Consider the following 124,736-nt stretch of genomic DNA (forward strand, 5'->3'; position numbering starts at 1 on the left):
CATTTTTCTGTTTTCTCTGTTTTCCTTGAAAACGCTTCCTCTAACCTCATCATCTTTCGTAGAGGCTAGGTACTCTACAATCTTCAATATCATTCAGAATTAAGCGAGTGATAATGGATTTTCTTTCCACTGCTGCACCTACCATAGTAATAATTTTAGCAGTAATTCTTTTACCGGTAATTTTTTGGCCGTTGAAGAACAAGAGATACCCACCTGTTGCCGGAACTATCGTACACCTATTTAAATATCGCTTCAAGCTGCACGATTACTTCACTGAGCTTGCATGCAATTACAAAACATACAGGATAAGTGTCTTGTTCAAATATATAGTTTTCACAGCAGATCCTGCAAATGTTGAATACTTGCTCAAGACGAACTTTGCAAACTATGGCAAGGTATATATGTTATCGAACTGATGGGTTAAATAACCCAATTCTATTTTGATTCATTTTGCATTTTATTTGATTGTTGAATAGTTTTTATTTTTTTATTATTTTTTTAAATATAGTAATGCTACTGATCTAAATTTGGGTTTCAAATGATGATATGACATGTAACATGTTAGGGAATTTTCTTAGATACCCGGGTGTTTGCCATACACCCATTTGTTAAATATTTTGGACCATTAGATTAGTAATACATCCAATGGTCCAAAATATTTAAAATTTGGTAACTTGTTTAACCCTTAGCCAAGTGATTGACAATTACGTTTTTTTTCCTTTCGAAAAAAATAAATAAATAAATAAATAAAAAACCTTCTAACTTAGGCTCAACAAATTACAATTAGTTAAAAAGTCTTTATAACTAATTAATTTTATTATTAGCCAATTAATGTTTGATTAATACAATAATACTTGATTATCAATTGACAATTACATTTTTTTTCCTTATTAAAAACAAAAGCATTCTAACCTAGGCTCACTAAATTAGTATTAGTTAAATAGGTTTTATTACTAATTAATTAATTCTAACTTAGGCTCAACAAATTACAATTAGCTAAATAGTCATTATTACTAATTAATTTATTATTAGCCAATTAATGTTTGATTAATACAATAATACTTGATTATCAATTGACAATTACACAATTGACAATTACATTTTTTTCCTTATTAAAAACAAAAACCTTCTAACCTAGGCTCATGAAATTAGTATTAGTTAAATAGGTTTTATTACTAATTAATTATATCAAAAGTAGTTTCCTTAACCAAATATAATGATTTTTACATGCATTTTACGACAACCACAACCATTAATATAAAAATAAATAATCTTTGTTATAGATGTAGTAACTATTTCACGTACAACTTGTTATTATTGCTTTTTGAACTAAATTACAAATGTTACCACAATGTGTTATCATATAGGTAAACCATTATATTTTGACTAAAACTATGTATGTCCTCATTGGTGTAATGAAGTTCTCCCCTGCGTAATTAAAGTAATATATTGTGTAATTTCCGTCGTTGAAGTTATAATTACTTTCAATTCGATATAATTTACCATAAACTACAACAATTGATATAAAAACGATACTTTTTGTTCTAATTGTAGTAATTACTCCATCTACAACCTATTTATGGACAATTTAACATGTGTCACAACAAATTTATTGTTAGAGTGTAAATCTTCATGTTTTTATCATTAATGAAATTATTACTTCAATGACCATGCATTTTACCATAATTCATGTCAATTGGTGTAAAAGCGGTAATTTTTGTTCTATTTGTAATAATTACTCCACCTAAACTAATGTACTAGTTTATGGACAATTTAATGATAATAAATTTGTAGTCATAAACTCATAATGGTAAATCTTTATGTTTTTATCATTAATGAAATGATTACTACAATGACTACACATTTTACCACGACCCCCAACAATGGATGTAAAAGTGCTCACTTTTGTTCTATTTGTAGTAATTACTTCAAAAACTGCATCATTTACAAGATAATCAATCATCTTACAATTCTGACAACAATTGTGTTGTGAACATTGTAAAATTAATATTAGACCAAAAGATATATAAGTACTCTATATTGTAAAAAGGTTCTCCATTGGATAATTAATGTTCTCTATTTAATAAAAGTTGTTCAACTATGATATTTACATCTTTGACCACTCAATTACAATAACCACAATAAGTGTGGTCATAAGTCGTAATTTTAGTTCTACTAGGTGTAATTTATTATTTTGACAATATATGTTACATGTTTCTGAACAGTATTACATATCAAGATAGAATGTGTTGTTAATATGATAAATTTTATTTTTTAAAATGACATATGTCAACATTTAAGTGGATAACATTTTAACATTACATTAATTTATTAAAAATAATAATAATAAGGGTATGACATACATCAAGGTACCTTAGACGACCCCAACATGTTAGATACAAACCTAATAATTAGATGATCGACAACATATATGTTTTTCCAAATGAAATACTGTTGTGAACAGAAAAACCGATTGGTGGGAACCAAAAAGAATGACGATTAAGAAATAAAGTCTCCAAAATTTTCCTCATGATAGAGTGTCCCAAGTACTTTTGTATTAATTGATCAATAGTCACAGAGCTTGCTAGCTTAGGCTTGACTAATATTGTGTGCATGTCCTTCCTTTCTAACAACGTAATGATCATTGATATGTTATTAATGGGTCTGCCAGCTGAGAAGTAGTGCCTATCTTAACAACCTCAATCTCACCATCTTAATACTTTCCCTGACTGCAAAATATCTTGACGCAGTGGACCTTTTGTTATTCTTGGCAAAAAACCCAGCTACAGCATTGTCACAGTACAATCTAAGAGGCCTCTGAATGGAATCCACAATCTTAATTTCTAAAAGAAAATTTCTTAACCACAGTGTTTGTCCTGTTGCCTCATGAACTGCTATATACTCAGCTTGCATAGTTGATGTAGCTGTCATTGTTTGTTTTACACTTTTCTATGATACTGCGCCCCCAGCCATAAAAAATATAGGCTGAAGTAGACTTTAAATCATCAATATCTGTCTTATAAGATGCATCAGTATAGCCAACCACTTCCAACTCTCGATTTTCGAGTTTTCTATAGGCAATCATATTATCTTTTGTTCTCTGCAAGTATCTTAACACCTTACCAGCTATCCGATGTTCGTGCCCAGGATTAGACTGATATCTAGACAACATTCCCACAGGAAAAGCTATATCAGGCCTTGTACACTCTTGGCAGATCAATGATCATTACGACTTGATTTGTTGCTATCAAGTCCTAATTAAGCGAATTTGGATCGTTCGTGATTTGGTTAAATTAATACAACGATTTTGTAGGGAGAATACGTGCACAGCCTCATATCAGATGTTGTAGGCGACGGGATCTTCTCTGTGGATGGGGAAAAATGGCGGCATCAGAGGAAGACATCAAGCTCTCACTTCTCAACAAAAATACTTAGAGAGTTTAGCAGTGAAATCTTCAAGACCAATGCAGTAAAGCTTGCTGGCATAATTCATGAAGCTGCAACCCGTGACGAATCAATAGAGATGCAAGTGAGTTTGCAAATTTCTTAAATATCACATACTACATATATAGCACTGTACGTTGTTGTTGCTGTGGAAAGTTTTTCTTTTTCTTGAAAATCGATCAATTAATCGATGTTTGTTTTGTTGGAAGGATTTGTTTATGAAATCAACCTTGGATTCAATCGTCAAGATTCTACTTGGTTTCGATCTAGGCACCATGTCGAAAACAAACAATGAAGAAAGTATCCGGTTTTCCAATGCTTTTGACGCTGGAAACGCAGCTTCCCTTTTTCGTGTTGGTGATATCGTGTGGAAGATCAAACGGTTCTTGAACATTGGTACAGAAGCAATGCTAAGAGAACATATGAAAGTGGTGGATCAATTTATATACAAATTAATCAACAAAAAGATTGAAAGACTCCATAATCCAGAAGATGATGATGAGCTACCTGTGAGTTACCTTTCTCAATTTTTCTGTTCTAGATTAAATTAATACAGTATTAGTTGCTTCTATGTTACTGATATGTGAGGTTAAATGACAGCTAAAGAAAAAAGACTTCGTCTCCAGGCTTTTAGAAACTTGTGAAACTGATCCAAAGTACTTGAGAGACATAGTCCTCACTTTTATTGCTGCCGGCAAAGACACAACTGCCTCTGCTCTTTCATGGTTTTTCTATATGATGTGCAAACATCTTGATATACAAGAAAAGATTGCACAGGAAGTTAGAGAAGCAACAGGCCTAAATAATAGTTCAAGCGTTGATGAAGTTGCAGCCAACCTTACTGAAGAGGCGCTTAACAAAATGCAATATCTCCATGCAGCTTTGAATGAGACGCTCAGACTCTATCCCACAGTTCCAATGGTAAATTAACATATTATCTAAATGCCATACATGATTATTTAAATCGTTCTTTACAGTACTTCTTAGTTACTAAGTTTAATGTTGTCATTTGTTTATAGAATGCGAGGATTTGTTTTTCTGATGATGTCTGGCCAGATGGATATAGTATTAAGAAGGGGCAATTGGTGATATTCCAACCTTATTCAATGGGTCGTATGAAGTTTATATGGGGTGACGATGCAGAAGAGTTTCGACCAGAAAGATGGCTGGACGAAAATGGCAATTTTCAGGAAGAAAGCCCTTTTAAATTCCTGGCCTTCAATGTAATTAAGAAAACTAAGCTGTTATTTGCATGATAAAGTCGCTTAATTGTGGGAGTACTGATGGTATTTTTACAATGCAGGCCGGCCCAAGAATTTGTATGGGAAAAGACTATAGTTTTATCCTGATGAAGATCTTTGCTGCGGCGCTTTTAAACAACTACACATTCAAGCTCAGTGACGAGAAAAAAGTTGTCAAATACAAGATGATGGTCACACTCCATATCAATAAAGGCCTTAATGTTCATGCATCTCCAAGAGTTTGAGCGTGGAATAAAGTTATTTTAAATGTTTTGTTTTAAACATCTTTCACCTTCCCATTAGAGTTAATCATTGAAAATAAAGAGGCTAGCCTTTACAATTTCATGTATTGTTCTTGTTTCTTTGATACATCAAACTTATGGTGAATAAGTACTTGTAGTTGATGAGCATTGTCCATTAGTAAATCAAGGTATACGCATCATATATTTTGGGAAGTTGTATTGTAGATTTGTAGTAAAGGCAAATTGCAATATATGCTCTCCTTAGTTATCTTCATATTACATTTTTAAAGGCAAATACGTATGTACCCGGAACAACGCATCAACATATGTGTCATCAAAATGGATGGCGCCCTTTTAAAAAAATTCATTCGAAATCTATATTGCATATTATTTAGAGTTTCAAAATTTAGAATTTTAGACTAGGCATCATTCAAAAAAAATTATTGGACAGCGAGCTTGTGGTATATGAATTGTAGGTTGGCAGTCCAAGCAAGGCTCTTACCTTCTTTTTTTTTTTTTTTTGAAGGGATTTGGAACCCAGTCAAGCTGAGAGGCTCATCTCCACGCCTGACTTATTATATTAAAATTAGAATCATGCATCGAGGGGGACATAGGGCCTTGACCTCGATTACAGTTACATGAGTCCTCATAGAGTACATCCTGAATAATACCAGAAGTTTCCTCTAACCAAACATCATTAAGATAATTTAAACTAGCAAGATGAGCTAATCTATGAGCTGCACCATTTGCTTCACGGAAGACATGACTAATCTGAATTGAGTGTAAAAATGCCAAATAAGACTTACAATCATCGATAATGCGCCCAATCTCATATCGGTCTTCCAAACTTTGAGACAACACTGCAACCATTAGTGAGCAATCACTTTCAAGTTCGAAACCATCCCACCCTTGGTGAATTGCCAAGAGGAGGCCTGCCTGACATGCCTCTGCCTCCATATGAAAAGCAAAGAGGGCATAGGGGAAGTAACGCACCATAGCTGCTAGGCAAGTACCATACGCATCACGTATTACAACACCAATACCACCGTCACTAAAACCAGCTCTATAGCTGCCATCAACATTAACTTTTAGTCTCCCTGTCAGTGGTTGTTTCCACTTTGCTTGAGGTCTTCTGACCCTAGTCTTTCCTGACAGATGAACCTTCTGATAATCTTCCAGAAATTGCAGCGCCCACCGAGCTGCATTATAGGCATTAAAAAAACTGTTCGTCCACACCAAATTATTACGTTCTGTCCAAATCACCCACAGATAAGTGAAGAATAAATTACGTTCATGCTCATTGAACACATCAACCACATTTTTAATCTATTCTTCCAAGCTAGTGGCTCTGACTTTAGTGGCCTTTAATCCCAATGCTCCAAAAGCCCAAAAACAATTAATGATACTACAATCCCTGAAGACGTGTAAACCATGCTCCACCATGCCATGACAAAAAACACATCCCAAGTCTGGGAGTCTAACTCTTTTACTCAGGGCTTGTTTTGTAGGGATAATGCCCTTTAATAATCTCCATGCAAACATGTGCACTTTAGGGGGTATACGTGCATGCCAAATCCACCTCCAATATTTATCATTTGACCCAACATAACCACTTGAACATGATGCTCGATCTGTAACTCCATGCAAATTTCGTGCCACATGATAGCCATTTTTAACAGAGTACATACCTTTCTTAGTAAAAGTTGCATTTCGTTAAATCTTATTCCGTTAAAGAAGTTGACAACTACTAACTTCTCAGTCACTGATTTGGTACCCATATATAAGACTTCAATCTCTAAGTTATTTCAGAAGTACAAACAGCTCATATAGAATTCTAAGAGCTTAAAATAAAAAATATAGGGAAATGTTACTGAGAAGATGAGATGAGATCATCCTAGTCTCTTTTGTCTCTTAGTGAGGTTGTCTTACAAGCTTTGGAAAATGATTTTTTTTTCTTTGAGATCTTCATATAATTTAGGAGACTTCTCCTTAGTCAGATTTCTCTAAAAAAGTTTACTCCTCACTCAGATTCGCTTTGAGGGGATTTTTTCTTACCTGAATTCTCCTCGAGGTGATTTCTCTTCACCAAGATTCCCTTTGAGTGAATTACTCCTTACCCATATTCGTCTTGAGGGGATTTCTCTTCACACAAATTCACCTTGACAGATTTTCGCCTCACCAAAATTTGTCTTGAGAGATTTTACCTCGAGACATTTTTTCCAAATAAATTGTAGCATCTCCATTAGGCCATATCCTGACTAGAAACCATTCTATTTAACACCTTCACATAACCTCCATATTTTATAACGTATGTTTCTCTATGAACAATTGAGTAATTTCTGATCTTTCTCTTCTGACATTTTACATATATTTCTTCATTTTATCGGATTATAATCATTATATCTCAAATATCTAATATATCGGAGATATTTGACGATATTAGAGAAATTTCAGAGAAACGTTGAAAAGTAAGATGTTTTTCTTCTATGATATATTTGTCCCTCAAAAAAGAAATATATCAGGAGATATATCGGAGATTCTGCAGATATTTTAATCCTTGCTCTATGTCTATTTATTTGATTGATTGATTTCATTTATACAAAAAAATGATGATTTTGTACTTGTTATTGATCCTCAATAAGATTTTGGAATTTCCCTTAAAATAAATAAAAGTTGACTAAAATTAGAATCTTAATCCAATAAGGAATATATTATCAAACTTCCCAGTAAAGTCTGAGAAAGGTTAAAAGGTTTCGAGAGGCCCCGAGAGCGAGAGTGCTAGGGTTTTCAAAGAAAATTTGTTCTCTTCGTCTGGCGGCGCGTTCGGTGACGCTGTCGTCGAACAAGACTTGTTGGACTTAGGTTTGCTTGTTTGTTCGGACCTTCGATTGGACAAGGAACTAGAGAAGATGGTAGGGGAGATCAAGGTGGCTGGCGGGTTTTAGTTCCTTTCTTGCTGGCCTGAGTTGGGATCAGTGGGTTGGCAGTATGGAGTGGTGTTGCAGGTTTAGAGACGGACTGGAGAGGATGAGATCATGGCAGAGTTGATTGGCTTAGATCAGATTGACCTAATCTGGATTGGATACGATCGAAAATGCTCGTTTTGGGTCACGGCGTTGGACTCCGACTTGGTGAAGGGAATGGTTGGAAAGGGTGGTGCTTCTCTACGGCCCTGCGGGGATGGAGCGAGGTTGATGGCGATCCGGCGAAGATGGTTGTTGGCGGTGGTGGGATCGAGCCAAGCTTGGCTGGCAGCTTGTGATCAACTTGTCTGCAGTGATACTTAAGCTTGGGCCCGCCCTGGGCTGGTAATTTTGTTTATGTTTTTCATTTTCCTTTTTATTTTTGGTTAGTGTTGTCTCGCTATTGGCGTGTAATAAGTCCCTACAAGTATTTTGTAGGGCTAGTCGGGCTAAATGCTTGTGTATGCACTCTAAATGTCTTGTCTAGCCTAGCGAGGTGACAATCTATTGTTAAATGGTCGCAACCTCCTAGTAGCAGGATAAAACTAAGTGTCGTCGGATTTACTTTCCGGCGGCAACATAGTAGGAAAGTTGTGCTTATAATAATTATGTTACGTTGTGATCGGGTTACATATCGAGTTATCTTTCTGTTACGTCACGGCTATGTCAAAGCAAATAAAGTAGCTAATAGTGCACTCTTGGCTAGTTGGTGCCTATTCGAATACATTTAGTTGGTAGAGACTCTTGTTATTATTTCAGGATGTTCTCTGTATGCCTATTGTAATCAGGGTTTAGGCTCAATGTCCCCCCGTTATATTCAACTGTTTCATTAATCAAGGCTTGAGGGCAGCCGCACAAGCCATTTATTTCAAATAATAATAATTCAACTAGGAAAGAAATATTTCACATTGACAAGAAAATACAAATAATATACGACGTAATTTTAATAGTTGCACAAACAATAAATGACAATTCATATAAGTCGTTGCCTAATTGATTTTCAGCGAGAAAGTTCAAGTTGTCACATAATTATTAAATGATAAGCTGTAGAAGTTGTTGCCTAATTGGTCTTTTGTGAGAAAATTAAAGTTGTCACATAAACTTAACTGACAACTCGTACAAGTCGTCGTCTAATTGTTTTTCAGAGAGGAAGTGTTCAATTTGTTACACAAACATTAAGTGACAACATATTAAAGTTGTCGCCTAAGTGATTTTTTTGCAAAAAAATTAAAGTTGTCACATAAACATCAACAACTTATTGATGTTGTTGCCTAATTGGCCTTTTGCGAGAAAATTAAAGTTGTCACATAAACATTAACCGACAACTCCTAGAAGTCGTTGTATAATTGGTTTTCAGTGAGGAAGTTCAAGTTGCCACATAAATATCAAGTGACAACATGTGGAAGTCATCACTTAATTAGTCTTTTGCGAGAAAATCAAAATTATCACATAAACATTAACTGACAACTAGTATAAATCATCACTTAATTAGTTTTCAGTGAGGCAGTCCATGTTGACACATAAATATTGAGCGACAATCCGTTGCTCAATTGATTTTCAATGAGGAAGTTGAAGCTGTTACATAAATAACTACAAACATTAATTCACAAAAGTTATTTCTAAATCAATGTTTAACAACAAAAATCTAGTTGTCACAAAAAAATTAAGTGACAATTTGTAAAAATCGAGGCCTAATTAATCTTTTGTGAGGAAGTTAAAGTTGTCACATAAACATTAACCAGCAATTGGTAGAAATTGTCGCCTAATTGACATTTTATGAGAAATTTGGTGTCGCATATTGTCATATGGGCGACATCTGTCAATTTCTTGCAAATACCTACTTTATGTGACAAATTGATTGTTGTCGATGGGATCATGTGCGACAACTAAAATTTTCTGTATTTGTCAAGCTTTTGCGACGAATTTTGAGTTGTCACAATGAAATTCCTTGCTTATTCTATTTTCTCTTATAGTGGCACTCTTTAATTACCATATTTTATGTTATTTAATTTCATAAAAATCAAGATGGGATTGTAACGGGGAGGTGCATGAGAAATATCTTGGTAAGAAGCTCAAGAGGGTTGGAAAAAGAAGTTGTTGAGAAGTGCAGCGCAGCTTGTAAACAAATTTTAATTAAAGTTGTACCCATTTATGCTATGAATTGTTACATTCTTCCTCACGGTTTTTGTGATGAGTTACACCGTGTGCCCAATTTTGATGGGGTGATACTAAGGATAAGCGTACGTGCTATACATTTGCTTGCTTAGGATGAGTTGTGTAATCTAAAGAGCAGGGTGGTTTGGGGTTCAGACATTAATTTGTATGCCTTTAATCTTGCATTGTTGGCTAAACATGGAGAGACTCATTCAAAATTCGGGTTTCTTTGGTGAGTTGTTTGTATAGAGCCATGTATTCCGCACTTTGTTATTTTTGTCTGCGTTTTGCTTATAAGCAGGAGATGGAGAAGCGTTTGGTAACCCAGCTTCTTCCAAAAGCTGATGCGGCTTCCGTCGAAAAGTAGAAGCGGCCTCACCCCTCCTTTTAGAAGCTAGAAGCCAGGATATCACTGTGGCGCTGGTGACCGTAGATTAATGAAGTTTCGAAAATACCGGCCTCTATCCTCCCTTGGTTGAAGCAATTACTCAATTGCCATGAAACTCTTCCTTGTATCTAGAGTTCTAGACGCTGCATCAATCTTTCTCCCTCTCATCACAGACGCCGCATCAAACACACCCTCCCTCTGACGCCGCCTTAGCCTCTCATCACGATTTTGGTTTGGGAGTCGAAGGCTCAATCAAGGCTGCTTGGAAATTTGATTCAGGTTAGTTTTTTTTAATCTATTTCATGATAAATTTGTGTGATTTTGATGAAAAGGAAGTATCAATTTTGTTCTGGGTTTTGGATATGAGTGGTAGATTGTGATTTGTAGCACACATATATACCGGGTGTTGTGATGTACGTATATTTAGAACTATTTAGAACCAATTTCGGGGATTTGGTCAATTCAATTTGCCTATGATTTGAGTACTGCCAGCATCCTTGTATCATTGGATATTTGTAATGGGTTGAGTTTGATTTTATTCTGGTGAATTTTCTGGACCCGTTTAACTTGTGTTGATTGGTGATGATCCCCTTTTGACTTGGTAGAAGTTGAACATGTGTCAGCAATGCAACTTTGAGATTGAATTCCATTGTGTTGTGGGCTATAGGATTAATGTTTGATCTGTATTACTTGCTCATTGCTCTTGTATCGCTTTGATACATGTGTGTATTTGTATTTTTAACTACAGCAGCTCACTTCAGCTTGGTAAAGATTTGATAGTCACCCGGTTTGGTTTTGAAATACAATGATCATTGTTTTGTGCTGGGTTATATTTTCATATTCAATCTTGATATAATCTGAGTTAAAGGTTTTAAGAAAGTTGTTGTTTGGAAAGATGAGATTTTTACACAAGAAAGATGAGATTAATGTATGCCTTGCTTCTTTAGAAAGAATCCTTTTCTAAACATTGAGATAGTAATAAAATATATGCAAGGCTCTGAAGTTGGTCTTTATGAACTGCCATGTGTTTTGACAGATGCATGGTTTAAATTTTGTTGACACCCAAATTTCCAGCTAACAAGCCCAATTAATGCTTTAAGCCCAATTCATATTTCGAGGAAAATTACACCCGCAAACATCACGCCACGCACGTGGACCCAAGCCACATTCACGCACTTGGGGCTTACAAGAATGGGTGTGGTGTGGAAGGTCACGGAATTGCATGAGGCCCGTTATTAGTTTTAGGCTCGTTGATAATTTTGGACTTGGGACCAAAATTCATGCCCAACGGCCTAACTCGTAATACGGGTAAGTGAAGAAGAGAGAGAGCCCAAAAACCCAAGCCTAAATCCTTTAGAACCAAACAAAACAGTAAATGCTAAACATAGGATTCTTGTTCCTAGCTGCATAACATAACCCATAATCCCAGCAATCTTGGGATTGTAATCCCAGCAGCAGATTTCACGGCAGAAAATCTGTCAAGCCTATTCCATACTCTTTTTTAGACAAGACCTGACAGACTAAGAAGCATTACAAAATCCAATACATGCATTTAACCCAAGCCATCTCTTTACCCAGCAGTAGAGACCTTCCACCAAAATCCTTTAGCTGTTGGAACTGCATATAAATAGCTATTGCTATTAACCAAAGGGGGAGAACGGAGTGGGCTAGCAAGCTCTCTAGCACTCTTCTTCTCCCAAGCTTCCTCTCTCCCACTAGAAGGACAGAAGCCACAACAGCCCAGAAATACAAGCAAGAGATCAAGCCCTATCTCTGAATCTCTAGCCATAAATTCCCCCCAATCAACCTTAAACCAAAACCCAGAAATCATACCATTGCCGGAATCTCTTCTTCTCAAACTCATGCTTTGCTAGCTCCCACGCCACATGCATCTTGCCAAGCCTCTCTTGGAATGTTCAATTCACTGCCTGCATATACAAGGAGCTGCCGGGAAGAACACAACAGCAAGCTTCCTAGGATTCTCAGTCCTTCGAAGTTTGCTGGGCCTAGTCTTCGCTTACTCAGATAAAGGGGACAAGATTTTGGATCCTTACCCATGAATATCCACTGCCATACAATCCCAATCAAAGTGCCCCCTACAAACTTTAAACACTTTTCTTCTAGTTTGGTTAAAATAAAATTAGAGTTTAGGAAACGACCAACATGCTTATGTCAAACACTCCAATCATGCTTGAGAATAAAGAATACATGCACTACTCTGTCTTCCTAGATGTGACTCATGAATATGAGAGTCGACTTCACATGAAAGTATTAGAATCTACAGGAAACTGATAATCATATTCCTGAACAGACTTCGATAAAAGCTTAGTACTTATTTAGGTGGAACTAATTTGAACCATAGTGGAAAGGTTTCTGTATAGTTTCCCAAATTGGGTTTTGAGAAAATATGCAGCAATGCTAGCAGGGTATATGTTACCTCTTTCTTGATTCTTCCATTGTTTATTCTTGTAGGCTCAGTTATGACATATAACATGTATCAAAACATATAGCATATTTCAAAATCTGTTACCTCTTTCAAATATGACATATAACATATATCAAAACATTAGTATCTATCTTCCAGATTCTGGTAAATGGTCATATTTGAAATATCATAATTATTATGACATATAACATAATAAGGATGATTATGTTACTGGGCCCATCTTCTTGATAGCTTAGGATGCTATATGTTTTGACAATAATCATGCCGTGCATGAATCATCCTTATTATGTTACTGGGTATGTTTTGACATATGCTATATGTTACCTCTCTCTTGATAGTAGCAGATTTACTGCAGATGATGGCTATAGTTCAAACAAGCAATTTAATTGCAGTGTTCCTGTAGTCTGGTTTTGCTCTGACATTTTGCCCAAGGCTCGCGGTTCTGCATAAGTGCATAGTAATATCACAGGCATGATTGGATGGTAATTGGATCTGGATGTATATGTATTGAAGCAAATCGAGAACTTGCATGGTCTAGAGGATTTAAAATGATTTGGGCCATGATGCTTTGAGTTCCACGGCCATATCAAATGTTTGTAGGGGACATGTATTGTATGCAGATACATTCTATGCAGTTGAGATTCTATTTTTGGTTGTAATTTGGTTTACAACATTCTGAATGTTGAGCATACTCTAAGGTTATGTTTTCTTGTTAATGCAGAAACGATATGAAGACATTCCAGTTTTGGGGCAAAGGCCAACAGATGAATGAACTATGGACTCTTATAACCATCATGTAGTTTTTGTATGGAAGGAAAGTTGAAGTATGCAATTATGCATTAGGTACCAACTCTTTATTCATTAATAAAATTTTTGATGGATTGAACCGATTATATCAAGCATGTTTCAATGTTTGATGCTCCATTCAATTGTTTTTGGAGTGTTGAATCAGTCTTGTATGGCCAGATTGATTCTTAGTTTTTTTTATTGTTTGTTTCTGAGGTTTCATCTTTTGGCCTTGATTTCCCATTGACTAAAGCATAATCTAGATAGTGACGGAATGTTCATGTACTTGTTTGATTGCTGCAGTTGCTAGTGGGAAGGATTTGGAAGAAACAGGGAGTGAGGATGGTGGGCTTTTGGATCTCAGTGAAGATGATTTTTTTCTAAGTGGAAGCTCTAGTGATGAAGCAAATGCAGATGATGAATGGACAGATAAGAGTACCAGGGAACAGGCTTCCAGTACTTCTAAGAAAGCAGCATCTGGCATGTCCAGTGATGAGAGAAATCAGAGACAGATTTCAGCTAGAGTTTCAGCCTGCCCCTCAGCATCAAGTAATTCTCACTCAAGTTCAGTACCTGCTCAATCAAGATTCAGTCCTTCATCAAGCAAAAGTTCTCCAAAACATGCTGAAATGTCTACATCCAGCAATACATCAAGTAGCAGAAGTGAAATGAAGCTAGATGATACTGATTTCGCCAATTTTAAGCTTTGTTTCCAAAGTGGGAACCAATGTTGATGGACTCGTGATGATCTTTTATTTTATAGTTTTTAGTTTTGATCCTTGATTTGAGCTTGATGTAGAAGCACAAGTATTCTGTGCTAGTTATGTATGGCATCAAATAAGAAATGTTACATGCCCCGGGTAATGGAATGGAGGTGGTTAACCACCAAAGATTTTATATGTAAATTCTGAATGTTACTAATCGTCAAGTTCTTCACAGGAAAGGGAAAAAAAAAAAAAAACAAGAGCAATGCAACTGCATTAATAACCACATAATTAAGGCAAAAATAATTTCACGTCTAAATTGGTCATTTCACAACAAAAAAACACAAGTTAGTGTTGAGTTTACTAAACACTTTGCCACTACTTTTGCCACTGACAGCATTTATAAAAAGTCAGTTTATCAAACACTCAGCTGTTTTGCTTTTCAGCCACTTATTTTCAAAAATAAACAAAAATCAGCTTCTCTTAAAAGCACAACCATAACAAACACACCCTTAATTAGGTCCTTTTTTTATTTATCCGAATTACAAGCTGGTTTCGAACTTGATGGTGGAGCCAGGTCAACTGTTGCTTGGTAATCTATTCCGTCCTCCTATAGTTGATCAGATTATGCTTCTGCCAATTAGTTCAAGAGGACATGAAGATAGATGGACTTGGGCACCTGAAAGAAGAGGAACTTTCACGGTCAAGTCAGACTATAGATTGGCTAGCGATCAGTTGCTAGGGGAAGATCCTCCAAATCCTTCTGCGCCTTTTTGGAAGAAAATTGGTATGCTCCTGTTCTAGATTCAAGCATACGCGAAAGATAAGCTACAAAGCTATAGTGCAGGCAATTGTTGGCCCGTGATATTCTGGTGATCTATAATGAGATAATCTGTCGCCTTCTATTTCAGTAGATAGTAACCGCTCCACCTCAGCCATCAAAGTTTCAATGCACGGTTAAAGTCCTTTACATGTGCCCCTTTCTGCCCTTGACATAGCCATTCTGAGTAGAGATCGATAGTCAAGATCTGAGTAGCCATTTAAGCATAGGTCTCTCTCTGCATAATGGATTAATAGTCAAGATCGATAGAGCAATTTGGGAACGACAGTGGCGGTGCTCCCTTTTAAGTCTTACCCTAATCCTATTTCCTCGTCCCTTCTTTTTTCTGGCATCGGAGATTAATTAGGACATGTCTGCAACAACCTGACTTTTCTCTCTTTTCGTCGTAATCCTTTCAGCACTAATGTCTTTTCGTGGGAGAAGGACAACTACTCACAACAACTAGCCTCCCCTATACGTAGTTGGAATAGTTGTCTTATACCAACTCATTGATCAACGCGTGTATTACATGTAGGAGAGGAATTAATTACGTAATGTACCTACCTAAAAGATCGAAGAACTCGTTATCTATCTATACTACTATAATTGGAGGCTCTCTTTTAGTGTTAATGGCTTTACCAAATTTTAAAAATGCCTATAATATCTTTCATTAACATAATTATCAAATTAAGTTAATAAAATATAAATAAATAAAAGAGTAATTGAAAAAAAATACCTAAATCACCACTATTCTATGTCTAAAAAATAAATAATCACTATTTTTTTAATTGATCTATTTTCCATTAACATCACATTATCACCCGCAAGAAATGCAGACACCTTGCTTGAAGTTTTCTGAAATAATTAAGTTGGTCCGGTGGCAGTTGATGAGTACTCATAATTGTTCAGATGCACTGTGTACGTCCCATCAAATATTTGACCGATCATATATATTTATTGCCATGTCTCGTACAGATTGATCCAAATTACTTTGAGAGATGGTCCTCGGTTTTATTGCTGCCGGCAAACACAGCAGAAGCAAGTAGTGCTTGAAGTATCATTCAGAATTTCAGATCTTGTTGCTTCTCTAACTTCCTGTGCAACATTTTCTTGTATATTGAGATGCTTGCACATCTCGGTATATTGCACAGAAAGTAGAGAAGCAACAAGGTCTGAATAATACTTCAAGCGCTAATGAACTTGTAGCCAACATTACTTAAGAAGCCCTTAGCAACCTGCAATATCTCCAAGTTGCTTTGAATGAGACACTCAGACTCTATCCGGCCTACAGTTCTAATGGTAATTGTAAACACGAAAAATCCTGCAACGAATTAAAGAAGGACACGTGTACAAAATAATAATTTTATTAATTTAAATGCGGGTTACAATCTCTGTAGATGCTCTTTCACAAAATTCTCCTCTGATTCGATCTCTGACGTTGATTTGATCCAAGGGTGGCGAGTACTTGATCTTGAATCGAATGGTTGTAGTGTGAGCTTCTTGCTATGTTGACGATTTGAGGAAGACGAATGACCAAGGGCTGTAGAAGCTTGATCTTGATCGGATTTAAGCCACTAGTTGTATCACATGATGAGTGTTCTTCGGCTTTGGTAGGGGATGAACCAGCACGTGCGTTTGGTGCTTGTTGATTCTCCACGAGCTTGATGAAGAACTTGTAGAGGATTTACTTTGTTGAAGACAACTTGAAGACGACGGATGATCAAGGGCTGTAGAGGCTTGAACTTGATTAGATTTGAACCACGAGCGGTGTCAGGTGGCGAGTATGGCTTTTGATGGTGGATGAATCAGCACGTGTGTTTGGTGCTTGTTGATCCTCCGGGTGTTTGACGACTTCCGAGCTTGTAGGTGATTTCCCTTGCTTGTCTGAAGTCAGCAAGGTGAAGAGACCGGCTATTTGGCAGCTTGATGGTTCTTCGCGAGCTTGGGAGACTTCTGAGCTTTGGAGAGGTTTCTTCCGTCTGCTTGCGTCCCTCTGTTTGTCGTCGTCCTCGATGGTGTACTTGGCTCAAGGGCGATTGACGCTTGATCTTGAGTCGTATGATGGCCACGAGGGTTGACACGTGACGAGTGGTTTGACTTGAGGTTGGTGATGAACCGGCTATTTGGCAGCTTGAAGGCTCTTCACGCGCTTGAAGACTTATGAACTTTGGGAGCGATTTTTCTCTCCTTCCGCTCAAATCTTCCTTTTGATTTGAGAAGGGGTATTTATAGTGTCGGCGTCTCTCTCAATTTGGAATGCCTTGATGACACATAATGTTAATGTCTGAAAGTCTAGCGGTGGCTAAACCTTAGTTAACGCTGATCCGGTGGGCGGATCGATATTTGTACTTATGTTGTGATTCCTGTTACCTGTCAAGTAAAATACAACGGGCGTCAGAGGGAGACCGCGCTGGGCGGTCTTCAACTCTCCGATGCCTAAGTTAGTCAATGTATTTGTGTTGACAAGATAACCGTAGGTAAGTATTGAATGCGTGATTAATGAGGAGAGAGGAGAGAACCTTTTATAGGTGAGGAAGAGACTGATCTTGTCTTTGTTTTCGATGTGGGACTGATATGCTTCAGTTCTTAGTTTCAGAAGCTTCTGATGCTTAACTTGGTGCGGCGCGTGGCGGCGCGTGGGTGGCGATCTGGAGGCGGTCCGACGCCGAGGCTGTAGCCCGGCTGGCAGTGTGTTCGCATGTCATTCCTTTGGTTGGAATTAGTACCTTTGGCGGTACAATGAGCATGGCCCATTATAGCTAATTATGCTTGCAAATGTACACGTATGTACAAGTCCCCCAAGTCCCCAGTCAAGGAGGGCAATCTTGGTTGGGGAGTTGTTCGGCGGTTTGAAGCGTTGTCCTCCGCTAGACTTGCAAGAGCATAATTAGCGTCAGTGCGTTGTCAACCGTTGGTTTTACTGAGCAAACGCTTTATACCCTTTCGGGTGGGCCCCTGTTGGGCCCCCCCAGGGAGTCCCCCACTCCCCGGCGAAGATAGACCTCCGGATGGTCGTTGAATTGTTTGATGAGGGGGAGCTGCGCGGAGCAGAGGGTGTTGGGTAGCGAGCCCAATGTTTTAGCACCCAAATGACGGGGGTCAAATTGCCTGATCAGGGCAGTCGTAGACTGTGACTAGTCCCCGTGTCCCGTAGGGACGGTCTGACGGTAACGCCGCGTAGCGGTCGTTGTCAGTGAGGCGTAGCCTCGGGATTTTCCGTTTGACGGACATCCCCCCGCTGGATGCAGCAGGAAGCAGCGTCTGATAGACGTGCCTGGCGGTTGTTTTTGCAAGATGAAAAAAAGGGTTTCGCCAGAGGTGTGTAGCAACAGACATCGCGCTTGCAGGATGGCAAGGGAGAAGTTCCGCTGGCGGGGTTGCGCTCAGCGGAGACTTCGTCGCTTGGAGGATGACAAGGGAGAAGTTCCGCTGGCGGGGTTTCGCTCAGCGGAGACTTCGTCGCTTGGAGGATGACAAGGGAGAAGTTCCGCTGGCGGGGTTTGCTCAGCGGAGACTTCACTCCCTGGAAGGCGACAAGGGAGAAGTTCCGCTGGCGGATTTGCTCAGCGGAGACTTCACTCCTTGGAAGGTGACAAGGGAGAAGTTCCGCTGGCGGATTTGCTCAGCGGAGACTTCACTCCTTGGAAGGTGACAAGGGAGAAGTTCCGCTGGCGGATTTGCTCAGCGGAGACTTCACTCCTTGGAAGGCGACAAGGGAGAAGTACCGCTGGCGGATTTGCTCAGCGGAGACTTCACTCCTTGGAAGGTGACAAGGGAGAAGTTCCGCTGGCGGATTTGCTCAGCGGAGACTTCACTCCTTGGAAGGCGACAAGGGAGAAGTACTGCTGGCGGATTTGCTCAGCGGAGACTTCACTCCTTGGAAGGTGACAAGGGAGAAGTTCCGCTGGCGGATTTGCTCAGCGGAGACTTCACTCCTTGGAAGGCGACAAGGGAGAAGTACCGCTGGCGGATTTGCTCAGCGGAGACTTCACTCCTTGGAAGGTGACAAGGGAGAAGTTCCGCTGGCGGATTTGCTCAGCGGAGACTTCACTCCTTGGAAGGCGACAAGGGAGAAGTACGGCTGGCGGATTTGCTCAGCGGAGACTTCACTCCTTGGAAGGTGACAAGGGAGAAGTTCCGCTGGCGGATTTGCTCAGCGGAGACTTCACTCCTTGGAAGGCGACAAGGGAGAAGTACTGCTGGCGGATTTGCTCAGCGGAGACTTCACTCCTTGGAAGGTGACAAGGGAGACGTTCCGCTGGCGGATGTGCTCAGCGGAGACTTCACTCCTTGGAAGGTGACAAGGGAGACGTTCCGCTGGCGGATTTGCTCAGCGGAGACTTCACTCCTTGGAAGGTGACAAGGGAGACGTTCCGCTGGCGGATTTGCTCGAAGTTGCCCCTTCGGTGGTTAATACGTGTCGTGCCCATAGCGGGTTAGCGTGCGTAGGCTTGTCTGCTAAGCCTGTCCGTCTTCTAGCCTTTAATGATAGTAACTGTGGGTTGTGTGACCGAGATGACGCTTCGGGCAATCCGGAGAGTGAATGGAGGTGTATGACACGTGTACGGCTAACAAGGGATGTTGGTATGGAGCGGACGGTCGAGGACGCGTTGGGGTCTATATAAAAAGGGGGGAAATTCTGGGGGATTCGACACTTTGTGAAAATTTTGAAAGCTTAGCCACCGTTTGTTCGAAACCGGAGAAGGAGCCTACCGAAGTTTGGATACACTATTCCCAGAGACGTTGGTCGTACCTGTGTACCACCGTGCCGGAGATTGCATCACTGAGGTTGGTATTCGGATCTCTGTCTTCTGCTAGTTTCTGGGTTTTGTAGTGTTTGCTTTTCTGGGTGTGCTCTGAGGTGTGAGATGGGGGTTTTTTGTGGGGGATTGAATGATGGTTGGCCAATGCGTTCATTGGTTTTAGGATTTGGATAGTCGAGTCTGGGTTGAGTGTGTTTGTTTACACTTTGGGGTTTTCTGGGTTTTGTTCTTGATTATTTTGGCTATAACTGACGCGAGAATAGGCTAGATCTATGTTTGTGCTAACTGATGTGGGTTTTAGGGTTTTGGGATGGCTAGCGTTATAGAGATTTCGAGCAGTGAGGATTCCGGGTCTGACGTGTCGCTCAGCGCGGCGGATGGGGTTTTTATTGATTCGTTGCGTCCGTCTGCCCATGCAGGATCCTCACTGCCAGAACCGCTAGAAGTTGAGCCGTTACAGACTATCCCCTGGGAAGCAACCATGGCCCGTGGTCCGCGTTCAGAGAGCTCTAGGGCGGGTGAGGCCGCTGCCGCCAAGGTTAGGCGTGACGAACGTTTGGCAAGCAATAGTGCTGCTAGCGGCTCCGCCGGGGAGGAAGAGGCAGCGGAGCAAAATATTGAGTCGGCGTGGTTCCTCCCGGATGGGACAGCCGTTGACGAGGCGGGAGGGGGATGAGCGGTGCCGCTGTCGCTCGACTGAAGCGGGCGTTCCACTTGCCGGGGTCGGTGAAGCTGCGACCACCGACGGCCGATGAGAAGGCGTCGATTCTCCCGACGGGGTGTGCGGCCGTGCACGAGGCCATATTCCGCCAAGGGGTGACACTTCCGCTGGTGCCCAATCTTCAAATCCTTGTTTGTGAGTTTGGCCTTGCCTTCGGTCAGATCTGTCCAAACATGTGGCGGTTGATGTTGGCGTTGAACTCCTTGTGGCGCTTGTCGGGGTGCGAGGGGCCTACCGTGGCGGAAGTGCTCCATTTCTACGAGTTAGTATATGTGAAGCGCCAAGGTTGCCACGGGCAAGTAAATTTGAGTCGCCGGCAGGGAGCGCCCAAGCTGATCGAGAATCTGAGGGACTCCATGTCCTATTGGCGGGGGACGTTTTGCGTCGCTACCGACGGTTGGGAGTACCACGCTAGGTCTAACGAGGAAGGGCCGTCATTTAGGATTAAGTCCGAGTTTCAACCTATTCGAGGTTGGTGGCCTGTGTCCGCTGAAAATGTTTGGCGTGCATACATGCTTGAACTTGTATTCTTACGACGTGTTTGTCTTGTGCAGCGGGACTCCGGTATACGCTGACGCGTGCAGAAGAGTGCCGGGTGGCGAGGATCAGAGGTTGCTGGCGGAACCGGAACTTGCTTGATTTCCGCTTGCTAACTGGTTGGGAGTTGCTGGTCGACCTGCGACTAACACGGTCTATTGGTGAGGATCCTACCCTGTTGTTTCGTTTTATAATTGAATTGTGTCTGACTGGTGGCTGGCTTTCCCTTCTCTCTTTTTTTTTTTATAGAAACTCCGCCGGGCAACAAATCAAGTCGCGACGCGTTCGAGAAGGCGATGGATCGGGCGGAGATAGAAAACTTTTTGGAGGCCATGTATGCTGAGGGGCTGGCGGCCCAGCAGACCGTGGTGAACCCGGAGACGTTGGCTTTGAGTCACTCCGAGGTTCCGGTGGAGATGGCAATGCCACACCAGTCTCACCTTGGCGAAGACGGTCTGCCTACGGTGCAGGCGGGGGCTCAGGCGGATGGCGGGGAGAGGGGAACCGTTGCTACCGGGCAGCGGGAACGGATGCCTGCCACCAGGCGCGGTCCTCAAAAGAAGGCGGTACCTTCAACGGAGACTGCTACCGAGGCCAGGGGTGAGCCGCCAGTTCGGGTGACGAGGACCGCTGCTGGCACACAAGGGGCGCTGGAGAAGAGGCGCCGGCAGCCTGACTCCCCCGCCGAGGAAGAGGAAGAGGAAGAAGAGGTGGTTATCGGGGTCCGCCAACAAAAGAAGGCCCGACAAACCGCCTCGAAGGTTGCAGTGGGGGAGGGAGAGGCGCCCCCCGTCAGTGATCTGGACTCCTTTGCCGAGTACGCGCCGTTCATGACAGAAGGGGAGCGAGAGTTCCTCTTCCATCTGTGTGAGCGGCTGGGGTTCGGGGGTCTGGCGGGCATATCGCGCCCGACGGCAATTGACCAATCGCCCTTCAGCTCTGCGTTTGGTCAAGTATCGGCGGGGTTACACGATATGTTCGTGGCGGCGTCTAAGCAGCCCCGGATTGAGGCGGAGCTCAGGGGAGAAATCGAAGGTCTCCAGAGGGAGTTGGCGGAGGCCAAGGAGAGAGTGGCGGAGATCCAGCGGGGATTGGTTAAGGCGGAGTGCGATTATGCGGACGCCCGTGGCAAACTGAATGCGGCTATCCGGCGGGATCTGGAGAGGAATGAATATGTCTCCAAGTTGGAGCAGGAGATTGGGCTGCTGAAGGAGAAGATAGCCGCCAAGGACAAGAAGCTTATTATAGTGCAGCGGGAGTCTGCCGCCAGGCTGGATGAGATGAAGCGGCTGGATGGTGAGGTTGGTCGCCTGACAGCTGAACAGAGTGCCTCTGCAGCCGCCGCCGTTGAAGCGTACAAGCTGTCGGCGGAGTATAAAAAGGCGATGACTGAGGCGGCGAAAGCTGGTGCCCGAGCAAACGTAGATATGTTGAAGCGGAAGGGTGCCATTGATTTTGTAAAGGCCTCACAGCCTGACGTGCCGCTGGTCCAGAGTGCCCCGGCGGAGCCAGAAGTCGTGCCTGCCCAAGCTGCAGGTACTCATTCAGGCAGCGGGGAAAGTGGCCCGCATCCGACGGAGGGGTCCCAGCAAACCCCCCAGCAGACCCCGTCGGAGGTGTCGCGTGCCGGGTTTCTGGCGGCACACACCCGAGCCGACGGCACCCTAGAGACTCCCAGTCCGACAGCCCGAGGGTCCGATCAAGCGAGCCGGTCGGTCGCGCCGCCAGCCGTCGAAGCAGCAGAGGCCGAAGCCAATCGCTGAACCTGTCTGAGATCTCGGAAGTTACTATTATTATTATTTTTTTTTTTTTGTGTAGCCGCTGAGGCATACTAGTTTGTACCGAATTTCGTGAAATGAAGTACATTTCTGACTTGGTTTGCCATGATGTGTGTGTAGTACTATTGAGTTATATCTTCTTTTGTCGATCAATGGAACATTAAAGGAATTAAGATTGGTCCAAGTGCACCGCGTAGCGGACGGAGTCCGCCGACGATTGCTGGCGTTGCCAGTTGCCCTCGGTGCTAGACTTGGTAACAATGGTCTGAATAATTCCTCGTTTCATTGATGGCTGACTGATCAGCGTACAAAAGTGGGGTAGTACCCGTTGGGTAGCTTCCCTTAGCTAAACATTCGAACAAAAAATTTAGCTAAGTCAAGATGCGCATGGGTAGCGGTTTGACTATTTGTAATAATACCGAAGGTGTTCAGTATTCCAAGGGCGGGGCGTTGTGACACCGTCCTTGTCCATTAAGTAGAAGGTGCCTGGGCTAACGACTTCCACAATTTTGTATGGGCCTTCCCATGTTGGGCGGAGTTTTGTCGGTGTCGGAATGACTTCTTTCATGACCAAGTCCCCCAGTTGGAGGTTCCGGGCCCTGACTCTGGCGTTGTAAAAACGTGATACCCGTTGCTTGTTTTGCAGATTGTGTAAATGGGCCTCGAGTCTTCTCTCTTCTAGGAGGTCCCTGTCCAAATTGACGCCGGCGTTGTTGGTCTCTGGGCAGTAGCCTTCGACTTTAGCGGTAGGTTGGGTAACTTCAATGGGTAAGACAGCCTCTGTGCCGAACATCATACAAAAAGGAGTTTCTCCGGTGGCGGAGGTTGGAGTTGTTCGGATGGCCCACAGGACTTCTGGCAGTTTCTCCGCCCATAAACCCTTGGCGTCGTCGAGCTTCTTTTTTAACAATTTTTTGATTATCTTGTTTGCCGCTTCGACCTGGCCGTTGGTCTGGGGGTGGGCGACAGATGCAAACCTCAGCTTGGTGCCCAAGTTGATGGTGAAGGAGATGAGCTCGTCATTGTTGAACTGTGTGCCGTTATCTGTGATGATTGTGTGCGGGACACCGTAGCGGCAATAGATATTCTTCCAAAGGAAGTGAATTACCTTGGCGGTAGTTATTGCCGTCAGTGGCTCTGCCTCTATCCACTTGGTGTTGTAATCGATGGCAACAATGATGTATTTGAACTGGCCCTTGGCAGTCTGGAATTTGCCCATCAGATCAAGGCCCCACGTAGAATGAATCCATGGGCCCACGATGATTGACAGTGGCTCTGCTGGTGCGTGTGGGAGATCTGCGAATTGTTGGCATTTGTGGCAAGACCTCGAAATCTGCCGGGCGTCATCGCCGAGTGTGGGCCAGAAGTACCCTTGTCGCATTGTGCGGTTGGCCAGGGATCTGGCGCCCGAGTGGTTTCCGCATTCTCCGCTATGGATTTCAGTTAGGACAACCCTTCCTTCCTCTGGGGTTAGACAGCGGAGGTTTGGATGGGTGAATCCCTGGCGGTAGAGTTTGCCGTGCTGGATGTTGTAGCGGGTTGCTCTTCGTTGGAGCTGCCTTGCCTGGACCTTATCTTCTGGCAATGTTCCGCTGCGCTTGTATGCGATGATTTCGTCCATCCAGCTGGGGTCGACCTGAATGTTGAAGATTTCCGCCAGAGTTTTTGTGATGCTTGGTTTGTTAAGATACTCCACCCTTGTGTCCGCCGGACTCTGATGTGGTTGGGCGGTTGCCAGTCTCGCCAGGGAATCAGCCTTAGCGTTCTTTTCCCTGGGGATTTGTGTGATTGTGTGAAACTTGAACTTTTTTAGCAACGTTTTGACGTACCCCAGATATGCCGCTAGCTGCTGGTCCTTGGCTTGGAAGCTGTCGTTGACCTGGTTGACGACTAGTTGGGAGTCGCTGAATATGTTGACGCTGTCAGCTCCTGAGTCAATGGCGAGGAGTAGGCCGGCGATGAGCGCCTCGTACTCCGCCATATTGTTTGAAGCTTTGAAGTTGAATTTCAACGCATATTCTGCCTTCAGTCCCCCGGGTCCGGTTAGGATAACCCCGGCGCCGCTGGCCTTGGCGCAGGCGGAGCCGTCCACATGTAGGTCCCATCCTGACTGTGGGGTAAGCACCGCTGTACCGGTTACCATTTCTGTTCCGGGCTGTGCTTGAGTACCGGGTTCTGGCTGACGCTCAGTAAGTTCAGCGATGAAGTCTGCTACTGCCTGGCCCTTCATGGCGGTTCTTGGCTTGTACTCGATGTCAAATTCGCTGAGCTCAATCGCCCACTTGCTGAGTCGCCCTGAGTGTTCAGGGTTCTGCAACACCTGCCTCAGCGGTTGATTGGTCAACACATGGATCGTGTGGGCCTGGAAATACTGCCGAAGGCGTCTGGCGGCAACGATAAGTGCAAGAGCCAGCCTTTCCAACGGTGGATACCTTGTTTCTGCTCCGTTCATGCCTCTGCCGGCGTAGAATACTGGGAGTTCATCCTGACCCTCCCGCCGAACAATGGCGCAACTTATTGCCGTTGCCGAGACCGCCAGATATATGAATAGTGTCTCTCCTTGGACGGGGACAGAAAGGAGAGGGACTGCCGCCAAATACTCCTTTAGACCTTGAAACGCCGCCTGACATTCTGGGTTCCAGTCAATGACCTTCTTGTGAGTTGTTTTGAGGAGTTTGAAGAATGGAGCGCACTTGTCAGTAAGTCGAGAGATGAATCGAGAAAGGGCGGTTAACTTGCCCTGGAGACACTGGACGTCTACTTTATACTTCGGGTCCGACAGGTCAAGGATGGCCTGTACCTTGTCTGGGTTAGCCTCGATACCTCGCTCGCTGACGATGTAACCTAGAAATTTGCTGGCGGTGACCGCAAAGAAACATTTTTCTGGGTTGAGGCGCATACCATAGGCCAGGAGGATGGTTACTATGATCCTGAGGTTTGCCACATGTCCGCTGGCTTTTATGCTTTTGACTAGCATGTCGTCCACATAGACCTCGATGATTTTTCCCAGATGCTCAGCGAACATTGCGTTCATCAACCGCTGATAAGTTGCACCGGCGTTCTTCAGACCAAAAGGCATGACATTGTAGCAGTAAAGGCCTTTGTCGGTGGTGAAGGTGGTGCATTCTTGGTCGCTGGGGTGCATTTTGATCTGATTGTATCCAGAGAAAGCATCCATCATGCTGAGGAGTTCGTGTCCGGCGGTTGCATCGACCAGCTGATCGATACGAGGTAGCGGGAAACTATCTTTTGGGCATGCCTTGTTTAGGTTTTTGAAGTCGACGCACATCCGCCACTTGCCGCTGGGCTTCTTCACCATTACCAGATTTGAGATCCATTGGGGGTAGATGACCTGGCGGATGAATCCAATGTCCCGTAGTTTGGCGACCTCTTGTCCGATTGCCCTGTATTTTTCCTCATCAAAGGCCCTCCGCTTCTGCTTGATAGGATAGAAAGAGGGTTTGATGGTCAGTTTATGGGTGATTATTTCAGTGGAGATGCCAGGCATGTCTGCATAGGACCATGCAAAGACGGTGGCGTTGTCGCGTAAGAACTGAGTGAGTTCTGCCTCCACTTCTGGGTCTAGCTGGGAGCCTATGCGGACTGTCCTCTCAGGATGCTCGTCTGAGATGCAGACGGCCTTCAGTGACGTGTCCGGGTTGACCGGCTCCTTCATTACATATTTCTTTTCTTCATCTCTAGGATCCTCAAAGATATTCGGTGGTGGTGGGTCATTACCCACTGCCAGGATTTCATGGCGGCGCGTTGACCGCGCTACAGATGTTGAATAGCATTCTCGTGCCAGTTGTTGGCTTCCCCTCACACAGCCTGTGCCATTGGGCGTGGGGAACTTCATGAGAAGCATGTATCCGGCAATGATGCACTTGAGCTTATTAAGCGCTGGTCGACCAATGATGGCGTTGTACGAACTGGGACAGTCGACGATAATGAATTCCGTGTGCACCTCCGCCATACAGGGACTAGTGCCAATAACTAGTCGCATGTAATCCGACCCTAGTGGTTGTGTGATGTCTCCGGAGAAGCTGAGCAGTGGCTCATGATCCTGGAGTAGTTTCTTGTTCCGCTTGAGGTGGTCGTAGCAGCCACTGAAGATGACGTTGACAGCGGATCCGCTATCTACCAAGATTCTCCCCACCGAGAATTTGCCAAGAATGGCATCGACTAAGAATGGGTCGTCATGGGGTAAATGTACTCCGCGCTCCTCCTCCTCTGAAAAGGTGATAGGTTCCCATCCTGACTTCGGGAGTTTAGCGGATCTTTCATAGCGGATGTTGCAAACCTCATTTGGGTGGTTAGCGCGTGCATAGCGCTTTCTTGCCCTGTGAGACATGCTGGTGATTGGAGCACCGCCATCGATGGTGTTGATGCGGCCCAATGTTTCTACGTTGGCAATCACTGGCGGTGGTTGGCGTACCTTGAACTGTTCCAACTTGCCGTCACGGTATAAAGTCTCAATGGCTGTTTTGAGGGCGTTACAGCTGTTTGTATTGTGGCCGCTGTCCGCGTGGTATTTGCACCACTTGCCGGTGTTCCTGGGTTTGCCCGTTTTTGGGTACTTTGGAGGGGGTGGCGGTGGTACCTGATCCTTGCACTGATTATAGATATCTTCATATGAGGCCGTTAGAACCGTGAAAACTGCATACCGCTGTGAGGACTCCGTCTGCTTGCTGTTGTTGTCATGAGTTGGGCGGTTTCCCTTATAAAAATGCTGTCCCTTCTGCCGCTTGGTTTGGTGGCCGCCCTGCTGCCACTCTCTTTTCTTGTCAACTGGCGGAGCTGAGGGGGGTTTATCAGCGGCTTCCTGGTGATTGGAAGATGGTTGTGCTGATTTTGCTGGCGTTGCTGGTGGTGGTGTTTCTCCATATGTGATGAATTCCGCCTGGGCGTGAATGACCGCCTCACTCATGACGTGGTCGTACGTTGCATTGGGATGGTTGTAATTGAGGTGATAGAGGAACGGTCCCTTGAGGAGTCCCTTCCTGAAGGCTGCCGACGCCATAGTTTTGTCCAGGTCGCGGCACTGAGATGCTGCCGCTCGCCATCTTGTGACAAAGGCCTTCAGTGACTCATCCTCCCCCTGTTTGACGCTGAACAGCTGACTTGTGTTGTGATGTCCGGCAGACAATAGGATGAAGCGGGAGAGGAAAGCATGCGACAGTGCATGAAATGAGCCGACCGATCCTGGCGGACATTCAAAAAACCAGTTCATTGCCTCGCCGTCCAATGTTTCGCTGAACAGATGGCACAGGGTGGCGTCGTCGAATCCCTTGTTGTTGGTGACCTTCTTGAAGGTGTCCATGTGGACAAAGGGATCGGTCATTCCGCCATATGGCGACATTTTGGGGTCTTTGCATATGTTGGCCTGACGGCCTGTAGGATCGCGGCGGAAAAGGGGCCGGGTCTGGAAGTGAACAGCGGGTTCCGAGTTGATGTCGGGACGCCCGTCTCCGCCCGGATTAACCTCTGCTCCAGTTGGTGCATCCTTTCCAATAACTGGGCTGTTGCATCGGCGGCGGAATCGGCCTGACTTCCCCGCCGAGTTGGCTTGCGCCTAGGTATGGGCGGATCATCCTCAGTCCTTGCCCTGACATTCGAGCTGTTGGCGTGCGGAAGGGATTCCGCCGTATGTTCTAACATTAGTTGGGGTATGGGCGGTGGTCCCATTCCTGACAACCCTGGTGGGTTCAGCGGTACGTGCGTTTGTATGACTGGCCCTGGCGCTGCCGTGCCGGCGCTGGGTCGACTACGCCTGGTACTGCGTGACTGTTCGCTCTGTACCGGGCGGTCGGTGGCCGCCAAAGTGTTTTTTAGTTCCTCAAAACGTGTCATGAGCGCAGCCACCTGTCTTTGGGCGTCGGCCTTCTCTCTACGCTCCTCCTCACGTTCCCTGTTTGCCTTATGAAGATCCGCCAGTGCTATCTCGTACATGGTGACGAGATCCTGGCCTGACGGGCGGCTGCTGCCTGGGTTTTCCTCACCACCGGGATTGGCCGGGGTTGTGAATAGTGCGCGGTTAACGCCGATCGCGGGGTCGGAGGGCTGGGGTATGGCGGGAAGCTCCGCCTGCTCTTCAGCGTTTCCCCCGCTGTCGTTAGTCATGATGATTGTAGCGGGATGACCTTTAGTTCAAGGATTTCCCACAGACGGCGCCAATGTTAATGTCTGAAAGTCTAGCGGTGGCTAAACCTTAGTTAACGCTGATCCGGTGGGCGGATCGATATTTGTACTTATGTTGTGATTCCTGTTACCTGTCAAGTAAAATACAACGGGCGTCAGAGGGAGACCGCGCTGGGCGGTCTTCAACTCTCCGATGCCTAAGTTAGTCAATGTATTTGTGTTGACAAGATAACCGTAGGTAAGTATTGAATGCGTGATTAATGAGGAGAGAGGAGAGAACCTTTTATAGGTGAGGAAGAGACTGATCTTGTCTTTGTTTTCGATGTGGGACTGATATGCTTCAGTTCTTAGTTTCAGAAGCTTCTGATGCTTAACTTGGTGCGGCGCGTGGCGGCGCGTGGGTGGCGATCTGGAGGCGGTCCGACGCCGAGGCTGTAGCCCGGCTGGCAGTGTGTTCGCATGTCATTCCTTTGGTTGGAATTAGTACCTTTGGCGGTACAATGAGCATGGCCCATTATAGCTAATTATGCTTGCAAATGTACACGTATGTACACATAATTAATTGTATTTTCTTTAATTACGTAATCAAATCAATCAGTCTTAATTAACTGATTTAATCACGACTATTAAGGAATTAACCAATAATTTGATAGCTGATTTTAATTGTATTTCGTTAATATCACAATTAAATCAATCCGTTTTGGGTAACCGATTTAATTATGATTATTAAGAAATTTAGCCAATTAATTGGATGACTGATTGTCGTCTTGATCAATTTAAATAAATTGATATCTAATCAGCAGACGAGATTTAATACTTGATTTGACTCGGAATCAATTGATTTAATTTGATTGATCCGCTTTAATATCAGTTGATTTAGCCGGGGCAAATTCATTTATTGCCGTCAGGTCTTTCATGTGTTGCCAAGTATCATTCTCTGAGTCTGCGTGATTTTGCTGACTCACAAGCCACGTGAACATTTTGTGGGACCCACATGCCGACTAAATTTGTTCGGTCATAATTTTGAGTGTTGACCGAATTATTTAATAGATTTATTTTCATTAAATTTTTGGTGCCTACAGTAATTAACTTAACATTTTGGATAAATGTCATACATGAATTGAATGTTATAATTCTTTGTTGTTCTTGATTTGAATTACTCTTTATATTACTTCTTAGTTAATAATTTCGGTGCTTTTATTTGTTCATAGAATGCAAGAGTTCGTTTTTTTTATGATACATGCCGTGGTGGTTCCAAGATGAAAATTTGATGTAGGCGCGCTAATCTAATAAAGGGTTGCTTACTAAATTTCAGAATGCTGTAACTAAAGAAAAAAAGGGAGAAAAAAAATGAGAAAAGAGGGAAAAAAAAGAAGAAGCAAGATTTTCCCTTTAAGATAATTTTTTTAAAGAAATACTAATAGAAAATGTTGTAACAAAAGAAAACATGCATGAGGATTGAGGGGATTCGAACCAAGGTCAAAGCTTGAGAAAGACCAAAATAACAAATCACTTTGCCAAGTGGACCAACATTAGATTCATGTCATAATTTATACTATTATTAAGACAAGAGGCTTTGTTAGCCAAAATCTAAAATTTTGACAGAATTGACCCTAGAAGATTAATAAACTTTGAGAATTAATTAAATCACAAAGATAATTAAGACATTTACAAAATATATTTTTATAAAAAAAAAATCAAAGAAAAATACCCACAACCCACTTTTCTCTCTCCCATTTTCTTTTCTCTGCAATAATCAACTCTTTTATTTTTTATTTTCTGAAAAAAAATAATAATAACTTGCATATACATAACATGTGTGAAAAAATGCTAATGTTATATTAACACACTTAAACTGCCTAAGATATTCCTTGAATTTTGGGTTGGGCTATAGCCCAAATAACCCTTCATTTAGATACGTGACTAGATACCTAGCCAGATGGACATAGTATCAAAAAAAAAAAAACCTAGTGATATTGCAACCTTATTCAATGGAGTTTTTCTATTGGAACCTCCAAATTTACTCACCTGACCTCCTATGCTTTTTACACCCATCAACTTTGCAAGTACTAAATTTACTCACTAAACCTCACTAAAGTTCCTCAAATAACCTCATTCATATAATTTGCAAACAAACTATTATGTTTAAAATAAAAAACTTAGTCATTTCAATGATTTAATTACTCTATAAATCTTAATTACATATCCGTTCCTTAATCAGATAACATAAATATTTTTTTCAATAAAAGAAAATCAAACACAAGGTATTGAGTTTCAAAAATTAATTTCTAATCAACAAGAAAATAACATGAACTATTATGTGGTTTTTTTTTCCTGTTTTAGCTATGCAAAAAAAAAAATTATCATTTTTTCTTAATGTTTATTTTATTTTCTCTATTTTCTATATCTCTTGTTTAATTATTTAAATATTTATTTAGTTTTTTTTTTAATTGCTAGCTCATGTTTTGTTTTTAACAAATACTTTGGATAGACTTGGATTTAGGTCATAATATGATTTATTTTGTTTTCTCTCACTAATATGAGTTCAATAAGTATATCGTACATTTTTATGTCACATGATCTTAATCATAGTTTTAATTCTTATTAAATATATATGAATACTTTAATGAGTATGTAGTGAAATTGGAAAATGAAAATAGATAAGGAAAATAATAAAGAATACGATCTAATATTATTGAATTGGAAAGTCTAGAGAAAATTAATATAATATTTCTTTGCCATAATTATTGTCCTCAGTAGTCATTTTATAGTAGGTTGTACATGTCATTTAATAATTCAAAATAGAGTGAGGTCAAGTGAGTAAATTTGAAGGTCCCAATAGAAACACTCTATTCAATGGATTGGATGGAGTTTACATTGGGTGATGATGCAGAAGAGTTTTGGCTAGAGAGAATGAGAGATGCCTTTGACGGAAATGGCAATTTTCATCAAGAAGAAAGCCCTTTCAAATTCATAACCTTCAATGTAATTGAGAAAACTAAGCTGTTATTTGCTTGATAGAGTTGCTTAATTATGAGAGTACTGATGATATTTTATGGGTCTTTCTAAATGTACCCAACAAATTTCTAAATATACCCAGCAGTAAAAAATAATTATCTAAATTCCAATTTTAACACCCCCCCCCCCCCCAACATAACTATAACCAGCCCAGCAGTCTTCATCCATTCCCCACCAACTCATCAAATTTTTCCAAATCAATGTATCTCCTTAGTTTTCACGTACAATCCAATTCTATATAAACTTTATAGTTATTGATGATTTTTATCAATTGTCTAACTAAGGATTTCTCCATCAAGAAACACCAAGTTTCTTTCTCAAATGGTTCATCTAATTGTAGATTTTTTATTTGGGTGTTGAAGGTATGGGTAATTTGACAGACAATTCAGTTATTAAGCTCAGGGACAGTGTTGGAGAGAAGCGTTAAGGAGTTTATGGGGCATTATCGATGACATTCTTGTAGCACAGAACTGCAAACTCTATTCTCTTTGGGTTTTAGACTATTTGTTAGGATTAATTTTCTGTTTTTAGTTTGTAAGTTCTTACTTTAAATATGCAGTAATGGTGAATTTTAATTTGACTTGGTCTTTTAGATACCCTTGTGCTTACTAGAAAATGTGTTGGGTGTGAGAGAGATGATTTGGGTATGTGCAGTCATGGAGGAGCACAAGATTGCTGGGTGTGAGTTGATTTTTTTATTTTTTATTTTTTTGGTGTAAGGATAAAATTAGAAATTGAGAAATAATTTTTTTACTACCGAGTACACTAAGAAATTTGCTGGGTAAATTTAGCAAAACCCTATTTTATTTGTCTTGGAAAGGAGTATATAGTTATATCCAAATGAATATTTCTTCTGTTGTGCTTTTAAGCAACTACACAATCAAGCTCATTGCTGGAAAAAAGGTTGTGAAATACAAGGCGATGGTCAAAGCCATCAATAGAGGCCTTCATGTTCATGCTCTCCAAGAGTTTGAGCGTATGTTAAATGTTTTGTTTTAAACATCGTTCACTTGCCCACTGATGTAAATAGTTGGAGTAGAAAATGCATTACATTGTTCTTGTTTCTTTAATACATAAAACTAGTGGTCAACAACTTGTAGTGGATGAGCGTTCTCCATCTCTAAATCCTTGTCTAATTGTATATGCATCATTCTGGTAAGTTGTAAACTTGTATTACAATGAAAAAAAAATTGCAATAGAATTATTCTCCCCATAGTTATGTTCATTTTACATTTTTGAAGGCCATATGTATCTGGACATCATATCCTCAAATCATCAACAGAAGGAGCATTGAAACTTGAAAGTACCCTTGAACAGAGTTGAGAGCCTTCTAGGATTAACAATAAAAACATTGGTCAACATGCCTAGCAATTAAAAATTTTCATCACAGGAGAGGCATTGAAACTAAGCACAAATTCTACATTCAGTTATACCACTCTTCAGCCATAGTCCTCCACTGGGATCAAAAGTGACTCTCCCAATGACTAAGCAATTCTTTGTGCAAGTGGTTTCCCAATTCAGTCAGGGATGCTTGCTTGTTAAGACCTTCGAGTCCTTCGAGTACTGTGAAGGCAGATTCAAGCATACATGAAAGGTAGTCTACAATGCTAGTGCAGGCATTTGTTGGCCCATGATCTTCTGGTGATCTATAATCTGTTGCCTTCTGTTCAGCAAGTAATCGCTCCACCTTAGCCATCAAAGTCTCAATGCACTGTTGAAGTCCTTTATATGTAACCCCTATGCACTTAACATAGCCATTCTCATTTCTTCACATGCAGTGGCATGTACACCACAGGGAGAGGAAGCCGAGATATGGAAGTTGAAAAGTGGTGTTGAACTATTGCTACACTACTACATCAACGCTGTACTGCAAACATGAAAGATCTGAAAACTACATTCACCAGAAGCAGCCACCCTGTTCCTAAATCTTTCTCTCAAAGCTGCAGCTTCAGCCAGGCTGTTTGTCTTTTGCTCTTTCAAGACCTTCGGTTGAATATTAAGTAAGTTGGTCCAGCAGGCAAGCGAATAGCACTTTTGCATTTGTTAGAATAAATGTGGACCTATCATCATCTATGTTTAGTTTACAAACTAGATTGGAATTTGTCCATTAATAGGAGTTGTATGTTAAGTACAAAACCTAGTAACCTATTGAGACAATTATATCAACTCATTGGTTAGGAATCCATTAGTTGGATTACATTGTAATTCGACTTAGTGTTGCATTAGGTTTTCTTGTTGTTGGTGACTTGGATTCTAAGAAACATCTTTATGGGAGGATTCTTAGGATCATGCATAACCAATATATATAGATGTGTTGGTCCCTGCTATCTCTGTCACAAAGCATTAAGTCATGCCCCATAGAAAGGAGCTTGAATCCAGAGCTGAGGAGAAGATCAATCTTGAAAATTGTATTGAATGCTATAAAGGAAAAATGACAAACTTAAGAAAGAAAAATGCCAACAGAAGTAAGAAACTGTTGGAATTAATCCATACAGATATATGTGGACCATTTAGACATAAGACAATATGTGGAAATACCTATTTTATTACTTTTATAGACGATTTTTCCAGTTATAGCTACATTTACTTACTGTCAGAAAAATCACAATCACTTGAGGCTTTTAAAATTTTCAAAACTGAGGTTGAACATCAACTGGAGTTGAAAATTAAGGTTGTGAGGTCTGATAAGGGGGGGGGGAGAGTTTTATGGTAAATATACTGAGCAAGGACAACAAAAGGGTCCTTTTGCATTATATCTGCAAAGTGTAGGCATAAAGGCTCAGTATACAACACCATATAATCCCCAACAAAATGGGGTAGCTGAGAGGAAAAATAGAACTCTATTAAACATGGTAAGAAGTATGATGTGTACTTCAGGTTTGCCAAAGATGTTTTGGGGAGAAGCCTTAAGAACTGCAAATTACCTTTGCAATAGATCCCCAAGCAAAGCTGTAGATAAAACACCATTTGAATTATGGTGTGGTAGGCAACCAAGTTTACACCATTGTCATGTCTGGGGATGTAAAGCTGAAGCAAGGATTTATAATCCAAATTTAGGAAAGCTTGATCCAAAGTCTGTAACTTGTCACTTTATTGGTTACTGTGAAAAGTCTAAAGGCTATAAGCTTTATTCGCCTCATCATTCACCCAGAGTTTTTGAAACTCATCAAGTTAAATTTTTAGGTGAAAGTGTCTGCAATACAAACTTTGAAGACTTGTCCTCAGATTTTGAAGAAATTGTAGAAAGTGTGGATAATATAGCAGTAATGCCAAGCATTCAAAATAATTTGTTTAACTCAGGATTGGCTCAAAGTCAAAATCTAGTCGAAAGTCAAAATGCTGTAGATGAAAATTTAGAGGCAAATGATCTTAATTCTGAAATGGCTGAGTTTGACTTAGGGCAGGGGCAAGAGCAACTGACTGAACCTGAACCTCAAAATGAACCACAACCTCAACCTCAACCTCAAACTAAGCCACAACAAAACCAAGTTGTGGTACCAAGAAGGTCACAGAGAGTAAGGAAACCAAGGTTTGGAGGGGAGGATGATATTTATGAGGTTTATTTAAGTGAAGTAGAATCTACATTATCTGATGACAATGATCCCACTAGTTTTAAGCAAGCAACTGGGAGTAATGATTCTGATGCTTGGACTCAAGCTATGATTGCAGAGCTTGATTCAATGTATAAAAATGGAGTATGGGAGCTTGTGAAGCCAAAAGAAAATCACAAGCCTATTGGCTGCAAGTGGGTTTTTAAAACCAAGAGAGATGTCAGTGGAAACATAGAGAGACATAAAGCTAGACTAGTTGCTAAAGGTTTCACACAGAAGGAAGGAATATATTTTACAGAAACCTTCTCACCTGTTTCAACTAAAGATTCATTTAGAATCATAATGGCTTTAGTAGCTCATTATGACATGGAATTACATCAAATGGATGTAAAAACAGCCTTCTTGAATGGGGAGCTGGAGGAAGAAATCTTCATGGTACAACCTGAAGGTTTTATTGAGGCAGGGAAAGAGAATATGGTTTGTAGGCTTAAGAAATCCATTTATGGACTCAAACAAGCTAGTAGACAGTGGTATAAGAAATTTGACTCAGTGGTTTCATCTTTTGGTTTTACTGAAAATCTTGTCGATGAGTGTGTATATCTTAAAGTTGTTGGAAACAATTTTATCTTTCTTATCCTATATGTAGATGATATTCTTCTTGCTAGCAGTAATGTAAAATTGCTGAAAGATACTAAGGCTTTCTTGTCAAGTAACTTTGACATGAAGGAATTGGGAGAAGCATCATATGTGTTAGGAATTGAGATTAAGAGAGATAGAAAGCAGGGATTGTTGGGATTATCTCAACAAAATTATATTTCAAAAATTCTGAAAAGATTTGGAATGGAAACCTGTGCTAATGGTGAAGTTCCAATGTCTAAGGGAGATAAACTAACTAAAAATCAGTGTCCTAAAACTGAAAATGAGAAAACTGAGATGGAGTCGATACCATATGCTAGGCTAGTAGGGAGTTTAATGTATGCACAAGTCTGCACAAGACCAGACTTGTCTTTTGCAGTAGGTATGCTATCAAGATTTCAGTCAAATCCTGGACATGAGCATTGGACAGCTGGTAAGAAGGTTCTAAGATACCTGCAAAGGACCAAAGACTATATGCTTGTGTATAAACATGTGAAAAAGCTTGAATTGGTTGGTTTTACTGATTCTGACTTTGCTGGGAATTATCCTGCATCTATGAAGTCGACATGTGGTTATGTTTATATGCTAGCAGGTGGTGCAGTAGCTTGGAAAACAATGAAACAATCATTGATAGCTACTTCCACCATGCAGGCTGAGTTGATAGCTATATATGAAGGAGTGTGTGAGGGATTGTGGATCAGAAATTTTATTTTGGAGACTAAAGTGTTGAGTGATCATGTAACTGGAAGTTTGAAGGTGTTTTGTGATAATGAGGCTGCAGTGTTTTTCAGTAAGAATAGTAAGAGATCAAATAACTCTAAGCACATAGATTTAAAATTCTATAGTATCAGAAAGAGAGTTAAAGATGGTGAAGTTGAGATTTCTGGAGTCAAGACAAGTGATCAATTGGCAGATCCATTTACTAAAGCATTGTCAGTAGCAGCCTTTAAGGAGCATTCCAGGAACATCAGAATTCTGTCGAGTTTTGAAGATGCTTAAGTTCAGTGGGAGCAAAATGTTTTGAGAAAATTGTTTCTTCAGTTTAGTTTTGTTTTGGTTTAGTTCTTGATTTTCTGTTTTGAACTATGTAACAGAAACCTTGTACTTCATGGTTGATTTAATGAAATGAGGTATTTTTCAGTTAATGTTTTGACAGCTTTATTTATTTTGAGAATTTTATGGTAGTTGTACAGTTTTTCAGTTCAGTTCAAGTGGATTGTTTTATATATGCATATATACAGTTAGAAGCAAACATTGATCCACTGTGTGTAAAGAAATTGTGTTTGCATTGTGATTTTGATATTCAAAATACTTAGGTTGGACTGTTGTCGAATAGCAACTGCATATTGATATATAATGCTATTTGGTTGCATCACATTAAGTTTGAATTCATGTGAAGTGCAGAAACTGTTGCTTTGTGGTCTGGAACGAGTATGCTCATTTGAACATGCCTATTTCTTGATTCTGCAATGGTTATGCATTTTGACAGAATTGAATGGATTTAAAGTACACTTACATCTCACTGCACACTTCAGCTATTTCTGGAAAATTTCTTGATTCAGTTTGTGAATAGACAATGATGGTCCAATTGGGAGAATGTTAGAATAAATGTGGACCTATCATCATCTATGTTTAGTTTACAAACTAGATTGGAATTTGTCCATTAATAGGAGTTGTATGTTAAGTACAAAACCTAGTAACCTATTGAGACAATTATATCAACTCATTGGTTAGGAATCCATTAGTTGGATTACATTGTAATTCGACTTAGTGTTGCATTAGGTTTTCTTGTTGTTGGTGACTTGGATTCTAAGAAACATCTTTATGGGAGGATTCTTAGGATCATAACCAATATATATAGATGTGTTGGTCCCTGCTCTCTCTGTCACAAAGCATTAAGTCCTGCCCCATAGAAAGGAGCTTGAATCCAGAGCTGAGGAGAAGATCAATCCGCGTTCATTGTCAAGTTCGTTTAGTGCTACTGCAATGGCACCTAATACTGAAGAAGGTTAGTATATAAACTTGTAGTTTGGTTCATGTGATCTTGATTAATATTCAGTGTGTTTATGTATTTGTGAATTGATCATGGATTTGGTTTTGCTCATTCAGTCTAACAGCATTCACTGTAAGGTTTGCAGGTTGAGATGAAAACAAAGCTGTGAATCTGGTGATTGCTTCTTCATTCCAATAGACAAATTTTGTTACAATAGTGACAGATACGAGAGATATGTTGTCTTTCAGCATGTGTTTCTTCCATCTTAGATTGATACAAGTGTCTAAGAGAAGTCTGCTCATATTCAAGATATTCATCCTTATGATCAGAAAACAAATTGACTCCACGAGGCTCAGCATCCCAGTCATTACATCCTATGGCTCCCAGATCTCTAGCAAGTTCTCTTGTCCTCTCATATGCCACGCCAGCATTCTGAGATATAATAGCAATGCCCCTTCTTCTTCCAACAGAGGTTGATTCACCAGGGATGGTTTCACTAACAATTTGTTTAGTAGACATGTATCTCTCCACTCCAAAATTCGCTCAACAAAGATTGACATAGCTTCTTGAGGAGAAGGGGAAATGGCCATTATTGTTGTGCTTCCTTACCAACAATATCTGTCATTCCTTTATATAAGGAAGAAAGTCCACGAGAAACATTGCAAACACTAGTCTTCCTGGAACCCTGATCATCACCAAGAACCAATTTGACATCAGCATTCTGTAAAACCAAATGATGCAATGAATCATAATTACAACATATCAATACTAAGTCATGAACTATTCCACGAGAACCATCTGCACAATCAAACAACTTGAGTCTCCAGCCTTGTCTTAGGAGATTACCATTGTTATGAAGATCAATGCTTTGTCTTGCCATCTCAGCTATAGCTTCAGCAACTAGGATCCTTCTTCACAGCAAGATAATGACAGCAGCAGCTTGACACCATAGCAACACCAGAAAACTCGAGCAACACAAAACAAGAATAGTAAGGAAGAAGATCTTCTATGTTATACTACTAGAGCTTTCAGAATGGGATTGATCTTAATGCATTAACGTAGTTAACATAGGGACTTTTCCTGATATATATATATATATATATATATATATATATATATATATAGCGGCCTAAACTGACCTTGTGCTCATCCCATAAAGAGTCCAAGGTTTGCATAAGAGTTTATCAGCAATAGCTTAATGTTTATCACTTACACTTGATGTCAATCAGGTTATTTGACAGATAAGATTCCTACTTCAATCGAGAGACATATACCTCAGTTTGATAACAGGATAGAGTCCTAGATATGTATTTCTATTGTTCAATTTCCAGATTAAATCAAAGCTTATTAACTTAATGCATTTTAGATCATGACAAGTCCAATATGTTTTCCAACATTCTCCCACTTGGACTGACAGTATCTTTCTGCACAGCATTTGAACCATAATGAGAAAATTAAACAACAATGAAGTGTGCACTGAAATACAAGAACAAAACTCATGTCTTAGCCAGCTTGGTCAATGCATAGAATTAATGCAGAATCAAAAACTGATTTTGATCAAAACAGTCAAAACAGTTGAAGATCACTCACACAAATTTCTATACATCACATAAGCTCAAAATGATAAATCAAAGAGCAATTGAAAATTTAATATGTCTACCTGCAAGTTTCATTGCTCAGAGTCCAACAACATGATTTTGAAGAGTTTCAAAATCTCATCAGCAAGTACTTGAAGTGGTGAATCTCTTACTTGCTACTTCACCTGAAATCGATTCACTTTATAATACACATAATCAATAACTCAATAATTCCAGAAAACAAAATTTTTGGTACCAGAATATAAGTGATAACTAGAATTCAACTTTTATTGATAACTTACAACCAAATTTACAATTAAAATGGATAATCGGGGTACCAACTATGAATTGAAAGTTCATTACAGAAATTAAATTCTAAAAATGAGAGGTGACTCCCACTAAGCTTAAGCATCCAACTGAGATAAAATTCCCAAGTTCTTGATGTGTTTTTGAAAACTTGCAACTGTTAAAGCTTTAGTGAAAGGATCTGCAAGTTGGGCTTCTATATCAATGTTCAAAACTTCTATGTCACCAAAATCAACTCTTTGTCTCACACTATAGTACTTGAGGTCAATATGCTTAGAATTATTCGATCTCTTGCTGTTCTTTGCAAAAAAGACAGCAGCCTCATTATCACAAAATATTTTTAATGCTCCTGAGACTATGGACTTAAGGATTTCAGTTTGCATCAAAAAATTCTTGATCCATAAGCCTTCACAGACTCCTTCATATACAGCTATGAATTCTGCTTGCATTGTGGAGGTGGCAATTAATTTTTGTTTCATGGTTTTCCATGCTACAGCACCTCCAGCAAGCATGAAAACATATCCACAAGTGGACTTCATAGAGTTGGGATAGTTACCTACAAAATCTGAATCAGTGTAGCCTAACAGCTCCAAATTTTCCACTTTCTTGTAGACTAGCATGTGAGACTTAGTTTTCTGTAAATATCTAAGGACCTTCTTGCCTGCAACCCAGTGTTGGTGAGTAGGGTTTGATTGAAACCTTGAGAGAATGCCTACTGTAAAAGATAGGTCAGGTCTTGTACAGACCTGTGCATACATCAAACTACCAGTAAGCCTAGCATAGGATCTGCTTTGCATGTCACCACTCTTCCCCCCATTTTTAGAATTCTTAGTAAATTTATCTCCTTTAGACATAGGGATCTCACCAGTTGCACATGATTCCATGCCAAATCTCTTCAAGACTTTACAGATATAAGCATGTTGTGACAAACCTAATAAACCCTGTTTTCTATCCCTCTTAATTTCAATTCCCAAAACAAAAGATGCTTCACCTAGGTCCTTCATATCAAAATTATTTGACAGAAAAGCTTTAGTGTCTTTTAATAATTTGATATGAGTGCTAGCTAATAGAATGTCATCTACATACAGTATAAGGAAAATGAAGTTATTTCCAACTGTCTTTAAGTATACACACTCATCTACAATGTTTTCTGTAAAACCAAAAGATGAAATTACTGAATCAAACTTCTTATACCATTGTCTAGAAGCTTGCTTAAGTCCATAAATTGATTTTCTAAGTCTGCATACATGATCTTCTTTTCCAGGTTTTACAAAGCCTTCTGGCTGTTTCATGTAGATTACTTCATCTAATTCTCCATTTAAAAAGGTTGTTTTCACATCCATTTGATGTAGTTCCATATTATAATGTGCTACAAGAGCCATTATAATTCTGAAGGAGTCTTTAGTGGAAACAGGAGAAAAGGTTTCTGTATAATCTATACCTTATTTCTGTGTAAAACCTTTAGCTACAAGCATAGCTTTATGTCTTTCCACATTTCCTTTTTCATCTCTTTTGGTCTTGAACACCCACTTACAGCCTATAGCTCTGTGTTTTGGTTCTGGTTTCACCAACTCCCACACTGAATTTTGACTCATGGAATCCATTTCGGCTTTCATGGCTAACTGCCACTGCTGAGATTCAATGCTTTCAGCAGCTTGTTTGAAGGTAGTTGGATCATGATCCTCTGCAAGAATTTCATCAGTTTCTTGCAAATACACAACGTAATCACTGTTTTATCCAAAAGTGGGTTTTCTTTGTCTTTGAGATCTCCTAGGTTGGGGGTCATTAAACTCAGGTTGCTCTAAACCTGGATCCTGATCTAAAACCATGTCATGGGGCATCTCAGCTACCGGTTCTGCTAATGACTCATTTTGTGGTACCTCACTAATTGGATCAGCTAGATTTTGATCTAAATCTGTATTTTCTGTGGTTTGAGCAGCCATATATTGGTTCTGTAGTAAGGGTAAAAAAATTTCTAAATTCTCATCAACTGAAATTTCATCAAAATCTGCAGACAAGTCTTCAAAAGATGAATTGCACACTACTTCATCCAGGAATTTTGCTTGATGTGTCTCAAAAATCCTAGGTGTGTGATGAGCTGCATAAAACTTAAAACCCTTAGATTTTTCACAATGTCCAATAAAATTGCAACTCACTGTTTTTTACTCTAATTTCTGTGTTAGTGCATTTGGTGTTTTTGCTTCAGCCTTGCATCCCCACACATGGCAGTGATGCAGGCTTGGTTGCCTACCACACTAAATCTCAAATGGTGTTTTCTCTACAGCTTTGCTAGGTGCTCTATTGCAAATGTAATTTGCAGTTCTTAAGGCTTCACCCCACAAAAATTTTGGCAACCCCGAGGTGCACATCATGCTCCTTACCATGTTTAAGAAAGTTCTATTTTTTTTTCTGCTACTCCATTTTGTTGTGGATTATATGGAGTAGTATACTGAGCTTTAATGCCTTGTTCCTGAAGGTATAATGCAAAAGGACCCTTTTGCTGGCCTGCCTCAGTATACTTTCCATAGAATTCCCCACCCCTGTCAGATCTCACAATCTTAATTTTAGTTTCCTGCTGCAGTTCCACTTCAGTTCTAAAGATTTTAAAGGCTTGAAGTGCTTGTGATTTTTCTGACAGTAAATAAATGTAACAATATCTAGAACAATCATCTGTAAATGTAATGAAGTATGAGTTTCCACAGATAGTTTTATGCTTAAAGGGTCCACAGATATCAGTGTGTATAAGTTCTAAGAGTTTTTGACTTCTTACTGCAGTTTTCTTTCTTGAGTTAGTCAATTTTCCCTTATAACATTCTATACAGTCTGCAAGATCATCAAAATCTAGTTCTGGTAAAATTTTGTTCTTAATGAGTGTCTTAAGTCTTTCCTTAGAAATATGCCCTAGCCTTCTATGTCATAGGTATGCAGACTTGTTATTGAACAATGATCTTTTGACACCAATAACAGGGTTAGTACTTAAGGAATTTTCCCTATTTTCAATTAGCATAATTTCTTGTTTTGCAATAGAACAATTTAATTTTAAATAGTCATGCATAAAAGTACCACATCCAAGATAATCATGTCCTTGAAAAACTTTTATTCCACTAAAGTCGATAACAAGTCTGCAACCAAGCCTAACTAGCAAAGAAACCGAAAGCAAGTTTCTTTTCAAAGAAGGAATGAAATAAACACTATCTAAAACCAGAAACTTTCCTAAACCTAAGTCCAACTTTAAGGTGCCAATGGCTTTGACTGCTACCTTCATGCCATTGCCAACACAGACCGAGTCTTCATGCTTCCTTGGAGCTCTCCTCCTTGTTAAACCCCTTTTTGATCATCCATTTCTTGAAACCCTCACACGTACTGCTTCTTCATGTGCCCATACTTCTTACAAAAGTAGCACTTGATCTTTAGTAGCTTTCCAGCTGCAGCCTTTTCAGTGGGTGCTTTAGTGATGGTCTTCTTTGGTTTGAGTTTGTTCTGATATTTCCCTTTGTTTTTCCCCATCAGGTTGACAGTAGTAGTGGGTGTACACTCCTTCTTAATCCACTCTTGCTCATCTACACAGATTGAGATAAGCTCATTCAGTGTCCATTTTTCCTTTTGCGCATTGTAGGTTGTCCTAAGATGGCTGTAGGCATTTGGGAGGGATTCTAAGGCCACATGCACCACATGTGCATCATTCACACCCATGTAAAGTTCTCTCAGCTTATTGTTGATGTCTATCAACTCCATAATATGGGTTCTTATACTTCCATTTCCACTGAACTTAAGGTCATTGAACTTCCTAGAGAGTCTGGCACCTTCAGCTTTGTCACTTTCTCTGAATTTCTGAGCAATGGCTTCCAAGAAGTCAACTGCATACTCAGGTTCTTCGATGCAGCCTCTCACTGTATCCGACATAGTAGACCTGATGACATTTTTTGCCATCTTGTTGTCTCTATGCCAGTCCTTATAGGCTTTCTTGTCATCTTCAGTGCTTTCTCCATCCAACTCATAAGGTTGTTCATCAGTAAGGCATAGGTCCATGTTTTGGTGCATGGCTAAGTAGAACTCTACTTGGTTTCTCCATTTTCTGTAGTTTCCTCTACTCAAAACTTGAATCTGCCCTAGGGTGACAACTTCAACTCCTAAAGCAAAACAGTAAATAAAAATGTAAGTACATGTGTATTATTTATTCTGCAGAAATATGTGCATCAACCATCAGTAACAAAATGTATGGCAGAAACATAACTGAAAACAATCCCTTGTTCTAAAGATATATCAGATAACATCTTTGTGGTATAAAAACTGATAACTAAATTTCATACGTCATTATCCCATGTTTAATAGTCTTAATATATATATTGAAAGCAGTCAACATCTTTAGATAGAGAAAAGTTTCAATATAGCAGAAGTTAAAACTGTGAAACATGTATAATGCTGTTACTGATTTTAAATTTACACATATGAACACTCCATTAGGAGTCAAGAATAATGCAATTTAACAACAACAACACAATATTGTCTTGTTAGGCATTTTCTAGAATCTGCAGTGAAAGTTACTTTGTGCAACATAATCAAATAATTCCATAACCTTATATGACAATACAATAAAATGGTAAGTTATATATATGTTTTGTTGAATCATTTTAACTCTTAATTCACTGTGAAAAGGCATTAAGCCTGCAGATTCCAAAATGGGAGATATTAGTGCTTTGTTCTAAAATCACAGTACTATGAAACACTCATCCATACGTGTACTCATTCAAATGTATAAACAAAACATATATATATATATATATCAATCAATACAAGTTCCAACAACCAACAGATTCCAATTTGAATATGAATTCTCACAATACTTTCCATGTGCAGATCGATGCAAGTTGATCAATTTATTCATAAGGTACATACCTGGGCCTTTCCAAGATCAGCAGAGATTAATAGCGGAAGCAAACGAGAATAAAACAAAAACCAATCTCAACCCTCACGAATGAACCAAAAACTGAAAAACCCCAAATTTGAGAACCATTCTCAGCCAAAGACTAACTCTATCCGTTGATCAATTTATTTTTTATTCTGAATTCGGGTCTTGGGCCTGGGTTAAAGTATGGGCTGAAACTAAAAGCCCGTTTTATTGAATATTCAGAAAACATTTAATTTTCCAGAAAATGGTATTTCATTGTTTTGTTTTCCAAAACCAAATCGTATGATATGAATTTTATAGAAACCATGCTCTGATACCATTTTTGTAAAACCAAATGACATAATTACAACATATCAATACTAAGTCATGAACTATTCCATGAGAACCATCTGCACAATCAAACAACTTGAGTCTCCAGCCTTGTCTTAGGAGATTACCATTGTTATGAAGATCAATGCTTTGTCCTGCCATCTCAGCTATAGCTTCAGCAACTAGGATCCTTCTTCACAGCAAGATAATGACAGCAGTAGCTTGACACCACAGCAACACCAGAAAACTCGAGCAACACAAAACAAGAATAGTAAGGAAGAAGATCTTCTATGTTATACTACTAGTGCTTTCAGAATGGGACTGATCTTAATGCATTAACGTAGTTAACATAGGGACTTTTCCTGATATATATATATATATATATATAGCGGCCTAAACTGACCTTGTGCTCATCCCATAAAGAGTCCAAGGTTTGCATAAGAGTTTATCAGCAATAGCTTAATGTTTATCACTTACACTTGATGTCAATCAGGTTATTTGACTGAAAAGATTCCTACTTCAATCGAGAGACATATACCTCAGTTTGATAATAGGATAGAGTCCTAGATATGTATTTCTATTGTTCAATTTCCAAATTAAATCAAAGCTTATTAACTTAATGCATTTTAGATAATGACAAGTCCAATATGTTTTCCAACACATTCATGACTTCCATGTCATGAACAAATATTAGAAGTTTTGCCACATAATGTTGCATAGTATTAGTTCCCTTGTTGAGCTTGGATAAAACTTTAGCACAGTTTGCTATATCAAAACGAGCTAGCAGTTTCCTCTCTAATTCGTAGCAGTAGTCTGTCCTTTAGATTTGCAGCTGCAACTTCTAATCCCCTGCTAGCTACCAATGCATCTTCCTCGGCAAATGTTAATGCCAGCAACTTGTTTGAAGTTTCAGCTGCCTCTTTAACATGACTCTAATCGAAACATAGGGGCGAGAGGCCTGTGCTGCTATTGAACTCCATCAAGTACTTTATGAGGTCTATGGTTTGATTAGCAGTGTCGCACCGAGCATGTGCACTTAGCATGTAATCTCCTATTCTTGCAGTAGTCTTTCCAACATTTGATATAAGCGAGTCTAACCTATCAAACCTACCAACAAGCAGTCTACGTTTTTCTCAAGCTCCGAAAATGCAGCTCTTAGTCTCCTCTCTAACATCCTTCTTAAGATTGTCTAGTTTTTGATACGCTAAAAGTAAGCGCACAATTTAACCCTGTAAAATATAGTTATCAGTATAGAATAAGTAGAGATCGTTCTAGCCGGGGATTGAGGGTACACCTGTAATTGCAAAAACAACTAAAGAATTAATACAAGTAAAAAGTATTATTTACAAAAATAAAACAAAGAAAGAAATATATACAAGTAAAAACACAAATAGAGGGTTTTAGATTTATAAAATAAAAAATTAAAATAAATAAAATAAAGAAAATGTAAAAACATATATACAATGGTGGAAAGCAAGGAATAAAGATCAAAACCACAATCATATGCATGAAATCCAATTACAATTCATACAGTTGATTTTCTATGTCATGAGAAAGAAGTTGACCATGTGAAACGTTAGTAAGCAAACGATTTCTCATATTTTACTTTCCTTCAATATTTAATCTAAGTGAAAGCACCTAAATTAAACATATTGAACATGCAATCATAATCTAGAAAGCTAGCTACTCAAGAACACATGCAATGCATGAAGAACAAAGAAATGATGTCAATCAAAGTGCACAACCTAGTATGAAAAAGTTCATCTATTTGCAATCCTCCTGAATTGATTTCGACTTTTGTCCAAAGCCTTTACTACTTATGAAATAGGTTCACAAAACTATTAGGTGAATTATTTACCTAAATCTAGCTCCAATTACATGCATATATCCTAAGTTGGCCACCAAAGAACACATGCATATAAAACTTTTCTGTAATCCAAAATCAATCAAGCAATCTCACATAAGCAACATAAAAATCAACATATAGAAATCACAACTTTATTTCAAAACATATAAACGGGTTTTAAACTTTGTCCTTAACATCATGTTAACTAGAATTCATAACTCTACGAATTAAACAAAGGAAAACAAAAGAAAGTATGAAATACACCGTGAAAGATGGATGACAAGCCTTGAGACGAAAAACTTGAAGATCCTTGAAAGCAAGCAATCTTCTAATGAGGACACAAGGGTGTATGGTGACTAGGATCTTGATGTATTGCATGACTTCTCCTCCTCCTTGGTTGAGATGCAGAGCTTCTGAAGACTAGAGAATGGAGAGAATTTTCGTTGGAATTTTCTGAGGGGGGAGAGGTGTGTAGAAGTATGGGAGAACTGGTGTCAATGATGCTCTTATTCATAGGAGGATGTCCAAGCCTTCTGGATCCTTCTTTTAATTTATAGGAATTATCTGCTTGCCCCACATAGCTCCAACCAATCAGATAAATCCACGTTAGCATTCTTGTGTCATCCAACCAATGAGAAACCTCCAAAATAACACTTTGATTTAAGGGAGATTATTTTTACATTAATTACATGATTATTTTTTGATGAGTTTTTATCATAGGTGGGGTCTGAACTATGTCTGACCGGACTGAATGGTACCTGGACTTTTAAAATGATCAAATAGGTACCTGAACTTCCAAAACCACATCATTAAGGTACTTCCGTCTATATTCCGTTAATCATCCGTTAATTGCAGGGATAAATCAGACATTTCACCCAAATTGACCACTAAAATGACTGTTATAACCTCATCTGACATTTTGTCCATTTCCCTCCTTTCTATCTTAATTTCCCTAAAAAAAAAATTGACTCTTCCCCCCACACTATTCATGTAAAACTTTTCATCAAATTTTACCTCCAATTATTGTCTTTCGATAAATAATAATCAACATCTCAACATCAAGTTTTCTTGAATAATTTTTATTGTTCTTCAAAAATTAGCCTAACATAATGAAATACCAAATTATTCAAGTTTTACCTTCAATTATTGTCTTCCGATAATAAAATTAGCCTAACATAATGAAATACCAAAATTAGCCTAACATAATAAAACTTTTCATCAAATTTTACCTCCAATTATTGTCATTCGATAAATAATAATCAACATCTCAACATCAAGTTTTCTTGAATAATTTTTATTGTTCTTCAAAAATTGGCCTAACATAATGAAATACCAAAATAATTTTATTGTCTTTCGATAAATAATAATCAACATCTCAACATCAAGTTTTCTTGAATAATTTTTATTGTTCTTCAAAAATTAGCCTAACATAAAAATTATTTTGGTATTTCATTATGTTAGGCTAATTTTTGAAGAACAATAAAAATTATTCAAGAAAACTTGATGTTGAGATGTTGATTATTATTTATCGAAAGACAATAATTGGAGGTAAAATTTGATGAAAAGTTTTATTATGTTAGGCTAATTTTGGTATTTCATTATGTTAGGCTAATTTTATTATCGAAAGACAATAATTGGAGGTAAAACTTGAATAATTTGGTATTTCATTATGTTAGGCTAATTTTTGAAGAACAATAAAAATTATTCAAGGAAACTTGATGTTGAGATGTTGATTATTATTTATCGAAAGACAATAATTGGAGGTAAAATTTGATGAAAAGTTTTACATGAATAGTGTTGGGGGAAGAGTCAATTTTTTTTAGGGAAATTAAGATAGAAAGGAGGGAAATGGACAAAATGTCAGATGAGGTTATAACAGTCATTTTAGTGGTCAATTTGGGTGAAATGTCTGATTTATCCCTGCAATTAACGGAGGATTAACGGAATATAGACGGAAGTACCTTAATGATGTGGTTTTGGAAGTTCAGGTACCTATTTGATCATTTTAAAAGTCCAGGTACCATTCAGTCCGGTCAGACATAGTTCAGACCCCACCTATGATAAAAACCCTTTTTTGATTTATCTCCTCAATTTCAGCCAAGAATGAATGTGGACATCAAGGAATGTATCTGGACCTGTTTTCAACATTTTTGCTTGTTGCAATCCCTTGAAATTCTCCTTCCTTATCTGTCGAAATCTCCCTTTGGCCATAATCATGTCTAGATGCATTTAGGATTTAATTGAGATGTCATTATCCATATATATTCTTGAAATTAGGCCAAAATCAGTTTGTGTCTAATACAGACCCAAAATCTGATTTTTAACCATCTTTTCTTGCCAAAAATGACTCTTAATCCATATCACCTTTGTAGAGGACGTTTTCAGCTTGTTCTTGGGCTCTCCTAGTCCACCTAGGTATCCTAGTGTCATTAGGACTCCTTATTTTTTGCTATGTTCCTTTATCTTTCCGATCATGCTTCCTAGTTGACTCAAGAGTCTTGCTTTGCAAAAGTTTCATATTATGAACAGGATTTCCTGGTTGGACCAAGAAAACTTCATATCTTGGTTTCAGCTCATTTCTGCAGTTCTCGTGTCTTTCCTCTATCATTTTCAACGTTCCCTTACTTCTCATGTGCCTTTAAACTCATTTCTTCTCCATTTGTTCCAGTGCACCTAAAAATAGAAACTTTAATTAAACTTACTAAAAATAGAAACTTTCCTAAAAAAGAAACTTATTTAAAGAAATAACTAAGTAAATATGAGGAAATAACAATTAAAACGTCGCATTAAAATGCTCCTATCAGTCTTCCATCAATCCATGTTTGAAGATTAACCAACTCGTCAGTTGTCACGAAAATCCTTGAAGAGAGGTAACATCTTATCTAGTTATGGAAATAAAGGGTCAGAACTCAGAAGCATCTAATGGGGCTTGCATAAGTCCATTCGGCAAAGCATCACTCGCTCTGGTGCTGCTATGACTTTCCGATAATGAAACTATTTCATCTTCTTGAAAACATGGGAGGAGCTCTTTTACTAGGTTTTCAAATATTTGCATCAAAGGAAAACTCACCCTTCAAGTCATCTATGTCCAAGACTACAGGAAGTGACCTAACAGATGAAAGATTCTGCAAGCCTATCGCTCTCGATTACATCTTTACTCTCTTTCATCTCCATGAAAATTTAACGAAGGCAATTTAACGAAAATACGATTTCAGGAATTTTCATCACCATTACTAGGTTTAGTACAATATTGTGAATACCAATAACAAAAATAGTAATCCTAATTACTCCAGAACAATACAACAATTTTACTAACAAGAAGGCATCTTATTCCTATAATCCTATATATACCACGAATCAAACTCCTCTTTAGAAAAAGGTTATGTAATATAAATCTGGCGCCCAAATTTGATGCCCCGCCCAAAATATCAGGTCTTAGAACTGTTGGAACTTGTGGGACTCTAGTCCCACATGGAAGAAATTTTGAAGGATCATACCCTTTTTAAGGACACACCATGTAAAGAATTAAATGGGCAACAAGTACAAGATGTGGGCTTCGGTGGGTTTTCCTATTGGGCTTCCCATAGGAAGATGAATATATATATATATATATATATATATATATATATATATATATAAGTCAAAGATGGGCCTTGGGCTCGGTTTGACTAAATATGATTTTATTTTTTGTTTTACTGTTCAAATTCGAATAAAATCGAACAGTTGCAACGGATGGAATCAAACAACGTCAAAACAACTGCCGACGCAACTGACATAACTCCTCGTCTTGGCTTCTATATACATTGATCAATCAATCGATCACTCTTCTTCTTCCTCCTCCAAAAGTTATTCTGAGAAACATAGAGTAGAATTCGTCAGGGTCAAGTTCTTGCACAACAACTTGTACCAGATAGTTGTATCCTCTAAATAGACGTTCGAAACTACAACACAAGTAGGGGCGAATTTTTGTCTTAGGTCACTGCACTGCAGGCCTCTATCTGATCAAGTTAGTGAATTCAATTTCGAATTAAAGTTATTTGATTTCAATTGATTACTTGTTATTATATATTCAATTTGTGTTCTATATTAGATTATATATACTGTTACTGTTCGTATATAGTGATCGGTTCTAACAAGAATCACACTCTTACACCTACTCGAAGAATGCAAGAACATGAGAGAGCTGAAACAAATCCACACCCACATCATAAAGTCCCCATTTTTACTCAAACAAGACCAAACCTTTCTCATCACTCGTCTCCTATTCTTCTGCGCTCTATCCGATTCGGGTTCTCAGACCTACGCCACCGCAGTTTTTCGGGTCATAAAGAACCCGACTCTCTACGTCTACAACATCATGATCAGAGCATACGCGTGTAGAAAGACCAGTGCTTTGGATAAACCTGCTTCGTTTTGGTCGTTGGTGTTGTATAAGCAAATGGTTGGTAATGGGATTGGGCCCAATAGCCTCACTTTTCCGTTTCTTGTGAAGGAATGCGCGGCGAGGAGTGACGGCGGCGCTGGTCTGAGCATTCATAGCCAAGTGCTTAAGTACGGGTGTGAAGATGATGTGTTTGTTCGAAACTCGTTGATGAATATGTACTCTGTTTGTAGGTCTTTGAGTTGCGCACGCAGGGTGTTCGATGAAATGCCTGAGAGAGATGTGGTTTCGTGGAACTCGATGATTAAGGGGTGTTTGAGAAGTGGGGAACTTGATGAGGCGATGGATGTATTTGGGAAGATGAAGCAGAGGAGTATTTTTAGTTGGAATTCCATTATAACCGGGTGTGTTCAGGGTGGTCGGCTGAAGGAGGCATTTGGAACTTTTTCATGAAATGCAGGCTGCGGGCGGTGTTAGACCGGATAAGAGTACGATTGCTAGTGTCCTTACGGCTTGTGCTCATCTTGGCGCGGTTGATCACGGGACATGGGTGCATGGGTACCTGAGGAGAAGTGGGCTGGAGAGTGATGTGGTTATTGGAACAGCTCTGGTTGACATGTTTGGAAAATGTGGATGTGTGGAAAAAGCCTACGAGGTCTTTAAGGAAATACCGAAGAGCCAAAGTATCTTTCTTTGGCGCTGAGCGGCTGAGTTTTAGAACATTGACACATACACATAAGCTTGAATTTCAAAGTTTAACTAATAATTTAAAAATAATATTAATTTGCTCATGAAAAATTAAAAACTAAAAGGTATGTTTTACCAATAATTTCTTAAAATGAAAAAAAATAAAAAATCACCAACATATCTGTGTGTGTGTGTTTGATACTTTGATGTCCACGTATGGCGTGCGCTCATCCACTTGGAATTTGTACGTACAACGGCGGCTTGGCAGAGAATGGCTGTTTTCGGTGCTTTAATTAATGGATTAATACAGATTCAGTAGACCAATGGGGGAACGATATGGTGGCTATACACTTGTACAGTTCGCAATCTCTGTATCTCTCTGTCTCATTTTTTTTGGCAAATTCTAAGACTTTTTTGCCTTTTTCAGCTGTGTTTAGTTCCCTCTCCCTTCTTTGTTGTGGACTTGTGGCTTCACAGATTGGGACATAATTTCACAATTAGCAATAATTTTGTTTGGGACAAGGACAGCCGCTACCTCTGATCCCTTAAGTATGTTGGAAATGTCTGAAACCAATTGATCGATCAACGTTCCCAGGCCAATGTTACCTGGATCACCACCAACTGAACCAAGAATTATTTAGAGATGAATGGTCGAATCTACCAAATTAAGTTTTGTTAGTCATATTGAACAGTTTCTCCAAAATGAAACAAAGAAATATGACCACTAAAAATAAATTTTTTATAGGATAGGCAGATGAGTTGTTGTACAACTCTATGACTTGAAACAAGAACTAGCGACAAAATAGCAACTAAGTTTCATATTCATCAGAACTTAAAACTATTAGTATTCTTCTTTGAAAGAAGACGAAGTTTCAGAAGTAACTATTGGATAGCTGGATTTTGCGATTGTTAGAACTTGTTGGTGTTTTGCGTCCCATATTCGAAACAAGTCCTACACTTGTGTCCTTTATATGTGCTTACACAAAACACTTAGGCCGCGTTTGTTACACAGGATTGTCATTGCCCACCTTAATTTCTATAAGAGTCCCGGACTCCTCTAGCTTGACTTATGCTATTCTAGTACTTAGACTCATGTTTGGTGATGACAGGACTATCATTGAAGAAAGCCTCTCCGACTCCATCGAAACCCTTCCCCAGGATCGCAATCATCTCAGATTTGGTCTGAATCTGAGCTTCATCTTCGTCTTCGTCTGTGCTTCCAGCCCATAATATGAGACCCATCGATTATGGACACAGTTCTTGAACACAACCTCAATGATCAGGTCCGTCAGATCAACTTGCCTCAAAACCAAGGTGATCAGAGATACCAGAGCCTTCAAATTAAATAGCATATGGATCACTGAATAATAGAGCTTAAGCTCTTTTAGCTTGGCCTCTTCAGCATTAGTAGGGACGCAAAATGGCACCGTCGCCTGAAAGATGTCGAGATCGAGCTCCTCGACTCCTTTCTTGACCGATTTTTGAACCCACTTCTCAAAACTCCTTGGCCACCATCCCTATGTGCACGCACTGCCGTGGGTCTTGGCCAGCGTTGAGCCGTTGAGGATTTGAATTAGACGCCTGAAAATGTAGAGGCAATAGAGGGAGGAGGAAGAAGAGGCCTCTAGTTTTGGGGGTTATGGTCTGGTGAGGAAAGTGTGAGAGAGAGAGAGAGAGAGAGAGAGAGAGAGAGAGAGAGAGAGAGAGAGAGAGAGAGAGAGAGAGAGAGAGAGAGAGAGAGAGAGAGAGAGAGAGAGAGAGCGGGGTCGTGAGAATGATGAATAGTGGAGTAGAAGGAGGCTTGCACAATCCCATGGTTTTTGGTGGGTTTGTGGTAGAAGGTGTTGGAGCTGCTGTTGGGACTATGGAGTCTCATTAAAAATAGTCCTCCTTGCTGCCAAACATGGGATAACTGGGATTAGACTAGATAAGGATTGGACATCCATCCAATCCCATGTAACAAACACCACCTTACTGAATGGATGAGTGGAGAGACAAGCCCTAATCAGAGTGGAGCTTTGCAAAGGCCATGGGTTGGAGTGGAGCTTTGCAAATATAAATAATTTATCAAAGACTGGGCCTTGAGCCTTGGGGTAACGGGCTCTGGAGACTTAATTAAAATCCAACAAAAGACAAATAGATGAAGATAAGATAGGCAGTGTTCATTTTGCTGATGACCAGATCGCACTACCCATAACGAAATGCGTTTGCGAACCAAGTGATGTAAAGGTTAAGAGGATCTTAATTTTCGAGATAAAATCTCTTAATTATGGGAGTATTTTTTTTTTCTATAAATCTAATTATGAGAGTACTGATGACATTTTATCATCACGCAGGCTTAGAATTTGTCTTGAAAAAGAGTATATAATTATATCGAATTGAAGATGTTTATTATTGTACTTTTAAGCAGCAACAAATTATTTAGGGAAAAATTCACCAACGGTGTCTGGACACTTAAGAGACTTTCAGAATGATACCTGAACTTAAAAAGTTATCAATGTGATACCTGGACTCATTTTTTCGTATCAATGTCATACCTATGACCAATTTCCGTAATGGCTTCGTGACGGAAATTGGCCGTAGGTATCACATTGATACAAAAAAAATGAGTTCAGGTATCACATTGATAACTTTGTAAGTTCAGGTATCATTCTGAAAGTCCCTTAAGTGTCTAGACACCGTTGGTGAATTTTTCCCAATTTTGCACGTGAGTCACTTAATGAAGACAAAATGACCGATTTACCCTCAAATTCTTTTTTTCTTTTCTTTTCTTTTTTTCTTTATTCTTCTTTCTTTCTTTCTTCTTCTTCTTTTCTGGTTTCTTCTTCCCCTGATTTGAATCATCAAGATTCAAATCATCTTGCTCGTCCGATTCCCACCGCCGCTGCGTCGCAATCCACCTTCATGCACCACAAATGTTTCTGGTTCCCCCAACTTCAAATCCTATAGCAAATTGAAATTGTGCATTGAGGCTTCACTGCACAGTCCGAGTTCATCCCCGCCGCTGTCGCCAATGACTTGACCACAACAACCTCCACCACCGCACAACAACGTCATCCTCCGCTGCTTCTCGATTGGGTTTGGGGATAAGGACTGCTTCTTCCTCCACCGCTAGCGAAATCGTGGAGGCTCAAGGCCACATTCTAAGGGCCACCGGCCAGAAGGACAGCCACAGCAAGGTTTGCACCACCAAAGGCCCCAGGGATCACAGTATCAGGCTCGTCGCCCACACCGCCATTCAATTCTACGACATGCAGGACCGACTTGGATACGACCAGCCTAGCAAGGTCGTCGATTGGCTGCGCAGGACACGCAGAACATGAGCCTCAATTTCTCGATGGTCGAGGCTCTGAGTCCTTTGTTTACTAATTGGCGAGACACAATGGTGGGTAGCAGCGGAGTGGCGAAGCTGGTGAATAAGAACAGCTTGAATTTTCTGCAGGTGAGGATGGTGTTGAGGCCGAAGTTGTTAATCTTTGTCTGCCTAAAATTGCCTCTGATCGAAGTTGGGCTAGAGGCCGAAGTTGTCGGCTAAACCGATGAAGTTGCAGGTGAGGATGGTGTGGAGGTGGTGTTGCATGTCGGGAAGAAGGAGAGGATGGAGGGGTGTGATTGGAGCTGTGATTTGAGAGTGCAGGGCTGGCGGGGTCTGAGTTTCTGATCAATGGTGTATAAAAGGGGGTCGGAGGAGAGAACGAGAGTGGTGGTGGTCAAGTCATTGGCGGCGGCGGCGGGGATGAACTCAGAGTGAACGGTGAAGCCTCAATCCACAATTTCAATTTGCTATAGGATTTGAAGTTGGGGGAACCAGAAACATCTGTGGTGCATGAAGGTGGATTGAGACGCAGCGGCGGTGTTTGATCGGCGATCGGCGATCGGCGGTGTTTGATCGGCGATCGGCGATCGGCGATCGGCGGTGGGAATCGGACGAGCAAGATGATTTGAATCTTGATTATTCAAATCAGGGGAAGAAGAAACCAGAAAAGAAGAAGAAGAAAGAAAGAAAGAAAGAAGAATAAAGAAAAAAAGAAAAGAAAAGAAAGAAAGAATTTGAGGGTAAATCGGTCATTTTGTCTTCATTAAGTGACTCACGTGCAAAATTGGGAAAAATTCACCAACGGTGTCTGGACACTTAGGGACTTTCAGAATAATACCTGAACTTACAAAGTTATCAATGTGATACCTGGACTCATTTTTTCGTATCAATGTGATACCTACGGCCAATTTCCGTCACGGAGCCGTTACGGAAATTGGTCATAGGTACGATGTTGATACGAAAAAATGAGTCCAGGTATCACATTGATAACTTTTTAAGTTCAGGTATCATTCTGAAAGTCCCCTAAGTGTCCAGACACTGTTGGTGAATTTTTCCCAATTATTTAACTCAATGATGAGAATCAAATCGTCAAATATAAGACGATATGGTCACGCTCTATATCAATGGAAGACTTTATGTTCATGCCTCTCCAAGAATTTGAGCAAGCATGGAAAAAAGTTAGATCAAATGTTTTGTTTTAAACATCTTTCCTACTGATGCGGGAAGCGTGAACATGATAGCAAGAGGCTTCGTCAAGCGTCGAATGCGTCGAAAGTCATATGAGATTAACTAGGCAATTACGGGCACATCCATAAGAAACATAGAGAAACTTTTCTAATATTTGTTTTTTTATTTTTTTTATTGATAACTTGAATGAAAATTACAATCTAAGTGCCTTATATATAGGGCATAGCATAAACCTAATACAACTAGAAAACAAAAAAAAAAATTATTATAGACTAAAACTAGGAAACCTAATTAAACCTCAGTAAATAAAAATCGGAAATAGAATCCTAGATACTAAAGAATATTACACAAATATGTATTTGGAATCCCAACCAAGATTTTTCTCGAGAATCCTGATATATCCAAAAGAGTAATTTATGATTAATTTCATCATTAAGAAGCCTATTTAAATACCAATTTTCAATATTCAAATCATTCGTCTTAACATGAAGATGCTTATTTATTTTCGTGATTTTTTGTTAAAATTGACTAAAATCTCGTCCTGCATCACTTACCAATTAGTGTTGTATTGCTATAATTGAATCCTCTCATAAGCTCTTATTTTGGCTGAGCTTCCTAAGCTTTGAAGTAGATGAGGACACGTGGCTCTCTTAAATCTAACAATCTATGATTTCTCTTTTCCTTCCTAGCCACTTTGATTCTTCCTTTCTCTATCTTGTTCTCCTCTTCCTTCCCTTTCTCTCTCTTTTCTTCTTTTCCTTATGTTCTTCACTACTTCCCTCGTTATCAGATGAAATCTTCTTATGACAAAACCTCTCTCCTTACCTTAACATTAGATGAGCGAATCTAACTAAATTGGAGGTCAGCTTAGCTTCTTGCAAAAAATAGCGATTCCTGCTCAAAGGGAATGGTCATGTGTGACCGGGCTTTGCCTGGTGAGCGCTTCATTGGGCACATGACTCACAAGACCTATGCTGAGGTACGAGTAATGGGTTCTATGAATTTTGATAGGAAAATTGAATCTTGGGTTTTGTACCTTAAAAAAGGTTTGTATTTGGGTTTTCAAAGTTCAAGTGAGAAGATAAATTTTAACCCACCCTAAACATTTGCGATTTTTGACAATGGAAGCTAATAAAAGTGTTGGAGGATCGTCTTGTAGTGGGAACTTCAATGGCATTGCGATGAGAATAGCAATTGGGTCAACTGGGAATGGACAATGAAAATACTCGGTTTTCTATAAGGGTTTTTGTTTTTCCTTTATTCGATTACTTCTCTGATTTGGAGATTAAAAACCAAAACAAAAAAGAGTTTTTTCCTTGTGCTGTGAATAGGTGATGAAGGATAAAAGGGTTGTTGATGCCCTGCGTTTTTTCTTCTTAATTTCTTGCTTTAGAGAAAGGATGAAAGGACTAATCTTCACTCCCAGAAGGAGAGACTGCACTGTACTTTAGAGAAAGGGTGCGTCTCATTGTTGCAGACTCCCAACATACTTTTAATATAAAAGAAATTATAAAAGAGTGAAAATAGAGCGGAAATGCAATATGAGCCTTCAGATGTGACTTTATACACGTGACACGTCATGATTAAAAGCTTAGGAAGCTCAGCCAAAATAAGAGCTCAGGAGAGGATCCTCTTCCAAAATAAATTGCCCCTCTTCCTTAAGCAAGTAGTTTTGTTTTATTGTTTCTTTGATATAGATCAAGAACTTGTGGTCAACAACTTGTCAACTTGTAGTTGATGAGTATTAACGATTACTAAATCAAGATTCAGACACAATTAAAGAGATGAGTATTAACGATTACTAAATCAAGATTCAGACACAATTAAAGAGAAATTTATATTAATATCTTTTTTTGTGTATAATAATTTGTTGGACCCGAATCGGGGAGTGCTATATACACACGAGGCTGAGTGTGGCTAACGCTGAGTATGTGTGCTAGGCATACTCAGCCATGTATCACTTTTTCATTTGTTAAAGGAATAAAGCAGGCAACACATTTCTCTCTCCTCATGTGCATTTTATCTTGGTCTATTTTACCTACGTGTATAAAAGCTAACTCTGCCTCCACCACCACCCCATCCGACTTCATCAAACTCTCGTGTAGTGCCACCACCTGCCCTGGCCCAGTACGCCTAGTCGTTCATCAACAAGCATTCTCCTCTAAAAATTATTTTGATTTCTTTTCTTAAAAAAGAAAACAAAAATATATGAAAAGGAAAAGCCAACACTCATCTCGATCTCATTCAAAGCTTCCCTCTGATTTCATTTTTGATCTAAAGAATTCCACCATGAAGTCCGATATGGGTCTCAGATCCAACTGCCCCAGATCACTCAACGATCAAAAGAAAAAAAAACTTCCTCCTTCTCCACAACCATCCAAACCTGCCTGGGAACCCAACGAGATCTCATGGACTCACCAACCCGCTTCAGCGCTCCAAACACCTCACAACGGCCTAACTTCCATGGTCGGAGATATCTTCAACAAGAGTTGGACCTCCCTGAGCTCGTCGGTTTCGACCACTCCGATTGGAGTCTTCAACGAGAACCCTAATATGTTCGGCAATTTGTTCAACTCTGCTATAGAGAGAAGGGATATGACAGTTATGACTGTCGGGGAGAGAAGATAAAAAGAGTTTTTATTTTATTTTTATAATTTAAAGAGTGTAAGAAGGGAGATACGAAAGCAAATTTTTATGCGCTTTTCTCTACCGATACGTGCAAATTGAGAGTGAGCGTGGCTCATCCATACTCAAGATGACTCATGAGCCTAGCAGTCCTCCCCTTTGGTGGACCTCCCAAGTCCCAGCAACTTTTATTTGACCTGTTTAAAGGTACTGGCACTTTTATTTGACTTGTTTTTATGGTTTTTTGGGTTTGGTTATTTAGTTTATGATTAAATTCAATTTACCCCCTTGAGGTTTAGGGGTAACTTCATGCATGTTAGTCCATGTGGTCTCAATTTAATCAGAAACACCTCTGAACTTTCCAATTTCAGTTAGTCGTGTCCAATTTCTCAGAATCCGTCCAATTTGAACGTTAATGCAGACAATAGGGCCCACTTCAAAGGTTAAAAGGGCTATTTCAAAATACAAAAAGCTTCGACCTTTCTAACAAAGAAGTAAGAACCAGAACTTGAAAAGGATGAATAGACAACGTACCGAGTTTAGGGGCTTCAATTCGAAGTAGGAAATGCAGGTGTGGCGGACTTAGAAACCTTCAAAACCAAAACTAGCTTTAATAAGGCGGATGGAAAGAATGAACACAACCAAAAATTTAAAATCCAAGTTTTCTCAGTGGTCAAACAGATACAAAAGCCAAAATCTTTAAGGGCCCGTTTGGATATAGGGATTTGAGAGAGTGGATTTGGATTTGGAACCCACAAATTCAAATCATCTTGTTTGGCTGTCTATTTTTGTGAGTATTTGGATTTCTCCAAAATCAGCCCTGAGATTTGAGATAGCAAAGTTTGATGATTTCAAATAACTAGGGGACCCTAGTTATTTGAAATCACCACGTCTCCGACTCTCGTGAAAAAACACAGATCTCGTCGTCTCTCTCTCTCAATTAACACACGAGCTGCCTCCGGTCTAACTCGAGCCAAGGTCTTAGTCGCCGGTGAAGCCGAGTACTTACCCTTCGACCGAGCCCCCTCAAAAGCCAAACTTTGCGGCGGAGCCATCCCTCTCTGCATGCTCGATGAGATCGATACTCAGGCCAACCTCGCCGTCGACTTCGGAAAAACCCTCTTCCCCGACGACTTCATCGCCATGCTCCACTACGAGGTCGTAGACTCCTTCCTCTGACACACCCAGTCCTGCAGTGCCTCCCTCATCTCCGGCCTAGTCAACCGCCTTGAGATCTCTGCCTTTCGTCTCCTCCAACGTGCCCTACATCGTCCACCACACCAAGGACAACGCGCGCCACACACTGGCCTCCTGGCCATGAATCAAACTCACAGACAAAATGGCCTACTATGAAGACCTCGCCGGAATGTTCTTGGACGAGTTGGATGCTGTGTTCTAGTATTGCAATTTAAAATCTTCACATATCTTTTTCATTCCAAACAATAAAATTTTAAATATTCATATTTCAATTCTACATATTTTAAATACATCAGATTTAAAATTCAAATCCAAATTTTGTTTCCAAACTGGACCTAAGAGAATCACTATAGGCTTCGCTATAGATGTACCAACGTTGTTCGCATCAAACAACTTTAAGACCTACGACGACGTCATCTTTCCCTACCAAGCTGTTCTAATTCTTCTCACAACCAAACCTTCCCCTCTTCAACCACAGTATCCAATCTCTCCTCCATCTCCGCCTTCTTCTTCTTCTTCTCCTCCTCCTTTGCCGTCGTCACTGCCGCCTCCCTCACAGCCAAGTGGGTCTTCATCGGCGTCAGCGTCAGAGCTGGCTGTCTCCTCCTACTTATCTCTCTTCGCCTTTGTCTCTCTCAGAATCGCCATCAGAGACTTGCGGAAGGCCACCCAATTCTTTAGCGAAGCCAACAGAATTGCCGGCTCCTCCGTCTTCAGAGCTACCTTTGATGACGACGATCTGCCGTCAAGGTGATGACATGCGACTTGTCCCTTTCCGCCGACTAGATCAACATACTGAAGCCAGAAGCTTTAAGGGAAAATCACCCAAAATTAAAAATAAGGGAGAGAAATGTTGGGTAGAAGAGGATGGCAGGAGGAAGCTGCTGTCCTAATGTCGACCATTGACAAAGTCCCCAATATCGGGTTTTCCACTTCGAATCTTCTGTCAAATTAACTATTGGGTTTGAACAAATTTGGGCATTCGAATTTTTTTTCTTTAAGAGCATGGATATTAGTTTTAGAATGGGATTTAGATCTAACATTGGAGACCGGCCTTAGTATTTAAGTGTTGATTTAGGGTTAATGGGGTTATTTGAAGAAGAAGAAGAAGAAGAAGAAGAAGAAGGGGAGGGGTCGAATATGGTGGTGGGGTTTTTTTTTTGAGTCTTGAAATGTTCGTTTTAGCTCTTAAAGTGGGCCCAATTTGGATGGATTTTGAAAAAGTTACTGAATTCTTTAATTTATTTTATAGGTATTTTACTTTGATGATAAGACAATTGTCCGAAGAGAAATAGATACATACTACATGCCAAACGACTCGGTAGTTTTAATTTGTCAGTGAGAGAAAGTTGCAGTCATCGATGAAAGTCAATTTCTGTAATTCGTCTAAATCTGCTGGACTAAGATATATGCCATGTCCAAAAAAAAGAAAAAAAAAGAAAAGATCTATGGCACTGAAATCTGGTCAGAGTAGAGGAATACATACAAAGCTTTCAGCCAACTTCATACTTGATAGTACGTGATAATGCAACCACGTGAAGACTAGCTAGTATGATATCTCCGTGCTTACCCTCAACTTTAATTTTTTTTTTTTTTTTTAGGTACAACGGCAGCTGTTGGCCGGGGTAGGCCTTTTGCGGTGCTTAAATGGATTAATAGTCAACCAATTTGGGAACGTCGACGTTGACAGTACAGTTCTACTTTTGGTTGTGGCATCGGAGGATTAATTAGGACATGACTATGTCCTCTCTTTTTGTCATAATAAAAAAAAACAACTACGGACAACAGCTAACCTCCCCGGCGTGTATGTATATAGTTGGAAACTTGCAATAATTGTCTTAAACCAACTCATCGATCAACGCCCCCTGCAGGCTGCACACCATCACATGAATGAGTGGAATTAATTACTAAACGTACGTACCTACTAGCTAAGATCGAAGATTTCGTTATTATTATAATCCAACTACCTTCGTTTGATATACAATGCTCACTAGCTGCTGGCCAGATTCCCCCTCCTTTAAAGGCGTGGAGCCTGGATTTTTTTTTTGTAATAAGTTGCTACGGTGGCAGTTGATGAGTACTCATAGTCATGCAGCTCTTCCCATGCAGCTATACGTCCCCTTTGATTGATCGTGTATAAATATTGCTGTGTCTCGTTCTAACTTCATCATCGATGGTAGAGGCTAGGCACTCTATAATCTTCAATATCATTCCAGAATTGTGTGAGTAATGGATTTTCTCTCCACCGCTTTACCTCCCATAGTGATTAGTTTAGCGGTAATTCTTTTAGCACTGATTTTTTTGCCGTTGAAGAACAAGAGATACCCACCTGTTGCCGGAACTGTCTTACACCAACTAGCCCATCGTCGCACGCTGCACCATTACCACACTGAACTTGCATGCAGATACAAAACTTACAGAATACTTGACTTGTTCAAATATTCAGTGTACACAGCAGATCCTGCAAATGTTGAACACGTACTCAAAACAGCCGTTGGAAACTATGGCAAGGTACATATATATGTTAGCAAACTGAAAGATTAAATAAGTCCTTTTTTTTTTAAAAGATAAATAAGTCCATTTTATTCAAACAAAATTAACTACATACCAATTCTATTATGATTCATGCAGTTTGCCTGTATGGTTTTTTATTTTTTATTTTATTTTTATTCTGGTACAGTGGAGAAACCGGCCCAAAAAAAGAACAAGAAAACTACTTAGCTAAAATAATGTTTTTTTATTGTTAGATAGTAATTTTTTTTACCATAATTTTTCTTGGTTATAAATCAAAAAATTATCCGATGGACTTTTACTGTCACACAATAAACACAATAATGTTTTAGATATTCTCTACTTTTCTTTTTGGCGATGTCCAAATTTCTTCTTTAGTGATCCTATTTTTTTATCAAATTTGTTTTTTTTTTGTTTTTGCAATGAGTGATAGCAGAGGAGCAACTTCTTTAACACTCCAAATTATTAAGCCAAAAACAATGTGAATGATAACGGAGGGGGACCCAACCAAAACCCCCACAATAAACAAATTAATGAAATCTAAACTGTGAAAGACTCAAACATCACTCTCATCAAATTTGTTGTAAAATAGTGAAAAGTTAAAATAGAAGCCACTTTTTTTTTTTGGAAAAGACTAGAAGCTACTTTTGGAGAGACACAAAATACTTGCTCCATCTAGAATCTATATTTAGGAACTGTTCCTCAAAAAAATAAAAATAAAGAATCTATATATCGGAAGAACTTAATGCTTGAAAATGCCAAGTGTGGAAAAATCGAAAAGAAAGAAAAAAAAAATCTTATCTTTTCATGATTGAATGGGAAAATTATCCTTCTTTTTGACATTCTTTTTCTCATTACTCTATGCCTAAACCATGTCAGCAAAAATTGTTATCAGTTGACTAGTCTAACAATAAGTTTAAATTTTCGATTTAGAATTTTGGTATTTCTTATGTACCTAGTTTACCCTTTTCTTATTAGAAAATATCTAAATTATAGAATATATTAATAGAAATGCTACATCAATAGTGATATTTTGTGACTGTCTATTGTGCTCACGATGTTTTGTGTCATAACTCGCAAGTACTTTTTTATTGATCGATAGTCACAGAGCTTACTAGCTGAGGTGAGCTAATATTGTGTCCTTGAGTTCTGACAAATAATGATGATCGATCAACCCTTCAGAGCTTGCTAGCTTAGACGCCTGATCGAGCTAAGAACTGTGCTCGCTTCAGTGTTTGTGTGCTTGTTTTACCAGCAACAAATGCATTTAATTTCACATATGCAGTCGTCTCCAATTCTCCATGACCATATACTCTGCTTTATTTGTTGCTACCAAGTGCTAAGCGAAATTTGATAAAACCTCGAAATTTGAATCGTTCATGAGATTTGGTACAATTTCCTGTAGGGATTGTACGTGTACAATCTTATAACAGATGCTATGGGCGATGGGATCTTCGCTGTGGATGGGGAAAAGTGGCGGCATCAGAGGAAGGCATCAAGTTCTCAATTCTCAACAAAAGTACTCAGGGACTTCAGCAGTGACATCTTCAAGACCAATGCAGTAAAACTTGCTAGCATAATTCATGAAGCTGCAAGCTGCGACAAATCAATAGAGATGCAAGTGAGTTTGAATGTTTCAAAAATCACATACTACATATATAGCACTTTAGGTTGTATTTTCTGGTTTTCTTGAAATCGATCAATTAATTGATGTTCGTTTTGTTGGAAGGATTTGTTTATGAAATCAACCTTAGATTCAATCGTCAAGATTCTACTTGGTATCGATCTACAAACCATGTCCGGAACAAACAATGATGGAATCCGGTTTTCCAATGCTTTTGATGATGCAAACGGAGCTACCCTTTATCGTGTTGCTGATATCTTCTGGAAGATCAAACGGTTCTTGAACATTGGTACAGAAGCAGTGATGAGAAAAAATGTAAAAGTGATGGATCACTTTATATACAATTTAATCAACAGAAAGATTGAAACACTCCATAAATCAGAAGAAGATGATGAGCAACCTGTGAGTCACCTTCCTTTCTATTCTTGATTTCTAGATTGAATTGGTATAGTACTAAATATTAATAACTTCAATGTTAATGATATGTTGAGGTTAAATTGCAGTTAAAGAAAACAGACTTTATCTCCAAGCTTTTGGAAGCTAAAGAGACTGATCCAAAGTACTTGAGAGACATGGTCCTCAGTTTTATTGCTGCCGGCAAAGACACAACTGCTTCTGCTCTTTCATGGTTTCTTTATATGATGTGCAAGCATCTCAGTATACAAGAAAAGATTGCCCAGGAAGTTAGAGAAGCAACAGGTCTGAATAATACTTCAAGCGCTGAGGAATTTGTAGCCAACCTTACTGAAGAAGCCCTGAGCAAAATGCAATATCTCCATGCTGCTTTGAATGAGACACTCAGACTCTATCCTACAGTTCCAATGGTAACTTAACATCTTGGATAAATGTCATACATGAATTGAATGTTACGATTCTTTGCTGTTCTTGATTTGAATCACTCTTTGCATTACTTCTTAGTTAATAAGTTCGGTGATCTTATTTGTTCATAGAATGCGAGGGTTTGTTTTTCTGATGATACCTGGCCAGATGGACATAGTGTTAAAAAAGGAGAACTGGTGATACTCCAACCTTATTCAATGGGCCGGATGGAGTTTATATGGGGTGATGATGCAGAAGAGTTTCGGCCAGAGAGATGGCTTGACAAAAATGGCAATTTCCAAGAAGAAAGCCCTTTCAAATTCATAGCCTTCAATGTAATTAAGAAAACTAAGCTGTTATTATTTTGCTTGATAAAGTTGCTTAATTATGAGAGTACTGATTATATTTTTATAATGCAGGCCGGTCCAAGAATTTGTCTCGGAAAGGAGTATAGTTATATCCAAATGAAGATCTTTTCTGCCGTGCTTTTAAGCAACTACATATTCAAGCTCACTGACGAGAAAAAGGTTGTGAAATACAAGACGATGGTCACGCTCCATATCAATAGAGGCCTTCATGTTCATGCCTCTCCAAGAGTTTGAGCATGCAAAAAAAGTTAGAATGGATGTTTTGTCTGAAACATCGTTCACTTGCCCATTGTTGTTAATCATTGGAGTAAGAAATGCATCAAAGTTCAAATAAAAGAGGCTAGCCTCTTCAATTTCATGTTTTGTTCTTGTTTATTTGATTCATAGAACTTGTCGATCGTCAACAACTTGTAGTGGATGAGCATTCTCCACACTAAATCAACATATAATTGTATATGCATCAGTTTGGTAAGTTGTATTACAATGAAAAAGAAATGCAATAGAATCATTCTCCCCTTAGTTATCTTCATTTTGCATTTTTGAAGGCAAAGATGTGTGTATCTGGACATCATATTCTCAAATCATCAACAGAAGAAGCATTGAACTACCCTCGAACAGAGTAGAGAGCCTTCCAGGATTAACAATAAGGATTGGCCAACATGCCCAGCAATTCAAATTTTTCATCACAGAAGAAGCATTGAAACTAGGCATAAATTCTTTATTATCAGTTATATCACTCTTCTGCCATGTAGTCCTCCACTGGGATCAAAAGTGAATTTCTCCCAATGACTTGCAGAATAGCCGCTCTTTGTGCAAGTGCTTTCCTAATTCAGTCAGGAAGACCTTCGAATACTGTGAAGGCAGATTCAAGCACACGTGAAAGATAAGCTACGCTAGTGCAAGCATTTGTTGGCCAGTGATCTTCTGGTGATCTATAATTTGTTGCCTTCTGTTCAGCAGATAGTAACCGCCCCACCTCAGCCATCAAAGTTTCAATGCACTGTTGAAGTCCTTTTCATGTAGCCCTCTCTGCACTTGACATAGCCAATCTGATTTCTTCACATGCAGCAGCATGTGCAGCAGCCACAGTGAGCAGAAGCCGAGATACAGAAGTTGAAAAGTGGTGTTGAACTATTGCCACACTACTACAGCAACGCTGTACTGCAAACATGAAAGATCTCACACTACATTCACCAGAACCAGCCACCACCCTGTTCTTAAATCGTATGTCAAAGTTGCACCTTCAATCAGGCTTGTCTTTTGCTTGTTCAAGACCTTCGGTTAAATATTGAGTAACTTGGTCCAGTAGGGAAGTGAATTCCAGTAGGGAAGTGAATACCGCTTTTGCATTCGCTGCAAGGTTTGCAGGGTGAGATGAAAACAAAGTGGTGAATCTGGTGATTGCTTCTTCATTCCAATGGATAAATTCTGTTACAATATGGTGTCTTTCAGCATGTAATTCTTCCATCTTAGCTTGATATAGGTGTCTAAGAGAAGTCCTCATATTCAAGATATTCATCCTTATGACTAGAAAACAAGACTCCACGAGGCCCACGACATCCCAGTCACCACATCCTACAGCTCACATGCCTCTAGCAAGTTCTCTTGTCCTCTCATCTGCCACTAACAGCATTCTGAGATATCGTAGCAATGCCCCTTCTTCTTCCAACAGAGGCTGATTCACCAGGGATGGTTTCACTAATAATTCTCCAGTAGACCTGTAACTCTCCACTCCAAAATTCACTCAACTAAGATTGACATAGCTTCTTGAGCAGAAGGGAAAATGGCCATTATTGTTGGTGCTTCCTTACCTACAATATTTGTAATTTCTTTGTATAAGGAAGAAAGTCCGCGAGAAACATTGCAAAGACCAGTCTTCTGGGAACCCTGATCATCACCAATAACTAATCTGACATCAGCATTCATGACTTCCATGTCATGAACAAATATTGAAGTTTTACCACATAATGTTGCATAATAGTACTAGTTCCCTTGTTGAGTTTGGATAAAATTTTAGCACATTCTGCCACGTCAGACAAGTCGATCTCTTCTCTGTGATGCACTTCAAAACGAGCTAGCAGTTTCCTCTCCAATTTGTAGCAGTAGTCCCTCAGATTAGCAGCTGCAACTTCTAATCCCCTGCTAGCTACAAATGCATCTTCCTCGGCAAATGTTAATGCCATCAACTTGTTTGCAAATTCAGATGCCTCTTCAACATGACTCATCGAAAATTAGGGGCGAGAGTTGCACTAAATCGCCTGTGCTGCTATTGAACTCCATCAAGTACTTTATGAGGTCTAAGGTTTGATTAGCAGTGCCGCACTGAGCATTTCATTCCCATTCCTGCAGTAATCTTTCCAACACTTTGACACGTTTACTTACTTAGAATGAAAAATAATTATGAATCGGAGACAACTGAAATGGGAGAAGAAAAGATTCGGTATTGATTTTGGAGGAGTTGATTCCTCAACCTATTTTCCCCCTTCGTAATCAAATTCCTAAGTATTCAGGAATCGATTCCTTATAAAGAGGTGAAACCTACACCCATTCCGATTCCTTTATGTGTTAGTAAACGCAGAAATACTTTTATCCGGAATCATTCTGATTCCTTTATATGTTAGTAAACGTATGAATAGTTTTACCCCTTAATCATTTCATCTCATTCCAAGTAAGTAAACGTGCCCTTAATATAGGGTGAGTACTCTAACCTGTCAAACCTACCAAACAAGCCGTCTACTATTTTCTCAAGCTCTGAAAATATTGTCTTGAAGTTCATGTGTCTTCTCCAACAAGGCAACAACATCCTTCTTAAGATTGTCTAGTCTTACATCAATTTGTGTCTGAATATTGACCAACTCGTCACGAAAATCCTTGAAGAGCGGTAACATCTTATCTAGTTGTGGAAATAAAGCATCAGAAGCATCCGATGGGGCTCGCATAAGTCCAATCGGCAAAGCATCACTCGCCCTGGTGCTGCTATGACTCTCGGATGAGGAATCTGTTTCATCTTTTTGAAAAGATGGGAGGAGCTCCTTTACTAGGTTTTCAAACAATGCATCAAAGGAAAAACCACCCTTAAAGTCATCCATGTCCAAGACTAACAGATAAAGATTTTGCAAGCGTATCGCTCTCGATTACATCTTTACTCATTTTCATCTCCATGAGTAATTAAGGTAATTTCGATCAAGTAATGCACAAAATATGATTTCAGGAATTTTCATCACCATTGCTCGGTTTAGGACAAGACTGTATTAATTCTGTATATACCAACAAGGAAAATAGTAATCCTATATGTATCAGGAATCAAACTTTTTTTTTTCTTTTCTTTTTTTCAGATTCTAAAAAAAAAAACTCACATGCAAAGTGTTTGACCTCCCACATACAAATGGAAAATTATGCCACTACGCCCAATAGTAATGGACAGAATCAAACTCTTTTTTTTTTTTCCCCTTGTTTAATGAAATTAACAAAAAAAGGTTATATAAATCTGGCGCCCAAATTTGATTCCCTCCTAAAATGTCAAGTCTTAGAACCACACTCTTAAACTTGCTCGAAGAATGCAAGAACATGAGAGAGCTGAAACAAATCCACACCCACATCATAAAGTCCCCATTTTTACTCAAACAAGACCAAACCTTTCTCATCACCCGTCTCCTATTCTTCTGCGCTCTATCCGATTCGGGTTCTCAGACCTACGCCACCGCAGTTTTCCGGGTCATAAAGAACCCGACTCTCTACGTCTACAACATCATGATCAGAGCATACGCGTGTAGAAAGACCAGTGCTTTGGATAAACCTGCTTCCTTTCGGTCGTTGGTGTTGTATAAGCAAATGGTTGGAAATGGGATTGGGCCCAATTGCCTCACTTTTCCGTTTCTTGTGAAGGAATGCGCGGCGAGGAGTGACGGCGGCGCTGGCCGGAGCGTTCATGGCCAAGTGGTTAAGTACGGGTGTGAAGATGATGTGTTTGTTCGAAACTCGTTGATGGATATGTACTCTGTTTGTGGGTCTTTGAGTTGCGCACGCAAGGTGTTCGATGAAATGCCTGAGAGGGATGTGGTTTCGTGGAACTTGATGATTAAGGGGTGTTTGAGAAGTGGGGAACTTGATGAGGCGATGGGCGTGTTTGGGAAGATGAAGCAGAGGAGTATTTTTAGTTGGAATTCCATTATAACTGGGTGTGTTCAAGGCGGTCGGCCGAAGGAGGCATTGGAACTTTTTCATGAAATGCAGGTTAGGGGCGGTGTTAGACCGGATAAGATTACGATTGCTAGTGTCCTTGCAGCTTGTGCTCATCTTGGCGCGGTTGATCACGGGACATGGGTGCATGGGTACCTGAGGAGAAGTGGGCTAGAGAGTGATGTGGTTATTGGAACAGCTCTGGTTGACATGTATGGTAAATGTGGATGTGTGGAAAAAGCTTATGAGGTCTTTAAGGAAATGCCGAAGAAAGATACTTTGGCATGGACAGCTATGATTTCGGTTTTTGCTCTCCATGGGTTTGGCAATGAGGCTTTTGATCTTTTTGAAAAGATGGAAGCAACTGGGGTTGAGCCGAATCATGTGACGTTTGTTGGGTTGTTGTCAGCTTGTGCTCATTCCGGTTTAGTAGAGAAAGGTCGCTGGTGTTTTGATGTGATGAGACGTGTTTACTTAATTGAACCTCAGCTTTATCATTATGCATGCATGGTTGATATACTTAGCAGAGCCGGGCTAATTGAAGAGGCGGAGAGGTTGATAAGAAGCATGCCAATGAAGCCAGATGTATTTGTTTGGGGTGCATTACTTGGAGGTTGTCAAATACATGGAAAGGTTGAGATAGGAGAACTGGTGGCCCATCATTTAATTGATATGGAACCTCTGAACCATGCTTTTTATGTCAACTTGTGCGATATATATGCCAAAGCTGGTAGATTTAATGATGTGAAAACAATTAAATCACTAATGAAAGAAAGAGGGATCAAAAAGGAAGTTGCAGGCTGTAGCCTGATTGAAGTCGATGGAGTTGTTCTTGAATTCTCAGTCAGAGGATCCCCTGATGTTGTAATGGATGAAGTATTATGCGTCTTGAGTCAGTTGAATAGTGAGGCCTAGATAGATAGAAAGGAATGGGCTTCCGTAAATCACAGTAATGACAATCATGGAGGTTGGTTGAGAATCACAGTATTATGTGAAATTGCTGTTGATATATTGGAGGTACCTATTTTCTTTCTGACTTTCCTATATAACCACATAATGAGAACATGTTTCAGACCGAAAAAAAAAAAAACATAATGAGAACATTTAGATATTCTCTTTGAGAAATAATGCACCATCACCATTCACCCTACTTCTTCAAGCAGCCTAATGGAATTAACCCTCTTGCTGGAAGAAATTTCGTGAAGTATGCTATAATATTCAGGCCCTTATCACTAATCGTATCTTATTTTGCAGGTAGCCACAAGCTGTGTTCTTCACTTGGTCATGAAGTTTTTATTCTCTGAAAATTTAGCCAGGTAATATATCGGAAACAAACCTTTCACTCAACCGTGTATTGGGATTCGCTGAATTTAAATAGAATTTAGATGGGAAGCTTTGTTTTCTGATGATACCTGGCCATATGGTTTTTATGTTGAAAAAGGGGATATGGTGGCAACCTTATGCCATGGGCAGCTTGAAATCAATATGGGATGATGACGCAGAACAGACTTGGCCAAAAATATGGGTAGACGAGAATGACATTTCTAACGTGAAAACATTTTCAAATTCACAGCCTCCTAGAGTCCCACTGTCCCAGGTAAGAAAAAATTGTTGATACACACTCTGGAAAAACTTATTGAAGAGATTATGTGATTACATAGGTACGCCCAAGAATATATCTAGGAAAGGAAATTTGCTTATATGGCAGATGAATGTACTTTCTGCTGTCTTCATATTGAAGCTGAGTGATGAAAAAAAAGTAATCAGTTACAGTGATCACTCTCCATATGACGGGGACCTTCATTTGCAGGCCTCTCCAAGATTAGGGTAGGCAAATGTGAAATTAAGACCTTAGACTGCTCCCTTGGACCTTTTTATACTTGGCAAAATAGTGAAAGCTGAAAAGGGTGATGAAAGCTTTAATGAAAGCAATAATTTCGGTGTGTTGGGATCAAAGATAAATACTCTCTGTACTCAAACTCACATACACACAATAAGTTAAAGAAGTTAGCTAGCCTCAATTATAGGTTTGAACGTACAATTGTTTTTTTTCTTTCTTTTCCCTTTTGTTCTTTCTTCTTCTTCTCCTCTTTTTAGGCGGTTGGGAGTGGTGGACAAACAATTAAAGAGAGAGAAATTAGTCCTATTTTTGATCTATTTTCCCCAATTATTGGAACCTCCAAACCATGCCAAAACTTGTGGGTTTAATGAAAGAAAATTATTAGTGAAAGAAAGTGGGATAAAAATGCAGTGGTCTTGAGTCTGCTGAATACTGAAGCTAGTGCTAATCTTGCTAGAAGGCATTGGCTTCGCTAAATCACAGTAATGAGAAACTACTAGTTTGCTTTGGCTTAGACGTTAAGCCCCATTACCACTGTTTTTCAAGCACCCTTAGCTATTATTACCACATTCTCTAAATCCGCTGGAATAAGACCTCTGTGATCGAAGTTTGGCCAGCCATGCCATTCATTTCTCTCCAATTTTCTACAACGGACCAAGAAATTCAGTGCCATAATCAGTCTTGATCCTCAGTTATTGGAGTGGAGCGTTGTTCAGTTTGTTGTTCAGACCCCATATTTAATTTGGGATAGTGAGAGTTGGCAGAAACAGAAAAAAATCTCTCTGTCTCTCTACATATTATACCCTAAACCTGGAACTACAATCTTCATTATCCTTATGAGTGTCATGGATTTTGTTTCCACTGCAATAGCATTAAGTTTAGCAGTAACTTTAGCTACGCTTGTGATTAGACACCATGCCGGAAGATTGCGTGCGAAGAAAAAAAGTTACCATCCTGTTGCTGGAACTGTCTTGAACCAACTCTTCAACTTTCCTAGGCTGCATCATTACATGACTGAGCTTGCATGCAGATACAAAACTTACAGATTGCTTGACTTGTCCAGAAGTGCAGTTTACACCGTAGATCCTGCAAATGTGGAATACATGCTCAAAACAAACTTTGCAAATTACGGAAAGGTATGATAATTATGTAGCTGTAAAATTTTAATGTAAATAGTTAAATATTTGGCAAATCTGTGGCATTCATATAGTTCCAACCTGCTGTAGGGGTTATACATGCATAGCATTTTGTCAGATGTTCTCGGTAATGGGATCTTTGCTGTGGATGGGGGAAAATGGCGCCATCAGAGGAAGGCATTGAGTTCCGAATTTTCAACCAAAATGCTGAGAGACTTCAGCAGTGCAGTCTTCAAACTTGGTGCAGTTAAACTTGCTCGCGTAATTGCAACCTGTGACCAAGCAATAGAGATCCAAGTAGGTTTGCAATGTTTCACTAATTACATAGCATTTTTGTTGTCATTGTTTTTGAAAATGATAAAGATTGTGGTGTTTTCTCAAAGGATTTGTTGATGAAATCATCCTTGGATTCAATCATTAAGATTCTACTTGGTATCGAGCTAGACAGCCTGAGTGGAACAAATGAAGAAGGTAACCGGTTTTCCATTGCTTTTGATCAAGCAAACGAAACTACCATGTTTCGGTTTGTTGATATCTTCTGGAAGATCAAACGGTTCTTAAACATCGGTAGGGAAGCAGTGCTAAGGGAAAATAGTAGTGTGATAGATCAATTTGTGTACAAATTAATCAAAAGCAAGATTGAGATAATGCATCATTTAGAAGACAAACAATCTGTGAGTTATCTTCCATGCCATCTTTGTCCTAGATTAAACTTTTGTTATTTATGATATTAATACACTTAGAATGAATGACAGTTAATAACGAAAAGAGACTTTGTTTCAAGACTTTTGGATTCGAATGAGACTGATCCAAAGTACTTAAGAGACATGGTCCTCAGTTTTATGGTTGCTGGAAAAGACTCACTGGCTGTCACTCCTTCATGGTTTCTTTATATGATGTGCAAGCATCTTCAAATACAAGAAAAGATTGCACAGGAAGTTAGAGAAGTAATAAATCTGAAAGACAATTCAAGTGTTGATGAGCTTGCAGCAAGCCTTACTGATGAAGCCCTTAAGAAAATGCAATATCTCCATGCGGCTTTGACTGAAACAATCAGACTTTATCCTGCAGTTCCAATGGTAAATAAATCTAATATGCATTAATTGAATGTCCAATGATACTTGCAAGGTTGCAATTCCTCACATTTCTGGATTTGAATTACTTATTCTACATCTTAACAAGTTTGTTTACGTGATGCTGTCATTCATAGGATGCGAAAATGTGTTTTTCTGATGATACTTGGCCAGATGGGTTAAGTGTCAAAAAAGGGGATGTGATTGTTTACCAACCTTATGCAATGGGCCGGATGAAATTTTTATGGGGTGATGATGCAGAAGAGTTTCGGCCAGAGAGATGGCTCGACAAAAACGGCCAATTCCAGGATGAAAGCCCATTTAAATTCACAGCCTTCCAGGTAAAAAATCTAAAGAAAAAATAATTTTGTTACTTGCTAATAATCGTTAAGTTTTGGGATTACTAACGATAATTATTTTGTGTCCTCAGGCTGGTCCAAGAATTTGTCCAGGACAGGAACATGCGTATATGTATATGAAGATCTTTTCTGCTGTGCTTTTAGGCAGCTATATATTTAAGCTAGCTGATGAGACGAAAGTGGTCAACTACAAGACGATGGTCAGCCTCCAAATTGATGGGGGACTTTATTTACATGCCACCCCAAGATCAGGGAATGGAAGACCTTATATCCCATGCTCTAAACATCTTTCGCGTCTTCACTATATAAACTCCCTGGCGTAGTATTGTTGCAATGCCTGATTAGTTATAATCTATAGTGTATGTTGTTTGAATTCTCCCTTGTAATTGAAGTTTCTAAGAATCATGTAAGACATTTGGAACATGTTTCAATTGCAGTAAATCTATTCTTTGGCCTCCTACCGCATGCATGCAAGCTTCAAGATGATGTCTTTGTTCAAATTGCGTTGATGGGAATGTGGGTATTTGAATTGTGCACACAACTATTCGATAATATGCTTAAAAGAGATATGTTATTTTGGATAACTCGATGATTAAGTGGAAGTCTTGATGAGATAATGAATGTGTTTGTGAAGATGAGCCAGATGAGCATTTTTAGTTGGAAGTCCATTAATTACTCCATTATAACGGGGTTTGTTCAAGGAGGCATCGGAACTTTTTCATGAAATGCAGGTTGCCGGCGGTGAAGTTGTTAAATCAGATAGAATTACAGTTGCTGGTGTCGTAGGGCTTCTATGAACAAAGTAATGAGAATCATGAAGGTCGGTTGGGTACAGATTTCCTGATGATATTGGAGGTACCTATTTGCTTTCATGCAACTTGTTTCTTATTTAAGGTGATAATGAGAACATGCATTTTTTCTCTCCGAGAAATTAAGCACCATTATCCGGTTGCTCAAGCAACCTTAAATTTCTCACGCTGTAAGAAATTTAATAAGGTATGCTGGCCCTTAACATGATTCATCTCTGTTTTGCAGTTGGCCAGAATCTGTGCTCATATATGGTGGCAACATAATGCTATGGGCAGCATGAGATTACTATGATGACGCAGAAGAAACTTGGCCAAAGAGATGGCTTGACACTAAATGACATTTCCAACATGAAAGCTGTTTCAATTCACAGCCTCCCAGGTAAGAAAAGGAATTGATTTCATGATGACACACACACTTGGGCACAATCTATTTTAACACAACAGAAGAGAATCAAAGCATTTTATTTTCTGGAGAGAATTGGTCAATTATGGTAGTTTTGACTTTTGAAGAGATCTTGTAAGTAGGTACTAGAAAAAGAATTTGCTATCTCCCAAAAAAAAAAGAAAAAAAAAGAAAAGGAATTTGCTCCGGTAGCTGCATCCGGAAGCTGAGCGATGAAATGAAAGTGACACAATTTATTGAATTTTGTGGTCACATATGTAGGTCCAAGAATTTATCTAGCAAAGAATATTTGTTAGTTGTCAGAAAAGGAAATTAGTTGGCAGAAAAGGAAATTTGCATGGCTCTCCCAGATTAGGTAGGCCAATGTGAAATTAAGACCTTAGACTAGAGTTAGCAAAATAGTGAAAGCTGAAAAGGGTATTGAAAGCTATAATGCTAGCTCTAAATCAAAAGAATTACAATGGCAGAAACAAATTTGGTGCAAACTTCATGATGATTCAGTGGTATCTTTTTTTTTTTTTTAAGTAAACGGATTTGAATTTAGGTCGATCCGATTCAAATTCGGTACATTTACAGGTCTACAAACAGCCCACTATTTTATTAAAAAGATAGTACAAGTAATGAGGGGTACAAAACCTGACCTCCCAAATCTTACAATTCTCTAACTAGAGATGATAAACAAATGCTCACTTAATTGTGCATGCATGCAAAACCAACAACAGCATTCTTGTCCTTGCGTTCCATAGTACAGTTGCTCCTTTGAAGACATAGAAAAACCGGCGCCGCCTCTTAAGAATTAAAGCATGGAATGAAACTGGGAGCAGTGGCTGATAATTGCGAGATACCAAGAATAGAGTAAATAGAAACGTCCGCATGTTTATTGTAGGGATGGAAGGAATGCATAGCAGACTCCTTGAATAATCCCAGAAGATGACGTTGGGCTTCCAACACATTAAAATCCTTACCTTAAAAAAGCAGCAGATTCCTAGTAAGCCAAATATACCAAATTAGGTTGCAAGTTACAAGAAACCAAAGCTGACGTTTATGCTTAGAGAGAGCAGAAACGAAAGCTCCAAAAAACAAGTCCTCAAGAGCATTCCAAGGGGAGAAAGAATGAGAAAAAAGAAGGCCAACCCATTTCCATAACTCCACACCTCGCGGACAGCCTAGAAGAAGATGCACATCCGACTCGGCATGACTACCACATAAAGAACAACGAGAAGGGAGGGAAAAACCTAGCCTCTGTAAAGCATCATCAGTTAGCAATCATCCATGAAGAGCCTTCCAAACAACAAGGCTTCTGCGTGGTTGAATTATTTTGTCCCAGGTAACCTTACCTCAATTTCGACGATCAATATGATTTGAAAAGAACATAAAGGCTTCCTTAGCTATTAGAGTTCCTGAGGAGGATCCTGGCCATAAAAGTGAGTCAGGTGTGTCTTCCATGGGTAAAGCTATGGTATGTTAACATTTCTCATACATCAACTATTTTTACCACTTTAAGGACTCGTGTTATCACTTTGAGGACTAATATTACTATTTTGAGGACTCATATGGTAAACTAAGAAAATTTACCATTTTAAGCACTCATGTTACCACTTTGAGGACTAATATTACTATTTTGAGGACTCATGTGGTAACTAAGAAAATTTACCACTTTAAAGACTCATGTTACCACTTTGAGGACTAATATTACTATTTTGAGGACTCATTTTACCACTTTTAAGGCAATTGTATGCATATCATACGTTAACACATTGTAGAATTTTCCGTCTTCCATAGGCAAAGCAATTTGATGTATTTTCTCTGCAACTTGAGGGAATGAAGCAGTCAAATATGCCGGAATAACCCAGTGTGAATCCACAATAAACTCGTGCACCTTGGCTTGAAGAGGAACAAAACCACTTACTCTAATAGTAGAAACTAGAGGCTCACCCAACCAATTATCTAACAAAAATGAGATTTTCCTGCCATCCCCAACACACCATTGTAGCGAATTAAAGAATGTAGGCCAAACCTTTTTTAGACCCAACCAAACTAAGGATCTTTTGTAAAATTTTATAGGCTGAAAATCTTCCTTCAAAAATCGAGCTCGCATCAAGACAGAAGCCGGAGAAGAAGAAGAGAGCACCTACCAACACCTTTTTATTAGAAGAGCATGATTCGCCTCAAAGAGATCACGTAGTCCCAAACCTCCTTCCTCCTTGGGTTTACAACAATGACGCCAAGCTACAAGAGGCATGCCTTTTTTTAATGGATCACCTGTCCAGAAAAAATTCCTAACCCAAGATTGAAGGTCACGAAGTAAGCCCGTTGGCCACTCATAAATTTAAAAACTGTAGACCAAAATGCCTTGAATCATTGACTGAATGAGCTGCAGTCTACCCGCTTGTGAGAGTACAGAACCTTTCCAAGATGATAATTTGCACCGAACCCTATCGGCCTGAAAATATATTCTTTTGGGACGACCTTGGAAAATCGGGACGCCAAGATAAGTGAAAGGAAGAGACCCTTGCTTGACCCCAAGAATTTTCCAGATAATAAAATGCCGACGATAAGCATATTTCCCCAGGAAGACTAATGATTTATCTTTGTTGATTCGTTGCCCTGAATTCAAGCCATATTCCTCCATAAAATGCATTAGATTTTTCAGCGAACGCTTGGTACCCCCCATGAAAACCATAATATCATCTGCAAAAAGAACATGAGAGGGCAGAGTAATTCCAAGAGGAGCTGATATTAAATCAATATTCCATCTTCTACTAGCTTGGTCAGACCCCTACTCAATACTTCCCCAGCAAGACAAAAGAGAATAGGAGATAGGAGATCTTCTTGACGAACTCCACGCGAACAGGAAAAGAACCCTTCCATTGCACCATTAATTTATTAGAATTGACAAGTGCGCAGAACCCAGAATAGCTTTAATCCAATCTCGAAAAACATCATAAAATCCAAAAGCCTTCAAAACACGAAGTAAGAAACCCCAGTCTAGAGTATCAAAAGCCTTTCACACATCAAACTTAATTGCTATGTTACCAGCCTTGCAATTATGATCCAGAAGGTTGATACACTCTGAAGTCAATATAATAGGGTCTGCAATAGTGCGGCCTTTAAGAAAAGCACTTTGGTTTGGGGATATAATCCGAGCGGCAATAGGTCCCAATCTGTCAGCTATAATTTTTGTGATAAGTTTGAAAACAAAATTTGCCATAGCAATGGGACGCAACTATGTTACTGAATCTGCTCCAGGAACTTTCGAAATCAAGATCATTAGGTTTGAATTAAAATGAGGGAGAATGTAACCATTAGTGAAAAAACTCTGAACAGCTCTGACTACCTCCACACTAACAATTGACTAGCATTTCATAAAGAAAACTCCCCCAAAGCCATCTGGACTTGGAGAGCTATTATAATCCATGGAACACATAGCTTGAAAAATTTCCTCAGACGCGGGAATGGTTGTTAGCAGAGCATTATCCTCATTAGTCACAAGTTCAGGAATTACCTTAGAAACCAGACCAGTATCTCTAACTAAAGGATCTGCTGTGAAGAGCTCACTGAAATAATTTACTACATGATAACTTATCTCTTTTGGGTCATTAATAATATGGCTTCCATCTCTCATAAGGGATAAAGATTGTTTTTGTTGACGAACCTTGACCATTGCATGAAAGAAAGATGTGTTACGGTCACCCTCTGTAAGCCACTTAATCCTTGATTTATCACAAATTTTTTATTCTTGAAGAGCAAGGGCCACATGAACTTGAGCACTAGCTAGCAGCACTCTCCTTAGAAAGCCTGTCCTCTGAAGGATCCAAACTAGTAACTTCCTGCTGACAAAGGAATTTTCCACCATTATGTTGACATCCCCAAACTCAGTTTTATTCCAAGCTAGAATCCTCTGCTTAAGAGTCCGAAGCTTAGAAGCCAGGACAAACATTGGATTGCCATAGAAGTGAACACTCTGCCAGACATCTGTCACCAAAGAAAGAAAACTTGGATGATCCAACCACATGCGCTGAAATTGGAATGGTGATCTCTGACTAAGCATGAGCCTTGAGAAGGACACTAAAAGAGGACAATGATATTAGGACAACGTGGCAGCATGGAGCATTCCAAATGACGCCAAATATCCATTCAAGAAGAATTACCGAGTCACCGATCAAGCCTCATTTCGACACTTGCACTAATACCCCTTCTATTGTCCAAGTATAAGGCAAGCCCTTAGTAGGAAGATGAAACAGTTCACAATTAGTTGACATATCTTGAAACTCCTAGCATGAAACTGCATTGGGAAGAATTCCACCTCTTTTTTCATGGGCTCCTAGAACACAATTAAAATCTCGTAGCACTATCCAAGGCCCGTGGACAAAGTTAATTTTAACATGAAGTAGATCTCGCCAAAGTCGACGACGCTCCAGTGCAGTTGTTTTAGCATAAACCCAGGTCAGAACACAAGTGACAGAGTCCAAAGTGCAAGAGATTGTAAGTTGTTGATCTGTCGCTAATGATAGGGTCGGTTGAATAGCTTGATCACAGATAAGCCAAATATTTAGAGGTTGGTCACCCTGATCATTTACAGCAAATGGAAACATCTTTAAAGAACGCCAAAAGGAAGATTTAAGTGTACTTAAATTAATAAAAGGTTCAGAAATACCAATAATTGAGGGTTGATATCGGCGAACCATCCTATGCAAGACTCTTTGAGTCGGGGCATTGCCCTTGCCCCGAGCATTCCATAACAGAATCTTCATAGGTTAAGGCATGAGGTGGGAGCCCTATTACGGGCAGGGTAACGGTCTGAAGCTTGCTCTTGTAATATTTTCTCACGCATTATCTTTTTTTTGCTTCTTTTACTGTGATTTAGAAAGAACAACGGTCATACCGTCCTCTGGCCCTTGAACAACAACTGCATTTCCCTTTGTCACAATGGGGGAGGTAGGGAATGAGTCCCCCTCATCAACTGAAGCCTGAATAGCGATCTCCCTTGAATGCTCTGCGGCAATGGATTGATCATTTGGTTCAAGGAACACTTGGTCTGCTAATTGCTCAATTAAGTCATTGGCAGCCCCTACAATGACATCATGAGCCAAAATGGCAAACTGATTGTCATTGGTAGTAGGAGGTCCAGACCTAACTGTACTACCTGGACTACTAGCTCTCCCATTATCAATAGGTTCTATATTTCTCGTGGCAACTTGTAAGGAATCTTGGCCAGTATGAACATGCATTTCTGCGCATCCTGGAATCACAACATTAGTATCAGGTGTCTCAACTAAGGGCTGAACCTCTGTAGTCTGACTTTTTTTTGAAGCAGACTTCTCATTCACTTTGTATACCTGGCGGACCACCGGCTGCTGAACTCTAGTAGGTTTCTCAATATTATGAGGCTTTGAATCACCCTACAATTGTCTACAACGATCGGCCATATGTCCAACCATACCACAATGAGTGCACATGTTTTCATAAATAATCTCAATAGGAAAAGAATGTGTCTCACGCTCTACCATGAGCGAAGAAGGCAACTCGCTGGCAAGATCAACGTTCACTAGCGCCCGAGCGTAATACCCAAATTCACGCTCCTTGGTAGCCTTATCCAACTGCAAGGGCGTACCCACTCCCCGCGCAATTTCCATAAGATGTTGAGGATGCCAGTAATCTTGGCTCAAGCTATACAATCTGACCCATACTTGGGAATGTGTTTGTGGAAGGACATCCCCAGGCACAAAGTCAGGTTTCCATTGAGCCAGTCGGAAGAGGCCGTCGGGTAGAGTGCATGTACCACCACCCCAAACTCGTCGTAGGTCCTCCTAAGTGCCAAAGTAAATGTCAAAGTATCCCTTCCCAAGTGGAACCAAGCGCCAAGGCGCTGATGGCTCCCATAGATCGGCAAGCAAGCTCTTAAGGATGGGTGTTTTCATTGGGACAGAACCCTTTCGCAGTAGCAGCCTACCAATAAGATTGGTTTTGAAATTTTTCAACTGATTCTGGTATAGAGCTTCATTGATTTTGACGTAAGTTTTGTCTCCGCATAAGACTGGAGCAGACAATTCGCTAAGAGAGACGAAAGACTCCACTGAGTTAGAGAGCATAGAGGCGAATGTTTTGGCCTTTGGAATAGGTTGAGGATGAGGCAAACCCTCCTCCAATGGACACAAGAAGGCCCATGGACATGCAGCCGCTCTTGAGGTTCCGGTGCTCATCGCGGACATCGAGAAACTGTGGCTGCCCTAGGCAGGAACCCTAGAGTGCAGAAACTCCCTGTTCGTGTTAATTTTCCAAAGGCGCGTGTCCCGCGCGTGGTACTCAAAAGCCAAACTCATATATGCAACTCATATAAGCGGTATCTATTATTTTCTCTGAATCTGTCTTGCCCTTATACCAAGAAACTGTTGAGAGAGAATCTAGCTAGGATCCGGATCCTCTCCTTGGCTGAGGTTTGTCCTTGACTATCCATTTAGCTAGAAATGATAATTACAGATTTCTTTTCTGGTTATAAGTAGTATAAATCCCATTTTCTTTTGTTCCATAATGTAAAGTTGTTAGTTGCATTTATTATTTTGATTAATACTTGTCTCTACGTAACTACTTCTATCATAATAATCCAGAAACCTGATCGTGCAATTGTTTGGACCCTAAACTAAATGACAGTGGACACTTGGCAATTTGGCATGTACACATCTCTACATGCATGCATATATAAGATGCACATATATGAGCACATACACATTTTATATGTGTGTGTGGCCATCTGCAGGAACGGTCGGGAAAGAATATATTGGTGCAGCTACAAATTTGGTGCAGACTTCATGATGATTCATGATTCAGCGGTATCTATTATTATTTTCTCTGAATCTGTCTGGCCCTTATACCAAGAAACTGTTGAGAGATAATCTAGTATTGCTTGCTAATTACAGATTCCTTTTCTGGTTATAAGTAGTATAGATCCCATTTTCTTGTGTTCCTTAATGAAAAGTTGTCAGTCCAAAAACCTGATTGTGCAATTGTTTGGACACGAAACTGAATGACAGTGGGCACTTGGCATATACAGTACATCTCTAGCGACATGCATATATATAAGATGCACATACACATTTCTATGTGTGTGTGCGTGGCCATCTGCAGGAACGATCGGGAAAGAATATAGATAAGAAAGAGGCCTTTCATCGGATGAGAATGCCTTTACTTCGATCGCCAGCGGCTGAAAGATTTGTTTGAGGATTCAGAGTTGCCTAATCTTTTCCCAGCCGCGCGGTAGGTGCCGGTGGCTCTTCTGTGCCTCATTTATGCTGGTGGCATACCTTTCTTTTCCCAGTTCACCTACTCCAAACACGAATAATGTATTAATGTTAAGCCCGGCCTTACCAATCCACCTACATCACCACTTCTGTGTGTGTGTGCGCGTATGTATCTCATGGATTTTCTTTCCAGTTCCTGACATCCTTTTTTTTTTTTTGGTACAACCAGTTCCTGACAACCTTTATGGTTAGATCCCATGCCAGAAGATTGTGTGAGAAGAGAAAGAGATACCATCCTGTTGCCGAAACTGTCTTAAACCAACTGATCTACTTCCCTCGGCTGCAGCATTACATAACTGAGATTGCATGCAAATACAGAACTTATAGGTTAATTAATATTGGCTTTTTCAGAAGTGAGATTTACACCTCAGATCCTGCAAATGTTGAATACATCTCAAAACAAACTTTGCAAACAATGGCAAGTTATGTTATATATCTTTCTGAAGGAAGGAACATGTTCATTAAGTTTGAATACTTTACGTAAATTATATGTCCCAAATTGTAAAAAAAAAAAGAACATTTAGTGAGTTTAAGTACTCATTAAACTGTCAACGTATAACAAGAGGAGCTCGCGCGCTTGAGTTAGGTATAAGTATTAATCTGAGAAAGTACTAATATGGTGTGCTTCTGAACCATTTTCATATGCTGTCTACATTTAAAATGCTTTTGGATTGCCCATATACATGACATTAATGATCTACTGTATCTACTGTAACAACGAATGTGCACTTGCACCGACATAAATGGATTGGTTAGATTATATTAAATACACTCTTAGGTTATTAATTATAAATATTAAGGGTTGAGATCATCTTATAAGTATTTGGTCATTTAAACCGTTGGTGCATAGAATAATTTCCATGTATTACTGTGTTGTTCTTTAATTACCACAATAAAATTATTGTAAAGTTGGTGATAAGAATTATTATTCTCCACTTGTACTGTTCGAAGTGTTGCTTCATAATATACTGAAAAATCACTACAGAATGGGTCGTTGGGTATCATTATTGTAGCATTAATTAATTCAAACCAATCATCGATCTCAATAAGATCTGTCCGGCGATCACTATCATCTTCAAGTTCAGACCAAGGAGACATGGTAGTGATACCCTGAGCGCAACGTGTTGACAAGGCTAAGAGGTCATCGGAAAAAGCCCACGTTGGAGAGTGGGTGCAAAAACCACAGAGTGTGGAGAACAAATCCCCACTTAGGATAGAGACCAGATCAATATCGATTGCCGGATTAGAGAACCATAGCCCCGGCGGCTAGGTTTTGGAGAGAGCCAGAACTCATTCGTTCCAGTTCTTAGGCTCAGTAACATTGTTTGGACTAAGCACATAAATATTGGATTTCCTGCAATAATATCTAATTAATTCTAACTTCAGCTCAATGTATTTTTGTTGAATTGTTTAAATAGTTAGAACTCTCAGTGACAAAAAAATGTGATGTTGCTCAATGACGTTACAAATTATTTGCTCAATGATGTTTTTAGTTCAAGTTGCCCTAGAGGCTTCAAGTTGTAACTTTCTTTTTTTTCCTTCAAAAATAAATAAAAAATCATTTGTTAGCAACCATGAATTTTTTTTTTAAAGAAGGTATATAAATCTTGCGCCAAATTTGACGCTCCCTCCAAAATTTCGAGTCTTACTTTGAAGAATGCAAGAGAACATGAGAGAGCCTAAGCAAATCCATTACTCGATTCCTGTTCTTCTGCGCCATTTCTGATCTGGGTTCTCAAATCTAACCCAAAGATGTTATCCGGGTCATAAAGAATCCAAATCGATCGCTATGACTTTATGTCTAAAAAAGGCGGTGCTTGTGTTGAAACGGTGTCGTTTCGATCCCTTGTCGCTGTGTAATGGCATTGCGCCCAATTACCTCACTCTTCCGTTCCTTGCAAAGGAATGCATGCGCTAGGCTTCGAGATGATGTCTTTGTTCAAAATGCGTTGGTGAAAATGTGGGTAGTTTAAATTGTGCACACAACGTGTTCGATGAAATGCCTCAGAGAGGTATGTTGTTTCGGATAACTTGATGATTAAGTGGGAGTCTTGATGAGATAATGGATGTGTTTGGGAAGATGAACCAGATGAGCATTTTTAGGTGGAAGTCCATTATAACGGGGTTTGTTCAATGTGGCATCGGAACTTTTTCATGAAATGCAGGTTGCCGGCGGTGATGTGGTTATTGAAACAGCTATGGTTGACATGTATGGTAAATGTGGGTGTGTTGAAATGCCGAAAGAAGGATTCTGGCATGGACAGCTATGATTTCAGTGTCTGGCTATCAGACTTTTGATCTTTTTAAGAAGATGGAAGCGACTGGGGTGAAGCCGAATCATGTGACCTTTGTTGGGTTTGTCATCTTCTCCTCATTCTGGTTTAGTAGAGAAAGGTCGCTGGTGTTTTGATGTGGTCGAAGAAACGTGTTTACTTTATTCAACCACAGCTTTATCACTACGCATGCATTTTTGACTTACTTAGGCAGGCCAGGCTAATTGAAGAGGTGGAAAAGTTGATAAGAAACATGCTAATGAAGCCAGACGTGTTTGTTTGTGGTGCATTACTTGGAGGCTGTCAATCACATTGAAAGGTAGAGATAGGAGAAAGGGTGGCACATCATTGAATTAATGTGGAACCTCTGAAGTCTGAACCATGCTTTTTATGTTAACTTGTGTGATATATATGCCCAAGCTGGTAGATATAATGACGTGAAAAGAATCAAGTCAGTAATGAAAGAAAGAGGGATCAAAAAGGAAGTTGCAGGCAGTAGCATATATGATTGAAGTCGATGGAGTTGCTCTTGAATTCTCAGTGAGAGCCGAGAGGAGGATACCCTGATGTTGTAATGTACGAAGTATTATTGGACTTGGGTCAGTTGAATAATGAGGCTTAGATAGATAGAAAGGAATGGGCTTCGATGAATCACAGTAATGAGAGTATGAAGGTCGGTAGGGTACGGTGCAGATTTCCTGACGATATTGGAGGTACCCAGTTGCTTTCAAGCTACTTTTTTTATATTTAAGGTGATAATTAATGAGAACATGCATTTTTTCTCTCCGAGAAATTAAGCACCATTATCCTGGTTGTTAGAGCAACCTCATGGAATTAACTCTCACGCTGTAAGAAATTTCATGAGGAATGCTGGCCCTTAACATTATTCATATCTGTTTTGCAGTTGGCGAGAATCAGTGCTCATATATGGTGGCAACTTAATGCTATGGGCGGCATGAGATACAATGGGATGATGACGCAGAAGAAACTTGGCCAAAGAGATGGCTTGACGCATATGACATTTCGAACATGAAAGCCGTTTTAAATTCGCAACCTCCCATGTAAGAGAAGTTATTGATTTCATAATGACACACACACACTTGGGCACAATTCATTGAAACACAAAAGAAGCGAAGCATTTTATTTTCTGGAGAGAATTGGTAAATTATGGTAGTTTTCAAGGACCTTGTGATTAGGTGGGTCACTGGGTGGTCAGAGAGTTAATCTAGCAAAGGAATTTTCTTATCTAGGCAGATGTCAGACCAAAAAAAACAAAACCAAAAATTCTTATAGGCAGATGAAACATTTTCTTCTGTCACGTTGGGTAGCTACATATTAAAGCCGCAGGATTAAAACTTCAATGTTCTAAAGTTGCTAGGTGGTAGGTGGTAGGTGGGAGGTGGGGAGGGGCCTACCGCCTAATTGCGCCTACCGCCTAATTGCTAGGCGCAATTAGGCGGGCGCTTATGCCGAATTTTTTTTTTTAATTTTATTATATAATATATAAATAAGTGTCTTATCAAAGTAAAAACTATGATGATAGTGGTATCTATTATTTTCTCTGAATCTGTCTGGCCCTCGTACTTGTACTGTTATCTATCTGGCCCTTGTAATTAGTTAATTACAGACTTCATTTCTGGTTATTGGTAGTACGAATCCCTTTTTCTTGTGTTCCTCAAGGAAAAGTTGTTATTTGCATTTATTATTTTTTAAATACTTGGCTCTTCTAAGCTACTTTTTTCATAATAATCCAACCGCCTGGTTGTTATTGCTTGCACCCTAAACTTGGCACATACACATCCACATGAATATAAGAGCGCGCGCATACACACACAGATATGTATATATACACACACACATAGCATAAGCCAAGTTCTCATTAGTGCATGAGCGTCATGGATTTTTTTTTCATTTCCTTACATCCTATATCTATAAGTTTAGCAGCAATTCTTTTAGCTATCTATATGGTTAGACCCCATGCCAGAAGATTATATGAGAAGAGAAAGAGATATCATCCTGTTGCCGGAACTGTCTTAAACCAACTGATCAACTTCCCTCGTCTGCACCATTACATGACTGAGCTTGCATGCAAATACACAACTTACAGGTTGCTTGGCTTTTTCAGAAGTGAGATTTACACCTCAGATCCCGCAAATGTCGAATACATGCTCAAAACAAACTTTCCAAACTATGGCAAGGTATGTTATATGTCTTTCTGAAGGTACAAGCTTTTTTTTTTTTTTTTGGCTTAAAAATATTATTTATTAAAAGGAAAAAGAGAACCACAAAGGGGGGACATGAAGCCAATACCCCTTAAGGAAAAGAAAAAATAAAATTCAAAATGCATAACCAATTGAATCAAAGGTTTAGACACACAGTTGGCGTACGGTTGCGGGTAGGATAGGGATCCCGCGAACTAGTTTGACAATTTTTGGCCTTCGATTTTTTGTTATGAGTCTCTGGTAGAGTCCGAAGGAGATTCTCATCTTCGAAGATTGCGTCACCCTCATCATACCAAGAGTTGAAAGAATTGATGTCAGACCGAACATCAGCAGTCTGCCCAATGGGTTCTTTATTTTCCAAGTCACCTCAACAAAACTTAGTTTGAACATTCTGTCGTGAAGAACTTGTTGGAGTTGGACTTTTTGCCGGGTTCAACATGTCTTGAACTACATCATCAACAACAATAGCATTCGAGCTCTCAATTTGTATGTCATGTTGAACATCATTCAAAACCAAATTTCCATTAGATTCATCTCCTTCACTAGAAGAGTCTACCACAATCTTCTCCCCATGATCTCCTTCACGCTCTGCTGAAAGAACTTGAAAAGAATTAGACAAAGGAACTGGAGAGACACATTGTTGCCCAATCCGCACATTAGGTGTTTCAAGAACACCAATGGCCTGACCTTCAATGTGATTGTCCACAAGAGTGCTAGGGCGTGCTTCAGTGTATTGCTCCTCAAAAATTACCTTAGAGGCATGTCCCAAATTATTTGGAACATGGATTGGGAGAATCTACAGCCTTCAAAGGGCTATCCAAGCCATTAGAAGTAGATGGAATATCTATAGCCTTGCAATTATCTTTGGGAGGATCATCAGTGCTTGAAAAGAGAATACTTTGACTAAATTGTATGTCCCAAATTGGAAAAAGAGAACAGCTAGTGAGTTAAAGTATTCTCCAGTCAACAGCTAGAGGAGCTCGCTTTAGTTTGAGTATTGTCCTGAAAAAGTACTAATCTAGTATGCTTTTGAACCATTTTCATATGCTGATATGACAAGCAACATACTATATGACCAAAGACTAAATCATTGCTTGAATGACAAGGGACTGAGTTGCAATTAAGAGATTCTATGAAATGAAGAAGTCTTGAGACAGCCAAAGAATGTATCTATATTTATAATACACACACACACACACACACATAAGTACTTTTACCAAAAAAAAAACAAAAACAAATAATAATAATAATAATAAGTGAAAAAAAAAAACAAGTGAAATATGTAGCATTCAAGTTACAAATCACCACCATATCTGGCCTCCTGCAGGGTTTGTACCACCACAGCATATTGTCAGATATTGCAGGGATAGCATTTTCACTGTGGATGGTGAAAGTTGGCAGCATCAGAGGAAGTTATCAAGCTATGAATTCTCAACCAAAGTAATGAGAGACTTCAGCCATGCAGTCTTCAAAACGAATGCAGTAAAACTTGCTCAAATAATTTATGAAGCTGTAAGTTGCGACCAAGCAATAGAAATCCAAGTAAGTCTGCAATGCTTCAATTATCCCAAAGCATTATTATTTCATTTGTTTTACCAATATACTAATTTTGCTGTTTTTTGGAAGGATTTATTTATGAAATCATCCTTAGACTCAATCGTCAGGATTCTTCTTGGTATCGAACTAGACACCATGAGTGGAACAAATGAAGAAGGTATCCGGTTTTCAGATGTCTTTAATGAAGCAAACGAATTTATCCTGTATCGATATGTTGATTTCTTCTGGAAGATCAAGCGGTTCTTAAACATTGGTTCCGAAGCAGTGCTAAAGAATCATATCAAAGTGATTGATCAATTTATGTATAAATTAATCAAAAGCAAGATGGATGCTGTCCGTAAGTCAGAAGATAGGCTACCTGTGAGTTACCTTCTATCCCATCTGTTTGTTTAGGCTGAGTTGATTTAGCATTTTATTATTAATATATTGTCGATGAATGCAGCTAAAGAAAAGAGACTTTATTTCAAGGCTTTTGGAAATGAAAGAGACCAATCCAAAGTATATTAAAGACATGGGGGTCAATTTTATTATTGCCGGGAAAGACACTGTGGCTACTACTCTTTCTTGGCTTTTTTATATGCTCTGCAAGTATCCTCGTATACAAGAAAAGATTGCACAGGAGGTTAGAGAAGCAACCAATCTGAAAGATAATTCAAGTGTGGATGAGCTTGCAGCCAGCCTTACTGAAGAAGTCCTCGACAAAATGCAATATCTCCATGCAGCTTTGACTGAGACACTCAGACTGTACCCTGCAGTTCCAGTGGTAATATATAGAAATATTAATTGAATCTAAAACATGATTATGATGTACAAGCATTATTCTACATGCTAAGCTAATAAAAGAAAGGACTCATTCTGCATTTTCTTAGTTGGAATTGCTTATATTACTTTGTAACAAGTTTGTGTCATGCTTTCATTCGTAGAATGCAAAAGTCTGTTTTTCCGATGATACCTGGCCAGATGGATTCAGTGTCAAGAAAGGGGATATGGTAGCATACCAACCTTACGCCATGGGCAGGATGAAATTTCTATGGGGTGATGATGCAGAAGAGTTTCGACCAGAGAGATGGCTCGACGAAAATGACATTTTCCAGCCAGAAAGCCCTTTCAAATTCACAGTCTTCCAGGTAAATAGAGTATATATTGATATTACTCCGATCTCAATCTGGAACTTTTAATTGAAACACAAACAAAAACACATTTTTTGGTTTGCTGGATAAAATTCTAAGTTAAACATGGGAATAATTCTGTTTACACAGGCTGGTCCCAGAATTTGCTTAGGAAAAGAATTTGCTTATAAAGAGATGAAGATCTTTTCTGCTGTGCTTTTAGGAAACTACATATTCAAGCTGAGCGAAAAGAAAACAGGGGTCAATTACAGGACCATGATCAACCTCCATATTGATGGGGGAATTTTAGTGCTTGCCTCTCCAAGATTGGAGCTTGAAAGATCTTAGGTGTTCAGTTGTAACATCTTTCCTTGCACCCTTGCACTTATATATCTTGTTTGTACTTTGTTTTCCTGTACTCCACATAAACTCCTTTGCGTATTAATTACTTTGAAATGCCTTGCATTGATCTACTGTAATAATGAATGTTTTACTGTGTTGTTCTTTACCACAATAAAACATGTTGCTTATCGTGAAATTGGTGATTCGAATTATTATATGTTCTCCATTTGATCGAATTGTTGCTTCACAATTATACTGAAAAATCACTATAGAATGGGTCGTTGGGCATCATTATTGTAGTAGAAACTCAAACCTTACTGTTTTATTGAACTCGTGTGATATACATGCCAAAGCTTGTAGGTTCTACGAAACAAAATTAAGTGCTTAGTGAATGAAAGAAAGTCCCATGCTGCAGCACAGTTGAAATGGAGGATGTAGTGAAGGATCACCTAGCTAGTGTTATAATGGAGGAAGTCTTAGTCTCGAGTCTATTGAATTGTGAAATGTTGATCTTAATAGAACTTCATTAAATCACAATGAGAAGCTATGAATTTGCTTGTCTGAGAAGTTAAGCCCCCGTTGCCATGGTTTTTCAAGCACCCTTAGCTGTTAGTATCATGAAGTCTGGCCAGCGATGCAATGCCATAATTCGTCTCAGCCTTTATTGGAGTGAGTCCTTCTTCAGTTTGTTGTTCCATCATTTCACATCCAAATCTAATTTGGGATCTTGGGAGGTGGTACAAACAGAAAAAAATCTCTTCCTCCTTCCTCTGCTACATACCATACCCTAAATCCAAATCTAGCTGACGTATGTCCTATAATCTTCATAATCCGTATGACCCTCGTCGATTTTGTTTCCACTGCCATCGCGTTAAGTTCAGCAGTAATTTTAGCTGCATTTGTGATTAAACACCATGCCAGAAGATTGTACGTGTAAGAAGAAAAAAGAGATACCATCCTATTGCTGCAACAATCTTAAACCAACTAATCAACTTCTCTAGGCTTCATCATTACATCACTGAGCTTGCATGCAAATACAGAATTAATGGATGCTTGACTTCTTCGGAAGTGCGGTTTATACTTTAGAACCTGATAATCTTGAAGTTGAAAACTTTGCAAATTATGGAAAGGTATGATGATTCTGTATGTGGTTATTTGAGTTGTCCACGCAAAGGTGTTTGATGAAATGCTCGAAAAGGATGTTGTTTCCTAGAAGTCGATATAAGAAGCAGAGTGAATGAAATCAATAGCACACTAGCTTTGATCATATATTACAGTATTTATACAGAGAGTATGAGTCCTATACAAACTAAATCTTATCATGCTTGATACTTAAGCAATATATACAGAAAGATATAGAACGTGGAGAGGAAGAGCAAGTATAATTATTAAGAACATTCAGGAATATATGCAGACTTGCTTCTTTCCTTATTGTGTTCATTAGTCGATGATTAAGGGGTGTTTGAGAAGTGGGAATCTTGATGAAGCAATGGATGTGTTTTGGGAAGATGAACCAAAGGAGCATTCCTGTATAACGGGGTTTGATCAAGGATTCAAGGTGGTCAAGCAATTGGAACTTTGTCATGAAATGCAGATCATCGTTGCGGTTGCAAGTTAAGCCTCTAAGGTAAGATAAGAAAGACAATTAAGTGGTCGATTAATTGATGACTTACGCCATGATCAACCTCCCTATTGATGACTTATGCGGCTATGCCATTCATTTGAACCTCCAAACCATAGTGTCAAGGAACTGGTGTGATATATATATATATATATATATATATATATATATATATATATATATATATATATTGTTGTAAATATTTGTGGATAATCATGTAAATAGATGATGAGTAATAGGTTCCTATCCTTATAGATTGGTGATTGATAGGTTGTAATTGTAGGAGTGATTAGATTGTAATTAAGCATTACCCTTTTGTGTACACCATGTAGTCCTATATAAGGCTCCTCATGGTGAGATGAATAAGACACACAATCTGATTCTCTGTGTCCAAACTCTCTCTCTCTCTCTCAAAATTTTTTCTGTTTTACAACCCGTTATCAGCACGAATCTCTAACCCAAGCCCTAGCCAGAAAAAAAAACCCCCCTGTTGTAGCCTGTTTGCACGCCCCGAAACCTCTTGATCGGGACCTCAGATCAAAATTTTTCCTTCATCAAAGTTGTTCGTCTCTACCTCTTCTATCTGACCTCCAAATTTCAGCCCTATTGGTGTAGTTTTGAGACCTGTACACCATTCGAAGTGGGAGCTGTTGAGAAGAGAATCTGCTCCATGTTCATGACTAGCTCTAAGATTTGGATCAAATAGCTTTGAGATTTGGGATTTCCTACCAAAAGAGGCGAATAGCTCTTGGATTGGCTAAGAAGACAACCTTCTCAGTTCTGCACACATAAGCTGTAGATTTATCCGTCCTTCATCAAGTAATGTTTTCCAAAACCTAATTTTATATTCATGCTTCTTGCTTATTGAGCCTATTGATTGAACATGAAAATCACCATAATGCATGAACCCTAGCAAATCCTACATGATTTATTTACTTGGTATACATATTTGTATATATTTATTCATGTGTGTGGGATTGTTTGATTGGAAAAGAAAAGAGAAAAATTTATGGACTGCAACTATATATCTGTAGTACTTGGTCCAGTAGTACCAAATCAATATCAGTAACATCAATTCAACAAGAAAGAAAAAAAATATTTGTTCATGTGTTTGGGATTGTTTGATTGGAAAAGAAAAGAGAAAAATTTATGGACTGCAACTATATATCTGTAGTACTTGGTCCAGTAGTACCAAATCAATATCAGTAACATCAATTCAACAAGAATGAAAAAAAAACATATTATGCAATTGCTGGGATTCGAACCCAGCTAAAATAGGTACCAACTCAACATGTTGTCCGCTGTACCACTATGGCAAGTTAGTATGTGTTAACACTATTTAGTATTAATTCTGCCAGAAGCAGATTTGAGGCCAATTAATTGGTGATTGATCAACCCGTGATTTGATTTTGATTGATTTTATCCAAAGCAATTACATTGTAATTTATTCTCATTACCACAATCACTTCATTATCACATTGAGACAATTCTGAATTATTGCGTGAATTATGATAGAAGAATTATGGGCTTAATTTTTGGTTACGCAAATTTGAATCTGCCATTATAATTCTTTATGCTAGAAGCATCATGGGCTAAATTATTACGCGATTATTACATAAACATTGTACCAGAAGCATTTGCCAAATTTATTACCTGTACATAATACCAGAAGCATTAATGAGATTTGAACCCATTTCCTTAGTTATATAACCGCTGCATTAATTTATTTATGTTATGATTTAATAACATATATTGAATTTGGTTATGTTATAATTGTGAATATTAATAGAGGCTGAGTCAGAAGCTCAAATCAAGCCGAAAGTCATAACAACAAATTCGAGCCAGAAGCTCAGGCCCAAGTTGCAAGGCCAGAATAGAAGCTCACTACATGTTACCATGACAAAAGTTATGAATCTTCTCAAACTAGGCTCATCCAGTTTGATGCGATGTCTAGGAAATGTTCAGATGAGGCCGTGTACTTAAGCGTGCCTCGCTCCACCTAAACCTCATTTTTCCTTACCTGGTCGTATTCAATTAGACTTACCGAAAATGGTTGAGTAATAACTTTTCATTCCTTGGCAGACTAGCCTGAGCCTAGCAGGCCCACTCTCTCTCTACATGACCTAGCAGCCCAGCAGGCCTCACATACTCTTTGACTAGCGCATGAAAACCTAGGTCACGAGCCCGCAGACTAATATCAAGCCCACTCCTTCTTTGGTCCAGCAGAATCAAAATAAAAGGAAAAATGATTTCATATTGTAAATATATTCACCATATTTAATATGTGTAATTAATTGCCAGAAGCATTTATTAACATAATTGTGTGATAATTAATCTGTTATATTACTAGCATGCAATTAATATCTCAATTGATTTGTGATTTTTATTTATCCAAATTTGTGAGATTATTTCAATTTGCTCAATTCAATATTATTGTGTTACTTGTCTAAATTTTCGCACTAGAAAATATGTGTAGAAAATGCAGGTACCTAATGAACTAGAAGTTCCAAATGAACCAGTAGTTTCCTTGTAGTTTCGATAATGTCATTTAAGAAACTTGAAGTTTCCTTCATAAATTCACCACACATGATAAAACCAGAAGCTTTTACATGTCTAATCCGATTTTTCATACCATGTTATAGAACTTGAAGTTCTCATTACTTGCTGATGGATGATATTACCCAAAGCACTAATATTATTCGTTCCTTTCCTGTAAGAAATGTCAAATCTCAACATGTTTGACTTCGTTGCTTTGGAGGTCTCCAAAAGAAACTATCTAAAGTGAACTCAAGGTGTGAAAATTCATCTGACTGCAAAGAAGATGAGATCAATAATCAATGCTAACAATGTCGTCATTGAGGCTTTTAATATGAGTGCCATAATTTTCATAAAGAAACATATGGAGAAAGCACTCCAAGTTGAGTATCCGATGAAGAGGATATACAGACTCTTTGGGTCGCTCTGGAAGAGTACTTTCACTATCAGATGACCATTTCTTGCTTGAAGCAAGACATGATTGGCATAACGAAATTAACCCATATGACCGTCTGCCACTTGGCCAAAGTCCAAGAGGCCACGTAATTAGGCTCCACGTGGTAGGAACCATGATGCCATAACTCAGCAAGCCCAAGTTGAAAGGAACACTGGTCCGGCCTATCACCACCAGAATCAGCATGATCTTTGTTATCGATGTGGAGGAATTGACTGCTGGTCCCGCACCTGTTGTGCGATAGCCAAAGCAGTAGATGAGTATTACGCCGGTTGCAGAACTCGAAATTCCAACTTTATTGAATGGTAATTTTCTATCGATTCCACACTAGAGATCATGGATTTTCAGGCAATTACTGAACATACAAAGGATTAGAACTCGAAGACATAGGTATAATTGGTCCCTTGTGTCATATCTATTTCATCTTAATGAATGAAACATCTTCGGATTATTTTTGGTGATTTATGTTTTCAATCATTTTTTATTATGAAAATGTGGTTATGTTCGAATGTATTTAATTCAATAAACTTATTTATACATGTGATTCATTAAATTAAATAAATGAATAGACATATTCTGTGGAGAAGTTTGTTGTCTGGTTAAAAGTGCTATTACGCACACCGTACTCCCAGATCGGAGATGTTTTTCAAACTTATTGTCTATTCATACCTCTGTGACAACCTTATCAGGGCAATCCAACCTGATAGAAGGCTATAGTAAAGCCTACTTTATGTTGTCCAATGGTACTGAACTTACCATTAATGAGGCCTTATATTCTCCACGTTCCAGAAGAACGTTATTGAGTATTAAGGATATTCGAACCAACAGTTACCACGTTGAAACCACTGAGAAAAATGCGTGGAATGTCTTTGCATAACCTCTGAGTGTGCGGCTAGAAGCGTACATTGGAGAAATTGAAATCTGTTACCTAGAAGCTAACTAATTCAAGCAACTACTTGCTATGGCATGACCTTTTGGGACACCCAGGTCAAAGTATGATGCACTGTATCCTCAATTCATCGCAGGTGCATCCCCTTCTGAATAAGGGTCTTGTATATAATAATACGCTATGCCATACTAGACCATCATATGCAAAGATTAGTACATACACCACCATTTTTCTGCACAAAATGCAAGGGAAATTTGTGGACATATCCAACCACCATGTGGACCAATTAAATATTAATGGTTTTGGTTGATGTATCGACAAAGTGATCACATGTTACACTATTGTCCACAAGAAAACGCTGCTTTTGCTAAACTCTCACCCAGATCATGAAATTGAGGGTTCACCACTCGGATTATCCCATAAAGTCTATAAGACTTGATAATACCGGAGAGTTTACATGGAAGTCTTTCGATGATTATTGCATATCCCTTGGGATTGATGCTGAACATATAGTTCCCTATGTTCACACCAAGATGGTCTAGCAAATAGAATCTTGGTAATGTGCACCAAGCTCCTAGTTTTTGTGTAGAGCTATGCAATCTTGCATGCAGCTATGTTGGTCCCGTTGAGGCCCACTGCTACCCAACCTTACTCAGAGTTACAGTTGGTGACTGGGTACGAACCTGATGTTTTGCACTTACGCGCATTTGGGTATGCAGTCCTCGTGATAATTGTGTCGTCAGAACGTACAAAATTGGGTCCTCAACAAAGGATGGGCATACATGTCAATTATGAATCTCATCCATTATGTGCTCTTTCGAGCCCTTGACAGGTGATTATACGCATATAAATGCGTGTAATTATATCTAAAATACTATAAATAAGCAAATCCTCATGTCAATTAATATGTAATTAATCCATTTTTATTTACTGTGTAGAAAATAAGCGGAATTGCGGAAACGAGAGAGAATTGTGCGAAATTGGAGCAAATTGGAGTTTCCGACAAAAGGACGAAATTGTTAATACGGGTCAACTGTGGTCAACGCCATTAAGGGAGCGGAATTCAATTACCTCCGGTAGTATTTGCGGAAGTGCATTGAGAAGAGAGAAGAAGAAGAAGAAGAAGAAGAAGAAGAAAAAAAAAGGAAGAGAGAAAGCAAAACAAAATAAAAGAGAAAAGGAAAAGAAAAAAAAAATATCTGCACTATGCTGACGTCATGATGACGTCAGCACACCATTCCCTTTCCCTTCCTCACCCGTGCAGCATTTCCTTTCTTTTTTTTTCTTTTTTTTTCCCTCTCTTCCTCTCATTGTTGGCCAGCTAGCCATCTCTCTCTCTCTCTCTCTCTCTTCTTCCTCTCACGCCCAGACCACATATATATATATATATAAATAATACCCCTTTTTTTTACCAACAGTGCCGCAACCTTGGAGGAGGGCTGCTGCCCTCTCTCTTCTCTCTCTCCTCCATTTTTATCATCTTTCTTCCCATTTCTCTCACCCACTCTCCCATTTCACTCACTCTTCCACATTAAATTATTGGGCTATTCTCAAATTTTATCAAGGAATATCATCAAGACCTTAATTTCATCTTGGGTAGTTAGGAGGATTCAAGCTAGCTTAGTTTTCTTTGCTTTCTAGCATTGTTGAAATTAAGCAAAGCTTATCCTCTCTCTTCTCATCTATTTTAATTGTACATGGTTTTGATGTTAAATCTTGTTTTAATTATGAGTTAGTAGTTTAATTTTGGGAGTTAGAGTTGTGTAGCCCTAACTCATATTGTATAAATATTGATGCTTTAATTTTAATAATTGCAATTTTCATTGTGTATGCTTTAAATCCGAATTTATTGGTCCTTAGAAGCATGTTTCTAGACTTTGTCACCCTTTGAAATTATGTTGTGGGCAATTGTGATGAATAGATTGATAAATTGACAACTTATTGGTCTTGTGGCATCTAGGATTTAAGTGTGGTAACCATTAGCTAGCTTAATTGTAGCTAAGCTTGCTTGGGTCTCTATTATCTTGCACTATAGGCCTCTAATTTTAGATATTGCGGCCTTAACCGGCGTAATGCCTAAGTTAGAGAGTTGATTGTGGCCCTAACCGGCATAGTCAATACACTGAAAGGATAATTGGTTTAGTAGCCTTAACCGGTACTAGATACGGGACTTAACACATATAGGAAATGCATGCATTTATGAAATTGACATCGATATTTGCAAGAGAGTTAGTGTGAATCACCCGACACTCCCATATTCCCATTAATTTGAAAATCCAAATTTAATTTTCTAGTTCGTTAATTAGTTGTTTAGTTTACTTTTCGGTTGCGTTTAGTTTAGTTAATCCACAATTCAAAACTTCATACAATTTTGACTCATTTGTTTATATCCACCACTAGGCTCTTAGTTTTGATTAGGCTTTGGTGAAAACCAAAGCCTAGCATTGCTAAGGCTTGGTGCCTTAGAATAGCCTTTTTATTCACTTTATTTTTATTTTGTTTGCTTAGTGACTTTAGTTCCGACCACCCAAGGATTGTGGGTTAGCCACTAATCCCCGTGGTACGATAATTTTGGGCATTATACTTCCCTATCTTGACAACGATACGTACGCTTGCGTAAATGTGTATCAAGTCAACAGGCGATCTCTTTACCGCTAGATTTGCGGATTGTCACTTTGATGAGACAGTCTTCCCGTCGTTAGGGAGAGATAAGAACGTTACCGTTCCTGATGAACGACGTGAATTGACGTGGAATGTCCCCATTATGTCTCATCTTGATCCCCGAACCGCACAATGTGATTATAAAGTGCGGAGAATTCTAGATCTACAGAGTGTAGCCCAAAATATGGCAGACGCTTTCTCTGATCTAGCTAAAGTGACGAGATCATATATACCTGCTGCAAATGTGCCTGTAAGGATATACGTCCATGTAGGATGTGTCGTCCCAGATGGACGAGGTACGACCATGGCGGCTAACCAGTCATGTCCCTGCCCAGAAGCGAGGTAGACCATTAGGTTTGAAGGATTCTTATCCCTAGAAGAGGGTAAACTTGGCACAAACGAATCTTCTTGACATCGCAATCTCAAACGGATTTATCTCACGAGATAAATCCAGATTATGGGTATGTCCTAGAAGAGACTATGTTGGGGGACGCTCCAACATTTGAACCCACTCCTGAGAATAGAGAAACTCGGTAAATTTAGTGAGATTTGGAATCGGGTTAAGATTATCATCTATGATATATTAGTATTTGCGGTGGCCACCGAATCTATAATATGCGATGACCTCGAACCTTGCTTTGTTGATCAATATCAATGAAAAGACGACTGGCTAACAAGGAAATAAGCAATCCAGGTCAAAATAGATTCCTTGACAAAGAGAAAGGTGTTTGGACCTGTTGTTCCTACACCTCCCCATGTTAAACCCGTAAAATTTAAATGGGTATGTGTAAGGAAGCGTAATGAGAAAAACGAGATTGTGATACACAAGGCTTGTCTAGTGGCACAAGAATTTTCTCAATGTCATATGATTGATTACGAGGAGGTGTATTCTCCCGTAATGGATGTCATAACGTTCCACTACCTTATCAGTTTGGTAGTTTCTGAAAAACTGAATATGCAACTTATGAATGTGGTCACAGCTTATCTCTATGGGGATCACGATACAGAGATATACATAAAAGTTCCAGAATGACTTAATATACCCGATGCAAATAGTTCTAGACCACGGAACACGCTCTTCATTAGTTTTGAGGCGTTCACTTTATGGATTGAAACAATCCAGACGGAGGTGGTATAACTTTCTAAGTGAATATTTAATCGGGATGAGATATGTGAATAATAAACTATGCCCATGTGTGTTTATTAAGGAAACAAGTTCCTAGTTTGGAATTATGGCGGTCTATGTCAATGACATGAATTTGATTGATACTCCTGAAGAGATCAAGGAAATCACAAAGCACCTGAAGTTGAAATTTGAGATGAAAGGCCTTGGGAGAACAAATTATTGTCTCGACCTGGAACCCGAGCACAGTGCAGATGAAATTTTGGTCCATCAACCAAATTACATCCAGAAGATGTTAAGATGCTTTAATAAGGATAAAAGCAAGCACACCCATGGTCGTCTGAAGTCTAGAGAGAACCGTATCGTCCTGCAAATGATAACGAAGAGATATTGGTGCCAGAAGTCCCATATCTAAGTGCAATAGGTGCATTATTGTACTTGGCTTAATGACCTAGACAGGACATCTCATTCGATGTGAACTTGTTAGCTAGATATAGCTTTGCGCCAACATGCTGCCATTGGAATGGCATAAAAGACATTTTTCGCTACCTTAGAGGTATGGAGGATATGAGCTTATTCTATCCCTATGCATCAAGGAATGGATCAAACCCCCTTGATCCTCAGAATGATGCTCGCCTTGTTGGATATGCTGATATAGACTATCTATCAGACCCGCACAAGGCATGTTCCCAGACTGGTTATGTCTTTACCATTAGGAATACTGCAATTTCTTGGAGGTCTACGAAATAGACACTTGTTGCTACCTCTTCGAATCATGCTGAGATACTAGCTCTTCATGAAGCAGTATGTGAATGTACATGGCTAAAAGCCGTTACAAAGCATGTTCGAAGCACATGTAGACTGCATTCCACCACTGATGAACCAACCATTATCTACGAGGATAATGCTGCTTACATAGAGCAGATAAAGATGAGTTTCATCAAATGAGACAACACCAAACATATTGTATCGAAATTCTCCTTCAATTAGCAACAACAGGAGCATCAGAAGATTGAAGTTAAGCATATTTGATGTGAAGACAATCGTGCAGACCTCTTTACCAAGTCACTACCAAAGTCTACATTCCGAAAGCATGTTCAAGGTATTGGTCTATGTAAACTATCTGAATTACCTAACATGTAATTTTCAGGGGGAGTATCTTGAAGCATACCCACTTGACCACGTGTACTCTTTTTTGTCATTCGTCCAGGGTTATTCTGTCCCACTGGGTTTTGTTACCTGGCAAGGTTTTAACGAGGCATATCTTTAGCATGGTCACCCCAATTATAGTACATCCTGAAGATGCTTTGATTTAACATATATGCATTTGCTCATCTTTTCCCTTCGACCACGGGTTTCTCCCACTGGGTTTACCGGGCAAGGTTTTGGTGTAGCAACTCTAATGCATCCCTCTCGTAGACATACTACATACTTATGGTGCTGATAAGAAGACTTCACCTATCTCTAAAGCTGTGATACTGCTAGTCTACACTCAAGTGCGTTGTGCTCTTTTTCTCCTTCGACCAAGATTGTTTTTTTCCCACAAGGTTTTTATTACTTGGCAAGGTTTTTGACGAGGCAACTTAGAAGCGCTCAGCCTATGCAACACTATTGACATGGAATATCCAAGGGGGAGTGTTGTAAATATTTGTGGATAATCATGAAATAGATGATGAGTAATAAGTGTCTATCCCTATAGATTGGTGATTGATAAGTTGTAATTGTAGGAGTGATTGGATTGTAATTAAGCATTATCCTTTTGTGTACACCATGTAGTCATATATAAGGCTCCTCATGGTGAGATGAATAAGACATACAATCTGATTCTCTGTGTCCAAACTCTCTCTCTCTCTCTCTCTCAAAATTTTTTCTGTTTTACAACATATATATATATATATATATATATACACACACACACATGCCAAAATGTGTAGATGTAATGATAGAAACTACTAGGTTAATGGAAAAGAAAGACGGATCGAACAGGCAGTCCTAGGCTGCAGGATGATTGAAGTCGATGGAGTTGTAATGGAAGAACCTTAGTCTTGAGTTGCTTGATTAATGCTGCACTGTTAATCTAGAATTCTAGATAGAAAGGCGCACTGGCGTTGCTGAATCATCACAGTAATGGGAAACTATCATTTTGTTTGTCTGAGAAGTTTAGCCTCATTGTCATGCTTTTTGTTGATTAAGGAAAGAATGAAGCTACATTAATTATGGGATGGGAGTTCTGATGAGATTATTTTGTTGATTATACACAACCGGGTCCAAGAAGTCATCTAGGAAAGGAAGATGCTTACATGCAGACGAAGATCTTTTGTGCTGTGCTGTGCTGTTAGGCAGCTATATATTCAAGCTAACTGATCGATGAGAAGGAAGTGGTTAATTATAAGAGTCTGGTCAGCCTCCGAATTGATGAAGACCTTTATGTTCTTGCCTTCCCGAGATCAGAGCATGCAAGACCTTAATTAAATCCCATCGTTTAAATATCTTTGGATCACTACTTCATGCACTACTTCTCGTCTCTGTGTAAACTCCTTTGCCCAGGTATGAAAAGACCACCATGGTGTTCAAGTGCCTTATCATCTTCATCGCTGTACAATAATGTACTATGGATTTTTTTAATATAAGATAATGTACTATGGTTACTGTAATCCCCCTTGTGACAATTAATAAAATTAGAATTGCCTAATGAACTTGGTGCAAGAATAGAATAAGTACTAATTTCTTATAGTTAGATGAAAATCTGTTCTTTTGTGGTTTTAGGCGGTTATTCAAGAAGATGATGAGAAAAGAGTGCTCAATTACAGGACCATGATCAGATATAGAAAAGAAAACACTGGGACATACCGACATAACACTTCGGAAGGCCTTGTCTTTGTCATTGGCATGGTTCCGCCGTTATTGTAGAAATTCAAACTAAGTGCTCCATTATTGTTCTTGTGTTTTAGACCCACAACTTGTCTGCTTTCAAATAGCAGAGCATCGGCATAAGAAAAATGTGGACAAAAAATTGGAGAGAGAAATTAGTCTTCTTTTGTTCTTCTTCACCCCATTACCATTCTGTTTAATTATTTACAGTTGTGGGATATATCTATACATTCCAGAGCTTGTAGGTTTTATGAAAAGTAATCAATGAAGGAAAGAGCAGTACAGTACGTTAATATCGATGGAGTTCTTGAAGGATCACCTAAGGTTGTACTGTAGGAACTGTTAGTTACTATAGATAAAAAGGCATTGGCTTCTATTGAGGAAGAAGATTCTAGGTGATTGACGTCTCTTGAATGTAGGGATTTGATGTGTACGGTATTGTGAAGGCAGAGGATTTGTTTCCTATTTTAAGTGGACGTGTTGGACAAGAATAGGGATACTACTTGTATATAAGGATGTAAATCAGTCATTGAATCTATACAATTGAAAAACAACTTTCAACCGCAATCTCTTTATGGTATCAGAGCATCACGCTCTTGAGGCTTGAAAACCCTCGGATCCCTAGGGAAATACAAACCTTACCCCAATGGGCGGAGAAGATACATCTAAGACTGTGACTCAATTCGAGCCACAAGGATTGAAGTCTACAGCCCCATGGGAGAATTCAAACCACCCACTCTATCTCCATCCTTCGGATCAGCCGGGTGCTGTCCTTGCTAAAACTTTGGTGGAAGACAATTATATGACATGGGAGAGTTCTATGCAAATGGCTCTCATGATCAAGAACAAGCTGGGGTTCATTGATGGATCCCAAGAGAAAACAACTCAACAATCCTCCCGAGCAGTTGCAATGAGAGAGATGCAACACACTGGTCAAATCCTGGCTCATAGCAGCAATATCGAAGGAAATTTCAAAAAGTGTAATTCATTGCAAGAGTGCCAAAGCTTTATGGGAAGAGTTGAAGGAGAGATTTGCTCAAGTCAAGACAGTCTCCCTATATGAGCTAGAATTTTCCTTATATAATTGTGAACAGGGAACAACCTCAGTCACTGCGTTCTTTACAAAGCTTAAAGGCCTTTGGGATCAGAAAGAGGCACTCTGCAAACTCCCAATCTATACCTGTGATGTGAATGAAGCTGTGAAAGCTTATGTAGACACGCATAAGACCTTGAAATTCCTAATGGGTTTGAATGATAATTTTACTCAAACCAGAAGCAACATTATAGGGATGGAACCTTTTCCCAATTTGAACAAGGCATATTCTTTGGTGCTACAACACGAGAAGCAACCGGAGGTGTCAAGTGCCAGGCCTGCTGTTGTGACTGAGAGTGCTGTGTTTGCAGTCAAGAAGTCAGGAGGAGAAGGAAATCAAGCCACTTGAGAAGGACAAGGGCAAGAAGATGGTGTGAAAAATGCCAAGTGGACAATCATGACACTCAATACTGCAGAGCACACATGACGTGCACTTTCTGTGAAGGCACTGGTCATTCCTACAATTTTTGTAGGAGGAGAAAAAGGCTAATGGGGGAGAATTCAAACAATGGAAAGCGAGAGGGACAGAACTCCAAATCCAAGGCCAATTTTGTTGGTGAAGGAAAATGATGAGACATGGCTAACCTCCCACTTTCACAAGGGGAATGTCAGCAAATGATGGGACTATTAAACAAGATCAAGAATGGAGCTGGCAACTCAAATGAAGGAAGACAACTATTAGAGATGCTGAATTCATCAACCCCTTCAACCACAAATCTCGTTGGTAACGTTCCAAATTATGAAGAGATTTCAGGTACAATTTGTGCACTTTCACAAAAGGATACACAAGTAGTTTGGATATTTGATAGTGGTGCGAGTGACCACATGGTATGCAATTTAGATTTACTCATTCACGCTAAGGCAGTGCATAACTGAAGTGTGCGCCTGCCTAACAACACCAGGTTGCAAGTATCACATATTGGGACAGTTTGTTTTTCACGCAGCTTCACACTTCACAACGTCCTATGTGTTCCCCTATTTTACTTGAATCTCATATCTGTAAGCAAACTCGTATTGGACTCTTTTTACATGAGTATATTCATCAGACGAGTTTGTTTTGTGCAGGACCTTTGCTCGGGGACGGTGATTGGGACGGGAGCTGAACGTGAAGAGCTATATTGTCTCACAATGCCAAAGGAAGGAACATGGAACGTGGTCCATACCTAGCCACAAGAACCTTGGCATAAACGATTAGGCCATCCCTCTAGCAAAGTCACATCCTTATTTCCCTTCTTGCATAATAAAGCTTGTACGTGATACAAGTAGTTGTTCAGTTTGTCCCCTGGTTAAACAAACTCGAAATCCATTTCCTTTGAGTAATTCTATCAGTAATACATGTTTTGAATTAATTCATGTTGATATTTGGGGTGGGTACCATGTTCCGACTATTTCTGGTGCCAAGTATTTTCTCACTATCGTTGATGATTACACAAGGTGCACTTGGGTTTATCTTATGCATCAAAAATCTGAAGCTAGGCAGTTACTCATTTCTTTCATTCACATGATAGAAACACAATTTAATGCCAAAGTTAAAATGGTTAGGAGTGATAATGGTCCGGAATTTAAATGTCATGATTTTTATTCTTCAAAGGGGATTTTGCATCAAACAAGTTGCGTCAACACACCACAACAAAATGGTATAGTTGAGCGCAAACACCGTCACCTTCTCAATGTAGCCAGAGCACTCCTCTTCAAATCCAAGCTTTCCGAAGATTTTTAGGGTGATGCCATACTCACTGCTGCCTATTTGATTAACCGTACCCCCTCATCAATTTTATATGGAAAAACTCCGTTTGAAAAACTTTTCAAAAAGGTCCCAAACTATTCTCATTTGCAAGTTTTTGGGTGTCGCTGTTTTGTTTCTTCTCATCCACTCAAACCTAGTAAATTTGATCCTCGGTCACGGGGGTGTATCTTTTTAGGATATCCTGGTAATCAAAAGGGGTACAAAGTCTACTGCATTGGAGAAAAGAAATACCTAGTTTCTAGGGATGTCATATTTTTTTAGAGAGAGTTTCCTAATCCAAATCAACCACCTTCATCCCCCCAATCTGTCCACAATCAAAATCCCGCTCTGCTTCCCAATTATACTCCTCTCACGTTACCCTCCTCAACCGATCCCCCTATTTATGAGAAAGATCCCTTGACTACTGATTCTGTGTTAACCCATCCAAATACGACTACCACCACTTCCGCAAACATACAAGCAGACACATCTACGCCACCATCTCCTACCCCAGTCTCGCCAACCCTTACCTAAACATCACCACCAGAAATCTTCACACACCTCCCAGCACCACCACAAAACATATCAGTACCTGCGACGCATTCCCGACGGTCAAGTTGAGCCACAACAGTCCCAGTACGTTGCAGGGCTTCCATGTTGAGGCCAAGCTCCCTTAACGTTCTCTACCATCACCGTCTTCAGGCATAGAAGGTTCATCAGGTACGAATCATCCTATTGCTCAAGTTCTTTCTTATGAACGCCTTTCTCCAGAGCATTGAAACTTTGTGGCTAACATCTCTCTTGTTAAGGAGCCACACAGTTTTTCTTAGGCAGTCAGTGATCCCAAATGGTGTGAGGCCATGAACAATGAAATTGCTGCTCTCCAAGATAACAAGACATGGAGTATGGTTCCTCTACCACCTGGGAAAAAGGCTATCGGATGTAAATGGGTGTACAAGGTGAAGTACAATCCTGATGGAACCGTGGAAAGATATAAACCACGACTTGTCGCGAAAGGTTATAGTCAAGTGGAAGGGATTGATTATCAAGAGACATTTGCACCTGTAGCCAAGTTGACTACAGTCCGGGTACTTCTTAGCTTGGCTGCTACGAAAAATTGGCATGTTCACCAACTCGACGTTAATAATGCTTTCTTGCAAGGTGATCTTTATGAAGAAGTCTACATGGAAGTTCCTCCTGGTTTTGGATGAAAGGGGGAGAACAATGTGTGTCGTCTGCACAAGTCTTTGTATGGACTTAAGCAAGCTTCCCGGCAATGGTTTTTGAAGCTCTACGCTGCTCTTCACACTGGCGGTTTTCGACAGTCTTAGGCAGACTACTCACTATTCGTCCGCAACCATCAAGGCAAGTTTACTGTTTTATTAGTATATGTGGACGACGTGATCATAGCAGGAAACAATTTAGAAGACTTATTAAAGACAAAGCATTTTCTTGCAAAGTGTTTCAAGTTAAAGGATTTGGGCAAGCTCCGATTCTTCCTTGGCATAGAAGTAGCAAGGTCCGATAAAGGAATAGTACTCAACCAACGCAAATATGCATTGGAAACCCTAGAGGATTCTGGTTTCTTGGGGGCTAAGACCTCGAAAGCTTCTTTTGATCAGAATTTGCAACAGACACAAGAAGAAGGAGTTGAGCTAGCTGACGCATCTCAATATAGTAGACTTGTGGGTAGGCTTATATACCTAACCATAACCAGGCCCGATCTTACATATGCAGTGCACATTTTGAGTCAGTACATGCACAAACCTCGGAAGCCACATCTTGAAGCTGCCTACAAGGTATTACAGTACATTAAGCATACTCCAGGGCAAGGTATTCTCTTACCTTCTTCTGGATAGTTGGAACTATAAGCTTTTTGTAACGCCGATTGGGCACGTTGCAAAGATACTCGAAGGTCAACCATAGGTTATTGCATTTTCTTTAGTGATTCTCTTGTTTCATGGAAGTCAAAGAACCAGAATACAGTGTCTAGATCCAGAGCGGAAGTAGAATACAGGTCGATGGCTACCACAAGCTGTAAACTGACTTGGCTTCAAAGCTTACTTCAAGACTTATATGTTCCACAGGGCAAACCAACCAGGTTATTTTGTGACAACAGAGCAGCAATCCACATTTCATCCAATCCAGTCTTCCATGAGAGGACTAAGCACATTGAGATTGACTGTCATGTTGTAAGGTAGAAGGTGCAACGTGGAGTAATCAAGACACAATTCATTCAAAGTAATGAGCAACCAGCAGACCTTTTCACTAAACCATTGAGTTTGAAACAGTTCAAAACGCTACTGCACAAGTTGGGTGTCATCAATATCCACTCCAACTTGAGGGGGAGTATTGAGGAAGAAGATTCTAGGTGATTGACTTCTCTTGAATGTAGGGATTTGATGTGTACGGAATTGTGAAGGCAGAGGATTTGTTTCCTATTTTAAGTAGACGTGTTGGACAAGAATAGGGATACTACTTGTATATAAGGATGTAAATCAGTTATTGAATCTATACAATTGAAAAACAACTTTCAACCACAATCTCTTTAGCTTCATTGAATCACAATAATAAGTAGAAACTACAAATTTACTTGTCTGAGAAGTTTTCAAGCACCCCTAGCATTATTATCATCTCATCTCTGGATCTTCTGGGATAAGGTATCTACAATGGAGATTTTGTCAGCCATGTCCAATTTTTGACAGCACACGAAGGAATACAATGCCATGCACTATCAATTAATATCTTTTATTGGAGTGGAGCCTTGGTATCCGTACTTGTTTGTTATATATTGAAGCACTGCAGAATGCTAAATTGAATTGGTGATTGTCGGGGTTGGCATAAACAGACAAAGTCCTCTGCTACATAAGGTACCATAAACACATCTACCATATGAACCACTGTCATGGATTTTTCTTCCACTGCCATTGCTTTAAGTTTAGTAGTAATTTTAGCTATAGTTGTGATTAAGCTCCATGCCAGAAGATATATTGTGTGCGAAGAAAAAGAGATACCATCCCATTGCCGGAACTGTCTTGCACCAACTGGTCAACTTCTATAGGATGCATTTCTTATTCATATACCTCCAAAATCGGTAGTTAGACCTCCATCAATTTTTGAACATTTCACAATATTATATATATAAAAAATTCAATTGATAGCTCTCTCCCTCTCCCTCCCTCCTCCCTTGCTTATTGTTGTATTTTGTAGGCATATGCATCTTTAGAGACCAAGAGCAGTTCATTTCTTCAACTTCTTAAGATTTCCTCGTTTCATATATTTGCTCGAACAGTACGCTCCAATGGATGAGTATGATTTTAAGAGAAAGTGGTCTGTTGGTGTTTTGGTTAGAGAATATTGCATATCCGAAATTGACTTAAGGAACTGCAAAGTAAAGAATTGGTCTGTTGATTTCTCTGCTGCTTGGTAAGGATGAAGACCATAACAAAAACAAAAGGGAAAAATGGCATGAGGATGACCATTTGTTGATTTCATACCTCTAAAAGGGAAAAAAAAAATTAATTATTTTTTTCTTTCTCTTTTGTGTCTTTATTAGTAATTTGACATGAGTTGACAAAGTCAACTATCACTTTTAAAAATAAAGAGGTCCAAATGTCAATTTTGGAGGTATGAATAGAAACTCCCTTGTCTAAATGAGAAATTTGTTTGAAAAACTTTTCTAATTGGTAACCTTCCATCATTTGCTTTGCCTAGCTTAGGGGAGCTTAGAAGCCAAGTTTATTATTTTATTTTATTTTCAAAGAAGAACTCTAAATCCCTTTTAGTGGCCATTGACTATACCTTGCTCCTCTTCAAGTGGAGAATCTTGCCTCCCAGGGTTGAGTCTCTTGTTTGGGCTTTTCTGATTTGAATGGCTTATATTACTTGTTAAAAGTTCGGTTAAATACTGTTTACTCCCTGAACTTTCAGAAAAAAAACAGTTCAGCCCCTACATTTTCAATTTCACACGTTTACTCATTCATATCTCAATTTTGGACCAATAGGTCCAATTTATTATTCTCCGACCAAAAATGTCTATTCTATCCTCAAAATTTTTAATTAATTAAAATTTTTTTTGAAAATATTTTTTTCTCTTTTGTTTTATTTTTTTTTCCTTTTTTTGATTGAGCATATGAAGAGAGGTTTTGTGTTTCGGATTGATTTGGTCGCTTTAGAAATTTTGGTGTTGAAGGAGAAGAGAGGTGGAAGAAGAAGAGATAAACAGAAAAAAACTAAAAAAAAATAAATTAAGAAAAAGAAAAAAGATGAACTGAGGGTATAATAGATATTTTAATAGAGTTTTTTTACGGAATGGACCGATTGGTTCAAAATTGAGAGATAAGGGAGTAAATGTGTGAAATTGAAAAGGTAGGGACTGAACTGTTTTTTCCCTGAAAGTTCAGGGAGTAAATAATATTTAACCCTTAAAAGTTTATGTGATGCTGTCATTTGTAAAATGTGAAGGTTTTTTGTCCTGATGGATAGTGTCAAAAAAGGGATGATATGGTGGCATACCAACCTTAAGCCATGGGAAGGATAAAATTTCAGTCACATGATGAACTGAGGATGAAGTAGGAGAGCCACGGAGATATCTGGTTCGACGAAAATGGTCTCTTATCAGCAGGAAAGCCCTTTAAAATTTATAGCCTTCAAGGTAAGGATAAACAAGAACAGTAACGTCTATAGCTCCCACGATAGTAATAGAAAGAAATGTAAACTTGTTTATTTGCCGGAGAAAAGAGTTCGTCTATGACAAGTTTCTTGTAATAGGAAGTTTGATGATCTTCTCTAGTGTGGTTTTAGGTAACTACATATTCAAGATGAGTAATGAGAATACTGTGGTCCATTACAGGTCCATGATCACCCTACATATTGAAGTCTTCACATGGGTGCTGGTTGGGACCTGTAATAAAATTTATGTTTGTATTATTACATAACAGCTTATACAAGTACAGAAACCTTGTGTGTAAGAAATATCTGACAAAACAGCTAATAAACTTCTGACAACTCATAAAAACAGTAATGATTGTTGGCCTTGACAATTGTCGAAATCCTCCGTGCTTTGAAATTAACGAAATCCTTGTGTGCTAGTTATAACTTATAACATTTGTGATATACACGCCAAAGCTTGAAGAAACAATGGAAGAAAATAAAATCATCGATGAAAGGAAGAGGGGATCAAACGTATAAGCAGTAAGAGAGCGGGGGGGGAGGATCATCTAATTTGGTAATCTTGAGTTGTCTTTGAAGGATCATCTAATTTGGTAATCTTGAGTTGGTTGAATAAATAGTGAACTGTTTATCTAGACAGAATGTCATTAGCTTCACTATGTCACATCAATGAGAAGTGAAGCCCCATTGCCATGATACAGTATGTGCGATGGAAAATTGGCCAGCCTGTCATTTCTTCCAATCTCCTACCAAACACCAATAATTTATTGGAGTGGAGCCTATTTGTTGTGTTGTCTGTTCAAATTAGGATAGTTGGATGGTGGGAGATAGTCTCCAACAACGCAAAGATCTCTTGCTCTGCAAGCTTGCAACATATAAACAGTCCCCTGAACCCAAGTGTACTATAATCTAATCATCATAAGGATACAAGCTGTCATGGATTTTGCTTCCACTGCCGTAGCATTAAGTTTCATATTAGTTTTAGCTATATATCTGGTTAGACTCCATGGCGGAAGATTACGTGATAAAAAAAAGAGATACCATCCTGTTGCTGGAACTGTAGTGCACCAACTGATCAACTTCCCCAGGCTGCACCATTACTTGACTGAGCTTGCATGCAAATACAAAACTTACAGGATGCTCGACTTATTCAAAGGTGTGGTTTACACAGCAGATCCTGCAAATGTGGAATATGTGCTCAAAACAAACTTCGCTAATTATGGCAAGGTATGTATGAAGAATAGTTGTAATGTAAATAGTAGATTATGTGGCATTTAAGTTATTTATAGTTCTAACCTGCTGCTGCAGGGGTCGTACCTGTACGACATTTTGTCAGATGGACTAGGCGATGGCATCTTTGCAGTGGATGGGCAAAAATGGCGGCATCAGAGGAAGGTGGCATGCTCTGAGTTCTCAATGAAAGCACTCAGAGACTACAGCAGTTTCGTCTTCAAAACCAATGCAGTTAAACTTGCTCACTTAATTGATGAAGCTGAAACCCGAAACCAAGCAATAGATATCCAAGTACGTTTGTAACATTTGACTTTGCAAGTTCACATGCTGTCACCTCATTAACGAATTTAATTACTCAAATAATTCAGGAAATATCGACTATAATATGTTAATATTTCTCATATATGTTATATTTTATTAAATATTTATCACTTTAATGACTTATTTTATCACTTCAACTCATATGGTAACTAGAAGAAAAAAAAAATTCTTCATTAAGATAATTAAGTCCTTGATCATTAGAGTAAACTAGGTTATTGTTTGAGTAATTTAACTTCTAAAAGTAGTAATTGTATGTGAATCATATGTTAACATATTGTAGATTTTCTTTTTTCTTTTCATTAATTATGTGGATTTCAGCTACATGAAAATTCTATAACATATTAATATATAACGTACATATAATTACTACTTTTAAGACTTAATTATTCAAACAAACACCTATTTTACTCTAATGAAAACTTACTTATCTTAGTAAAGACTTTTTCTTAGTTAGTACTTAGTACATGAGTCGTCGAAGTGAAAATATGAGTCCTCAAAGTGATAAATATTACATGACATATGACATGTATAAGAAATGTAACATACTATAGCATTACGCTTGGTTATATGAAACAAGACTTTTTCTTTGTTGAATAATACTACATGAATCAAATTTTAAGTACCATCTAAGAAGCAGTGATTACGTATTAGTTGATATGGCAAATGTCATATGTCACATCAGCTTTCACATAGAATAGTAACTAAAAAGATGGTTCACTGAGCATTGTCTTCATGGTTATCACAATAATATTCCATAGATAAAAAAAGGTAAAAAGTTTAATAATATTTGTATGTGAAACATGCGAAGACTTGAAAAGGATTATGCTTTTGTATATGAAAGGTTTATGCTGTTATATATGTTTGAAATATATCTTGGTGTTTTGTGGAAGGATTTGTTTACGAAATCATCCTTGGATTCAATCATCAAGATTCTGCTTGGTGTCGACCTAGAGAGCATGAGTGGAACCAATGAAGAAGGTACCCTGTTTTCACATGCTTATTTGTCAGGAGAAGAAGCTATCCTGTATCGACTTATTGATATCTTCTGGAAGATCAAACGGTTCTTAAACATTGGTAAGGAAGCAGAGCTAAAGAAAAACATCAAAGTGGTCGATCAATTTTTGTATAAATTAATCAATAGCAAGATTGAAACTATCCATAATCCAGAAGACAACCCATCTGTAAGTTACTTTCCATGTAATCTGTTTATTCTATATTATAGATTGAACTAACTCGTTATTTTATCATTAATAATGTAAATGAGGATTAATGGCAGTTGAAGAAAAGAGACTTGGTTTCAAGGTTTTTGGAATTGAAGGAGACTAATCCGAAGTACTTGAGAGACATGGTCCTTTGTATTACTATTGCCGGACAAGAGACGACAGCTGGCACTCTTTCATGGTTTCTTTATATGATGTGCAAGCATCTTCATATACAAGAAAAGATTTCACAGGAAGTTAGAGAAGCAATAAATCTGAAAAATAATTCAAGTGTTGATGAGCTTGCAGCAAGCCTTACGGAGGAAGCCCTTAACAAAATGCAATATCTCCATGCGGCTTTAACTGAAACACTCAGACTCTATCCTTCGGTTCCAATGGTAAATAAATCTAATACGCATCAATCGAATGTCCAATCATACTTGCAAGGTTACAATTCCTCAAATTTCTCGATTGAATTACTTATTCTACTTATTAACAAGTTTTTTTGTGTGATGCTCCCATTCGTAGAATGCAAAGATGTGTTTTTCTGATGATACATGGCCAGATGGATTTAGTGTCAAAAAGGGGGACATGGTGGTATACCAACCTTATGCAATGGGAAGGATGAAATTTCTATGGGGAGATGATGCCGAAGAGTTTCGGCCAGAGAGATGGCTCAACGAAAATGGTCTTTTCCAGGATGAAAGCCCTTACAAATTCACAGCGTTCAGTGTAAGAACAGATATTGATATCACTCAAACACACACTACTAGCTGTTGCACATTTTGTTAAAACATAAAGAAAAAGAAGCTATATAATATATGTGATTTCTAATTAGATTTTGTGATCACACGCAGGCCGGTCCAAGAATTTGTATAGGAAAGGAACATTCTTATATGCAGATGAAGATCTTTTCTGCTGTGCTTTTAGGTAGCTATATATTCAAGCTAGCTGATGAGAAAAGAGTGATCACCTACAAGACCACAGTCAGCTTCCCAATTGATGGAGGCCTTCATGTGCATGCCTCCCCAAGATCAGGGCATGCAAGACCTTAAATCCCATGTTTTATAACTACATTGCATCCCTTGTCTTGTCTATGTTATCCTCTTAATTAGTAGTGTTCAAGTGCCTGATCATCTTCATACCGTGCCACTCCGTGCGATCGATCAATAAAAGCATTGTTTGATAACTTGATGAGAGAACTATTTATCTTTCGATTACCATAAGGGATATTATTGATATTTACTGCAAGGAGAGCAACACAGAGAAAACCTATAATATTTCATCTTCTTAGCATTAAAGCAAATCAGGAAAAACAAAACGCGAAAAAAAAAAATTTGAGAGTTGAGAATTAAGAATTACCAAAATTTGATAATCAAAGGCCAACCATTACATTCTCTGCTCCTGTCTCTCTTCTGCTGTTCAAAAAAAAAAAAGAAGTGGGGTGACTGGGGTCAATGGCCAACCTTTGTTTTTAGCTGATATACAGTGGGATTCTTCTTCTCAGTCCAGGGTTGGGCACGAGCTGGGCTCAACTTGTTTTTCATCAAGCACAAAACCGGTCTGTTTCAGTTTGGGCTCAAAATTCGGGATCTGGGGCCCAAAACCTAGTATAAATGTCTTTCACATATAAGAAATGTTGGACAGAAATTTCTGATCCAAATAGCTCAGAGTTGAGTTTAAGAGAAAATCCAGCCTCCCCTTCAAAACTAGGGCCATTTTAGCCCGAAAGCTCGGAAGACCAGCCCAACCCGTCACAACCCGACCAGTACGGCCCGGGCCCTAAATTTTTTTAGCTAGAAACGGTTCGGTTCGGGCCTGAAGTAGGTAAATACAGTCGGGGCCCGGGCCTTGTGTTTTCAGAAAGAAAAAGCCCGCCAGGCCCGTATATACCATTATTAAGTATTTATTGATTATTTTATTCTCTCCACGTGTCCTTAATCCTCATTCTTCTCTCCACGCGTCAAATACTTTCTCCTTTTCCGTCAGTTTTTTTCTTCTTCTTCTTCTTCTTCTTCTTCTTCTTCAATTTATCTCTTTCTCCACACGTCCTTATGTAGGGGTGGCATTTTCAGCCGAGTCAAACCAGCCAGCCGTGTTCGAGCCGAGCCAAAGAATTCGGTAGCCGAACTATCGGTACGGTATTACCGAGCCGAGATACAGATGACGGTACGGTATTGGTATTTATTTTTAGAAAAATACGGTATACCGTACCGAACCGTATATAATATATATTATTTATTTATTTATATATATTTTATATCTATTGATCTGAACCGTTGATTATTAATAGTTTTATTACATATTAAATTATAACCGTTGGATTAAACTAAAACCTGAGCTAACCTTAAGGGTGGATTCAGAAAGGATCATTCAGTCCCTCACAGCCTCACTCTCGAGTCTCTCTCAGACTCAAACCCTCTCGAGTCTCGTTGACTCGATCTCTCCTTCGAAACCCAAACTATCGAAAAATCAAACACAGAAAGTGTTAATCTGTTCATTCAAATCGTGTCTACGGCCGGTGAGCCTTCTCTTTTCGTTAATTTTTGTTAGAAGCTCTTGGATCATTCAGTCCCTCACAGCCTCGATTTCTAATGTTTTTGCTGTTTTGCATCTTGCATGCTGATGTTGAATCTGAAATGGATTCGATCTCTGTTGCCACTAATCTCAAGTGAAATTGAATCGGTCTCTTTCAAGTGGATCGATCTCTGTTGTTGTGAGTTCTGATCTCTGTTACTTTTTTTTTTTTGTCTGAATCGATCTCTGCAGGGTCTCTCAATTATGTGATGTTCTAGGTTTTCACGTTTTGGTGATTAACTAATTCTGGGCTTTGTTTTTTGTTTGGGTCTTTGCTTTTGGATATCAGGTCCCGATTGGCATTGCTTTTAGAGATTTGGAAAGCTAAAAGCTCATAATTATTATAGAGGTGAGGTTCAGTGTGTGACTTTGTAACTTTGTTTGATAATTGATTGTTTCTATCATTATAGAGATTGAATGTTGATATACTGATAGTCTATGACTTTGTTTATGGAGATCTTGAGATACAAGATGGCTAGGTTCAGTCTGTGACTTTGTAACATTGTTTGATAATTGATTGTTTCTGTTTCACCTCAAAGCAGTTCATTCTTGCTAGTCTATGGAGATGTTATTTTTGTTTGAATGTTTGATTAGGTTGCATTTTTTTGGTCCAGTTTTAATGTAATGTTTGATTAGGTTGTAATGTAATGATTATGTGGTCTAGTTTTAATTTGTAATGTTTCGTACTATTAATCAGGCATTTTCAAACTTAACAGTTCATGCTTCCATCATCATTGATCGAAGGTTAGTCAAACTAAGGATACTTTCCTTAGTTTTGGTTCTTTTTATCTTTGCATCTTGTTGATGTGAATTGACTAAATTGAGGGAATTCTGACATTCTGTAATCAGAAATCAGTCAATGACAAGTCTTTTGTGTTATTGTTTGTTCCAATATGTTTTTTTTTTTTAATGTGTCTCTTACTCTATTTTTTTTTTCCAATCTCAAGCATTGAAGGCTTCAAGCTCGAGCATAATAGGAGCATTGGAGCAAACGTTTGGAGCAAGAGGTCAGTTTATGTACCAAACTATGGAATTTTTGTTGAATTAGACCAATTAGTGAACAAATTTGTGAAGCTTTGATGCTATGTGAACTTGTGATGTGTGAACTGTTGTTGGGTTTTGTTAATTTTTGGTTTTTGTTTTCTTTCTTTTTCTGTAGCTATGGGTACACAAAGTGGAAATCTGAGTCAAACCAGTAGCTCAAGCCCTTCTATTAGTTCTGCCATGCATATAGAGTCTACTGCAGCTTTAGGTCAGTCCCCTTTAGGGCCACACACTCAAACACGCCCACCTTCAGCTGTTGGTTCAGGTTCTGGTGTTGAATCTGAACCTGGCAGTGACAACATACAACCCCCTGCTGTAATTGGGCAGAAAAGAAAAGAACCTGCTAACAAAAGTCCTCTTTGGGCACATTTTACTAGATGTAAACTCCCAAACTCAGACCAAATAGATACATGTTGGTGCACTTGTAACTATTGTAATGAGAAAGTCTTGTGTGATAGTAAAAAGAATGGGACAAGCTCAATGTGGTCACATACTAGGAAATGTGGCAGTCATCCATTATACGGAGAATCTGATCCCAAGCAGGCTAAGTTGAATAAGGATAATGTGAGTGGAGCTCCAACATACCATAAGTATAGCCGGAAGAGGTGTGATGATAAGTGCATAGATATGATTATCAAGGATGAACTTCCTTTTAGGCATGTAGAGAAAGAAGGATTTAAAGCTTTCTGTAAAGAATTGGAGCCATCTTGGCCAGGAATGAACAGAAAGCAGGTTGCTAAGGGTGTCTTAGATAGGTTTAATTTTGAAAAGGTTGTATTGTTGAGTCAATTAAGGGCAAATGAGACAAGGATCTCAATTACCACCGATACTTGGACATCGATCCAGAATATAAATTACTTGGTGTTAACTGCCCATTTTATGGACAGTGACTGGAAATTGCACAAAAGGATCATAAACTTTTGTACAATTACTAGTCATAAGGGAGAGGAGATTGGAAGGGTAGTAGAGCAGTGTTTGAGGCAGTGGGAGATCACTAAAGTGTTTACCATCACGGTAGACAATGCTAGCGCTAATGATGTAGCTGTGGCATACATGATGAGAAGGTTGAGGGGTTACAAGACTTTGATGTTTGGGGGGCAGTTTTTACATTTAAGATGTGCATGCCACATCATAAATTTAATAGTTAGGGATGGTTTGAAGGAGTTAGAAGCTGGGATTGCTGCTATATGGAACTGTGCTAAGTATGTTAGGAGTTCATCGCAAAGACTTGACAAGTTTAGGGAGTTTGCTGTTTTGGAACAATGCAGGGCAAATGCCAATGTTCCATTAGATGTAATCACAAGATGGAATAGCACATATCTCATGCATGAAGCTGCACTCAAGTATGAGACTGTGTTTGGAAGAATGGCTGAAGAAGATGGTCAGTTTAAAGCATATTTCGATGAAACTGACAAAAATGGTAGAACTAGGGCTGGACCCCCATCTAATGAGGACTGGAGGAATGCACAAGCCTTTTGCTTGTTCTTGAAGAAATTTTATGAAGCTACAGTTCGGCTTAGTGCTTGGAAAAAAATCACAGCAAGTATATTATTTGTTGAAATGATAACTTTGCAAACTGAGATTGACAAGGCCATGAATGCAGAAGATGAAGTTTTAAAGAGGGTTGCCACTTCAATGAAGACCAAGTTCAACAAATATTGGGGAAGCTTCGAATCGGTGAACAAGATAATCATGATAGCTAATGTTCTTGACCCAAGATACAAGCTACAGTGGGCAAAAGTAGCTATGGAAAAGGTCAATGCAAGCTATGAAACAATTAACTCAATACAAGGGGACTTGAAGAAAATATTGCTGAACATGTATGATGAATATAAGGGCAATGAAGGCAGCAACCAAACTGAACAAAGCATGGCAGAAGATTTTGGATTGGATGTGGATGACTTAGAGAACCTTGATGAAGTGAGTAGGCAAATAGCAAGGGAGAGGATGGCTGAGCAATCCCAATGCATAAGAAATGAAGTTGATCAATATTTATCGGATAGGTATGTGAGCCTCTTCGCAAAAAATTTTGAAATTCACAAGTGGTGGAAGGCCAATGAGCTAACCTATCCAGTCCTATCAAAGCTAGCAAAGGATATTTTTGCTATTCAATGCTCAACAGTGGCTTCGGAGAATGCATTCAGTTTAGGATCAAGAGTGGTGGATCCTTTTAGAGCTTCATTGACTCCAAAAATGGTGGAAGCCATTGTTTGCACTTCGGATTGGTTAAAATCTGATCCCCCAAACTTCTATAAAGATCCCACTGAAGATGATATTGAGATGTACCACAGTTTGGAGGAACTTGAGAGGGGTAAGCCACTGAGGTAGTGGATTTTCTTATTCATAACTAAGCAAGCATGATATTGTTATTAACCTCTTTTTTGTTCTTTTGCAGATAATGCTTTTAATCAAGGAATTGATGCATCAATTAACAGTACCACTTCTGTTCAAACTGATGTCTAGCACTCTAGCAGCCTACAGGTGCTTGTAAGGAATGCAGCTGTCTAATTCCATCTCTAACTAGCTTGTTTTAATTATTGTATGTTTGTGAAGTTAAAATAGTTGTTTGACTTGCTTCAAACCTATTCGAGATTATAACTTATAACTTATAAGTGATGCATGCAATCTTCTCTTAAGTGTTATTAGATTTTTGGTTCATTGCTGAGCTTCATTGACACCAAATTTCATGTGTTTGGCAGCATTGCAGTTTGGCAGATTGCAGATTGCAGATTGCAGATTTTTGGTTCAACTGCTACTGTCTATTTGCTGTTTTGTTTAATTCCCTTGTTTCTTCACATGAACTTTCAGTTTAGTTATTCAGATTATTGTACATTTTTATGAACTTTTTCAGTGAAGTGATTTTATGAACTATGAATTGGAATTTCTGAATTTGTATAAAGTATGAAGTATGAACAATTAAGTGATGAAATGATGCAATGAAGTTGATGTATCATGAATGAGAGTACGTTATATACTTATTTTTCTGATTTTTTTCATTTACTTATTGGTCTGGGCTTTCTAAATTACAGATGGGTCACATTGGAATTTTGGCCCAATCATAAACTCGGTTGGAGGCCCAACCAACCGATACCAACCAAGTCTCTCAGTATACTGATAAGTTGGTATACCGACTTAGGTGGCTGGTAGTGGTTCTCCATTTTATGTACCAAACGAGGTCGGTACGGTACATGGTTTTGGGCCTGCGGCTCTGGTACCGAACTGAGCCCAGCCCTATCCTTATGCATACGATCTTCTTTAATTTTTGGTATCTTCCTCTTCTTTTTCTCATTCTTCTTCAGTTTTTTTTTTTTTTTTTTCCTTCTTCGCAAGTTCATAACCTCTTCTATTTATTTGTAAGATCTTCATCTTGAGATTGTGTACCGCACTCCTTGGCGGGCTTCATCCACTCCATCTCCACCACCGACGTCTGCGGCTCGCCGTGGCTCGGCCCATCATCCTCATCGAGCTCGCCCCGTCGTCCTCATCCATAAATATTGCATAAATTTCTTTGTAACTTGTGGCTTTGATTCAAGATCTGAGATCTGTGTTTTTTTTCTTTCTTTTTTTATCATAAGAGGGTTGGTTCAGATATGTCTTTAGTCTCTTCTTCAAGACTTGAGTCCCCGACTTCTATGACCAGCTCTAGAACCAAATCGGCGGGGGAGGAATGCTTAGGATTCTGGCGAAGAGAGGAGCTTCAGCTTCATGGAGGTCAGTGAACGCAGTACAGATAAGGAGAGATTACAGCTTCGGAGTGCTTCCTGATGGAGTTGATCGGAATGATTCCAGCTGATGCCGATCTCGATTTATTATTATTTTTTCCAATAAGGCTGTTTGGGCCCATAAACCCGGAAGTCCGGCCTGAGATGAAACGGGCCGGTCCCTGTTGAGTGCAAAACGGGTTTTGGGCCCGAACCGTAAAAACGGGCCGAGCCCAGGCCCATCAAATTTTATGTTGAACCCGGCCCGTGCCCAGCCCTATTCAAAACGTCACTGTATGTGATTATGGTGATTTTAAATATCACGAATGAGACATGGATCTAAAAATCATTCTCTACTAATGGTGATTTTATGGAAAAATTTGAAGAAAAAATAATGTGAACAAGGTTTAGTATGTTTTTGCATGCAGTTAGCATTCCACAGATTCCTTGTGGCACCTCCCACCTTATCAAACTATGCAAAGCCTTATTTCTATTCAAATTATCATATTTGTTAATCTCACAATTGGTAAAGTATGATTTTTAGAATATGTTCTGATTGATTAAATACTGAAATCTGTGATTGATTTGTGTTATCAAAATATCACATTCTGGCAAGTGGCAACAACCAATCTGTCCCTTGTGATCACCCTAGTGTTGAGATAGCAGCTAGCTTATTCATTTGGACGAGATCGAATTAGGTGGTGAGCTAGTATAATCAATTTCATGCTTTAATTAGCTTAATTCATCCTCAGCTATATTGTTCGTTAATGCCTACGTAGTTGGCTACCAAAAATAGGCCTCATCAAAAAGCCCGCGGATCAAGTGGGCCGATGGAGGCCCGCCGGCACCGAGGGCTTTTAGCCCGGCCCGGCCCGTCAAAAAACCCGCAAAAGCCCGCCTTGGTGGGCCGAGGGCCGGCCCGCCTAAAGCCCCCAAAAACCCGGCCCGGCCCGTAAGCCCGGCCCGCCAAAGGCCCGCTAGGCCCGGCCCGTAAAAGCCCGTAAAATATTATATATATATATATATATATTTGTAGTTATGTGTGTGTGTGTTTATAAATATATATATACACACACACACACATAGATATATATATTTGTGTGTGTTTATATATATATATGTGTGTGTGTTATGTGTGTGTGTGTGTGTGTGTGTGGAAGTTCTTATACTTTTATTATTCTATATAGAATATGTGCATATATATATATTCTACATATCGGTAATCGGTTGACCAATTAGATCGGGTTCAAAACTATGGTGAAATTGACTAAATTTTTAACCACACGCATAATTTATTGTAATAAACTCATCCAACGGTCGGTTTTTCCATTTTCTTTGAATTGATAGGGGTTGCTCTTTGGAGTGTATGATATATAAATATAGGTTTATAAGAGTAACTAAGTTTGACCTAGTTGATCGAATTCGAAACAATAACGAAATTGGCTTGATTTTCTACAATCACCATAAAACATTACAATCTCTCCATCGAGCGGTTGGTTTCTCCGAATTCATTTTCTACTTCATGGTTGCTTTAGAATGAACCTAAACAATTTAAATGCAATGTATAAGTCATACAACTAAAGGAATAAAATTGATATACACCAATGTGTTTGTAATTAAAATTAATTTTTTTTTATCTTATGTCCACGCACATCCATCGATGGAATATATACAAACGTAGGGCTGGGCATTTAAGCCCGAAAACCCGTAAACCCGGACCGAACCGTCAAAGCCCGACCCGAACGGGCCGGGCCTAATTTTTTTTTTAACCAAACGGTTCGGGCCCGGGCCTTGATCTTCAGACAAACGGTTCGGGCCGGGCCTTGTATTTCAAAGCTGTCAAAGCCCGTCAGGCCCGTCATATATTAAAGAGGACAGATGTTCATGTAGTATTGGTCCTCATATAAGCCTCAAAATTTTTATAATAGGATCATACACACAGGATTGCATTCTCACTCAAATACCTAATAACCTAAACCTAATCCTCATTCCTCATTCCTCACTCCTCAGCCTTCATTTCCTTCGTGTAGCCCGATCTGAACCAAAATACCAAATAGCAATAAGAGGCGGCCGCCTCCTTCTCCTCCGCTGAGACGCTCAGACCCCCGCCGCTGAGACGCCCGCTGCTGCTGTTGCTGCTGCTCTCTCTCTCTCTCTCTGTCTCTCTGTCTCTCTCTCTCTCTCTCTTCCTACTTCACCTGCGGAGCTGTAGGCCGGAGAGCCGGCCGCCTCCTTCACCGGATAGATCACATCGCACCAGAGGCTGCCTCCGTCTCTCTCTCTCTCTCTCTCTTCCTACTTCACCTGCGGAGCTGTAGGCCGGAGAGCCGGCCGCCTCCTTCACCGGATAGATCACATCGCACCAGAGGCCGCCTCCGTCTCTCTCTCTCTCTCTCTCTTCCTACTTCACCTGCGGAGCTGTAGGCCGGAGAGCTGGCCGCCTCCTTCACCGGATAGATCACATCGCACCAGAGGCCGCCTCCGTCTCTCATTTTCTCCCTCTCCTCCGCCATAGCTGTGAGGCCGAGACACCAAAATAGGAGCTCGTTGTTCTTCAGGTCTGCCATCTCGTTTTAGCTTCATGGGTTCCTCAGTTTATTGATAAATTTAATCTCTTTATGTGCTTATGTGCTTATATGCTTGTGAGTTGTGGTTCCTGAAAATGGGTTTTAATGTAGATTGTAGTATGTGATTGCAGGCTTGTACCACTGCTGAACACAATGATCTGTGAGTTTCTTTTTCTGGGTTTTTGCAACTATTTGTTCAGTTGTTGTGATATTCTGATAGAGTGATTGTTTTTGCGTCTGATTGAGTTATTATGTTTGTGTTTGTCAGTTTATGTTTGCTGATAAAATGAGGCTGAAATGTGATGGAATTGTTGCATCCTAAATTTAAATTTTTGATTTTTAGTGACTGCAAATATGCTTGTGAGTTGTGGTTCCTGGTATTTGATTTATTGCCTACTGCATTAATTTTTACTTGCTTGCTGCATATTGCTATTTTATTTGCTACCTGCAGTTTCTGAAATGAATGAGTAAAGTTGATTATGTTGAGTTGCAGTTTTGGGTATTTGTTTATATATTAAGAGATTTGCAGTTTCTGGTATTTTTGTATATGGACTTGTTGATAATCTTGAATATTGGTATTGAAGTAGCTTCTGTGTGTACTCCTAGTTGAGTAAAGTTTTGGCTCTTAATGGTTCTTTGTTATTGAAGTAGGTTCTCTGTGTAGTGCTATTAATGGTAAAGTTGCAGCTTGAATGGTTCTTTGTTATCTAAATCTATTTATGATGGCTATTGTAGGGAAAACTATGGAAGCCAATTGATGGATGGCCGCATTGCTGCTGGATAGGAGGCTGGAAAATGACTTGCTAAATTGCTGCATCTGAATTAGGACTTTATATTTCATTGGATATTTGTATTTGAATCTGGACACTTTGAATTTGAATTGTACCTTCAATTGTCTTGATGAGTATTTGAATTTGGACACTTTGAATTCGAATTTGCAGCTTGAACTTTGTATCTTGATATTGTGTTTTGATTCAAATCTTCAACAGCTTGAAATTTGCAGCTATATATGAATGAAATCTGGATATATATATATATATATATATATATATATATAAATGCATAAGCAAATGGTCAAATACAGGTTTTTGGGCCCGAAAGCCCGCAAGCCCGGCCCGAAAGCCCGCAAGCCCGGCCCGAAATGAAACGGGCCGGTTCCGGGCCGGTCCCTGTTTTTGTCAACACGGGCCGGGTCCGGGCCCAATGAAAAACGGGCCGGGTCCGGGCCCAGTGAAATTATAGTTGAGCCCGGCCCGTGCCCAGCCCTATACAAACGTGATGTGAAAAAATAAGCACGTTTCGCGGTTGCAACGCCATCGGTCAACCAATAAATCATATAAGTGACTACGGTTGACCAATCCGATCGGATTCGAAAATATGGTGAAATTGGCTAAATTTTTTACCACACTCATAATTTATTGTAATAAACTCATCCAACGGTCGGTTTTTCCATTTTCTTTGAATTGATAGGGGTTGCTCTTTGGAGTGTATGATATATAAATATAGGTTTATAAGAGTAACTACGTTTGACCTAGTTGATCGAATTCGAAACAATAACGAAATTGGCTAGATTTTCTACAATCACCATAAAACATTACAATCTCTCCATCGAGCGGTTGATTTCTCCGAATTCATTTTCTACTTCATGGTTGCTTTAGAATGAACCTAAACAATTTAAATGCAATGTATAAGTCATACAACTAAAGGAATAAAATTGGTATACACCAATGTGTTTGTAATTAAAATTAATTTTTTTATCTTATGTCCACGCACATCCATCGATGGAATATATACAAACGTGATGTGAAAAAATAAGCACGTTTTGCGGTTGCAACGCCATCGGTCAACCAATAAAACATATAAG

General features: G+C 39.3%; 6 protein-coding genes, 1 long non-coding RNA gene and 3 pseudogenes across 15 annotated transcripts in view; 8 read left to right on the forward strand and 2 right to left on the reverse strand.

The window, feature by feature from the left end:
- The window catches only part of LOC112164494 (cytochrome P450 704C1), a 5,147-nt gene extending 52 nt beyond the window's left edge, over nt 1-5,095 (forward strand). Inside the window, exons 1-6 of the mRNA XM_024300740.2 lie at nt 1-395; nt 3,314-3,529; nt 3,654-3,953; nt 4,045-4,365; nt 4,464-4,667; nt 4,748-5,095. The exon at nt 1-395 is cut by the window's left edge and continues 52 nt beyond it. Of these exons, the coding sequence (XP_024156508.1) occupies nt 114-395; nt 3,314-3,529; nt 3,654-3,953; nt 4,045-4,365; nt 4,464-4,667; nt 4,748-4,930 (1,506 nt within the window). The 5' untranslated portion in view covers nt 1-113 and the 3' untranslated portion in view covers nt 4,931-5,095. The remainder of the gene's footprint in view (nt 396-3,313; nt 3,530-3,653; nt 3,954-4,044; nt 4,366-4,463; nt 4,668-4,747) is intronic.
- Nucleotides 5,096-10,044: 4,949 nt separating this feature from the next.
- On the forward strand, nt 10,045-14,504 carry LOC112164910. Of its 5 annotated transcripts, none has more exons than XR_005804969.1 (4): nt 10,045-10,711; nt 13,217-13,512; nt 13,600-13,721; nt 13,968-14,504. It is a non-coding gene; the product is annotated as an uncharacterized LOC112164910 (long non-coding RNA). The 5 variants fall into 5 exon arrangements; XR_005804967.1 differs by having other exon boundaries at nt 13,234-13,512; XR_005804970.1 differs by having other exon boundaries at nt 13,271-13,512.
- Nucleotides 14,505-33,418: 18,914 nt separating this feature from the next.
- LOC112171734 lies at nt 33,419-46,598 on the reverse strand (annotated as a pseudogene).
- Nucleotides 46,599-51,444: 4,846 nt separating this feature from the next.
- Nucleotides 51,445-52,104, forward strand: LOC112171744 (pentatricopeptide repeat-containing protein At5g66520). Its single transcript, XM_024308881.1, has one exon. The coding sequence runs from the start codon at nt 51,445-51,447 to the stop codon at nt 52,102-52,104; it is 660 nt and encodes a 219-aa protein (XP_024164649.1).
- A 12,144-nt stretch (nt 52,105-64,248) lies between these two features.
- LOC112164578 (cytochrome P450 704C1) lies at nt 64,249-66,495 on the forward strand. Its single transcript, XM_040514826.1, has 6 exons — nt 64,249-64,298; nt 64,581-64,796; nt 64,905-65,201; nt 65,303-65,623; nt 65,750-65,953; nt 66,038-66,495. Exons 2-6 carry the CDS (start codon nt 64,614-64,616, stop codon nt 66,218-66,220), a joined length of 1,188 nt encoding a protein of 395 aa, XP_040370760.1. The 5' UTR covers nt 64,249-64,298; nt 64,581-64,613; the 3' UTR covers nt 66,221-66,495.
- Nucleotides 66,496-66,562: 67 nt separating this feature from the next.
- Nucleotides 66,563-68,317, reverse strand: LOC112171752 (annotated as a pseudogene).
- Nucleotides 68,318-69,553: 1,236 nt separating this feature from the next.
- LOC112171762 (pentatricopeptide repeat-containing protein At5g66520) lies at nt 69,554-71,080 on the forward strand. The gene has a single exon (XM_040508164.1). It carries the CDS (start codon nt 69,554-69,556, stop codon nt 71,078-71,080), a length of 1,527 nt encoding a protein of 508 aa, XP_040364098.1.
- On the forward strand, nt 71,044-75,025 carry LOC112164965 (cytochrome P450 704C1). Of its 5 annotated transcripts, none has more exons than XM_024301424.2 (9): nt 71,104-71,182; nt 71,420-71,481; nt 71,607-71,762; nt 72,916-73,141; nt 73,232-73,438; nt 73,525-73,815; nt 73,897-74,220; nt 74,352-74,555; nt 74,645-75,025. In XM_024301424.2, exons 4-9 carry the CDS (start codon nt 73,016-73,018, stop codon nt 74,894-74,896), a joined length of 1,404 nt encoding a protein of 467 aa, XP_024157192.1. In that variant the 5' UTR covers nt 71,104-71,182; nt 71,420-71,481; nt 71,607-71,762; nt 72,916-73,015; the 3' UTR covers nt 74,897-75,025. The 5 variants fall into 5 exon arrangements, with proteins under 5 accessions (XP_040367914.1, XP_024157192.1, XP_040367916.1 ...); XM_040511982.1 differs by having other exon boundaries at nt 73,069-73,141; XM_040511980.1 differs by lacking the exon at nt 71,607-71,762 and having other exon boundaries at nt 71,044-71,182; nt 73,069-73,141.
- Nucleotides 75,026-84,707: 9,682 nt separating this feature from the next.
- LOC112165088 lies at nt 84,708-90,803 on the forward strand (annotated as a pseudogene).
- A 20,233-nt stretch (nt 90,804-111,036) lies between these two features.
- Nucleotides 111,037-114,188, forward strand: LOC112183738 (cytochrome P450 704C1). The gene is made up of 6 exons (XM_024322077.2): nt 111,037-111,457; nt 111,539-111,754; nt 112,675-112,965; nt 113,061-113,381; nt 113,512-113,715; nt 113,841-114,188. Exons 1-6 carry the CDS (start codon nt 111,167-111,169, stop codon nt 114,036-114,038), a joined length of 1,521 nt encoding a protein of 506 aa, XP_024177845.1. The 5' UTR covers nt 111,037-111,166; the 3' UTR covers nt 114,039-114,188.
- Nucleotides 114,189-124,736: the final 10,548 nt, after the last annotated feature.

The sequence above is a fragment of the Rosa chinensis genome, chromosome 1, assembly GCF_002994745.2.
Source record: "Rosa chinensis cultivar Old Blush chromosome 1, RchiOBHm-V2, whole genome shotgun sequence".
In the NCBI taxonomy this organism is placed as follows: Eukaryota; Viridiplantae; Streptophyta; class Magnoliopsida; order Rosales; family Rosaceae; genus Rosa; species Rosa chinensis.

What these genes read in the sequence shown, in the direction of transcription:
- LOC112164578 (XM_040514826.1), top strand. Translation starts at nt 64,614, where the DNA reads ATGGGCGATGGGATCTTCGCTGTGGATGGGGAAAAGTGGCGGCATCAG. An exon ending in ACAAATCAATAGAGATGCAA is followed by an intron (nt 64,797 to 64,904) that starts GTGAGTTTGAAT and finishes TTTTGTTGGAAG; the next exon opens with GATTTGTTTATGAAATCAAC. An exon ending in AAGAAGATGATGAGCAACCT is followed by an intron (nt 65,202 to 65,302) that starts GTGAGTCACCTT and finishes GTTAAATTGCAG; the next exon opens with TTAAAGAAAACAGACTTTAT.
- LOC112171762 (XM_040508164.1), top strand. Translation starts at nt 69,554, where the DNA reads ATGAGAGAGCTGAAACAAATCCACACCCACATCATAAAGTCCCCATTT.
- LOC112164965 (XM_040511976.1), top strand. Translation starts at nt 72,842, where the DNA reads ATGAGTGTCATGGATTTTGTTTCCACTGCAATAGCATTAAGTTTAGCA. An exon ending in ATTTAGAAGACAAACAATCT is followed by an intron (nt 73,816 to 73,896) that starts GTGAGTTATCTT and finishes AATGAATGACAG; the next exon opens with TTAATAACGAAAAGAGACTT. An exon ending in TTAAATTCACAGCCTTCCAG is followed by an intron (nt 74,556 to 74,644) that starts GTAAAAAATCTA and finishes TTGTGTCCTCAG; the next exon opens with GCTGGTCCAAGAATTTGTCC.
- LOC112171744 (XM_024308881.1), top strand. Translation starts at nt 51,445, where the DNA reads ATGAGAGAGCTGAAACAAATCCACACCCACATCATAAAGTCCCCATTT.
- LOC112183738 (XM_024322077.2), top strand. Translation starts at nt 111,167, where the DNA reads ATGGATTTTGCTTCCACTGCCGTAGCATTAAGTTTCATATTAGTTTTA. An exon ending in ACTTCGCTAATTATGGCAAG is followed by an intron (nt 111,458 to 111,538) that starts GTATGTATGAAG and finishes CTGCTGCTGCAG; the next exon opens with GGGTCGTACCTGTACGACAT. An exon ending in ACAAATTCACAGCGTTCAGT is followed by an intron (nt 113,716 to 113,840) that starts GTAAGAACAGAT and finishes GATCACACGCAG; the next exon opens with GCCGGTCCAAGAATTTGTAT.